This window comes from Clytia hemisphaerica, unplaced genomic scaffold (assembly GCF_902728285.1).
Source record: "Clytia hemisphaerica strain Z4C2 unplaced genomic scaffold, Clytia hemisphaerica genome assembly, whole genome shotgun sequence".
Taxonomy (NCBI): Eukaryota; Metazoa; Cnidaria; class Hydrozoa; order Leptothecata; family Clytiidae; genus Clytia; species Clytia hemisphaerica.
This window is the reverse complement of record NW_027103598.1, coordinates 546,816-685,669: the sequence shown is the minus strand read 5'-3', so window position 1 is coordinate 685,669 and position 138,854 is coordinate 546,816. Positions and strand designations below refer to the sequence as shown.

General features: G+C 35.5%; 10 protein-coding genes across 14 annotated transcripts; 5 read left to right on the top strand and 5 right to left on the bottom strand.

Moving 5' to 3' along the window:
* The first annotated feature begins 3,508 nt into the window (after nucleotides 1-3,508).
* On the top strand, nucleotides 3,509-12,954 carry LOC136801901 (growth factor receptor-bound protein 2-like). The gene is made up of 6 exons (XM_067058579.1): nucleotides 3,509-3,706; nucleotides 10,600-10,697; nucleotides 10,830-10,930; nucleotides 11,284-11,305; nucleotides 11,457-11,625; nucleotides 12,060-12,954. The coding sequence occupies exons 1-6, from the start codon at nucleotides 3,626-3,628 to the stop codon at nucleotides 12,231-12,233; spliced, it is 645 nt and encodes a 214-aa protein (XP_066914680.1). The 5' UTR covers nucleotides 3,509-3,625; the 3' UTR covers nucleotides 12,234-12,954.
* Nucleotides 12,955-16,629: 3,675 nt separating this feature from the next.
* LOC136801928 (monocyte to macrophage differentiation factor-like) lies at nucleotides 16,630-23,948 on the bottom strand. Its single transcript, XM_067058622.1, has 7 exons — nucleotides 23,802-23,948; nucleotides 22,050-22,131; nucleotides 19,458-19,615; nucleotides 18,147-18,227; nucleotides 17,622-17,723; nucleotides 17,196-17,265; nucleotides 16,630-17,088 (listed from the first exon to the last, which is right to left on the bottom strand). The coding sequence occupies exons 1-7, from the start codon at nucleotides 23,894-23,896 to the stop codon at nucleotides 16,915-16,917; spliced, it is 762 nt and encodes a 253-aa protein (XP_066914723.1). The 5' UTR covers nucleotides 23,897-23,948; the 3' UTR covers nucleotides 16,630-16,914.
* A 152-nt stretch (nucleotides 23,949-24,100) lies between these two features.
* Nucleotides 24,101-25,283, bottom strand: LOC136801900 (phosphorylated adapter RNA export protein-like). The gene has a single exon (XM_067058578.1). The coding sequence runs from the start codon at nucleotides 25,253-25,255 to the stop codon at nucleotides 24,413-24,415; it is 843 nt and encodes a 280-aa protein (XP_066914679.1). The 5' UTR covers nucleotides 25,256-25,283; the 3' UTR covers nucleotides 24,101-24,412.
* Nucleotides 25,284-25,488: 205 nt separating this feature from the next.
* Nucleotides 25,489-28,764, bottom strand: LOC136801899 (interaptin-like). The gene has a single exon (XM_067058577.1). The coding sequence runs from the start codon at nucleotides 28,706-28,708 to the stop codon at nucleotides 27,095-27,097; it is 1,614 nt and encodes a 537-aa protein (XP_066914678.1). The 5' UTR covers nucleotides 28,709-28,764; the 3' UTR covers nucleotides 25,489-27,094.
* A 13,562-nt stretch (nucleotides 28,765-42,326) lies between these two features.
* On the top strand, nucleotides 42,327-77,325 carry LOC136801926 (ubiquitin carboxyl-terminal hydrolase 36-like). 3 transcript variants are annotated; one of them, XM_067058613.1, is made up of 18 exons: nucleotides 42,327-42,747; nucleotides 43,082-43,198; nucleotides 43,428-43,530; nucleotides 45,356-45,423; nucleotides 46,800-46,870; nucleotides 47,179-47,261; nucleotides 47,954-48,031; nucleotides 50,256-50,349; nucleotides 54,612-54,737; nucleotides 56,970-57,038; nucleotides 57,425-57,623; nucleotides 58,366-59,079; nucleotides 68,917-69,074; nucleotides 69,927-69,989; nucleotides 70,089-70,728; nucleotides 71,726-71,827; nucleotides 72,888-73,096; nucleotides 76,921-77,325. In XM_067058613.1, the coding sequence occupies exons 1-18, from the start codon at nucleotides 42,348-42,350 to the stop codon at nucleotides 77,077-77,079; spliced, it is 3,453 nt and encodes a 1,150-aa protein (XP_066914714.1). In that variant the 5' UTR covers nucleotides 42,327-42,347; the 3' UTR covers nucleotides 77,080-77,325. The 3 variants fall into 3 exon arrangements, with proteins under 3 accessions (XP_066914714.1, XP_066914715.1, XP_066914716.1); XM_067058614.1 differs by having other exon boundaries at nucleotides 71,723-71,827; XM_067058615.1 differs by lacking the exon at nucleotides 69,927-69,989 and having other exon boundaries at nucleotides 71,723-71,827.
* Nucleotides 77,326-80,519: 3,194 nt separating this feature from the next.
* LOC136801898 (zinc metalloproteinase nas-14-like) lies at nucleotides 80,520-105,620 on the top strand. Of its 2 annotated transcripts, XM_067058576.1 has the most exons (9): nucleotides 80,520-80,641; nucleotides 80,997-81,088; nucleotides 89,328-89,420; nucleotides 90,170-90,304; nucleotides 90,633-90,756; nucleotides 92,088-92,275; nucleotides 92,610-92,700; nucleotides 92,890-93,605; nucleotides 105,081-105,620. In XM_067058576.1, exons 3-8 carry the CDS (start codon nucleotides 89,366-89,368, stop codon nucleotides 93,587-93,589), a joined length of 1,293 nt encoding a protein of 430 aa, XP_066914677.1. In that variant the 5' UTR covers nucleotides 80,520-80,641; nucleotides 80,997-81,088; nucleotides 89,328-89,365; the 3' UTR covers nucleotides 93,590-93,605; nucleotides 105,081-105,620. The 2 variants fall into 2 exon arrangements, with proteins under 2 accessions (XP_066914677.1, XP_066914676.1); XM_067058575.1 differs by lacking the exons at nucleotides 80,520-80,641; nucleotides 80,997-81,088 and adding an exon at nucleotides 85,762-85,954.
* Nucleotides 101,871-102,965, top strand: LOC136801860 (uncharacterized). The gene has a single exon (XM_067058522.1). It carries the CDS (start codon nucleotides 101,871-101,873, stop codon nucleotides 102,963-102,965), a length of 1,095 nt encoding a protein of 364 aa, XP_066914623.1.
* Nucleotides 105,621-109,149: 3,529 nt separating the features above from the next.
* On the top strand, nucleotides 109,150-114,930 carry LOC136801896 (uncharacterized). The gene is made up of 4 exons (XM_067058572.1): nucleotides 109,150-109,271; nucleotides 110,386-110,466; nucleotides 112,006-112,143; nucleotides 114,080-114,930. The coding sequence occupies exons 1-4, from the start codon at nucleotides 109,184-109,186 to the stop codon at nucleotides 114,910-114,912; spliced, it is 1,140 nt and encodes a 379-aa protein (XP_066914673.1). The 5' UTR covers nucleotides 109,150-109,183; the 3' UTR covers nucleotides 114,913-114,930.
* A 363-nt stretch (nucleotides 114,931-115,293) lies between these two features.
* LOC136801895 (patched domain-containing protein 3-like) lies at nucleotides 115,294-129,487 on the bottom strand. Of its 2 annotated transcripts, XM_067058570.1 has the most exons (9): nucleotides 129,424-129,487; nucleotides 129,051-129,144; nucleotides 121,527-122,480; nucleotides 120,724-120,873; nucleotides 119,395-119,726; nucleotides 118,078-118,810; nucleotides 117,426-117,641; nucleotides 116,588-116,725; nucleotides 115,294-115,893 (listed from the first exon to the last, which is right to left on the bottom strand). In XM_067058570.1, exons 3-9 carry the CDS (start codon nucleotides 122,446-122,448, stop codon nucleotides 115,691-115,693), a joined length of 2,694 nt encoding a protein of 897 aa, XP_066914671.1. In that variant the 5' UTR covers nucleotides 122,449-122,480; nucleotides 129,051-129,144; nucleotides 129,424-129,487; the 3' UTR covers nucleotides 115,294-115,690. The 2 variants fall into 2 exon arrangements, with proteins under 2 accessions (XP_066914671.1, XP_066914672.1); XM_067058571.1 differs by lacking the exons at nucleotides 129,051-129,144; nucleotides 129,424-129,487 and adding an exon at nucleotides 123,266-123,346.
* A 211-nt stretch (nucleotides 129,488-129,698) lies between these two features.
* Nucleotides 129,699-138,310, bottom strand: LOC136801897 (cytoplasmic phosphatidylinositol transfer protein 1-like). Its single transcript, XM_067058573.1, has 9 exons — nucleotides 138,223-138,310; nucleotides 136,398-136,546; nucleotides 135,467-135,563; nucleotides 134,967-135,038; nucleotides 132,769-132,867; nucleotides 132,246-132,305; nucleotides 131,898-131,993; nucleotides 131,230-131,293; nucleotides 129,699-130,782 (listed from the first exon to the last, which is right to left on the bottom strand). Exons 1-9 carry the CDS (start codon nucleotides 138,271-138,273, stop codon nucleotides 130,676-130,678), a joined length of 795 nt encoding a protein of 264 aa, XP_066914674.1. The 5' UTR covers nucleotides 138,274-138,310; the 3' UTR covers nucleotides 129,699-130,675.
* Between the last annotated feature and the right edge of the window lie 544 nt (nucleotides 138,311-138,854).

The following is a 138,854-nucleotide window of genomic DNA, read 5'->3' as shown; positions in this document are numbered from 1 at the left end:
TTGAATAAACAAAAAAAAAATTTTATTTTTACTACTTTCTTCTTTTATTTTATATAGCGTTCTTTTATTATTCTTATATTAATTAGATAAAATTTATTATTATGATAATTATTTTAACTAATCACAAAAGAAGATATATACAATTAAATTTTCCTGGGTGGTTACCCGTACTGTTTTTTCTATTTATACTTTTATTCTTATATTATGCGCAAATCTGAATAGATGAAGTGACGTGTTTCTTTTCTCTTCCAATAGAAAATATTTTTAGCGCCAAATTTTTACTGATAACTTGTTTTCCGAAAATAATCCGAAATCGGATTTAAAAAACAAGTCTAAATGCGCTGCGGATGCTGGAAAAAAAATCGCGGAACCGATTTGAAGGGTCACCGGGACTGACCAATTATGGACATTTTGCGACCCTTAGCGGGATTTGACCAAATTTCGATCTTTCAGGGGGTAAAAAGTTGAAATTTTCCTATTTTTCCGACCCTTAGTGGGACTTTGGAAGTCCAAAAAAGGTACACTTAAGGGCGGCACATAACGTACCCTCCATTTGCTTAAGTACCCCCCCCCCCCGGGTATCATGTCCCTGCCTTTCTTAAAGGAACTTCAAAGCAGAGGTATTTGAAATCTGATTTAAAACGTGAAATCTAAGTGTTCTTCGGAAAGGTCCAATGGGCTCTTCCAGAAAAAATCCGTTAATGGGGGGTGGAGGATATATTATTTTTTTTCATGAATTACCCCTGGACATTTTGATTTTTAACCCCCTGGACAAACATCAAATCAACCGCGTGGACAAAAAGAATTACCCCTGGACATTGCAATTTTTTGGTATTTTTTCAATACCCCTGGACAATTCATCCTCCACCCCCCCCCCCCATTAACGGATTTTTTCTGGAAGAGCCCAATTTCGCTTTTTTTGTGACCGTCTTGCTCTACTTGTTCTTCTCGGATAATCTTTCAAACGACGTATAGTGTATAGTCCAGGGAAAGTGTGCATATTTGGTTATTATAAAGCATGAAATTTGGTACAGTTGCCATGTTCATGCTTAGGCATAGATTTATAAAGCCCGAATAGTAGGCCTATTTGGTGTAATTATCGTGCAAATTTGGAACAAAGCACCAAATTTGGACCAGACATACCTAATAATATATGGATTGATATTAGAAGTGCTGCCCAGAAAAATCTCATTTTTTATTGAAATTTCAAACTCATTTTAGGCCAAAACCAATTATAGAATCTGAAAGCTTCATGGATTCATGTATAAAACGCCAAATTTGGTCAACTAGTTCCGTTATTACGGGAAAACTTTATTACATCACAAAACTTTCAACCTTCATAACTTTTGATAGGAAGATTTTCAAGGCAATGTTTATCATACCTTGATTTTCATCAGCATTTCATGTTCTTTCCGCTGGAACCCTCATATTCCCGGGGAGGGGGGTGGCATCCAAGCAAAATGACTGACGGGTATATGTGCGGGCACTAAGGGTATGTTTTTCAAGGTATCCGAAATGCACTGTAACTGTAAGGGTGGGTTTTTTGCCGCCTGCACTGTATGGGTATGAATTTCTAAATTCTAACAAAAATGAAATTGTCCAGTCAACGTTTTTTTAAGGGATTCAGTTTTAATCAAATAGTAATACACTAACAATCAATTTTCAATAAAAGTTAAGCTATAATGTAAAGCTATAATGAGCAACATTGAATGATGTTTTAATTAATTGATATACCTTATATCGGGGAAAAAATGTCGGAGTTTCATTTAGTCGGTTTTTTTTTTCGTCGGGGAAATATTTCGGTAAATAAAATTAGATTTAAATTTTGGTTGCGGTATAAAATGTCGGGTAAATGCCTTAGCCATCATTTGAAACTAATTCGTTTCCTTTAATCACCTTTCTACAGTCTGCGATTCAGACTGCCACCCCTCCCCCCCCTGCCCAGGTACGGACATTTTCTGGAAGAGCCCAATGCGATGTTAAGAGTTGGCACAAATTGGTCCAACATCTCGAAAAATGGTTTGTTAATGTTTTATTTTTTCCCGTCATGTTTTTAGCCCTGTGAATGAATTCACTTCACTGATGCCCTCCGATTGTTTGCTGGAGAATTAAGCGGGCAAATCATTTATAACTTCGACTCAAAACAGACACTCGTTCGTGAAATGTAAACAAAATAAAAGATTTTTCGTTATTTGTTTTATTCTATTTATCGTTGAGAAATGAATACGTGCAAAAAGTGTTTTGGTTGAATATAACTTACCTTTTTATAGAATCATCCATAAGAAAACCAAACAGATCTTTGAAACATTTTTTTTACTATGCATAAAATTGAATTCTCTAACAATAATAGCAAAATAAAGTAAATAAATAAAATAATAGATAAAAACGACGATAATCTAAATTTAGAATAGTCACCAAAATTTTAAATAACAGATAAATAGGTTAAATAACACTTCAGTTAAAGTTAGTAACAAGATAATGGTTATATATTTATATTTCCTGTTCTTCAAAACTTTTTATGGAGTTAAAAACTCTTGGACTCCAGTAGAAATATTATAACCCACAAGACAAGCAGCTGTTAGTGCAATTGAAACGAGAGCAGCAAAAAACGCAATTGCTCCCACTGATACAAGCGCGATCGAAGTAAAAGTTCCAAAAACAATAAAGCTGCCACATATTGTCATTACCAAGGTCGAAATAATGAAAACAAGACAAAGAATCAGGGGAATAGAAATTATGACACCAAATATCAACAAAAATAATGACCCCACCGGATATTTCTCAATCATATTCAATATTGGAGTTGTATAAGGTTCGAAATTTGTTTGGTTCCATTTCTCAATGATTTCTTGGATCTTCTTGCTTTGTGGAAAAATCGGTAAGCGATGTGTCGCTGCCCGTTTCTTTTTCTGTTTGCAGTTGATTGCATCCCCTTCTTCTTCTTGCATATTTCCTTGCTGATAAAAGCAGAGCTTAAAAGAGGTTAAATTATAGAAATGAGTACTTCATAATCAAAACATCTCAAAGAAAGTTGGCTATTGTATAAGCAAGTATAAATTCCAGAGTCAGCTCCACTTCAACACCGACTCGAGCGTGGGACTGCGACTGATGAAGGCAGGAACCAGGAAGATTTGTTTACGTTTTAGCTCACAACTATTTAAGGACATTGTGCAGTTCGTGAGGATCTCAAAAGGTCAGGAATTAATTATGAAGCGCCAAGACTAAGAAAATATTTTGAGATTGATGGCCGCCCATGGAACTCATAATTTTTGACCCATTTTGGGAAAATTATCATTTTGAAAAGGTTATTCATGGGAAGGAACTTAGGTTTTCTGAAAAATTCAACCCTGTTTCTTCAGAAAATGAGACTAATTCACTTAAAAAAGTTAAAAAACTTTTGGAATGAACAAATTTTCTTGAGGAAAATTCCTGTAATAAAATGTGAAGGAACGGCGCTCCATGAAAGTTAGCCATTTTCTCTTTTTTTTTCTCGGCTCGGCCGCCAGGCGAAAGTTGAAAGGTGGGAAAGGCGAACGAACAAGAAGAAAGTGTATAGAGAAAAAATCCAAATCCAACAAAAAATATAACCATTTAACTTGATAACAAAACTAGTAATACAATATAGATGGAAGCTGTAGCATTGCACGACTTCAATGTCACGTCAAACGAAGATGAATTACCATTTTTAAAGGGATCAATATTGAAGGTATATTTTATTTCTTAGTTTTTCATTTTGGTCATCCCTGACTCATGGTTTCACTAATTTCACTAGGTGCTCAAAGAAAATCCATATCAGTTTCCAGTGTAATGAACCAGGAAAGGTTTAATCTCAGGATTTTTAGGGGTTCATAATAAACAGGCTACAGTAGCTCTAAAGCTCTCAATCGAACGGAATCAACGATTGTACCTGTCGAACCAAATCGAACGCAATTGACCGATTGAAATTCGATTGTCGAACGCAATCGAATCTCAATCGAATATTACTGCAATTTTCAGATTCGATTGATATTCGATTGCGTTCGATTGATGTCCAATTGCGTTGGCCAATTAAGAAAACCATTTTCGTTTTCTTCGACCAATCTGAATGCCCGATACGAGTTACTTGAGGAAACCCAGGGAGAAGGCAGGCACACAAAATGGCAGGGAAAATGGCTGGGAAGTAAGGGGGCAATCTTTATGGCAGGGCTTCTTTTTGTGCTTCGGTTTTAGGTCAGTTTTTTTGGTTTTTCTTAAAGGAGGCTTGGAATTCCCATATTAGAAAAACCGAGTTAGAAAGCCGAGTTAGCAAAAAACCGAGTTATGGCGTCATCAAACGAAAATTTTTACATCACAATGAAATATCTAACTCGATTTCTGATTTTCTAACTCAATTTTTTTTGTCAAATTAAAATTTTCAAGTTAGTTAGCTAACTAAAGTCTGTCCAAATATAATTGGCAGTGGAAACAAGAATGCCTGTAACTTTTGATAGTCAAATATAATTATGGAAATTTTTTTTGCTTGTTTTAGAGAATCAAAAGCGCTATATTTGAATGTAATTTTGGTTGAAAAATTCGCGATTTTTAGCGGTTGAATTTGCGATTGCAAAAATTGAGCTTTCTTTCTACTTATGCTATAACTTTCATTTTTACACCAGTGGTAGTTCAACCTTAGGTTAAGAAGTTTGTTAAATTTCAAAGCAAACAGAAAAGTCCTTCGGAAGATATGGGACCCGAAATACCCCTTGGTAGCACTTTTCTGTGAAATATCAAATCTCCAAATTATTACTAAAAACGGGGGTTCTGTTATCTTTTTTGAACAGTGCAATTAAAAGTTGGAAACTGTTAAGTGTTGGTGCATTGGTATTATTGGTATCATTGATTATTTCAAAACGAAGTGAAATCACAGTATAATTGTTTTTATTGAAAAGATAAGCATGAACTTATATTGCCTTTGTTATTTTTAAGTCATTAAAGAACTTTGCTAATTCCCAAAACACTAAACACAGTTTGGCTATGAGGTCATTAAAGAGATCGTAAAATGTGTTATGATCGAAAAACTGTTTTATCAATCATATCACTACCCCCGTTTTTAGTAATAAGTTGGAGATTTAATATTTCACAGAAAAGTGCTACCAAGGGGTATTTCGGGTCCCATATCTTCCGAAAGACTTTTCTGTTTGCTTTGAAATTTAACTAACTTCTTAACCTAAGGTTGAACTACCACTGGTGTAAAAATGAAAGTTATAGCATAAGTAGAAAGAAAGCTCAATTTTTGCAATCGCAAATTTAACCGCTAAAAATCGCGAATTTTTCAACCAAAAATACATTCAAATATAGCGCTTTTGATTCTCTAAAACAAGCAAAAACAATTTCCATAATTATATTTGACTATCAAAAGTTACAGGCATTCTTGTTTCCACTGCCAATTATATTTGGACAGACTTTAGGTTTTTTTGTCAAATTAAAATTTTCGAGTTAGCTATCTTATACAAAAATGTATTGTGTATCTTTGAAAAAAAAAAAAGCACATTGTTTTTATGTTGTGGTTTATTTTGCATATAGCTGCACTTATTTACTGTAATGTCCGATCAGGGTTGCTTTAGCTTGCTCAAAGTATACTTCTCTTTAGCATTGTCCATATAGTACGTATGCAAAGATTTTACAAATGTTTGACACCCCCTCCCCCCTTGTACGCAGAGAACAATAGAAATGACTTTGTTTAAACAATAGATGTACGCTTTTGCTGAACCCCCTCTCCCCCCTTCACTGTGTACGTACATATATGGATGGCCCCTCCAGTCTGGGTAAAAAAATTTTGTAGTTTAGTAACCGTCAAGTTACGCAACATGCACACAACCATCTTGAAGACTTTGCTGGTCGCAAATGATAATCGAAAGCAAAACTTAAAATTCATAACTATGCGGGGAAGCTCATTTTCCCCCCGTTTTGCTTTAAACTCGCTTTTGATTGGTCTATGAATTTGAGCGATTGATTTACCGCCTTGGCGGAATAAACACACAACCATAATAAATAAATTCAACAGGGCAGCGGTGTAGCAATTAAGTTCAACTGGGAGTCCTCTCTTCTGTGCCAAGCACTGGCAGTGTTTTTTAAACTTTAAAACAATGTTAAATGAAGACCAGATTGATCTGTTTGTTATGGCTGTACAAGTTGTGACGAGAGTGTGCATGTTGTGTAACTTGATGGCAGCCCGCTTTCGGCAAGTCTGATAAGAGATATCTATAAACTGTTATCGCCATTCATTCCATTCCATCATTCAGTAAAAATGTGCGCCAAGGTTAGAAAAGGTTAGAAAAACACAATCTGCGTCCGGAACTGCGTGAAAAATAGTTTGATCAATTTCAACAAGAACTGTATATATTAATATTAATATAAATGATCAAATTCCAAAGACCATTTGTCATAATTTTGCAAGTCCAATAATAGGAGATGTGATGCCATCATTTGTTTCCCGTCATCTGATTTACGGTCAGCAGGTAGAGCTGGAGAGTCAGAAAGCTTTTCCGCTGCTTTGCTGGATTTCCACTGTCGACCTCTGCACGCTCTGTGTTTAAAAGTTTTCAAAATCGAAGTAGAGAGCCGCATGCTAATGGAGAGTAAACTGAAAACACCAGTTTATCCACGGTTTCTCAATTTTAAAATTCGGATCAGTCCACACGAATTCACTTTCAACAAGATGTATAGCTGCTTCTTAACAGAAAAATATTTTCGAACGACTCCCACTTTTTAAAGTAGAAATGACGGGAACCAAACAGTTTTTTGCAATTCGCCTTTATCACAAACATGTCCAAGTCCAAAAAAGCACGATTGCATCCAGTCTTTATATCAAATTTATACAGTAGCTGTACTTTTGTAAACTTTATCAAATCCCAATAACATTATAACACCATCAATTCCCCTAGAGGCAAACAAGAAAAATATGTTTTTATTGCAAAAACTATTAAAAAGCAGCAATAAAAAGTATATATCAGAAAATTCAACATAAACAAAAACTTGAGCAAACGGCTTTAAACCTTCAAAGGATGTAGAAAAAGAATCCCCTTGATGAAAATCATGTGTTTGATTTGCCGAGTTAAAAAAATAAATGACAGAAATTGAAGCTTGCAACAGATTTACACTGGAAATACTTTGGTACAACACTGACTTATCACATCTGACTATCGCTTGAGCCGCCATCTTGAAACTACATTCAGGGGTCACACTCGGCATACAATCATACAATATCATACAATTTAATCTTTTTATCAAAATTGGCATAAAATAGCATAAAATATAAGGTCTTGGCATACTGAGCATAAAATTTGACCAAAAAGCCAGGAATTTTTCCTAAGGCAAGAAACTTTGTAGATCGACATAAAACCAATTCACTGAACTTAGTTCTAGGTCCAATCTTTTATCTAGGAATATATTTTTATTGTAAAATTCATTTGGTGATGAGCTTTATTTTTGCTCAAAATATTTATTAGTTTTTCTAAATGGGTTTTTGCAACAGGTTTTAAGAATTTTGGCAGCAAAAAGGTTCCAGACTGATTATTTCATAGTCATAGAATTTCAGAAAGGTTTCTTCCTGCAAAGTACATTTCGTTTCTGTGTCGCAAAAGGAAGATTTTTAAGGTTAATTTAGACTAACAAGTAGCCTAGAGGCTTGAACGCCCAGCATAAAGTGTAATGAGAATTTGTGCATTTATTATCAATAATTGAAAGTAGCCAGCGAGGCAATCCTTTTTAAGGGCTCTGACCATAGTGAAAAATCAATTACAGAATTTGAAGATAAAACCTTACAGTGGATGTCCCCTAGAACGGAGGTCAAAAATGAAATCGCTCTGGTAACTTCAAAAATAGATGAATCTAAAATGGTTTTCCTCCAAAACAAACTTCAGCCTCTCTATTTTCCTTCCCAAGAGAGTTTTTTCAAACATTTTTAAGTCAGACACATTTTTTGTTGACTCAAATAGACTCAAAGTTTAGTCACTTTTTCTCAATGGCCCCTAGAACGGAAGTTTAGAATTTTAGCAATTTCTCATGATCTACGGTAGATATCAAAATGATATTTTTACAGTAGTTTTGAATTGTGATTTCGAATATGGTGAGGGTAAGTTAATTCGGTAAAATTTTTACTAACATACTAATGGTCGTTAGAATGGAGATGGAGGTTTGTGGCCCCTAGAATAGAATGGAGGTTTTGTTGAAAGGAACCAAACCCTGAAGGAACTAAAGAGAAGTAAAAAACAGAAACTATTGACATTTTTCTCATTGGTTGATAAAATGTAATAGCTGATTGTAATGAAAGTTGTCAATTTTTCTGAAAGATTTATGATTTTGTATGATACAAATTTAAAATTGGAAATTCCAAAATTTAATAAAACTAATTCCTTACATAATGACGTCATTATCTATATTTAAAGAATTTTTTTCCAAATAAAATATGAAATTCAGCTATGGAGTATAATGTCAAAACTTTATGACGAAAGCTCAAGTCAATCATCATTTTAGTCTGCTACAACAAGATTTATGTTTCAGTTTTAACAGTCTTATCTAGCTGTACCTAGACCTTTTGAAAAAACCTTTTTCTTTTTGTTATTATCTTTATTATTTTTGTATTATTTTTATATATTCTTTCGTTTTATGGGTTGACTAATCCATGATATTAGGATTGTTGAAGTTTTTGAGGAAAAATTTTTAGCATAAAATAATCATAAAATTTGAAGAAAGAGCATACAATTTGGCATAAAACCTGACTAATTTTGGCATAAAAAATCATACAATTTGGTCGTTTTTTGGCATAAAATCATACTATAATAGGGATTTTTAGAGTGTGACCCCTGTACATTATGATCTGTAAAAACAACGCACGCTAAAAGTACCCAAAAAGTTAACCCGATCGGAAGAAAGTTTAGAAATCGTCTTATGGAAAATTTTACCTATTTGAATGCTCAGCTTAGGCTGACCAATTAGTACAGATTAGTACCATCTGGGTAAGGCTGCGATCACAAATAACTTGTGTTCGCGTTGTTTGTAGGTCACATCAAGTCGGTCAGTCGGTCAGCATTGATTTGATAGTGTCCAGATGGTCAGTCTCCCCGCAGTCCTTGCAATACGATAACTTAAGTTTTAGGTCTTGTGTATGAGCAGGCTGGCGTCTTATATATTTTCAATAGTTTATTGAATGAAGCTCTTTTGTTTTGCCTGAATAGATCTGAATAGGGTATCAATAATCAAAGTATGGGCCTCTTTACCTGTTTATTTATCCAATAGACTCCCTAAAGAAGGATGTTGAAATTAGACCAACTTACGAGCATGTACTAAATATTTTCTAATCATTGTTTTGATGCTGGAGTTATGGAGTTTTTAATTACCTTAAAGGAAGAAATTTCTTTCCGCCAAATTTAATTTTGTCAGTGGTGGTCAATGGTGAATGGGCTTATTCACCAAAATTTCTTCTCTTAAGGTACATCCAACAGGTCTATTATTTATTCAATGGAGTGAGTTGCCTTCATAAAGAAAGGGTAACATGGCCTGAAATAATGAAGGGACATCAGATATTGGCTAACCCAATTACTGGAATGTCTGACCCAAATGTAAATAGGTTATAGTTGGACATTATGTCTTATGGAATTTCTTTTGGTGCCTTTAAACAAATTCAAGCTGATCAAAATTCACAAACTGTTTTCACCACAACTTCTTGGAGTCAAAACGGTGTCCTGATTGAAAAAAGGTTGATACTATTCATTTGATCTTTTAAAGATATCCAGAAACCAAAACAAAAAAATCTTGTCTCATTTAATATGCATGACACTACATACTGATTTTGAATTTTAATCCAGATTCATTCTATACATACAATCAAAAATTTCCCTCCTTACATTCGTGTATCATGTTATCTTATTCCCCTCACGTGGCATGGGTTGACTCAGGCTAGAATCTTCACTTACAACAGCACCAAAGCTGATAAACCAGATAACCTGTTGTTCAACAAATAGGCTTCCTCACAAAACATATGCAAAAAAACAAAACAAACGCAACTAAGCTAGGAATTTCCCTAGCTTATCATATCTTTTTCAAGTGAAATGAAGCGTTAAGAAGACTTTAAAGTAAATGTACACTCGTGTTTGAGCTTCACAACAGGCAATCACCATAGTGTTTATCCCCCCTATTATAACTATTCTCAATCTCAAGGTCTGGCGTCCTTGCCCTGCATAGCCTGAGGTTTCTTTACTTCTGGATTTCGTGGCACTCTATGCATCATTTCAAAAAAAAGCTCTGTTTCTAAAAAGTGGGTCAGGTGCCGCACTAACCTTTTGTTAACTATTTCAAAGATATAACATATTATCTAGTACAGTATACTTTGCTATCATACTTCTTTGAAAAAACAAGCTATTTAATGTTACCTTAATTATTTTTCAATTTTTCTACCTGAAGTGCTGGGACTTAGGATCATTGATTTTAGGTGGGAGTTATAAGTAGTGGTGGGACCTCATTTTTTGGTGGGACGCGGAACCTCCATCCACATTATGCTCACTGCACATGAAAGTAATAAGTATGAATTGCTTCTATAAATAATAATGCTCTATAAAATGTCTCCTTTGTATTCTAACGCAGGTCCTAAATATGACCGATGATCGCAATTGGTATAAAGCAGAACAAAATGGCAAAGAGGGATTTGTACCAAAGAATTATATACAAATGAAGCCCCATGTGTAAGAAGCCAATATTATTGAACTCTTTTAGAAACACCCAATGTGTTGTTCTTACACTATCCAAGCTATTCAGTTCCTTCAAAGATATCGACAAATATGTAGTAATAATAATGTTTGAATTATAATCTTTAGGTGGTATTATGGGAAGATCAAAAGAGCGGAGGCTGAACAACTCTTACTTCAGGAGCCTCATGATGGTGCTTTCCTTCTTCGAGACAGTGAAAGTACTGCAGGTAACAACCCACAGATATCTTATAAAACACTAGATAGAGCTAGTCCCTAGCTGAAGCAAAATAATCCACCATCTTTGATGAGTAGACCATATTTCGGTGCCGGCAATTTGATTGACCAGGTTCATTTTCTCGCCTCCTCACTTCACGCCACTCAGGGTTTTTTGTTTGGTTGAACAAATTGCCGGTATCGAATTGTGATCTACTTTCAGGAAAGATTTTTCGCTCTTTAAAAATTTTTATCCATAGCCCTAACCTGCTTTTGCAGCTCATGAAGTTGACGGACGATATTGATGATATTTTAGAAGAGTTTTGAATGAGTTTTGTGTATCATTTTTCTCTCTTTATCGTTTTAGGTGATTTCTCATTATCAGTAAAGTAAGTCCTCTTTATATATATTTTTAAATTAAAACTCATTTTTGGATTTTTAAAATTATTTCAGAAACAGCAATTTCTCAAACCTTCCTTTTGTGTAAGAGATAATGTGATAAAGGAGATTTGAGATTCATTTCGTTTTCGGTATTTTCAGATTCAACGACCAATGTCAACATTTCAAAGTGTTGCGAGACGGTGCAGGAAAATATTTCCTATGGGTGGTCAAGTTCAATTCGCTAAACCAACTGGTGGAATATCACAGAGCAGCGTCAGTCAGTCGATCGCAAACTATTTACCTCAAAGACATGGTCAATGCCCACGAGGTTTGTTTGAAGGCCTGCTCGTTTTATTTCCTCATAAAATAACTACTTGGTTTTGGATAAGTCAGATTTTTATTTTGATATTTCTTGCTATTTTAGAGCCCTTCTCATCCCTTTTCAGGTGATAAGTGCACAGTCACGTTTCTTTATAAGAACAAACTAAATAAGAACATAAAATGGCTTCGATAGCCAAAATATCAAGAACAAGTTGAGAGCATTTTAAGTCGATATGGACATATACTAGACTCATTTTCTTAGGAAATTGAGCAAAATACTCACAAAATGGCGAAACTAAGACTATTTGGGGAAGGCTTAAAAAAACTCAAAAAATTGAAAACGTCTAAAAGCTTCAAAATCTTTTTCTGATGTTCATATGAAAAATACGTGCATATGTAACAGTGAGCATTCTCTTAGAAGTGCATTTCCTAATTTTTCAGGTTGGCAGAGCGTTGTTCGATTTTATCGCACAAGAAGACGGAGAACTCGGATTCAATCGCGGTGATTTAATCAAAGTAACGGACACAAGTGACCAACATTGGTGGAGCGGCATTTTTAACGATAGATCGGGCATGTTTCCGGCGAACTATATTCAACTTATTGTAACATGTTGAAAAAAGATCCTGGAGAGATAAGATTTTCCTCTTTTGTCGAGGGATGGAACCGTTAAATGAGAGATAAGAATTATGTTGGGAACATTTCCAACAAAATGCGATTGAAAGTTGGCGGAATGAGTAAACTCTGCGATGTTTTGGGCAATAAAATTTTCACACATTTTCAGATAAAAGGCTTTATTTTAGTTCTCATGGTTCATTTTTCAATTAAAAAAACCTTTTTCCTTTTCTCTTTCTTCGAACGTTTTTCATTTTTTCTGAATGTTCGAAAAACAAAACCTCGGTGTTCGTTCATAGTGGGATTATTTTTCTTCCAAATTTCTACTTTTTTATGTTAAGAAAAAACAGAACGAGTTCTTTTTTTGTAAATAACAATTTAAAAAATCAATTTAATACAGAGAAAATTATTTTTTGTTTTATTAAGCGTTTTATGTACACTTTTAGGTTAGGTTTTTTGTTATGCTCTGTGGTTGAGAGCGATGTGCTTCTTTTTTCACTCATTCATGTAAACTATTATTTTTATATGCCCTCCCCCTTTGTGTGTTCTCAACACACGAAACAATTCAGATCTCCTTCTCCTGTGATCAATGCTCGTTTATTAGGTATAACCAAACCAAGCTATATAATTTTTTAAAGGAATATTTAAATGTTTTTTTTCTTTTTTGTATTTTATTCAAATTTGATCTTCATTTGAAACTTTGATTGAAAGTTCAACTTGAAATTGATGCATTGTTATTTCCCCTCCCTTTGTATTGCAATTGAAGGAAAATTCGTCAACACGAGTGAACAATCTTTGTAACTTTCTACAGGCCTTCTAAACTCTGTAGACTTTTTGTATGAACATTTCAGAAGATAATACGAGCTTTCATTTTCAGTGAAGCCAGAATCTGAAACGTTCGTCCGTGTGTTTTAGGGCAACCTGGAAATGAATAATAGTCTTATTTTGAGGAAATTGGAATTGGAATGCCTGTATATGAATACATGGGGTGGTTTATTGGACCTACCTCGGAGGTCCTATAAATTAACCGATGTCCGTTCGTCCGTCCGTCTGTTACCAGCTTTTCTCAGGATTGGCTCATTAGTTTTTTCTGATTTTTGGCACAATGATGCAAAATGGCAATGCCCAAAATGTGACGGAGCCTGATTTTCGAAAAAAAAAATTTCCGCCGGAAATATGCCGGAAATCGCCGTTTACCTGGATTTTCATTGGACTCTTTCGTTATAATAGTGTTGTATTTTCATTGAAGAACATTATTAATAGCAATGCCCACCATCAAGCATGTTTCAATTTTCAATAAAATTGATTTTTAAAGCCGGAACTATTTAAAAATCACCGGAACAACCTATTTTCGCCGGAAAGACAGTATTTCTAGAATTTCTCGAGCTGTACTGTACTTCGTATTTTTTTATGAAATTTTGCACACTGATGCAAAATGACAATACCTAAAATGTGACGGAGCCCGATTTTCAAAAAATATTTTTTTCCGGCCGAAAATGCCGGAAAAACCGTTTTTTTGCCAATTTCTTGAGATTTTATCATTAGTTTTTTTTTGATTTTTTTCAGAAAGATGCGTATTCGCAATGCTCAAAACATGACCGAGTTCGATTTTTGAGAAAATTTCCGATTTTGCAGATTTTCATTGGATTTTTTCGATTTATGTTTATGTCTTTGTTTTTTTCAAACAAAAAAATTATTTATAAGAATGTCCACGATTGAGCATGGTTCAATTTTCAATGAAACTGATTTTGGTACAGGGGAACTTTCTAAAAATCGCCAGAACAGCCGAGAATCGCCGGATTTCTTGAATTTCTCGAGTTGTTCTTGTATTATTCTGCATTTTCATACTATTGTTGTCATTTTTCAATTGTCTTGTTACATCAATCTTCAGGTAGGTCCATTCAGCATGTATGTAGCTTGTTTCATTTTATTTCATTTTTCAAAAATGAAACTTTTTTGGGGGTTTTGGGGGTTCTCATAGGTTTGTCATCACACTTAGGGGAGTAATTGGTGGATGCTCTTCAACGAAAATTAGCTGAAAAGGCCCTTGGCTAAAGTTGCCCTCGGATGATGAATAATTTTTTCCAATTTGTCAACTGTCGAAATTCCGCAAGCTCACCTATTCCACACTCTTCCACTACTAAAAGTAGTTCCTTTAAGTTAAAATAGAAATAGGTCCTTCCTTACAACTTGAATGAAGAATAATGCCTTTTATCCTCGCGTTATGACGTCATATTTCCTTACCCAAAAAGTACGGTACCCCTTTAGATTTTCATTTTCAGATCTTTTATACTGGAAGACAATTTTCCCCCGTCGGGACTTTGTTGATTTCCTAATTGTGTCTTTCAATAAGTGCCCTATAAAGGTTTGCTGAATTAACTATTGATATTTACCCCCTGGAAAAGTTCGTCCACCCCCCTGTATGGTTATAAAATGGAATGGCCCAATTAACTATTCATTTTTTACCTCTTAAATATTTTGGTATGTAGAGCACCAACCAGAAGTAAATACTTCCAGCATTCTATGAATGTAATATTTTAGAATTATTGGTCAAATAAATAGCGCACCGCGCTGAATCTAAAAATAGATTTTATTTTTGACATAATCATTACTCTCGATGTGTTTGTACGAGTTCCAATCCCATCAACCATTGCGCTAATCTCTTGTGCACGTTAATTGCATCGTTTGACAAAAGATATATGACAACTGCACGCATCTTTAATTGAGCCGCGTTGAATTGTGGGATGCAACTCGTACAAATGTTAAAAAAGTGAAAAGTAATAATTATGACGTATGCATTGCATGCGGAGTGCTATTTTATGGGATGGTTGGGAAAGATCTAGGATAAGAAAGTGAGAAGGGGTATTTATTTGGCACTCGCGAGGCTACTTTACACCACTCCCCTGTATATCGTCAACATTTGATAGATGCATCTAGGGTCAATTCAGTTGCCCTTATGTGCTTAATTATAGGGGGGGGGTGGAATAAGCAGGGGGTTGTTACTCTGGGAGAAAATCCGTAAAATCCATACAACAATTAAGCACAAAACAGTATGTGCCTTGAAATTGACACAAATGAACTCCGCATTTTGATTTTCTTTTAATTGAAAAAGTTGACGTTTCTCCCCTGAGACTTGGTTGTAAAAATATGTGGAACTTAATCCGTTAGAAAGACACGACAAGGGGATAGCAATTCTTTTAGAAGTATAAAAACACCATCGTATTGTATTGAGCGATATAGATATTTTTCTGTACTTAAAATTTTCATGTTTATTTAAGTATTTATAATTTGGTACAAAAATTAAAAAACATTTAAACAACACACATCTGTAAGACAAATAAGCGTAATTTTACTAATTTCAATCTAATCAATAAAAAATGTGTAGCAAACATCCAAAGAGTGCACAAATCAGTTGTAGTGCTTCATAAATATGTATTTTTTAGTCACATCTGATGATTGTACGTTTGTACGTAAGTGAATGAAACTTTTAGTTATGTTTTTAACATTGTGATTTTTGATGGAAAATACATATTTAATTTCAATCTACATACTTTTCAGATTCTAGGATAATTACCCCCTCCCCCCTAGACAATTAACCCCAGGTCAATTGCCCCACAAACAATTGCACCTGGGATAATTACCCTAAAATTCGCAAAGAGTTTCTCGCTGAAAAGAGTTTACAGCCGGTGAGTTTGCCAGTCTAAGACTAAACAATTTCAGCGCAAAATCTTTCTACTGAAGATTGTTGCCTGAGCACCATGAAACTCTGAGTTAAAAAAAAAATCTTTCTACTTGTAGTCGTATTTTGACTCCTTTTTTCCGGACACCCTGTATAAGCGATTATTTTCATCATTTCGAAATGAAGTACGGTTTTGAGTATATTGGAAAACATCTTGTGTCGATGCATTACCGGGTAGCTTTCCATCCCAAGATACCAACGCAGCATACGAAAGTTAAAAATGAAATTATAAAAAAATTAACTTAAAAAATTCAATAAAAAAGAATTAAAAAACAAAACCGTAATGAAATTCAGCATAATTTACAAACAGAAAAATTTCTACAATATTAAAATATATGAATTAACAAGCAACATGCTGAATGGACCTACCTGATGATGAGAATCAGATAAAATAGGACATATAGCAAGAGAGTAAAAAAGTGTAGTGAGCAGCTTGAATAGATTACCGTGAGTATCCGAATTCGGCCCAAATTTGCCCAAAAATTATTTTTCGAAAATCGGGCTCCATCAGAAATTAAAAATTACCATTTTATATCACTAAAAGATTTTCCGGAAAAAACGGCTTGAGTGACTTTTTAGAGAACCTTGCCTAGAAAAAACTAATGAAGCAATTTCACACAAAGTCCAAAAAACCCCATTTTTAGGGACTTTTGGTCAAAATTTGGCCAAAAAAATTATTTTTTGAAAATCGGGCTCCATCAGATTATAAAAATTACGATTTTACATTACTGTGCGAAAAAACCAGAAAAATATATAAAGCCAATCCCGAGAAAAGCTGGTAACAGACGAACGAACGGACGGATGGAAGAACATCAGTTAATTTAAAGGACCTCCGTAGTAGGTCCAAAAAGAATTTAAGTTAAACTGGCTACAATGTTGGACAATACAATATAATGGAATGCGGAATTTTAAGAGGTCAAAAATACCGTATCAAAAATCGCTTTTCAGCCTGCATAAAAATACATCCAAATTCCATAATGATGTACCCAAGCTGCGATGGAACCCAAGATGTGCCAGATCGCATGCGCGAAAGGGAGGTGACCGTCCGATTTGAAGAAAATTACTCCAATGACGTAAAGCAAACCGCCCAACGCCAATTCGAATAAACTTGTGGATGCCTAAAAAAAGAGAGTGGACCAGTAACACTTAGACGATGTTCAGACTCCGAAACGAAATGGTTGCGAAACACTGAGGTGAGGAGGGTACAAATAAGAAATGGACTTACGTGTTTAATGAGAAAGATGGCGGGTCCGAATCCTTGACACAAATAAATGGCTGTCTCTAGCATTTTGTACCTACGGATAAAGAAAAAGTAGCATATTAATCAAATCGTTCTTTGATGGATAACAAGAAACAAACTCACAGATGTTTAAATTACCTAACGTATCGTTTTCATAGTTGACAATGAATTTGTAAAAACATAGCGATGTTCACATACAGTTGTGCAAAAACTTATGGTCGTCCCAAGATTGTTCTACAAAGCCCACCCCGAATCTACATTTACAATTTTGAACTCTGGGAAGACCCAATAACACCTACAAGATAAAACAGATGGATGAAATATTTCCAACGCTTTTAACAATTTATTGCTAGTTGGAAACATATTCGGGAGTGTATTCTTAACAAGACAAAGGAAAACAAAATGGTATACTTTTCATGCATGACTAACGAGTATACTATCCCCATGGCAGCAATGGACCACAACAAAGTCACGATGTCATGCGCGTTCGGGATCGTCCGCTGAAGAAGCAACCTACAAAACAATGCCAGATACTCAGTGTGGGCGAGAGAGGACCTCACAACTGTGAAACTGGTTGGTTTTGAACACACACCCTTTTAGTCTGAGGGTAAACCCCACATATTGGACACCAAGACATGGCAAAGAGAAAAAATCGTTTTCTTTCTTAACAGATTCCATAAAGTTTACTTAGCTATGGCCTCAACCCCATCTAGCATTTTTGGCTAACCATAGTCAGAAAGGGAAAGTTTTCTGAAAGCAATAAACAATCTAGAAACGCTAGCGTGGAAAATCTTAGAGTGCTGATTGGCTGGGAGAAGAGAATGAGCTGGTCACACTTACCATGGCATGTAAGAAGCTGTGAGAAAGGAATGAGCTGGTCACACTTACCATGGCATGTAAGAAGCTGTGAGAAAGGAATGAGCTGGTCACACTTACCATGGCATGTAAGAAGCAGATATGAAGATGTAAATGGAGAATCGATCACACAAATGAAATATCTTTCGTAACCTACTCTCCCTAAACAACAACAAAAATAAACAGAACTTATCATTTAGTTTGAAGACAGTAAAAACTTTGGCGAATGGTAGTTTAAATTGGTTCTTTTGGCCTAAAAAGAGGTGTAATAGAAAAAAATCAAGGATGAATCAGGGCGAATTTTGTTAAAAATCTCAAAATTTGCTAAAAATAAGTTCCCTCAACTCAGGCCTTCTGAAAAAGTTTGACCCGACATAACTCATAAGAAAAGTGTTAGGTGGTTAGGTGTATAAGGTAACCTTCATTTTTGCAACAGATATTCCCGAATTACATTCAAAAAGCAAACGTAGCAAAATAGAACTTTTTCATAAATTACGTTACGAACATTACTTGCCTCGTTTTGAAATTATAGCCATGGTGATTAACTCACAGCGGATTTTACTAAAACTACTTTCTATTAAAAAAAAAATCATTTAATGTCTCAAGGGACATAATCACCATGGTAATTGCTTTAATACGAGGCAAGTGATGTTCGTGACCGTGAAGTAATTCATGAAAAGGTCTATACAAGTTGGTATCTCAGAATTTGTCCCTAATTAATTTTCAGGTGCTTAATAAAGGGGACCCCCTATTTGTTAATTTATCGATTTTGTTCGTAACCCCCGGACCTTATTAGGACCCCCGCCGTTTATTAAATTTTTGAAAATATTTTCAGTGCTATCAAAAAAAGGATCCCTTATTGGCCCAGCGGAATGGGCCTTTAAAACACAACTGGTCGAAAAGATTTTGACGGGGCCTGCGCGCAATTTTCAATGACGAGTCCAGACTAAAAATCGGGTTATCTGACTAACTATTGGGCACATGGGTAAAAAAAAACTACATATAATTAATACCTCCGAGTGATAATGGTAAAATCTTTCTTTTTCAAACTGTTAGAGATACTTATCTCAAAAAAATTAAAGCAATTAATTTTTTATTGCTCTTCCGACTCGATTTGCGCTATCGAAAAAATTCACTCCTGCAAATTAAGTTGTATGGCGATTCTGCAAATTGAAAAATATGTTGACACTAACAACACTACTGGGCATTTACGCCGCTTGGGTTTCATGTTTTGTTCCAAAAAGCCAGGTTTTAGTCTGTAATAACCTTATTTTTATTCCGACCACCGTTTATCAGGCGCCTGAGAATACCCTAGTTAAATCAAAGCACACCCCCCAAATGCAACTTTTAATAAAAAGGTGGACAAAAAAATGAAAAACAAGAGTCTAATACCTCCACTTCGGTAGCAAAGAGATGACGTGGAAGAGTGTAGAGACGGTGAATAACATCAAAAGACTCGTGCCATACACCAACGTACAGACCAAGTCTAAATTGTCTTTCGATTTGATAACCATGAAGTAAACAGCAACAACTGCAAAAGGGATGTTGATCTAGAACGAAGAAATTGAGCACAAATTACAGACCTTCCTTTGTTCGGGGATTAATCATAAAATAGTAGGCTTGTTAAAGATAAAGTAAACAAGACAATGAGAACTCGATATATATTATTACACGAATATTACTAGTCATTTTATTAACACGAATTGAAAAATTTCGTGTTAATAAAAACTCCCTTAATTAAAACCAGCCATGGTGTCCTTGAAAAATCAGATAAAATTCATGTTAATTTTTGGAGTGTTAATTTCAAGGCCGTTGAATACTTGCCTAGTAATATTCGTGTAATAAGGTATATTGTTAAAATAAAATAAAACTGCTGGTCGAATTTCATTATACCGGGTGTCTCTAAAAAAACTACCCCCCCTGTTTGATTCAAAATTGCGAAAAAGTGAAAAAATATATTAGCTTGATTTTTTCGAAATCGTTTAGAGGAGGGTTTAACTTAAATTTTGATATATCAAACTTTAAAATTGCTTCATTATATCAAAAGTTATGACAAAAAGAGTAAACAAAATTTTTTCAAAAAGAGCGCAAAAAGACGAAAAAATAGGGTATCAAATCTTTTGTTAGAAAAAAGGACACTCAAACTTTCTCTTCTCCACTCAAATAGACTCGCTAAGCTTTGGAAACTTTTGGAAAAATTTTGATAAAAGTTTGTTGCTTGTTGAAACTTCATGCTCATTAATGAATCCAAAAGGAGCTCTAAATTAGCAATTAAAATTATTAAAAACGAATAATAAAACAAAAAAGATGCACAGTCGAGTTCAAAAGTAAAACTTTACTGTCTGTACAGTGTTTTCTTGTCTAATTTGATACCTTGTTTTTTCGTCTTTTTGCGTTCTTTTTGAAAACAATTTTTTTACTCTTTTTTTTTCATAACTTTTGATCTAATGAAGCAACTTTAAAGTTTGATATACCAAAATTTAAGTTAAACCCTCCTCTAAACGATTTCGAAAAAATCAAGCTAATATATGTTTTTCACTTTTTCGCAATTTTGAATCAAACAGGGGAAAGTTTTTACAGAGACACCCGGTATAGTGCATTTTTTGAAGAGTTTTGGGAAGATTTCTTTCCACAGAAGTACTCTGAGATACAGCGAACTAGCAGTGTTATATCGTTTTGGAAAGCTTTTGGCTTGTGGCTTGTGTGGAGTGGCTTGTGTGGAGTGGCTTGTGTGGAGTGGCTTGTGTGGAGTGGCTTGTGTGGAGTGGCTTGTGTGGAGTGGCTTGTTTGGGAGTGGCTTGTGTGGGATGGCTTGTGTGGAGTGGCTATGAGTATTAAATTTTGTTCTTTCTTCGTCAGCACTTAGAGAAAGCGGCTATGTGACGTTACAGGGTTGACATAAATATTAGCACTGCTTCGAATTTCAATCTACATATCTTGGAGCTGCTTGGAGTACTTCTGCGCAAAAAATTCTTTGCAAAATGAACAATTTTAATAACCTTATAATAGTAGTTTTTAAAGTAAGAAACCTACAATCAGTGCCATAACATATTGGCACTTTTGGCTAATTTACCATTTTTCGAAAATTGAAGTTCGAGCGAGAATGTCAATTTCGGGCTTCAACTTGATTTCAACGATTATTTCGATCTGGGAGGGATTTATTGGTTTCTAGGCTATATTTCAAGACCTACTGGACCATTTTTGAACCTTTGGATCCTCAGATCCTAAGGTCCTGTTAAAACTCAGAGTTAAAACTCTACCCTTCGAACCTACGTTAGAGCACTTGCAAATCGATTGTGGTTTCAAAACACTCCGGTGGATTTCCTTTTTGTGGCAAGTATTTCGTCACCGATTGTAGAAACAACATATTAAGAAAACTGAGAGCTAGGAAAAATTAAAATAAACCTGAGAGTTAGGGAGATCTAGCCCGATCTCTCTACAGATCAACTTCTTCCATTTTTTGTCAATGTTAGTACTGTAGCTTGATTCTTACACCCGTTCAAAACCTATTACTTTAAGTAGGCGTACAAACTTTCGCGAGCAGAAACTTTCGCGATTTTCGCGAATTTTGGCCTTTTTCGCGAAAGTTAAAGTCTTTGAAATCTCTTAATAGGGTGATTCGCAAAAGTTTATGCTCGCCGCGAAATTTTCTTTAAAAAATTGAAAATCTATAAAACTTTATAAAATTTTCAGCATATTTCTTTACAACCGTTTTTACTGGTTTTTATCGGATTCAAGGAACATTTGTCACGTTTTATCAAATTTTGGTTTAAAAATTCTCATTTTTATCCAACGTTTACAAAGTTTGTGCTCTTAAAAAATATTTTTTCCTGAAATTCGCGTAAGTAAATGTCGTGAATTTCGCGATTTTTCGATCTCGCGAAAATTTCTGTTCGCGAAAGTTTGTACGCTTAAAGTATATCTATGAATAAGGAGCAAAAGCTGCAAGGGGCTGCTAAAAAGAAATCATAGTTTTTGCAATACCCCGTGTGTGATAATGTTTGCTTTTTGTTCGACATCAGTTGGGTTATAAGCCTGTCCTTTGCATCCGCAACAGTTCATGTACCTGAAGAAAGAATAGAAGTCAATAAAGAATCCAAAAGCAGAATAGGCTGCACTCATTTGTAATCTCGTGTAATACAGTAATATGGTTGCTATATGATAATACGATATTTTATTACGGGATGAAATCAGTTTGTATACAATTTGTCCCTTCAAATTTTTTTAGCTTATTTTCTAATATGTTAATCGTTTATGTTCGATAAAAATCAAGAAAACAAAAATTTGTTCAATTTATTGTAAAAGCTTTTCGACTATCGTCATCGTCAGTACAGTAAAAAATACAATCGTTTAGTACGCAAGATAAGAAAGGCAGGGCACCAGATTATGCAGTGTGGTGACAAAAATCAAGAGTCAAACAAATGTGAATAAGAATACAAGCAATGATAATAATAACCACATCATTTTGAACGAATTCATTGGAATGAGGAGACCCCCCTTTCTAAAGAGGGGTGACACCTTCCGAAAAAAATGAAGGGGGATCAGAAATTTTCATTAAAAAAAGGGGGGGGGGGTGGCAAGGAAGGGGGGGGCTTACATATTTATTGTATTATTTTCAAGCACTGTTATGAAATTTTGTCTTCATGAAAGGAAGTTTTCTTATAGAGTAGTCTGAGTCAAAAAGAAGAAGGAATTATTTCGCTTTCTCTCTCTAAAGATATTTCACATATATAGCTATTTTTGTCCAAGATCCTTGGGGGATAGGCATTTTTAAAGGATGGGGAGATGCCAAGAAGGGGGATCAGACCCCTTTCCACACTATGGTCCTAAGATACCACTTAGCCAGTGATTGTGTCCTCCTAACTAGGGCTTGGCTGTATTAATAAATAACATGTAAAGACTGGAATGTCAACCAATAAATTTTTGCGGGGATTAAATTTCTCAGTTGAGCTCATCCGCAAAACTTTAACATGACTTCACCCCCCCTCATAAAATTGGGTGGGGGTTTAGAATTTCGTCAAATGTATGATGGGCAGATATTTTTTATTTTTCAAATGTTGGGGGGGGGCTAAGGCTGATGGGGCGGAGAGATTTAGGATGGGGGGGGGGGGTTAATTTTTGTGTATTAAGTATTTTCAACCATTGTTAAATATTTTTACATACTGGAAAGTTTAGTTTTACTTTTGATTCTCACATGTAAAAAGCAAGATTCCTCTACGTAACTACGAGCTAATTTATTTACAATGCCGTTTCTTGAGAAAATAAAGTGATAATGACAATAACCTATAATGGGTACCAAAGTCCCCATTTTGGTCATGGAGGGGATAAGGCTGATGGAGGGATTTGACCTTTTTGATGGGGGGATTGAAAAAGCTGAAAAATCATGTTTTTAAGATTTCGCGGGGACTTATTTCATGGATGGTACAAATATTTTCACTATTTTGTTGCTTTACTGCCAAATCATGCATGTTTGCTCCTTAAAATATGCATTATTAGCGCTTCTTTGATGCCAGTAGTTTATTTGAGTTTTGTTTAAAAAGATTTCGCGGATGAGGACTTTCCATATTCCATTGGCACATAATTTCGCAGTTGACACTCAAATCCATGAAATCCGCAAAATTTAATCCTCGCGAAATTTTATCCCATTAAAGCTGATTAAAGTGGTATTTAGAAAAATGATAATAACTAATAATTATAATAATAATAAAGTCATGTCTACAGAAAAAGATTGCTCACCCATCTTTTCTCCATTGTTCTTTTCTTTGATCACAGATCCAGCCTGCTGATGATAATTTTCCAAGAATTTTATTGTCACTACTTGAGTCTACCATTTTTTGTTTTTTTTCTTTACTATGTACAATATATTTACAAGTCTATGTTTCTGAAAAGAAAGAAAGATAAACATGTGAGTAATCATGTAAGTTTCTAAGCTAGGTCAGAAGTGTTACTCGCAAAAGGTGTTTCTAGGCTAGGGTAGAAGTGTTACTCACAAAAGGTGTCCAATTAAAAAACAATTGAAATTGTCAGCAAAAAAGTAAAAGCAGCTTCATTAAGCTGCAACAAATAGTTTATTTCTTGTCAATTGTAAAAAAACTCTACTGAACTGTATAATAATTACAAAAACTAATTAAAACTTAAAAAAGATAACTAAATTTTAAACCCATCTTATAGTAAGGGATAACTATTAAATTGGGTCTAAACAACCGAGGGCTTTACTTATTTATTGTATAGGTGGTCATTTGAAAAAGAATGCAGAAAATATGCTATGAGCCGAATATTATTTGGTCTAGATCAGGGCGGTGAAAAGTTTGGGTACTCATTGAGATGATTTCAAAATAACCAATTATTCATTCTTCCACTTTCGCTTTGGGCTTTTCATCCTGCTTTTCCACTTTGATTGATTTCCTTTGATGATTTTTTAATTTTTGTGCTTTATATTTGCGTTTCTCTTTGTGCCGTTCATTCTCAACTTTAAAAATTTCTTTCATTTGTGTAGTTGAGGCGTATCCTCGATTCTTGAGAATGTAAAGATATGTTCCACCAGGGGAACGTTTGCGCTGACCATCATCTGTTTTTAATCCACCTGATTTCACTATCTTCTTTGTTTCTTGAAATACTTCCACCGACATTGAAATACCGATTACTCTTACAACATTTTTGATCAAGTTCGATTTCTTTTCCTGTAAACGATATGAAATTTCTCGGCCCACCACAACAGGGTCAGTGTTTTTATCAACATATAAAGGCTTATACAATCGTTTCTTGTCAAGTTGAATGTCCCCATAATCGTCCCTGTTCCTTTGTTTGGGTCTGTTATTATTGTTTATTGTTTTTGTGGAAGGTGAAGAGGGTCTTACTTTTATTATTTTCTTGTTTGTAGCATATTTATCGTCTTGCTGATCTGATTCATGTTTGACACATTCTGCAGATTCATGTTTGACACATTCTGCAGATTCATGTTTGACACATTCTGCAAATTCTGTCTTTATTTCTGTTTTAAATTCATTTTGATTTTCTGCATACTCCCCTTCCTCCGTCTTAATTTCTGCTTTGATCTCCCACTTAACATTTTCTTGCTTATTCAGCATTTCCAATTCGACATTCAGTTCGTCATCTGACATTTCAATATCATCAATCAAATCATTCTCTTGAACTCCCAACTCCAGGAAATCATCTTTGTCGACCTCCATGATGTTTTTTGTTGTTTTTATTTTCAGTCTGTGAAATAAACAAACAGAAGAAAGGAATTGAAATAAATGAAATAGACAATTTACAGAGCTTTATAAAATCACAAAAAAGATGAGAGAAAAAGATCTTCTTAATAGGAGTTGACTTTTTTTAACAGCTTGTTTGATTCATTTTTAGTTTGTAGAATCCAGGAGATTTTACCAGAAAGAATTTTACAACAACAACGAAGAGAAAATTGCAAACAATAAAATTTATTTCTACATTCAAAATCATATTGATACATTATGTTACAAAGAACTGTAGGAACTTTGCAATTTAGCGGCCCCCACAGCAGAACCAAAATTTGCTCATAATTGGTGAAAAAAGGAGAAAGTTGTAATATTTACACAAAAAATAGCACAGATTCACACAATCAAAAAGCAGATTTTCAAGTTCACGCAAGTTTTTTCAATTCACACATTCACGCAACCAAAGCCCTTTTACACATTCACGCTGACCCTAAAACTTTCAAGAACAAAAAGTTACAGCTTACAAATATTAATGTATGGGACTCAAAATTTAATCTTTATGACACACTATTCACTGCACACCATTCTTACTACGAAAATCTTGTCACAGCCTCAAAACAAAATCGATGATCAATAAAAATTGCATTTAAAATTCCTAACAGTCCTTCTACACAAAATATCTGGTCTACCATAATGAAAAATAACATTAACAGTAATAATAATAATACTTTACCAGAAAAATTCTAAAAGACAATTATAATGTAAGAAAATAAACTCTCTTCGTTTTTCTCTGACCTTTTTATATGTTATAATTATAAATATTTTGGAAAAAACAATCATATTATAAAAACAAAATCATATATCTTACTGGATTGAAATTTGATGGTAAACCTTATGGACTTTATAGATTCAGAAACAACTTTTGTTGCTTCTGGAGACATTCTTCGTGTGAGAAATTGACTAAAACCAGCACTTAAAACAACAACTAGTGAAACAAAAGCATATTAAAATTATATCACAGCAGCAACTTTTCTTTCCACTTTTTGTAAACACAAGTTCTACATGGATGCTGGAAAGCATTACGAGGATATTACTTTAGAAATGTTCATCAATCGGATTAGGAAAACATTATCATAATAATTCATTCAAAAACTAAACTAAGGCGAAATAAAATATAAGAAAAAATCCTAAATATGTCATAAATTTTATGCAATTGAAACCTAAGAAAAATGTAGAAAAGAAATAATAAGGAACACTTTATTTACATAATCAATTAAAATTATTATAATTAATAATAATAATATCTCTTCTCACATTACTTTCAGTGTTGTCAACAACCTTCTGTGAATCTGGGCGGAGAGTTCAGAATTAGAAAGAAATAACACAAAATTTATTTTGTTCCTTTATCAAGCCTCTGTCTAGCTGGAACATTTTCATTAGAAAACTATAATTTTTTAAATGCATCAAGATAATATAGATTCTTAGTAGCAATATTTAGTTTTAACAGATTTCAATTTCAACACTTTCAAACAACAAAGGTAGAATAGCAGACTGGAAGGGTCACATATTTTCAAAATTATATTTTCTCTTAAAAAAAGTTCCAGAAAACATATGGAATTTAGAAGAGAAAAATAAAATAGTGCTCCTTAAAGTCTTTACATTTCCAATCAGTTTTCCATTCAATAATAAAGCCATCTGTTTAATGAAATCTTAATAGAATGTATGAACCTCATGTTCTTATTACTACGTCTTTTATTTCTTGCTGGCACATACTGTGAAGCAACGCATACACAACAATTATACTTCTCAATGGTTTAATTTTTCAGATACACTTCAGTCATTCCCTTCATCCTCGCTGAGTGGAGAATCGTCATCCTCCAGAACAGAATCAAACAATGCCATTGTGTCATCCTCCTGATTCGTGTCAATTATCGTAACCTCAGATTCTGCTTCAGATTGTGTCTCACTACAATCATCATCCTCAATTTCTTTATCGAAGTTATCCAGAAAATCAAGAACATCCATCTCATCTGGAGCTTCTGCTGCTTCCTCCTTCAACAAGGTTGAATGAGTATTAGACATAGAGTTTTCTTCATGATGTACTTTTGAATTGTTATTTTCTTTCAGACTTGTAGTGTCAACAGACAATTCTCTATTATTGTCGTCATTATCAGATTCATTCTCTTCAGAAGAATCCAACGCATCATCCAAAAATTTCAATGCATCACTTTCATCTAACTGTGTTTTGTTTTTTGAAGAGCTATCTGTTTTCTTTTGGAAGGAATTATTTAAAATGACATCTTTAAAATCATTGTTCAAGTTTGATTCATGAGATTCTGAAGGTTCTGAATCGGAGTCCGCATCATCAAACTCCTGTTCAAGTAAAGCGTCCAAGTCATCAATCAATAAATTTTCTTCCAAATGTCCGTTTGTTAATTGTAAGTCTTCATCATCTTTATCAGATATGTTATTCTCAATGAGTGCTTCTACTGTGTACATTTGATGTTGTTTTTCCTCTTGATGATCTGTTTGATCCAAATCCTCTAATTGGTTTTCATTTTCCTTCTCAAGTTTCACATTGGTAGAATTTTTATCAAAACTGTTTTCAAGAATATCAATTTCATTCGGGGCTGGCGATTTATGTAAAGTTGAAGGCATCTTAAAAAGGTTTTCCAATTCATCAACATGTCTTGATGTATTCAAAGGTTTCCTTTTCTTTCCCTTTTTAAATAAGTCAAAATTTGGAGAATATTCTTCGTCGTAAATTCCACTGTCTTTTGTATCAACCTCTTCAATTGACTGATGTTGTATTTGAGATATTTTTGGGACTGGTGGCTGAGTTGGTAAGGAACTTTGTGAAGAAATAGCTGAATCATTAGGTGGAGTTTCATTATTGCTCTGTTTCAAACTTTGACCACTAATTTGTAGGAGTTGTCGTAAGTTGTCGTTCTCTACTTGAAGGCTACGTATGGTTTCAATTTCTTTAGCAGCATGATTTTCATCAATGGAAGCGGATTGTCTCATCACATATGCCATTTCAGCAATCTGTTCATTTAATTGGCGTTCTTTTTCACTTGGTTGACTAAAGCTTGGCGACAGAGCCAAGTTTGTTCCATTTGCTTTAATCATTACCACCACTTGCTCTCTGTACTTATTCATAATCAACTCAAGTGCAGATTGATGTTCTGCAAGTGAAATGCTCAATTCTCGGTTTTCCTGTTCTAGGCTCTGTATTCTTTGATTCTCAAGCTGACTGCCAAGAATCAGTGTACTTTTCGGTCGATGGTTTGCAGATTGATTCATTTTAACAACTTCATCTTTATATTGTCTCATAGCAATCAATTTATTTTGAAGATTTGTTGTTTCACCAATCAAAATATCAACTGCATTGTCATGGTGTTGTAACCGCTGTACCAGACGTTTTGCTTCATTTAGAAAATGATCCATTGTTATATTTTGTAACCTAAACTAAAAAGAAAATATTTTCATACATTACCCCTAATATTTTACCTTTGATTGCAAGAGGATTTTCTGACTTTGGATATTTTTAATTCTAAAAAAGCAGAAAAACAGGCAAAAAAAGATCAAAAATACCTAAAAAAGAAGGCAGGCTTTGAAACTTAACTCATTTGTTACAAAACCAGACAAAACTTATGTAAGATCTATGTGTGTATAATTTCAAGCAAAGCAAAATAGAAAGTGTTCAGTGTGAATCCCTAAATGGTTTACAATAAAGGTTGTCCACGGTCGTCTGGAATTATTTCATACTTTTCAGTCTCTATTTCATAGTCTTTCTGACTTTCTGGGACTTTGTGAGTTATTTTCTATGTTTTCAACTGATTGAATGATTTTCTGAAAGATTGCCACCGATGGGATTCAAACCCACTAAATGCAAAGTTCCGCTGATCACTAATTAAAAAAAGTTCCCCTAATTCCCCTAATTCCACTACCTTACTTTGTTAAAAAAAGTTCCCCTAATCACTGCACCAAGGATTCATGCCTAAAGATTGTTTCTAACGACTATTTATATTGTACAAACTAGACTATACTATATTAAGAGAAAATCACAAAAGAGTGCTTTTTACTAGCTCCAATCCTATCCCTAACTGATAATAACCCAATTCCTAGCCAATCTAGTACATAACCACACTCGAACCACACCCATACTCTACCCTACTAGGTCGCCTACAGGCAGCTAGTCACACTAGGAAATCAAGCTTTCAGAAAAAACAACAACAGTCATCCACAGGATGTAATTGCAACAACAAGGATGAGAGTTACCTGAATCAAGTTCAAGATCCTGAGCCAATTAATTAAAATATGAAAACTTGACAGTTAGTCACACTAGGAAATCAAGCTTTCACACTAGGAAATCCAGGGAAATCAAGCTTTCATAAAAAACGATATTAGTCATCTACAGGATGTATTTGCAACAACAAGGATGAGAGTTACCTGAATCAAGTTCAAGTTCCCAATTAATTAAAACTTAAAAACTTAAAATGAGACAAGATGACCGATTGCAAACATGCAGCAGCCAGAATATCAACCAACCAAATTTTGTCATTCAATTCCTGAGACAGCACTTTTATTTTTAAGGCCTTGTTTATACGCTAAAGTTAAAATAATTCAGCACATGTAACTGGGTCAGTGTTTGATGTCCAGCAGAATTTCTTGGAAATAACCCATCTGGTGGTGCACGGATCTAGGTGAGTGTCTTCTCCCCCGTAGACTTTTTATTGGGTAGTTGTTCTTCAAATTTAATTTTTTTCTTTGGCTCAAAATCTAGGTAATTTCTCATAGTTTATGAAACTGATAATTTCATTAAAAAACGCAAATCAAGTAAATGATAAAGCGTTTTTGCAACATCAATCTTTGATACGCATTTCGGTGGGCGGTATGCTATGTGACTAACTGATAGGTCCTGATAATATTCTTGCATGCCAGATCCAAAAAAAAAATTTGTGTCTTTTGCTTTTACGAAGAAGCCATCACCGTTGTCCACATGGTCGATTAAAACTCTATATATAGCTATGTTGTTTGCTATGTTCCTTGAGCTTCCTCAGATTGCTCCACTTTTAATAATGCTAAACAAGGTAAATATTAAATATCTCCTTATGTAAAATTTATAATTACGCACAGAGTGAGCGGAGTGGGACTCTTTTGGTAAACGCACACACGTGAAATATACAATAGGCGGAATTAGTCCACCTCTTTCTTCATATGAAAACATTCAAGTCGTCGTTACTGTTTTAATTTAAAAGACAACTTGACCTTTTTCTTTCCACACTGCCGGATGAACCACTGCTCCCGAATTATTATCCCTACAGGAGAGCAGATTCAAACAGTGTGAGAGAAATGATGAATCATCGGATTTCCAAATTTGATGATTGAGAGACTCAAAAAAAAAAAAAGACTAAAGTGAGAGACACACAAATGTTATTAGAAGTGTCATTGATTTCACTCGGGGTGGAGACACAAGAATGCGTTTTAGGTTAGTGGGATGGAGCAGGTTGCATTGCACCAACGCGAAAAAAACTTCTCGTGTCCCCAAGCCTTTAGAATTTTCTAATTTTTCTTTAATCTGATAAAAATGAAGAGTTGCACTATATAGATTGCACTATATGAATTGCACTTTAATGTGAGCGAAGCGAGAAAAACATCTACTTGCAGAGTTGTTTCAGACGATGCTCTTTCTGATAATTTTTGATTTAAATTAAACAAAAAATTACAATACGTCACGGGGACAGTACACAATCCAAATTAGGTTAAAAGATAAGAAAACCAGGGGAGGGCTAGAGTCAAACTTTGAAGAGATTTTTTTTATTGATTGTGCTTTTAAGCCAGCTTCAACATCCAAAGAACATTTAGTGCGTTCATCTACAGCTTACGGCATACAACGCTGGGTACCGGCTATAGTTATTTAATCCAGTACCGTCAACTGCTCTAGTAACTTGGGACGGTTGGTCGAAACACGGGACTGGTTGATATCTGGCCTGTATTTTCACTCACTGTTAAATCTCTTTGACAACAAATTTGTTTTGATAACTTCACCAAGTTTATCAATCATACTTTCTGTCATAACATGTCACAATAACTTTCACTGATAGCGCACCCTTTTAAACTTTATTGTTTCATTCAAAATGACCGGACGCCCGCCGCCTAACCATGCCTAACCGCCTATCGCTTGATGGGATTAACAAATAACGAGTGTGTAACTTGTCACGCGAGTGACGTCAAACGCTCCATCGTTTTGCCACTAATTTGGTCTTTTTCATTCCATACATTCGCGTGTGTTCCACTACAGATTTTTTTCATAATTACATTTAAAAGCCTACTTGGTGCAAAAGAGAAATCGTGTATCTTTTTATATGCCGTTCATTAACTCAAATCAAATGACTTTGGAGGTTCGGTGAAATGGTGGCCGAATTGCCGTCCCATGTTTTGTCAGATAGTCCCAGGTTAGAGCAGTTGGCGGTATGCATTCTATTATCATTATTATTATTATTAGATTATTTGGTAATGCAGGTTAAAAAAAAGGCAGTACAAGACTGATGTGGACCTACTAAAGAGAATAAATAAGACTATAAATATATGAGAGATCTGTATAAAATATTAAATAATTTACAAATGTATAAAGTAATCAAAGGAATTCTTGAAGACTAGGTGATTGCAAAATTGTAGGATTGATTAATAGGCTGCGAAATAGGTATATTGGACTTGAGAAAGAGCATTGATTTGAGCTTCAAAGAATGATGTTAAAAATAAAAATAAATGTAGCTAAAAGTTTAAGGTAAAATTTTAAAAACATATTAAAGATTAATTTTGATCAATAAATGTTTCTCTCATCCATGCATCCAGGGGCCCCCATTAAAAAAAAAACATTGAAAAGTGTTATCAATCTGATAGATAAACGCAACAATGAAGAAGAATTTCTTTTCAATCGAAGAAATACAATACATTTTATAATTTTCTCTTTCTGTACAATAATAATTTCACATCTCACGCTCCTGCGTTTTAAAAAAGCTGCTGGATCGAAGAAATTTGTCTTTGTTTTGATGTGCATATATGTTCAGCGTGAACTTGTTGATTGAATGTTTTTTTCCGAATCTAACAATCAAATCTAACAAGATTTTCGAACAAAAACATTCGAAATTATAGCACAAAAGAAGCCGGCGGACAGTAGACAACCTCGCAGTATTTTGAGTTTTGATCCGTTTTAAGTTGTAATTTTTATATTTTGGAATTTTAGATTTTAATTTGTTTGGAAAGATTCTTTTGAGCACTGGATAGATAGCTGAACTCTTCTAACATAACTTGGGCTTGGGGCGTCTATAGATAGAATTCCTTTCGATCGCTTTGTGGACACGAGACTCATTCTCCGTGCATAGCCCCTCAGGCTAGCTGTAAAGCTCTAAAACAGCATCTAATAACATGAAAACCAGAAAATGATTCTTTGATGGGAATCAAAACTATAAAGTGCACTTACAAACATCAATGTGTCAGATCTAACAAAATTAATAACGGCACTGTCATCATTGACAATAAAACAAAGGATTTTCTGTCAAGAGTCTTGTAAACATTCCAACAACTTCCATCGAAATGATCTGTCACAGCTGAGTCTACCATTTTTAACACGATCCGAGGATTGAGCCGAGAATGCTCGCAGACAGTCACGGAAATCCTTGCATTTGCACAGGGTTTGACATGCGGCAAATGCAACGGGTCGAAAACGAAAGTGACGAAAAAACCCCGTGCAAATACACTCGATCACTGCAACTCGTTGCATTTACACAGAGTGGAAAAATGTTACACTTGATTATAAAAAAATGCACAGATCAAAATTTTAACCCGTGGACAAAAATTTTCTAAAAAGGCTAAAGAATCTTCTAAAGAGAAAATGAAAACGCCATTCGTCGTCAATTTATGCCATTTTCATTTTAAAGTTGAGATTTGTTAATTTTCACGTATTTTGCCTTACGCGATCTATCTAGCTCATTTAAACAGGGTCGGAAAAAATCGTTGAAACCGTTGCAAATGCACAACCTGTGCAAATGCAAGGATTTCCGTGACTGGCAGAACGCTCGTCGTCACTCGCAGAACGCCCGTGAGCTCCCGCCCGGATGAAAATTTTAATCTATCAATCAACTTCTTCAGCGAAGAGCACGCGAAGCGATTCTAGCTTTACGATAGTGCTGCGGATCATCAGTGGATATTATTCAATTATCATTATCCCTTTATTTTCATTCCTTTTGCAAAAAAAAGGAAAAATAGAAAAGTTGTATTTTTTACAGCTCTATCAGTTAGTCACACTAGGAAATCTAGCTTTCAGAAAAAACAACATCAGTCATCTACAGGATGTATTTGCAACAACAAGGATGAGAGTTACCTGAATCAAGTTCGAAAGACAATTAATTAAAACTTGAAAGTTTGAAACAAAATAGAACGTGCAGCAGCCAAAATCAACCAACCAAAATTTGTCATTCAATTCCCAAGACAGCGCTTCAATTTTTAAGGCCTAGTTTATACGCTAAAGTAAAAACAATTCCGCACATGTAAATGGAAATGGGTCAGTGTTTGAGGCCCGGAAAAATTTCCGGGAAATAGCCTATCCGGCAGTGTGCGGATCTAAGTGGGTTCCGTCTTCACCGTAGATCTTTTTCTTGGGAAGTTGATCTTCAAATTAGTTCTCAAGGTTGGCTTGGCTCAAATTATTTCATCTATCAGTTAGTCACACTAGGAAATCTAGCTTTCAGAAAAAACAACATCAGTCATCTACAGGATACATTTCAACAACAAGGATGAGAGTTACCTGAATCAAGTTCGCAAGACAATATTAATTAAAACTTGAAAGTTGGAAACAAAATAAAACGTGCAGCAGCCAAAATCAACCAACCAAAATTTGTCATTCAATTCCCGAGACAGCGCTTCAATTTTTAAGGCCTTGTTTATACGCTAAAGTAAAAACAATTACGCACATGTAAACGGGTCATTGTTTGAGGTCTGGCAAAATTTCCGGGAGATAGCCTATCCGGCAGTGCGCGGATCTAGGTGGGTTCCGCCTCCCCCGTAGATCTTTTTCTTGGGAAGTTGATCTTCAAATTAGTTTTCAAGGTTGGCTTGGCTCAAATTTTTTCATCTATGGCTCAAATTTTAGGCAATTTCTCAAAGTTTTTGAAAATGTTAATTTCATTAAAAAGCGCCGGGTTATTTTTTCATTAATCCCTTTAGAAGTTTTGCGGTGCATTTTTTTGCTTAAGAGTCAAGTAAACGATATAGCGCTTTCGCAGCATCAATCTTTGATACGCATTTTGGCAGGACGCTAGTGTGGCTAACTGTCTATGGCTCAAATTTTAGGCAATTTCTCATAGTTTTTGAGAAAGTTAATTTCATTTAAAAGCGCCGGGTTATTTTTCAATGAATCCCTTTAGAAGTTTTGCTGCGTATTTTTTGCTTGAGAGTCAGGTAAACAATATAGCACTTTCGCAGCATTAATCTTTGATACGCATTTTGGCGGGACGCTAGTGTGACTAACTGTCTATAGGACCCTGCCGACGCACCGGACTGTCTGGTGTATTTGTCCGGTGGCAAAAAGTATCCTTTCGTTACACCGGACGCAATAAGTCCGGTGTCAGTCCGGTGTTGCATACAGGAAATTTTGGACGCCTGACATTTATGAAACAAAAAATTAAGAAACACCGGACGCACCAGACTGGTCATGTCCGGTGTTTTGATTGTCCGGTGGAAAAAAATATCCTTCTCCGACACCGGACATCCGACTTCCTTAAGTCCGGTGTAGAGATTGTCCGGTGGTAAAAAAAATTCTCATTTTACACCGGACTTTCGCGTGTCCGGTGTTCGTTAAGTCTGGTGCGTCGGCAGGGCAGGGTCCTCTGTCTATTATTCACATACTGAATTTGAAAGATCTTCTATGTGGCGTTTTTTTGCAAACCAGAAAACTGATTTTTGTCCCGCCTTTGCAGGACTTTGGCTTAAGTGCTTGTTTGTGTGCAGCATAGGGTACAAAGTCCAAAATATGCGTTTCCCGTAATTTTTGTATGAAGAGTTAGGTCTATACTGCCCCTTTTCTTTTATGATTGATTAATAAATAAGTTAAGGCAATTGAATTAAAAACAGCAAAAAAAGTGGAATTTTTGTGATGAAAGTACATGGATTTTCATAGGAATTTCCAAGATCCAACCACTAGACTACTGGTACTGGAAAAAATATTTCTGAGGCTTGAAAAAATTTAAGAATGTACATCATTAAAAAATATGAAAAACACTTAACACATTTAACCTGCTTGTACAGCAAAGATACAGAACAATCTTCCGACATATTACTTTCCAGAATTTCAATCTCCAACTCCAGAAACTGGAAACAAATAACAAAATCACAAAGATGGTTGGACAAGGTAAAAACTTCGAACTCCCGCCACTTGGTATAACACAGCCCACCCTAAACGCCATTGACGCCCGAAAAGTTTTGGCACGTTTAGCCTGTATCTGACCAGGAATAAGCTGAAATAGCCTGGAATAGTCTTGAATAACCTGGAATAAACAAGAATAACCTGGAATAACCAGGAATAACCAGGAACAACCAGGAATAACTTAGGAATAACTTGGAATATCCTGGAATATCCTGGAATAAACCGGGATAACCAGGAATAACCTGGAATAAGTATTTTATGGATTACAGGCTGAAAAGGATTAAAACTATAGTCTACCCACAAGACGTCTTTAAAACGGATGCTATTATAACTAGAGAGTCTGTGGTCTTCTACATCTTTTTTGACCTTTTACTTCTTGTTTCTGTTCGGAAATGAGACTTTCCTCAACAGACCACGTACGCTGTTTTATGATAGACTATAATGTCCCTTCGACCACAAACACGCACAACAACAAACACTGCACTGACTGAACACATGTTTTTTTTATAGTGGAAACTGACGAGTGTCCTCAAAATAATTAAGATTGTGGTATTTGACCGTTTTTGATCTTACTTCAATTACTACTATTTGCGAAAGTAATTCTAATGAATTTATGCAAATAAATATATAGAAATAGAAATTCAACAGTTCAAATCTTGGCTTGGGTAAGAGTCGTTATTGTTATTATTCCCATTTTGAGTCGTCAGTCTTGCTACAAGCCATCCAGTCACAATAACAGTCATAGCTTTATATTTTTTTGTTGATGTGTACCGTGAAGTCGGGTAGCTTGCATCAGTGGAGGGAAACTTGCATAGCCATCAAATGACTGACCAATCAAAGCAGCAAAATTTCAAAACAAATAAACTACCGTCAACTGCTCTAACTTGGGACGATTGGTCGAAATAACATGGGACTGTATGTTTGATATCTAATCTGGCCTGTATTTTCACTTACCCAGACGATGTCAATCGAACGAATCGAACGCCGAATCAATTGAACGCAATTGAACGCAGTCGAATGATTGAAATTCGATTGCCGTTAACGCAGTCGAATGATTGAAATTCGATTGCCGTTAACGCAATCGAATGCCAATCGAATATTACCGCAATTTTCTCGATTGATTCGATTGCGTTCGATTAGTACCTGGATTCGATTGCTTCGATTGATTCGATTGTGTTCGATTGATTCGATTGCGTTCGATTGACTAATGTATTCGATTGATTCGATTGATTCGATTGATTCGACTACGTTCGGTTGGCTTATGCATTCGACTGGTTCGACTAATTGATTCTGTTGATTAAAGTTGATTCTCGTTCAACATTTGAAGAGTTAAACGAGATGATATGAATCATTTTAGCCTGGATTCTAGAAAATGCAGATCATGCAGGTCCACATGTTTACTTTGTGTGTCAAAGCCCGTTCGTTGCGTTGATTTATCTATTGTATCGATACTTAACCTCCCTAATAAGAGGCGCTCGAAATTGAAAGGAATTGAGGTAAATTGGAATCTAATTTAATCGACCACCCGTCGAACGCAGTCGAATGTAATCGAACATCAATGGAACGTAATCGAACATCAATCGAACGTAATCAAATATCAATCGAACGTAATCGAACATCAATCGAACCTGATCGAACGTAATGAATATCAATCGAACGTTATCGAATATCAATCGAATCAATCGAATTTTACCCAGAATTTTATGTTCGATTGATATTCGATTGCGTTCGGCAATCGAATTGCAATCATTCGATTGCGTTCGATTGCGTTCGATTGATTCGATTGGAATTTTCGTTCGATTCTGTTAGATTGACATCGTCTGGACTTACTGTTAAATCTCTTTGACAACAAATTTGTTTTGATAACTCCACCAAGTTTATCAATCATACTTTCTGTCATAACATGTCTTGATAACTTTCACTGATAGCGCGCCCTTTTTAACTTTTTTGTTTTTATTCAAAATGACCGGACGCCGATGATTGGAGAATTAGAGAACACGCCCGCCACCTAACCGCCTATCGCCCAATGGGATTAACAAATAGCAAGTTTGTAACTTGCCGCGTGAGTGACATCAAACGCTTGCTTCATCGTTTTGCCACTAATTCGTTCTTCTTCGTTCCACACTCGCGTGTGTTCCAGTACAGATTTTTTCATATTTTGATTTATAATAAAAGCAATAACGTCAACCAAAAATAAGAAATCCTACAAAAGGTCAATCTCCACAATTTCTTATACAATTTTTGGACAATTCGATTTTTTTCAGCATTTTTTGGTTTATGCCAAAAAGTTTTCCAGTTTTTAGAAATCAGGAAACTAGGACTAAGGTTTTTTCTTTAAAACAAATTCAAGCAAGGCTAAGGCTTTTTTCATTAGTATTGTAGATTTTTTTTATCTTTTCTCAACTTCAGTTGAGTTAGAATCTGAGAATGTGTGTGTGTGTGTCTGTCTGTGTGTGTGTATGTCCCAAAACTTTGGGGCAGCCTGGAGACTTCAAAAATTGTTCGATTTTGCTGAAATTTGGCACACTTGTTCCTTGGGTGAATATCTGGGGGTGTTTTTTTCATTTTTCAAAATTTTTGATTTTTGGGGCCTGGGGACGAGTTTTCGCCAAAACGAGGCTAAAACTTTGGGGCAGCCTGGAGACTTCATAAATTGTTCAATTTGGCTGAAATTTTGCACACTTGTTCCTTGGGTGAATATCTGGGGGTGTTTTTTTCATTTTTCAAAAATTTTGATTTTTGGGGCCTGGGGACGAGTTTTTCGCCAAAACGAGGCTAAAATTTTGGGGCAGCCTGGAGACTTCAAAAATTGTTTGATCTGGCTGAAATTTTGCACACTTGTTCCTTGGGTGAACATCTGGTGGTGTTTTTTTTCATTTTTTGAAAATTTTGATTTTTGGGGCCTGGGGACGAGTTTTTCGCCAAAACGAGGCTAAAACTTTGGGGCAGCCTGGAGACTTCAAAAATTGTTCGATTTGGCTAAAATTTTGCACACTTGTTCCTTGGGTGAATATCTGGGGGTGCTTTTTGCATTTTTCAAAAATTTAGATTTTTGGGGCCTGGGACGAGTTTTTTGCCAAAACGAGGCTAAAGCTTTGAAGCAGCCTACAGGCCTCCAAAATGGTCGGATTTGGTTGAAATTTGGCACACTTGTTCATTGGGTAAATATCTGGGGGTCTACATTTGGGCCTATGAATAATTTGAAGCCACTGAAGTTGAGCCCAGTGCGTTGCGCACGTTCGACTATTTAGTACTTTTCTGTGAATTGTTTTTTTTTTTTTAAAGACAGTTCCAGAGGTCATTCGATGCTCACTATGACTGTTACCTTGCTGCCTTCTTTCTAGTCCTTTTGGTCAAAAACATAGAGACAACAGTCATCAAACCTAAATCAAATTTTCTATGTATTCTTGTTAGTATATCTGTGCTTTTAACCCTTTGAGTGCCAGGGTCCTTTTTTCTAAGTTTTTTTTAAAAAATCGCTAGTTCAAACTTTAAGGGCTTATATCTCCTGATCTAGAAGGAATTAGAAGCTCGTATATAGCTCGTTGGATAGCTTAGAGTCTCTTCTTTCTTTTGGGCGCCTTCGGCGCCGCCCGATTTAGGAAGGGCGTGGTGGGCGGCGGCCAAGGGGGGGGGGTAGGTTAGGGAATTAAAGCAGTCAGGCCCGCTGCGCGGACCTGACTGAACTGATGAAAAGGTGCCCAGTGGTAAAATTTCAAATCAATTCACTAGAAGACAGAATAAAGTAAAACAGGGCCAAATTTGGAGGTTCTTGGTTCACTTGTTGACCAAAAATAGTCAAAAAACGGTCAGAATCTCAAAAAAGTGAATTTTTGTCAATTTTTTGCATTTTTTTGACTTTTTTGCTTAAAATTTCGCTGGAAAGACTCACTTTTGAATTGTTTTTTGCTTGACCATAAAGGACAATCTAATTCCTACGAGTTCGACCAAAAATAACGATTTCTAACTCAAACTGGGCATTACAGGAGGGCTTCGCCCTCCTATATAGCCCATGTCGTATATATACGACATCGGCACTTAAAGGGTTAATCTGGAGCTAAACAGAATCAAAGCAATTCACTTTTCAGATGCCTTTGTAGAAAAATGACTGCTTGACCCTATGTATCTGCAGTTGAACGAAGTTTAAGAAATTTGTTTACATAGAGGTTTGACCAGATGATCATCAAGTCAGCTTGAAAAGTGTTAGTCAATCTCCCTATCTATCCTTTGTCAGAAAAGACTCTCCCCCCTCCACCAAAAACTACAAAAGACCACACCACTTACGTTGCGTACCCCAAAGATTGTGTAAATAATAAGAATCACTCTCAACGCAGCTTAAAAATGCCAATAAATAATGTGTGACAAACCTTTTTGAAGAACCCTGTGTCATAAAAAGTTACCAAAGGCTTCTGCTTAGCTTGATTGCTTCTGTTGAGTGCTGCTGGATTAGAAAACCATCGTTTGAAGAGGTGTTAAACGAGTTAAAATATTCAATACTTAAAAGACTACTGAAGTTACCAAAAACTTCTGATAAATTTCTTTGAAAAGCTGAAACACCATCAAAATTTCTAAACTTTCTTTTTTTCTGACAGAAAACTCTCTTCCTCCTTCCTCTACTACTGAGTTTGTTTATTTTTCAAAGATTTCAAATCTTTTCGTTCGACGTTTGAAAAAAAAGACAAGACGTTCGAAATTAAAGACCGATATTTTGCAAGGGTTTTCTAACTGGTCTGTAAATTGTTCTTAAATTTTGTGCGTGCATATCTGGTCAGCAGATCTTTGTAAATAAAAACAAAATTCTTTAGAAAACAAAATTACAGAATAAGTCATACCAGGGGGTTGTTTTTTTACTTTCGCATGATGGGGACACAATAAAAGTATATTAAAAGTATAACCGATGGAAAGCTAGATAAATTGTGCATATGCCTCTGACCTTACTTTTTTTTCAATTTGTCCGAGTCAATTTTTATGACTATTTGAAGGAGAAAGACGGTAATTTTTTGGTACATACGAGGCTATTGTACCCCCTGAAAAGACTAAACTAAAAAATCGAAAACAGGATCTGATGGGGAATTCCCTGTGCTTTCCGTCGATACCAAACATGCAAGGGTTTGACTTTGATTTTTTCATGCGAAACTCAAAAAACATCATTTTTTTCACTAAATTGACAAAATGGATGGTTTTAAAAGTAAGAAACATGTTTATTGTCCTTGAGAAGGTAAGTCTTCCTTTTTGAACACTTAGTCAATAAAACTAGAAAGGGTTTTGGTGTCAGAAGGGTTTAGATAATGTAAAATTTGATTTTGTAATGGCTTGTGAGGTATTATCCCCAAAACCGCCGGAAAAAAGATTCACGGCCCTTATTGTAATTGAGATTGAGAACCTTGGTCCAGGGTATATAAAGGTCAGTGATAGCAACTTGAAACTTAAAAAGGACCATCACTGTTAGATCCCTTAGTTTAGTTGAATTAAAATTTAAAAGGGTTAAAAAACTTTTTTCTAGGTGTTCTACTTAAGCGTCTTCGCCTTGGCCCTCTTTTATTCAACCGGCTATATATGACATCAGTAGTGCAATATCTCCCTGACTAGGAATTGTAAAATTTTCGAGACTTTTAGGTATACACCCTTAAAAATGGTACCTCGTCTCTAAAATGAAAATTTCTCAACCCTCTTGAAGATACAAAAAAGAACAAATTCTTCTTCAGAACGAGCTAGACTTTTGGTACCTAGCACTATTTTGTTCACACTAATATCAGTAATGGCGCCTTTTGGAGAAAAAAAATTTATACGTTGTCCTTGATGTTGAATTTGCTATGTTGGCTTGGTACAATTGGTTTAACATTTTGAGCACTCTGAAATTTGTTTTTTGCTTGGGGCCTAAGGGTGGTAGTTCTTACAAAAAACACAGCACTTTGGGCCTGTTTGGGCATCAACTTATAAAAACAGTTGATCTCAAGATTAAACCAGGTCAAAATCAAATAAAGTAAGTAGTGGAGAGTATTAGCTACTGACTGTGAGTTTTAGACAGGTTCAGAAAGTAACAAACTTTTTTATATTTCCATAATTTCAACACAATACATTTATTCGTTTTTTGTAAATGAAATAAACAATGATCTCCCAACAAATCTCCCTTGATTGGAATGAATATGTTGGATTTCTTTTACCGGGGTTGGTGGTATGGTCAAATTAGGCCCAAAGTTAAAAAATACACTTCAAAGCAGGGCAGGTCAGTACCGAATCTTAGACATAATGACTCTCTAAGTTGACACCGAAACGTTTTTAATAAATTTTTGATTTTATGAAAATAAAATGAAGTCGCTTCTGTGTTTGAAACTTTTATTGAAATTATTCAGGAGGATCAACCAATTTGATTTGACTCTCTAAGTGATACAGTACTACCTGAAAATCAGACAGGTCTTGAGATGTTGTTTTGTTTTTCAGGTTGTTTTGAGGGCTGATAAATCAAGGTTAAATTTTAATAGAATGCCAGGGTTCAAATTATGAAATTTGAGTTTGCTTACTATACGTCTTTCTTTAGGATTCATTTTACCTCCAATTTTCCATATTTTGATCTGCATGCTTGCTATGTTGTGTTTGTGTGGTGAAATGCAAAAATTAACTTTTATTGTTTTTTTAGGCAAAAAAAATATATGGCTTGTGATGATTGCGAGCCAGACATATAATTTTTCCCATGACTTGGATAGGCAGAGTGTAGCATCTGTGAAAAAGATTTTATTACATCCAATCACATTCAAAGATGCCCAACATGCTGACGAAGGCGACCAGCTACGCACAAAATATAAAGCCTTGAACTCAAATTATAAACCTGGAAAAATGAAATCAGCAAACCTTACAAATAAAATGAATGATGATCTACCCCAGCCACAAGTTGTGTTATTTCCAGAAGAGAAAGTTGAACTCCACTGGAAAGAAAGCAGAAAAATTGGTCCTGGTTTAGTCAATCTTGGAAACACGTGTTTTCTGAATTCAGTCCTTCAAGTGTTGACCTACACTCCACCTTTGTTGAATTACATCTTGACCGGCTATCACAAGAAAAACTGTAAGTTTTTTTCTTATAGCTTACACAGAGACTGCCAGATCTAAAGGAATCTAAGCTGGACTACAGCATTGTACTCATTGAAATCATTTTCCTGGGATACTGCTTTGCTTTGCAACAATAAACGGTTAAGATTGAAATCCAACTCCTATGATGTGATGAAATAATCAAAGGCTGTCCAAACTATGATGGACAATAAAGAAATGAACTGCTTTTAACACCTTCAGTAGCAAGACAAATTTTCTACTCTTTTCACAGGATGTGATTCGAATGAACACTTTTTGAACTCAGACACTGAAAAGTTTTAATCATGGTTACTGCTTTTATTCTACTCTAGGTTGTGCTTCAGGCTTTTGCATGCAGTGTGAATTAACAAATCATTTTCTCAAAATTGCGCGCACACATCAACAGATGGGAGCTATCAAACCGACGCCGATCATTCAGAAACTTCGATGTGAGTAATTCACTGCTTTTTCATAAGGGTTTGGTTGAATCACTTGGGAGTATTTTTATATCTTACAATAATTTTTTGTTTTTTCTCTTATGACTAATTTTATCGGTTTTTTTTCTGGTTTAAAGAAAAATTTTCTAACACAGATTCTCAATCTTTTATTTTATTATTATTATACATGATCAAATTATACAATACAAGCAATCCTAACCAACAACAAATGTTTTTCTAGGTATAGGAAAGAATTTTCGATTCGGTCGGCAAGAAGATGCACACGAGTTCTTGAGATTTGTTATTGAAGCAATCCAAAAGAGCGAGTATCATGGTCGGCCAAAGTAAGACTTCAACAATTCTTGTAGTATTTTGTTACTTCTGTTTATTCATTCAATATAGGTTGTATATTTAGAGGATTGCCTTCACTGAACTTTATATATCCCGGGACCAAGCTATATCCACCATCTTTGATCGGAGTTATTTTGGAATGGTTCCCCGCGAAGAAGCCATTGCAATATTAAAAATTAACGTCAAACAGTGCTACTTCATCAAACGTATTTGAGGAAAAGTAGATCTAGCGCTCTTGATGCATTTCACCGCTATTGAATAGTTCTGCCATTAGGGTACCAATTTTAAAAAACTCCGATCGAAGATTTTTGGTTGGCCAAGATTGAGTAACTTGGTCCAGATAAAGGTCAGTGGTTGCCTTTTGATGAATTGCATTTAAGTTATCTTGATGATAGTGATACCCCTATAGGGATATTCTAAGAAGAAAGCTTACCATGAAACTTGTGATGTAAGGATTGGGAAAGGCCATTTTTGGACCTACCACGGTGGAGGTCCTATAAATTAACCATTGTATGTTCGTTCGTTCGTTCGTTCGTTAGTTGCCAGCTTTTCTCGAGATTGGCTCATATTAGTTTTTTCTGATTTTTTGCACAAAGATGCATAACTATAAACCCTTGAATGTGACAGAGCCGGATTTTCGAGAAAATAAATTTTTAGGCAAATTTGGGCCAAAAAACGGATAAAAAACGGGTTTTTTGGACTTTGTGAAAAATTGGATCATTAATTTTTTCTGATTTTTTGTATGAAAGTAGGGTACCATCATAGGTAAAAGATGGCTCAAGCAGATTTTTGCAAAAAAAAATTTTTGGCTCAAAAAATTTTTGGCTCAAAAAACGTATGTTTATCTATAAGAATCACTACTAATAAGCATACATCAATGTTCTTAGTCAAATTACTTAATTAATTTTATGAGATATATGTATTTTTTGCTCATGAGGGCTTAGTTTTGAAAAATATGTGTGTTTAGACATGAAATTTAGGCTGCTTGGCGTGTTTTTATAGAAAAACTGGCCAAATTTGATATTTTTTATAAGCACATTATCAATTACTTAGGTATTAGCTTTTCTTGAGGTTGGCACTTTCATTCTTTATTATTTTTTGCATAAAGATGCGTAACTATAAACCCTCGAATGTGACGGAGCTCGATTTTCGAGAAAAAAAAATTTTTAGGCAAATTTGGGCCAAAAACGGCTAAAAAACGGTTTTTTGGACTTTAAAAAATTGGATCATTAATTTTTTCAGATTCTTTTGAATGAAAATAGGTAAAAGATGGCTCAAGCAGATTTTTGTAAAAAACGAATTTTTCAGCTCAAAAAACGCATCTTTATCTATAAGAATCACTAATAATAAGCATACATCAATGTTCTTAGCCAAATTACTCAATATTTTGATGAGATCGATGTTTTTTTTGCTGATGAAGTCTTGAATATGAAAGAATATTTATAGAGCATGAAATTTTGGTTTCTAAACGGTTTTTTATAAGAAACAAACGACTAATTTTAATAGATCGTCACTATTAGTTCTCTGAATGATTGTTTTTAATGGTCACGCTCACGTAGATATCAATTATATATGTGTTAAATGCATAACCAGGTAGGTCCATAAAAGTATCACTTGTTAAACTAAAACATAACATTATGTTTGGGAATCACACCGAGTTGACCTGTCGAAACTAAAAAACTAATTTAAGCATTCCGGATGTAGAGCAATGAGATATGGCAGGCCTACGATTGGGGTATCTTGGATAATGCGACTTGATAGCCTTTGTCTATCTTGTGATTATGGAGCTCAGTTCAATAAAATATAATTTTTTTTCAGATTGGACAAAATTTCCAAGGAAACAACCGTTGCAAATGCAATCTTTGGTGGTTTCTATAGGAGTCAAGGTAAAATATTTTTTCTAATGGAGGGCAAACAAAAATAGTCCAACTAACTTAACCCTACTAACCCAAAGCCTTTGATTTTTGTAGTCCCAGAGGGGAGGTCTACCAAGTTCAAATATTTTTGATCTAGAAGAGCTATGACCATGAATATCGGTAGAGATATTCTCCATCATGAAAAAACTTACAGGAAAAAAAAATCTGACGATGTCATTCCAGTCCATTGTTATCCAAGAACAATTTATGTTACTTGACTTTTGAACTTGGGTCTTTGGGTTTTGATTCTTGGATCTTTTACAATCAAGATTATATTTTTTGAGAAAAAGGGGAATGCCCTGTGAGTTCTAAAAAACAGAAATGATTTTTAACTGCTCCAAGTTTGATCTGGAATGTAGATTTTTGGTTTAACATTAGACTCAAGACTTACAGCCTTAGGATCTCTGGATCTAGAAGTATCGGGAATCTTGCCTGGTGCTGGAAGCCACTAAATCTCTCCCAAATTCGAAAATACCAAATTAAATTAAGTCCAAGTACTAAAATCACCATCCTCAGCCAAAATTCAAACCCTGAAAAACGGCAAAATATCCAAAATTTTCACCATATTTTGACCTTCACATCGTGGTTTGAAACCTAAAAGAATGATAATTGATTTAGAGGTTTTTGATGATTTGATGATCAGCCTACACTTGACCAAATCAAAAAGTACAAAACTATATAAGAACATAAGGCTTCGATGGCCAAAATATTAAGAACAAGTTAAAGAACATTTTAAGGCTTTTTGGACTCTAGAACACCGAATTTCATAAGAAAATGGACCAAAATACTCTAAAAATGTTAAGAATCTAAGAATCATTTTTAGGCTTAAAACTCAAAAAGTTAAGAACATCCAAAGGCTTCACAAATTTTGCATATTCTTATAAAAACGTGTATCTCAGGCGATCTAAATTTTGAAAATGTGGCTTGCAACAAAATGCAATCTAGAATTGCTCATATCACTGTAGAAATTTATTTGATAAAGTGAAAAATAAAAAACTGTTGAATCTCTCCACTCTTTGAATGCTTGCTGCACATTTGGTATTGATTGACTTAGAATTTTTAAGAATCAGTGTAAAATCAGTCTGTTCCTGTAAAGAACCCTGCATTGTAGCACGCATGCGTAATTTGTCGTTCTTTTAACCATATGTGGTTTACCTTTGTGATAAGCAAATAGGAATGAATTTGTAGGGGTGGACAAACTAACCGGGACGGGACGGGACGGGACGGGAAATTTGTTTGTTCTTTATGGGGTTTGTCGTTCTTTTTGCCTAATTTTAGTAAATGTAGGATTCTTTAGATTTAACCCCCTCAAGTTTTTGGCAGTTGAATTTCTTCATTATTTTTAGTGAAATGTTTACAATGCCAACATGAATCAAACACATACGACCCTATTATGGATGTCAACTTAGACATCAAGGTATTATACTTGTTACGACCCCCTGAAAGTATAATTAAAATAAAACCATGTTTAGTGCTAATATCATTACCAAGAATGAAATGTGTGTTGGATTCTAATATATTCAAAATTAGAAAAACTCAAAACCGACAACTTTGTTTTCGCTAATTCGGAGAGATAAGTCATCTGACTTTATTAACCCGATGATTTCAATACTGGAAATAAGTTTGAATTTCTCAGAAATTTATCGTAGCTGATTTGATGATTTTAAATAAGCTCGATTATTTTAATTACTTCTTCTTCTTCCCTACTTGCTTTGCTGCCACCAGGAATGCAATTCAATCTTGCATGCATTCAAGAAATCTGTGTTCCCTGATCGCTTAGACGGCGACAACAAATATTTCTGTGACAGGTAAGGTTGTTGATGTGTACTTTATTTTATAAGAACAAATTATATAAGAACATGTTAATTGCAAAAATATTGCGAACAAGTTAAGCACATTTTCTTAAGAACATTTTTAGGTTAAAACTCAAATATTTAAGGGTATCCAAAGGCTTCAAGATTTTTGGACGTTCTTATAAATAAACGTGTATAAACGTGTACTCTTTTCTGCCAGCTTTTTTCCTATTATTTACAAATTGAGCAAAATCACGTTGAGAAATTGGTTTCCAGATCGGGTTTCTTATATGGAATATTCCAATATGGAAATTGGACTCTTGCCCCAGGAGCTCTCATTTCTGAGTGGCATTTGTCTCACTTTTCCTTTTAAAGATGTCAGTCTTGCTAGCCCTTGACGCAAGGGCGCAAACTTTGTAGAAAATTAGAAAATGTATAAAATGTGCCTTCTTAAAATGTAACAAACATTATCTTGTAAAAATTGGCGATATTTCCTCCTAGACTAGGTGGTTCCAGTGATGTTAGTCAAAAAAGTCAAGTTTAAAAAATAGGACAATTTTCCACCCAACGTTGTGTTTTATTTTTACTTTCCTATTTTAACATTTTGTAATTTTTCACTTTCTTGAGTCTTGTTTTTCATTTTTGCCTCAACATTTTGCAAACATTAATCGAACACATCCCTCGACTACACCATGTTTCTCTTTCAGATGCCGGAAAAAGACTGTCGCCCAAAAGCGAGGGACCATTCATAAAGCCCCAAATGTTCTGACTTTGCAATTAAAAAGGTAATTTAGCATTGGCACTAATCCACGCTGCTCTTGGTAACACATTCAAATGCCATGTTAAAATGTATCTAAAGGATTTGACAACATCTCTTAATGAAACATTCTTTGAAATTGGAAATTCAGAAATTTAGATTCAAAACGTCCATGAGCAATATTTAGAGGGATTTTCCCGAACACTTTTTTAACACCGGTGTAACAGAAAATAAGTACTCCCCGGAAAAAAGAGGAAATTCGTACCACTTCTGGGAAATTTGTACTCCCCTAATCTGTGTCAAAATGTTAAGTTTTGGTGAGAAAGTCGCTTTTAAGTTTTGTTAAAAATGTAATCGATTATTTCAATTTGGGACCTTATTCAGGCATCGAAATTAGGAATAGAAAGTGCATCGCAATTTTTTGATAAACATGATTTTGTATCCTAAAATGGATCAATTTTTAATTTTTAGCTTGTAAGTAATCCAAAAACGCATCGCGAATTGCGAAATGCGATACGCTAATTCGATCCCTGTTATTAGACTATTCTTGGACATTTCGGATCTTAAGTCTAACCAAAGATTTATTATACACTGGATAAACGACTCATAAAACGATGGAGAGCGATCATTGTATTTTCATTGTATCAGAAAACAATTGATGTTCAAGCTTTGTCCGCAAAGGACAACTGTCATGGCGGCTCGAAGATGTCTGATTTAAAAAATGTTTATCAGTCTTATTTTAAAAAAGTTCTCTAGCTCTTTCTTTTTGTACATTTGCAGAAAAAAAGTTTGAAAGTAAGGCTAGCATACCAAGCTGGATACATTTGTGAAATCTGGTGTGAGAAAATCATCATTAGACAAGAAATTCAGACAAAATGCTTATAGTGACACGAAATTTTCAATTGGAAATATCTTTCTAAGACTGTCCCCAGAAGAGCTGAAATTAGCATACATAAGACTTGAGTGTCTTGGCTCCACTGTGGTATGAAAATCCTTTGGAGGCACGTGGTGGCAAGGTGGTTTTTTTGAGGTTAAAGTTTGAAAATTTCCGGTGTCAACATTCAATTTCTTATACACACACGTCTTTTGCATCTTTCTCACAGCTTGAAACGTCATAACGACTTATAGTTATCAATTAAGTGGAAGAATCTGACTCTCACAGGAAAGTTTTAAGTCTCTTTTGGGAATTGAATGAGTGATTTTCGATAAGAAGTGCAATAAAAATGCTTCGAAAAAACATTTAATGAGGGAAGGAGAGTGAACAATAATATCATTACTGCGGACATAGCTAGTACACGAGAAATCGGCAAAAATCTGTTACTTGTATATCCAGTGTATAATAAATCCTTGGTCTAACGTTAAAACACTAAATTAAAGCACTTCCAAATTGTTTGTGGCTATATGATTTCGGGGGAATGTCCCTTTTTTCTCAAATATTTTAGTTATAGGTATAAACTTATTTCTTTTTTATGATTTTTGTTGGTGTTTTCGAAATAAGTTTATACCTAAACTGAATTATTACGACCTTGATTGTAAAAAAATACCTCAATTTTTCTGTACATCCTTAGAAAGAAGCACTTATTTTGTCTGAATGAAAATTTAACCGTGTGAAAACAAGCGAAACACTGTCTAAAAGTCCTACATTTGGGCTATTCACGTAAAATATTGGCTCTTTCGATTACAAGTTTTGCAGGATTTTTTTTCAGAATATTTACACCCTTGTTACAAAAAAAGAACCTGGTCGATAGTTCAAAATACAAACTTTTATGGAAAATTGACTTCCCAGCATAGGATCTGTGGGGAGTACTTTTTTCCTGGAGGGGTGACAATTTCCTAGGAAAAATGTACTCCCGGGAGTACTTTTGTCCTAGGAAATATGTACTGGGGAGTACTTATTTCCGGGAAAAAAGTACTGGGGAGTACTTTTTTCCTGTGACACCGGTTGCAGAAATTCATTAAAACTTATTTAATCAGTTTATTTAAAAGCAGAAGATATGCAACAAAAACCAACTGAAGTTTTTCAGTGCCCTTGTATAAATGAATGAGATATTATTCCTTTGTATAACAGAAAGGTTTCTTGAAGATGAAGGTGTATACAAAAGCGCCAGATGAAACTCAATTGCTGGAGAAAAACGGTGGAAGGGAAAAGTGCTTGGAAGAATCTCTGCTTTAGCAAGATTATTTAAGTATCGTTTGCTGCTTCATCAGAGAGAAACGATCTATGTTTTGAATTCTTTTGAATCCTGTTACAGGTTCGACTTCAGTAAGATGTTTGGAGGCAAGATCTCAAAAGACATCCATTTTCCCGAAGACCTCAACATTCGCCCCTACATGAGTAATACAAAGGTGAGTTGTTTTTTTGATTCGAAATACTTCTCTAAGTTAGAAACTGAGCTACCAGATTTTCCTCCCGCGTGGTTGGGGTTAGAGTAGAGACTAAATTATTAATTGTGTCTTCCCAGGAATGACTTTAAGCTGATATCTCATTTGCGATAGTCTAAAGGGTCCTATCGACGCTATGTTCTTTTGTGCGTTTGACAAAAAGCCTCAGGAGTGAGGTTCAACTCGGCTCTACAATGCTTTGAGGCGTCCCAACATCAACATCAAAGATAATGGATTAATCAGTCTATTTCTTCCTTAATAAATTGTAATAATATTACAAGACGAATGAAAGTTAAACAATAAGTTCAAAATAATCTTGACGCAAGAGTTTTTCTGTTCCGCCATCATCACGTGTAACTCTCTTGGCAGTCACTACTTGTTGTCTTTTTTGATAAATTCTTCATTGTACATAAATAAGCATGAGAAAAACTCTCCCATTCATAGCCTAGTTCCCAACATCAAAGGTTCTTGAACGCCTGTCAGTGACATTTTCTTGCCGAGCGGTATTTCTCCCAAGTTTGTGGGGCTTTTGATTGGTTCTTGCTCCTCTTGTAATTGAACGATGAGCACCGTGGGTTTACGAACGTCCGCAATGGTAACAGGCGAGCGTGCGGTCATTTTGGTCGCTCTAATTCTCGGAATGACTGGCTCGTTAGTTTTGATGGAATGGATTCTCGCGGGCCGCTCGTTCCGTACGACCATTTTGGATCTTCTGACTGAAATGTTCATTCCGTTCTCAGCTGTCATTTTATTGAATTTTTTCTTTGCTGACTGCTTCAATTTTTCTGGAAAATAAATGGATATTTTTTACCTCATGTTTTGAATCACAAACAAAATTTTTCTAGAGATTCTGTTTAAAAAAAAAGAAATTCGTTTCTCTCGCCTCTCTTTAAGCGTTATACTAAATACATTCATCGCCTAACTTTAAGCTGACACATTCCCATGAGAAAATATGAAAAATGAATTTACTTTCTTTTAGTGACATTTTTACTCGCCACGGTACAGTCTTACTCTTATATTTTTTAAATAATCAATTACAAATACAATTTTACCAAAGCAAAGAGATCGCAACACAAATATCTAATCGCAACCATAACACCGCTCCTTAGCTCAGTTTTGCCCAAAATTCGAACAAAACATGAATAAGAAGCCTACAAACTGTATTCATCCCTCCCAGAAATCCATTATCCACTTGACTTTCTCCCAAAACACTTCTCGACCATTACGAAATAAAGCTCCGACAAAAAATGAAACACATAAAACTCAACATATTATGTTACTGTACTTATTATATAAAGCCTACATGAACATGATTGATAGAGTGCGAAAGGATTGTCAAGTCTCCAACCGACTTAACACCATTTCCCCTTGTTTCACATCGTATAAAATCTAAGCCTTGATATCTTTGCCTTAAAAAACTTTCAACTGTATTTTATAATGTAATTTTTCTTTGTCCTTTGGCTAGAGAAGAATCTTCAACTTTTTCCCGGGCTTTCCTTTTCGAACGACGGATTGAATCTAGCGCTTTTCATTATTTTTAAATTTTACGTGTCACATTTTCACAAATCTGGCAATAAATGTTACTAACTTTCAATCTTGCATTTATTTATGTATCTCTGTGTTTTAAAACTATGCAAACCATGCAATTTAAGTAAGAAATAAAATTATTAAAGTCCCTTCAAATCCTACATCCGAGATTCATTTCTATAGTCACCCCGATTATGTCTCAATGTTCCTCTCATCAGCAGCCTGAAAGCGTCAAAGTTTTTGTCATTTATTCAAACTTAATTAAAAATAGTCTTGAATATAGTTTGCTTCATAATATGCCGACATTTAGAAACATTCCTCGACAGCAACAATATGCCGTCATCGAAATTTATAAACAACAATCTCTAATTATAGAAGGGGGCACTCAATCTGTCTCTTTCGACTCGAATGTTTTTCTTCTGTAATTAATCATCGAGGCTCACTCTTTCATGAAAAACGGCGTCTTTCAGGTAACCTTCCTGATAATCACCGAGGAATCACTGCTCTAAATAAGGTCTGATCACTTATCAAAGATTTTCAAATTTAAAGAGATGGTTTGAGATATTTGACATGTGAATTTCTTCTATTGTCATGAGCAAAACCTCCAAAGTTTTATTGCCGAGCTATTTCCAAAGTCGATATATTCAACTTGCAATCTGTTGACTTTCAAATATAAAACAATAGAATTTCGTGTACGAACCCATTTCTAGAGAATTCAAATTATGATATCTCGACTTTTGAATGTAGTAGGACAAAAATAATTGTAAGGTTTTACTCAGTACCACAGAAGGTTTCTCCGGATCAAATACCTCAAACCATCTGATTACCCTTTAAATCTTATTCTCTTTAAATCACTAAAAGTGTTAGCGATTCCCTGCACAACTTCAATAGATAATGATGATGGGTAAAGTTTTATTCAAATTTAAACAAATCGGTTGAGAAGATTTCCTCCACATAGTTTTTACTGCCAATAAACTGTATATAGTTTGTACATAGAACCTGACCTGTGTTGACAAATTCTGTTTGTCCGTAGACAGTGATTATACTAAACTAAGCTTTCGAACGTTTCCCTTTTTCCCCTCCCAATTTCCTAAATTTGAAGTCGATCCATACCAACCAAACATTCCTACAATTTTAGTCTCAGTAATTCTGTTATTTCTATAAATGTGACAAACATTTTTCAACAGTTGTCGATGACCAAACTCTCATGGACATAATTGAATTTTCAGAACGACGCTTACATCCATTCCACAAAAATTATTTTATTTCCAAACCTCTTTATTTCATCCTTTCTCTTTCTTTCACGAAAGTCATGTCTAGTGGTCGTATATTGCGGTTAATGTTTTGGCTTGTCCTTCGATTCAAATTCTATAAAACTTTTTTATATGGTGTTTTCTTCCCCTCCCTTCTTTTAAAGATTCAATTGATGACCCTTTCTCCTTTAAAAAAATTTCTTGCTGGGCCAGATAAATTTGATAAAAAAAGTGAAAACTAAAAATTTAATTTTATTCATTATTTGACGTTTCGGTGTCTTCCTTTCTCCTTTATTAACCAAGTAAACAGATAAGACCTTCATTGCAGAAGGGAGAATGAAATTAACCTAGTATAGGGGTTCATACCTCTCTGCAAACTATGATCATAACATAAAAAGGGGTCTTACATAGGGCTTCCTCTCCGAATCCTGCGAGACTCAGATAAAAATGAGAGAGAAATGAATCAGCTATAAGCCTTGGTAAATACGCAAAATCTACAATCAGTGACAAAATACTTGGCACAAAAGGGAAATCCACCGGAAAGTTTTGAAACCACAATCGATTTGTAAGTGTTCTAAAGTAGGTTAGAAGGGTAGAGTTTTAACTCTGAGTTTTATCGCTAGACTTAAGACTTAGGATCTGAGGATCCAAAAGTTCAAAAATGTTCCAGTAGGGCTTGAAGTATAGCCTAGAAACCAATAAATCCCTCCCAGATCGAAATAATCGATCAAGCTGAAGGCCTGAAATTGACATTATCGCTCAAACCTCCATTTTCGAAAAATAGTAAATTAGCCAAAAGTGCCAATATGTTATGGCACTGATTGTAGTTGCAATCCTGAGTTAAGAAAGCTAACGCCATAGTGTCCTCCCCCCCCCCTTTATAAAGGGGGGGAATCAATTTTCGAGTTTTGAATGGGTGAGGGGAAAAATGAAAATTTGAATAATAAAGGGGGGAAAAAAAAGAGGGGGGAAAACATCGATAGTTGGCAAATTTGGTGGGGGGAAGTGTGAAATCACTTCAATTTTATCTCAGCAACCAAGGTCAGTCCACATGATATCATGTGATTAGATCATGATTGAAAATTAACCAATTTTCGTTCTATTTTGTATAGTATTCCTTTTGCAGCAAAATGTCTGTGTCAGGTTGAAATTTGAGAAATTTATACGGGTATATGGGGGGGGGGGAATGATATTTTCAGAATTTTCTGGGGGGAAAGCAAAAAAGAGGGGGGAAACTAAAAAACTGAAAAGTCATAGGGGGGAAAAAAAGAGGGGGGAGATTTAAAAAAATCAAGAATTTGGTGGGGGGAACAAACCCTGGAGGACACTATGAATGCTATTCATAGGAGGTTCTTTGCAGTTACCTTCATAATTACTACCCCTTCCTTCATCTAATAATTCAATGTCAGGGCTTATTTTGATCTCTCAATCCCTTTTTCATTTTAGCTGGAACCTGTGTTTTACAAGTTGTACGCCGTACTAGTGCATTCTGGTTATTCGTGTAATTCCGGTCATTATTATTGTTACGTCAGAGGTTCCAATGGGATTTGGTATGAGATGAATGACAGTAGGGTGAGTACCGTAATTTTCAAAAGATATTCTCACCGGACGTTTCTTATCCCGACCCCCTGCTCCCTCCCTGCTACGACAGTAGGGTGTGTACCGTAATTTTCAAAAGATATTCCCACTGGACGATTCTGACCCCCTGCTCCCTCCCTGCTACGACAGTAGGGTGGGAGCCGTAATTTTCAAAAGATATTCCCACCGGACGTTTCTTATACCGAACCCCTGCTCCCTCCCTGCTACGACAGTAGGATGAGAACCGTAATTTCAAAATATATTCTCACCCGACGTTTCTTGTCACGACCCCCGGCTCCCTTCCCTGCCACGACAGGAGGATGAGTACCGTAACTTTCAAAAGATATTCCCACCGGACTTTTCTTATCCCAACCCTTTTTTAAACTCGCATTCCAATTTTTGCACTCAGGCAATTTCCATAACAATCCCAGTCCGTTTTTTTAGTTATGACTTTTTTCAACTCTTTGCCTCTTCCAACCCAACTTCCCTCTTGTGTTTGGTATCCAATAGTAATTTTCCGATTGGATATGAAACTCATCTTTTCCTAGGTTTAAAGGATCTTCTCTAAGACGCGAGTATTGTGGTTTCGAGTCTGTCTAGGCTGTGGTCTGTTTCGCGTATTGTGGTTTCATAGCTGTCTAGCCTGTGATTTGTTTGCTTTCGCTAGCGTAAAATAACGACATGCTTTATAGCCTGATGAACAGTCACTATCGAAAATCATGCATGACCCGTTAAAAGAGCTCCGCGCAGTATGAGCCTTTTTACAGATCTAATCTACTATCAAATCTACTATTTAATTTCGGACCCTCCTTTCGTACCCCCCACTCTTGAGGATATTGATTTTCAAAGGAAAACCCCCTTTCATATTCAAGTCTTAACCTTTGAAGCGTTGACAGAGCGCTGGATGGCTGTTTCCTTTGTAAATGTTTGGTCCATGCATATCAGTGATCTGATACATTTGATGCTTACTAGCTCTATTATTCGATAAGCTCCCTTATTCGATAATATTGAAAGCCACCTTCAACAAGAAGCTCTCATAAACGACGTTCTACAATTCGATACGCTCCCTTATTCGATAATATTGAAAGCCACCTTCAACAAGAAGCTCTCATAAACGACGTTCTACTATTCGATACGCTCCCTTATTCGATAATATTGAAAGCCACCTTCAACAAGAAGCTCTCATAAATGACGTTCTACAATTCGATACGCTCCCTTATTCGATAATATTGAAAGCCACCTTCAACAAGAAGCTCTCATAAACGACGCTCTACAATTCGATACGCTCCCTCATTCGATAATATTGAAAGCCACCTTCAACAAGAAGCTCTCATAAACGACGTTCTATTATTCGATAAGCTCCCTTATTCAATAAATCCAATTCCCCTTGAAAATGAAATTGGGAAGCGTACATTGTACTCTTAAAATGTGGTACGGTATTTGTTAGGTTTGAATTATGTGTTTGGAAATTCTATTCCAGCTAAACTGAAATTTAGAGTATTTACTCATCATTTAGAAATAGCTACTTTCTTAACAACCAAACACTAGCGAGTTTATTTATTTGCACTTTTGAGGACTGTGGATTGTATGAAGTGATTTGGAATAACCTACAGTTCTGACCCGCAAAATAGTGGACGGTGAAAGTGTTTATTTACCGTCGTCCTCAGTCAGTCAGGATCTAGATGAATTGAAAGCTAACTGTCTCCGTCGTAAAAAAAACACTACCTTATCGGGGAAAAAAGTGACGAAAATTTGGAGGGGTGACGAAATTTTCCCCCGACGAATTTTTTCCCCGATATTTTATCACCCGACCAAAACTTTTACCCGATTTTTTTATCCCCGACCAAAACTTTTAACCCATTATTTAAACCCCAACCAAAATTTAAATCTAAATTTTTCACAGCTTTATTAACCGAAATTAGTGCTTTAAACGTCGAATTCCAAGATCTTTTTTCGGGCTAGTGAAGGAGACCATTTCATTTGGACAATTTAGTTGGCTGAAAGTAACTAAATAGCAAATTTGGTCGGGGAATTGTGAGGAATTTGAAATTTTGGTCGGGGGGAAATGACGAAAATGCCTCTAGGTGACGAAATTTTTCCCCGACGAAAAAAAACCCCGACTAAATAAAACACCGACATTTTTTTCCCCGATAAGGTACAAAATATTGCTATCATTCAGACATTCGGGAACCTTTCTTAGAAATATTCTTCCATCTGTTTTTTTAGGTGAGTCAAGTTAGCGTGAAGGTTGTGTTGAGCGCACAGGCTTATCTTCTCTTCTACGTCAAGGCTAAGGTGAGAATAAAAATATTTCAATTTATACTGTTCATACTATTCATACTATTCTGTAGAACGCTAGCAAAGTCCCTCTGCCAGTTCGAAGAACAAAATAAATTCCATTGAACTTTTTTTCAGCTCGTTAAAATCTTTAAAAGGAAATCCACTCGCCGTCAGAAGGCATTATCTAAATCAAATAAAATACCCGACGAAAATGTCTCCCTTGTATTCAGCGCTACCAATGCAGCTCCATATTTCTAAAGGTTTTGATAGAAAATCTCAGAATATTTCGGATTTAAGGGTTTTTGTCCAATTCAAGTTGAACTTCGTCTAAACATTTTGACATTAATAAACAACCTAACTTAACCGACACATACTATATTCTTTATGTCACAAATTTACAGAAAACTCCGTCGAACAACCTGCCACGACCGCTCTCTGCAACTCACTCAAACACTTCTTCCCATCATCAACAACTTCAAAACAAACAAAACCTCACCTATGGACCACAAATGCCTCTGATCGGCCCACAAAAGCCAAGTCCAATGCAAGATGTACCTTTGAACATTGACCAAAATAACAAGAAAAATGCTGACTCATCAGGTACGGCTTCTTCATCGTTTTTCTCAATATAAACCAAACATGGCTTTATAGTAATGTGTTTGTTTGTCATTGTTGACAACGCAAGAGTTATTCGAACGCCCCATCGAACGTCACATCATCAGATAAAGAAACACCAGAAAGGCTCAAATTTCGTTTTAGTGGCTTAATTTATTAAGATGATTTCAAAATGAAGATATCATTTCAATTTTTTACTGTACTGAGGATGGTTCTCTGTTGAGAAGCCGAAACGTCTACAAATAAATTTTAGAAAAATGAACAAGAAGCTTCTGTTAATAAACACTTTTTTACTAAAGATGTATCAAAGGATTAATTTTTTTAATTAAAATGAAGGTGCTATTTTGTTTGCCACAGTAAATTTTGGACTCAAACTTTTTTTGGAATCAGCTTGATGTTGGGTCTAATAGCTACAACCAGCGCCGAAATATATTGGTAATCTTGAGTATTTTAACGTTTTTCAGAATTTGAAACTCGGGCGAGAATAGCAATTCACTTTGTTTCAGTGGATTTTTTGATTTGGGAGGGATTAAGTGCCTATGTTCTCATCCATATTGGAACATTTTTGAGCTTTTAGATCCTGAGATCCTAAGTCACGAGTCTAATGTTAAAACTCTACTTTTTAACCGTACTTTAAAGCACTTAAAATCACTTGCGGTGTCGAAGATGAAGTATGATTTTGCCGATTGAAGTAAGTTTGTTTTCAATTCTCATTTCTCCCTCGCAGCACCTTACGGAGTTCCCGTGAAGCGAAAACCCGACGCCAAGATCAGTTTTAATTTTCAAAACAAAAGCAACCACACCCTCACAAACCCGTTCGTCGTCAAAAAAACCGAATCGGGAAAATCGGATCAAAGTGGTCCCTCAAAAGAAAAATCGTTCCATGAAAGAAAAATCTCTATGACGTCAACTCCTTTTAAACGCGAGGAGCTCGCCCAATCAGTGAACAGCTCTTCGTCAAAGAACCAATCAACATCAAGCTTCCCTACAAAAAAAGAAGCGGAACCAAACGCGTCACTCGAGACCAGCACCGCCAGCAACCAATCAGCATCACCCAAGAAAAGCTCAAAAGACAAGAAATCGAAACAACCGCCTACCTCGTTAAACAGCTTACAAAAACTTTGCGAGTCATATGGAGACACCGACTCAAGCAGTGCGGCGTCATCACCACGTCAAAAACACTCTCCGCCGCCCCTCCCATCACCCTCGAAGGAGAGCAAAGAGAACAAAACACTCCCCCTGGTTGCCCACAAAACAAAGAAACACTCCCTCCTCCACAGAAACAATCCCTGGTCACCAACCACTGCGAAAAACGTTCTCTATCCTAGGATTATTGTCCATAAAAATCATTCTTCATCTACGACGGAGAGCGAACCTTCTCACATGAAAAGTAAACAGGAGAAGAGCACATGTGAAAATAACGTCTTCAGAACAGTTTCAGGTTTGTTCTATTCAGTTTTGTTCTTACTGTTCTAGAGGGAGAGAGCTCTTACTGTTCTAGAGGGAGAGCTCTTACTGTTCTCAGGGTGTCTACGGGACCTTGAAAACCTTGAAAACCTTAAAAACCTTGAAAATGAACCACCCAACCTTGAAAACCTTGAAAACTATCAATTTTCTAGGAAAAAACCTTGAAAACCTTGAAAAATCGTTAAAAACCTTGAAAAGCACTATCCAGTCATTCGAAAAGTAAGAATAAGTAAAAAACCACCTGCGGCGCTAAACCTTTATAACATTTAGAGAATTCCATATTTCCCTGTTTCTGTTGCGATTCTGTCCCAACGAATACAACATATTCTTTTATCATTAGCTGAGTTTTTTGTCACTAATTTTCCGTTTGCATGAGCCCTAAGAAATCGAATGTTCCCAAATTTTCAAATCGCTTCAGGGCGTCTTGGAATAATGGCCGTTCATCAATAAAATTTTGAGGATTCCTTAAAACAACTCTTTTGGCAATTGATTTTTGTAAAAAACAAAATCAAAAACAAGGCGTTTTTTAGCCATTTGAAAGAGTCAAAATTAAAATTTTCTCTCGTCGGCGCAAACCATGGTTGCGTCTCTTCGGTCACAGTAAACAAATGGTTTTGCTTCTAATTCTTTATTTCTACAGTTGGAAGACTAGGGAGCTGGAGTTTTTCTTTTTCTGGTATTGTTCTCGAGAGGGAGATAGGAATTTAACTGTGGAAGTAATTCCCCGGGCACCAAAAGCGAATAAATTTTATTTGCTGTCCTCTATTTTTCTTTCACCTACCACTCTGAAAAAAAAATAAAAAATTCCTGTAAAGAGCCATATCAACTGAGTATCAAAAAACCTTGAAAAGTGCCAAAGTTTTTGCCAAAAAACCTTGAAAAACCACTTAAAAATGACCAAAAAAACCTTGAAAACCTTGAAAATCCCGAAAAAAAATCCGTAGACACCCTGGAAGGAGAGAGCTCTTACTGTTCTAGAGGGAAAGAGCTCTTACTGTTCTTGAAAGAGAGAGCTCTTACTGTTCTAGAGGGAGAGAGCTCTTACTGTTCTAGAGGGAGAGAGCTCTTACTTTTCTGGAGGGAGAGAGCTCTTACTGTTCTGGAGGGAGAAAGCTCTTACTGTTCTTGAGGGAGAGAGCTCTTACTGTTCTAGAGGAAGAGAGCTCTTACTGTTCTTGAGGGAGAAAGCTCTTACTGTTCTAGAGGGAGAAAGCTCTTACTGTTCTAGAGGGAGAGGGCTCTTACTGTTCTAGAGGAAGAGAGCTCTTACTGTTCTAGAGGGAGAAAGCTCTTACTGTTCTAGAGGGAGAAAGCTCTTACTGTTCTAGAGGGAGAGAGCTCTTACTGTTCTAGAGGGAAAGAGCTCTTACTGTTCTTGAAAGAGAGAGCTCTTACTGTTCTAGAGGGAGAGAGCTTTACTGTTCTAGAGGGAGAGAGCTCTTACTTTTCTGGAGGGAGAGAGCTCTTACTGTTCTGGAGGGAGAAAGCTCTTACTGTTCTTGAGGGAGAGAGCTCTTACTGTTCTAGAGGAAGAGAGCTCTTACTGTTCTAGAGGGAGAAAGCTCTTACTGTTCTAGAGGGAGAGAGCTCTTACTGTTCTAGAGGGAAAGAGCTCTTACTGTTCTTGAAAGAGAGAGCTCTTACTGTTCTAGAGGGAGAGAGCTCTTACTGTTCTAGAGGGAGAGAGCTCTTACTTTTCTGGAGGGAGAGAGCTCTTACTGTTCTGGAGGGAGAAAGCTCTTACTGTTCTTGAGGAAGAGAGCTCTTACTGTTCTAGAGGGAGAAAGCTCTTACTGTTCTAGAGGGAGAGAGCTCTTACTGTTCTTGAGGGAGAGAGCTCTTACTGTTCTAGAGGGAGAGAGCTCTTACTGTTCTTGAGGGAGAGAGCTCTTACTGTTCTAGAGGGAGAGAGCTCTTACTGTTCTAGAGGGAGAAAGTTCTGACGCTTTTAGAACTTCCGAAATCACTTATCTCTGGTATAAGACTTTTTTACAAAGGTCTAGACTGTCATTAATGTTTCCTTTTTTTCTAATTGACTAAGTTTGGATATCAATTGGTCCTGATGTTAAAGGAAACCGGAAAAATTCTCAAAAACTTTTTTTTCTGTCAAGGAAAATTTTTTTTATAAATGTAATTTTTTGAGGGGTTTGATGGAATTTGAATAAAACTAGATAAACAACAAGAACGGGGTATAAGTTGGAGAAGCGATTTTGTCTAAATCGAGGTTTCGAAACAATGTCTGTGAATTTCCTGAAATGAATTGTGGGATTTTATAAACCAAGCATAAAGGATTTTTTGAAGATTCGTTTTTATGAAATTAGAAGAAAAGACACTTATTATTCTGCTACTGACAGTTTCATGCCACTTTGGTGACAATGGATCTTCAGTCAACTAAAGAATATACGTTACATTATCTATGTTGTAGTGAGAAAAAAAAAACAATTCAATAGCTTCTTTTTATTTGACGTCAATTTTTCCGACAAAGTTCACAAGATTTTTATAAAATTATACATGATGATAATTAAATCGAAGAAATGACACATTTTGAATAATTAAATACATGTTTATATAAGAGCAAACTATAAAAGAACACAAGGCTTCGATGCCAAAGAACTAAGAACATTTCAAGGCTTTGCAGACTCGAAAACATACAATTCCTTAAGAAAGAATTAAAATATAAATTGATTAAATTAGAACATCTTAAGAATATTAACAGGCCAAAAGTTTAAAATATCCGTGAGCTTCAAAAATTTTTGACGTTCTTATTAAAAACGTGCATAAATAGCTGAAATAGCTGAAATGAACTGGAACCATATATATTTTATTAAAAAATAAAAAAACTCATAACTGATAATGGTGTAAGCCGATCTCAAACATTGCCAGGGGAAATATAAACGTATTATTCGCTTCGAAATTGCATCTGGAATACTCTGATGAGCCAAGAAATTTGAAGAAAATACTCTACAACCATAATGATTATTCATGGAAGGACTTTTAACAAATTAGTTTTGATCATAGACAAATTAACATATTATTCATTTCGAAATTTTATCTGGAATACTCTGATGAATCGAGAAATTTGAAGAAAAATAAACATGGAAATACTACAAAAACAAATTGGTCTCCATTTAAATAAATTGCTGATAAATTATTACTCTTTTGATGCTTTTTCTTTCACAACGATGAGGTTAGTGGTGCATCGCATCATTAAGTTGCAATTGTGGTAACTTTCACTTCCACTTTCCATCATTTCCATCACAATAACGGTTGTCCAATCAAACCCGTACGTTAATTCTGGTGCAACGATCAAAACATTTCCTTCTTGAAGAAATTTGTACGGATTCTCATTTGCTTTGAAATCGTTTATATTGTTACTGTACGTGTTATTGTACCTCCTCCATTTTTCATTCATCTGATTCAAATCACTAACGTCAATATTCAAAAAACCAGTGACTAAAATTCCACCTTTGGTTAGTGCTCGTGCTTTTTCCATCGCTTCTCTAAAGGTGTCAGCGGGGATCGGTGGGCAACCTGCGGGGAAGTTTTTGAGAGGCATGACGATACCTTCTTTGTACCGATAATTTTTCTCTTCGGCAAATGATTTAATCGATTTCACGATCTCCCTTGAATTGCGAAAATTTTTAGAGAGATCGAGAATAGTGAATTCGTCTTTCCAACGTCCTAAATCGCTTGCACACAAATCTTTCGTCGATGGAACGATCCACAAGTAATCAACCATCTCCATCATTTTCTTTATCAACTCGTGACCAATAACGTCGAACTCGTCACAGAAGACGGCTTTGATACCATGTTGATCAATCTTGTGAAGGATTTGTTCATGTACACGTTCCTTCATCTCCTCCCATTCCTCATCATCAGGCTTAGGATGCTATGTAAAGAAAAGCAAAGATTTTTATGAGTTTTTCGAAAGAGCTCTCAAGAATTTTCCTTTGTTAAATTTTAGTTTTATATATTAAAATTTTCTTTAGTTTTGAAATATCATTTCACTGAGAGTCAGAGTTACTATTCTGTTAGGAGAGAAAAATTTACTTACATCAGTGTTGATCTCCATGACAAATATTCCATGCTTCTCCTCCAATTCAACCTTCATGCGATAGTAAAGCATGCTGTTCCTTCTTTCTCGTAAATATTCAATTCCAAATAAATACATGACTTTCTTTTTGTATTGAGGTTTTTCGTTTATCTGGATTGCTTTATGCTGGAGCAAAATTGTTTTTCCCGCTCCAAACGGCCCACGAATGGACAGTTTGTTGTAGCGGGGATCGTTGCTATTCAGTGCTGCCATTTGTTGATTGGAATAAAATAGGATATTGTCACTCGTCGAAACGTATTCGATGGCGTTTTGGATGTACTCCACCCAGTTTGAGCTGGTTATGGGTGCTACGAGGTCCTTTTTGAAAAGGTGAATCGAAAACACCATAATCTTCAAAAGTTTTTGGACTTGATCGAGTGGACTTGGTTTTTGAGCGGTCTGAATGATTGGGTAATTTTCGAGGATGCTTTCCAGCCATAGTTTGACGTCGGTTTTCATGGAGATGTAATGTTGGGTGGTGACTGAAATGGAACTGTTTTTAACACAAACAGCGGGAAAGAAAGTCCATCCAGGCTCCAGCTGATCTCCCAGTCTTTCCTCAAATAATTGATGGTTCGAATCTAACTGCTCGAAAACTCGATCGTTTTTGAGTTCGCTTTTCATCTCTACGGAAATGATGAGTTTTCTTTGCCATGAGATGATAAAAAAGTCTGCTTCTTTATGCATCTTGTTTCGAACATTTGTCAGAAAATTGACAGATGAAAGAACAACTGTGTCTTGAAGAATGTCATTTTTTAGCGGTACGAGTTGATTATAAAACCAGTGTTCGACATGCTCTCCGAGCTCTGACATCTCCAAACCGAAAAGCCATCGAAGATTCGAATCCTCTGTCTTGTTCTCCTCGATCTTCTGTTTCAACAGCTTCTTGAAATTCTTTTTGAAAAGATATTCGCGTAGAAAGGCTTTAAGCTTTGGCTCTGGTAATGTCGAAGGAAGTTCGTTGATGCACCCTTGAACGAAGTCTCCCAGGTCTGATGTGGTTGTTGGTAGTTTGTCGTGGTCCGTTTTGAACTCGTCAATAACCAAATACATGATTTTGAGGTTCACCATCCATTTGTCAAACGCGTTCTTGTCAATACGATCAGCAACATTTTGTGTCTGCATGAAATGTTCTAATTCCTTCGTCATCCAGTCTCCTGGTGAATCTTTTTTCAAGTTGACCAAAAGTCTTTCAATATCCTTCGTGACTTGATAATCAAGAATAGCAACGGTTGATTTCTTCGTATATTGTTGTGAAACAAACGTTGGAGGTATGAAGACAGCCTCGTGTAAATCGTTCTTGAAAAGTGAAGATTCACCGTATTCTCTTTGAAGGAGGAACATAGCAGCTTTGATCGGGTCATTATTAAACGTTAGGGTGTTCCCCAAATTAAATTGTTTTGCTTGACGCTCCGCTACAGTTTGTTTGTTATTGGTAATCTGCTCGGATAACGATTTCTTTGGAACACATTTTAAAGGATCAATTGGTTTTGGCTCCAACTTCAATAATTTCTGCTCGATAGTTGGGACACCACTGATACCAAGGAAGTTGCTGATACTCGCCATCATGTTTCCCATCTTGTTTCATAAAACCAAGCTCAAAACAAGTTACACATACACACTCACACACATACACTTCTTTATCATTTCTCTCTTAATCGTTGACCGCATCTATTTATATTGACTTTTTTGTTGACTTTGCATTGACGTGAAAATGATAGTACTTAGCTAGAGATTGTGTTTATCCTACGCAAAGAAGGTTTTCTTTATAAGAATAAGCAAAATGATAGTATTTAGCTAGAGATTGTGTTTATCCTACGCAAAGAAGGTTTTCTTTATAAGAATAAGCAAAATGATAGTATTTAGCTAGAGATTGTGTTTATCCTACGCAAAGAAGGTTTTCTTTATAAGAATAAGCAAAATGATAGTATTTAGCTAGAGATTGTGTTTATCCTACGCAAAGAAGGTTTTCTTTATAAGAATAAGCAAAATGATAGTATTTAGCTAGAGATTGTGTTTATCCTACGCAAAGAAGGTTTTCTTTATAAGAATAAGCAAAATGATAGTACTTAACTAGAGATTGTGTTTATCCTACGCAAAGAAGGTTTTCTTATAAGAATAAGCAAAATGATAGTACTTAACTAGAGGTCGTGCTTATATGTTACACAAAGAAGGTTTTTTTTATAAGAATAAACACAATAGTTATCAGAAATATTGCTTGAAAATAGAACATGACGCATAAATTGTTTAGATGAAAGAGAGAAAGAGACTACTTAGAATTTAATCCTGTTTTCATAAAGGGGAAAGAGTTGTTTCGAAACTGAACAAATATAGTTATTGCTATCTGTCACTCCATGTAGAAATTGTCTTCTGACACGCAAACCTAAAACCCTGAACGTTGGTATAATTTTCATTATCTGGAAGGTTTACATTACGGAATTTCGCCAGACCGAGCCAAGATTTTGCAGTAAGAGGCTTGAACCCTAGCGCAAGGGCCACTGAACCCGACTGGGGATACGGCACATCATAGGCCGACTATCTTTCCTCTCCGATGGGAAATTGACCCACTTCTTTTGAGCTTCAGCGTGAGCAGCCGCCATCGGAACATCGGATAATAGATTTTGATAAATTTTACCATCAAAATGAACAGACTTAATTTGCTGCAAACGCTTTGTTGGAACTAAAAACAGGTCGAAAGAAAAAGGCGAAGTTGAACATCAAAAGTAAAACAAAGTCGACCTTTACGCCGATCTTAATCATAAATTCTAAACGATTGAACATTCTAAACGCCTGAATATCTTGGCGAAAAAAAATCAAGATCCTTCACTTATCGGCAGATTTGCATATCATAATCGGTAATAACACGCTATGAAAAAAGAAGCCCGTTTTGAGTATGTCGAATGAAGCCCGTTTTGAGTATGTCGAATGAAGCCTTCCTTTGGTTAGACTTCAATAATAAAGCGAAATGAAACACAATTTGTTCCTTTAACAACACCGAGGCTTGATAATGCCAAAAATAAGAAAAATTTCATTACCATTAATGTGTTGGATTTTTTTTAAAGGGTAAAAATGGAGGGCGAGAAAAAAAAGATATCAGAATCACCCTCGAAAAGATGACAAATTTTTACAGGCATCTGTGAAAAAAGTGAATTCTTCTGTAGCATCGGAGCAGAGCCACATTATTGCATTTCAATTTGCATTTTCGGTTTCAGTGGTTTTCACTTAGTGTGAATCATAGAAATTCTGGTTTCATTTTTTATAAGGAATGCATTTTTTCTTCTAAAAGTCTCCTACAAGATGTTTGTTTTCTTAGTCTCTAATGTGACGGTCAAAACAAATAAAGCACGTTAAGACGTGATACAATTAAATATTTCCTTTAGACTGTAATTTTCCCTTTAGACTTTAATTCTCCCTTTAGACTTTAATTCTCCCTTTAGACTGTAATCCTTCCTTTAGACTGTAATTTTCTCTTTAGACTGTAATCCTCCCTTTAGACTGTAATTTTCTCTTTAGACTGTAATCCTCCCTTTAGACTGTAATCCTTCCTTTAGACTGTAATTTTCTCTTTAGACTGTAATCCTCCCTTTAGACTGTAATTTTCTCTTTAGACTGTAATTCTCCCTTTAGACTGTAATTTTCCCTTTAGACTGTAATCCTTCCTTTAAACTATAATTTTCTCTTTAGACTGTAATTCTCCCTTTAGACTGTAATTCTCCCTTTATACTGTAATTCTCCCTTTATACTGTAATTTTCCCTTTAGACTGTAATTCTCCCTTTAGACTGTAATTCTCCCTTTATACTGTAATTCTCCCTTTAGACTGTGTTTTCTCCCTTTAGACTGTCTCTGTAATTCCTTTAGACTGTAATTCTCCCTTTGACTGTAATTTTCTTTAGACTGTAATCCTCCCTTAGAGACTGACTGTAATTCTTAGACCTTCCTTAGACTTTAGACTGTAATTTCCCTTTAGACTGTAATTCTCCCTTTAGACTGTTTTTAACTGTTTTTTAGACGTAATTTCCCTTTTTTAGACTGTAATTCTCCCTTTAGACTGTAATAACTGTAATTTTCCCTTAGACCTTTAGATGTAATTCTCCCTTAGACTGTTTTTTAGACTGTATTCTCCCTTTAGACTGCCTTTAGACTGTTTCCCTTTAGACTGTAATTTTCCCTTTAGACTGTAATTTTCAGACTCCTTTAGGACTGTAATTCTCCCTTTAGACTGACTGTAATCCCTTTAGACTGTAATTTTCCCTTCTCTTTAGACTGTAATTCTCCCTTAGACTGTATTTCCCTTTAGACTGTAATTCCCTTTTAGACTGTAATTTCTTTAGACTGTCTCCTTTTAGACTGTAATTTTTTCTGTAATTTAGACTGTAATTTTCCCTTTTATACTGTAATTCTCCCTTTAGACTGTAATTTGTAATTTTCTAGACGTAATTTCCCTCCCTTTTAGACTGTAATTCTTTTCCCTTTAGACTGTAATTTCCCTTTAGACTAATTTTTTAGACTGAATTTTCCTTTTCTTGTATTTTAACTGTAATTTTCTTCTCCCTTTAGACTTTTCCCTTTTAGACTGTAATTCTCTTTAGACTTCTCTTTAGACTGTATCCTCCCTTTAGGACTGTAATTTCCCTTTAGACTAAGTACTATTTGCAAACTAGGAGAAATGCGTGTATTTCGCTTAAATAGGATGATTTATCCTAAATAAGATAAAATCGATAGCTTATAGTTAGGAGAAATAGCAGAAAAAGTTGATTTCTGAACAAATTCAGAGATCCGCGTCAGCTTTGCATAAATTTAAGAAATTTGGAGCCAGTATAGTATGCTTGTGAAGTCTGATCCATCAGTCAACGTGCGTTCAGAAGTTATTCAACTTTTGACAAACTTCAGATTTTATGCATCAAACTCTCTTAGTAAAAACTTTGCTCGTAACGATGTTTTGAAGAAATAAAAACTTAGATATAAATAAACTTATCCTATTGTAGTAGACACATTTGCCCAATTTACGTTTGTGTGGTTTGTGTCAAGGAGAATGAACACTTTCTCGTCCTTCGACACTTTTCTGACTTTTCATTCACGCTCATATTTTTCATACGGCAAAGCGTGTAACAAAAGCATTATTTCTCCTAATTTGTATATTTTATCCAAAATAGGATAAATGTTTTATATTTTTTCACTCCGCGCTGATAAGAAGCTAACATTTGGCCTAACATGATCTTCTTTATGAGTATAATTGATTTAGAGAGTTAAAAAGACGCGGATCTCTGAAGTTGTTCAGAAAATCAACTTTTTCTTCTATTTCTCCTAACTAAGCTATCGATTTTATCTTATTTAGGATAATTCATCCTATTTAAGCGAAATACCCGCATTTCTCCTAATTTGCAATAGTACTCGACTGATAATTCTCCCTTTAGACTGCGATTTTCCATTTAGACTGTAATTCTCCAGCTTTAGACTGCGATTTTCCTTTTAGACTGTAATTTTCCCTTTAGACTGCAATTTTCTCTTTAGACTGCAATTCTCCCTTTAGACTGTAATCCTCCCTTTAGACTGTAATTTTCTCTTTAGACTGTAATCCTCCCTTTAGACTGTAATTTTCCCTTTAGACTGTAATTCTCCCTTTAGACTGCGATTTTCCATTTAGACTGTAATTCTTTATTAAAAGCTCCGCACAAGGAGTTTCTAATACTACTATCAATCAAATCTTTCCCCTTTAGAGCCCTCTTCATCAACTTTATCGACACAAAACAAAACACAAAACGGAGAAGAAATCCTCTCCTCGAGATCTCAACAATCACCCAATGTGACGTCATTATCGCCAAGGAAAAGTCCCAAAAGACAGTCCCTTCAAGATGAAGTTACTGATCGATCAGAGGTATTTTTATTCGTCAGTATTGCTCGTCAAATCATTTTTATAGCCGCCTATCAATCAACCTTTAGTGGTCCGATCGGCTTGCAAAGGTTTTCAAATATGTGCGTTAATTCTCCGGGTTCCGTTACTCGGAAGGTCTCAAGAGTGACGTCACGTTGATGGAGAATATCCTGTGCTAGTCATGTGATACGTTTGACCATATGCAATCAGTTCCAAAATACTTGGCACAAAAGGGAAATTCCCCACGAAATTTGATAACCACAAACAATTTGGAAGCGTTCTAAATTAGGTTGGAAGGGTACAGTTTCAACTCTGAGTTTTAACACTAGACTTCCTAGGGCCTGAGGATCCAAAAGTTCAAAAATGGTCCGGTAGGGCTTGAAATTTAGCCTAGAAACCAATAAATCCCTCCCAGATTGAAATATTCGATGAAATCAAGTTGAAGGCCCGAAATTGACATTCTCGCTCGAACTTCAATTTTCAAAAGGTGGTAAAATAGCCAAAATTGTGGCACTGATTGTGGATATGCTAATTTTTTCGTGTTTTCGGTGGTTTTAAGAAGTTATTATTGATGGTCATTTTCCGTAAGATACCGAGTTTATGTATGCTGTGTTATCTGCAACGGAGACGGTTAGTTTATGAATTGTCTATATCCTGACTGACTGAGGATGATGTTAAGTTAGAACTTTAACCCTCCTTGATATTGCGGGTTGTTCCAAATCTTCTCAGTCACACCTCCTCCTGCAAAAGGACAGAAACATAAACGCACTTATCTCTCTGCCAGTTAGAACATTTTTAGGTGATTTTTTTATGGATGAAAAACTCTTTCAACGAGGAAATATTTCCATTCCATAGGCGACCAGCACGACACCAATGCAATCGTCTGCCAGTGAATGGAACGTCTCCACTAACGATAAGGTGAGATGATCTTTCTTCGGTACAAACCGAACTAACTTTTCTTGGCCCTCATGGTTAACTTATTTGAGTTCAATTTTTAATGTTTTTTTCTCCCAAAAGATTTCGATTTACGAGAAGAAAGCGAAGAAGAAAAAGAAGAAACGAAAACGACATCATGCTGACTCAGCAGAATCCTCCCCAGTCTCCTCCCAAGACCACCTTCATGACGTCACTGTTGACAACGAACATAGCAACAAGAAACGTCACGTTTCCACCGAAAGTGACTTATCATCGTTGACGACAATCAACCAATCTCGTCATCGAAAACGTTCCCATGACAACAGCAACGACGAAGATGCAGAAATGCCGTCACAGAAAAAGAAGAAGAAAAAGAAGCGCCATCTTGATGACGTCAACGATGACAACGATGAAGTCATTTTGTCACCGGCAAAGAAGAAAAAGAAGAAAAAGCATAAGAAAAGGAAACATCTTGACAACGAGGAAGAGAGTAACCATGACTACCAAACTAAAGAGGATCAAACTATCAGCGAACGGCCGCACTCGGTTTACAACATAGAGAAGCACCAAAAAACGAAAGTAGCGACGGCAGATCAAATCGAAGAAACAGTCGAACACAAAAAGAAGAAAAAGAAGAAACATCATAATCGGGAAAATCGGGATTATGAATCGGATTATACGGAAGAACAGGAAGAGAAACCGGTGAAGGAAAAAGCAGTTCAACCTCCAAATCATAAGAAAGGTATTTATTTTGATGAAATATGTCGCTCTTTTTTATGGTTTGACAGAAACCTTTGAGAAGATGAGCTTGGTCGGTTTTAGTTTATGTCTTGCAAATTAAAACGGTTTTTTTTTTGTTGGATGGGAACAGTTGTGTAAATCATGCGGTTGACAGGTTTTAAGAATTTTTGATTGACCCATTTTGTAGAAAGTTGATTTCACTTTTTTTTAATGTTGACATAATGATTATCGAGTGAAAAAAGGCCAAAAGTTAGTATGGGCAAGACTTTTTGAATTTCTGCTCACGACTTTTCACCCCTCATTGTATCAATTTGGGATCTCTCTTTTATTTAAATTGGTCTTGAGCCTTGTTGAAGAACATTCTCAGATATTACCTTAAGTGAACTTATTTTCGTGGTGTGAGGGTACTAGATTGCCGCCTATACTAGACGTCACCCGCGTTTTTTTTACGCAATTAACGTCTATTCCACTTTGCAACTTTTTCGAATGTTTTGAGCCCGGGATTTCGGGCTCTAAACATTCGATTTTTTGACGTCACTTTTAACTTTCGAAGCTCCTGCAGTAGCAAAATAATCGAATTTGCGTCAAAGCACTTGAAAGGCTTCTATTTTTCGAAAATCGTCAAAGTAGAACTCACTAAGAAACGAGATAAAAAATCCCGGTTTTAGTGAGGTGCTCGCTAACTAAATTGGTGCATTTTGCGGAACTAATTCTTGCGGTTGATACCCGTTCTTTTGCCGGAATTGTTTCATATTCCTAGGGGTTTTTTGGAATTTTTAGTAAAAATTTCGCGGGACTAATTTTCGCGGTAGACACCCAAAAACGCGAGTTTAGTTCCCGCGAAAATGAGTTCTCGCGAAAATTAGTTCCCGTAAGGATGGTATCCACTTTCACGCGAACCTTTTTTGCCTAAAGAAAAGATTACGTCATAAAAAAGTTTCGCGCGAAAGTGGAGACTGGCCTTTAAGGAATACTTTTACAAACTCTTCATCTAGCAGTACCGGTCCACACTTGGGATGAAGAAAAGAAGAATGTCAACACGTGGGATGGTTCCATCAAATCAAAAACCATCGATCAACTCATCACCAACAACTCTAAAGGTAAGCCGTTTCCAGTTTCATTTTGGGAACACAATTATCATACAGTTAGCGCTCTCTATTTCGATGTTCTACTTTGATACGCTCCATCATTCGATAATAGCGAGTTTATGTATTCGAGATAAATCGAAGGGGACGGTATAAAGCAAAGTTGACATGTCTCCAAAATCACCGTCCACTTTGCTCGACGACGGTAAAAACTCCAAAATACCGTCGTCTGTTTAGGTGAGCAAAGGCGATATAGAGCCGTACATCAACTTTCGACTTTGTTTGTATCATTTTACTTACCGTCGCCCTCGATATCCTCAGACACATAAACTCGGTAATATTGAAAAACGCCGTCAACAATAAAATCTCGTAAATAGCGCTCCCCTTTTTCGATGAAAATCTAATTTCTCTCCCTGATGATTGAAGCGTCAACTGTAATTTTAATTTTATCGTTTTTTTGATTAGCTTCATTACTCGTCTCAATATCCTAGTTCTGACCGAATCGCATCCTTGCTATACCAATGGACTGTAGCAATCCAGGACCAGCAATCAGTCTCTGGTTGTCCTTATTTATTTTCTTTGTTAAGCTTCGCCCACTTACTTGTGCCCCACCTGAAGCTACAAGTCGTTAGGTTGCGCAGCCTGTATAGATTAAATCATTACTGTAATTAATGACTGGTTTTCGAACGTCTAGATGGTAGTAGTGTATATGTGAAGAAATACACGAATTTCCTATTAGCAGATTCATGTAAAAAAGTCGCGAAAAAACCTCGAGTAAAGATCTGATTGACTGAAAATTGCACACAAAAGCATTTTTTTTCAGAATGTCCAGAGTATGAGGTAATCTTTGCATGTTAGAGCTTTACTCGACGTTTTTTCGTGACTTTTTTATATGAATCTGCTAATAGGAAATACGTGTATTGCAAGCAAAATATTTATAAGAGTCACGCACTCTCGATTCACAAATCACAAGTAAAGATAGAAAATAACGAATCCAGCCACAGGCCCCAACCAACTAACGGTAACCGTGATGGCTCAATAAGGTCTACTAATCTCTTTCGTTCTCATGTTACAGTGAGCTCATGGGATGGAGAGCAAGATCATTCTGATTTGTACTCCTTGAAAAACCAACACGAAGGAGAGCGCAAACAAGACGACTGGGACGAGGATTACGATGCGGGGAAAACGAAGAAAGTGAAAAAACAAGCAAAGGAGGAGAGTGGTTGGAAAAAAGACAAAGGAAATGCTTTTCAAAAATTACAAGACTACAGAAATTTTTCAAAGGTGATTTTCTGTTCTAAGTTACTTGAAAACGAGAAAGAGTTTTAATACATGGCTCATAATTATCACTCATTTTGTTGGCTCATAATTACTACTGATTATGCAACTTTGTTGTTTTGGTCCTTAGCTCTATCTACACTTTACTCCCTATACTTGATATGCGTAAACCAAGATCGCGCTTTTTCTAACTGAAGCACTCGAAAAAAGCCGGATTTTGAACATCGCGTTCCGATTTTTACCGTACATACCTATAACAATCCAAAAGTCCCCTTATCAATCAAACGCTTTTTCCGAGCTCTGATTGGTTTTTTTAGCTCAATTACATCATAATTTTGAGATTCAACCAATCAGATCGATTTGATTGTTGAAGGGGCTTCTATATGGCTTTTTGGACCTACCCCGGTGGGGTGGAGGTCCTATAAATTAACCTTGTTTCGTTCGTTCGTCCGTCCGTTCGTCCGTTCGTCTGTTACCAACTTTTCTCAGGATTGAATCATAGGAATCTTTTGATTTTTGGTACAAAGGTGCAAAATGGTGTTGGCCAAAATGTGACGGAGCCCGATTTTCGAAAAAAAAATTTTGGGGGTAAATTTGGGCCAAAAAACGGCTAAAAAACGGGTTTTTTGGACTTTGTGGAAAATTGGATCATTAATTTTTTCTGATTTTTTGCATGAAAGTAGGGTACCATCATAGGTAAAAGATGGCTCAAGCAGATTTTTGCAAAAAAATTTTGTTGGCTCAAAAAACGCATGTTTATCTATAAGAATCACTATTAACCCTTTCAGTCCCAGAGTTTTCACAGCTACTTTCCCAGAGCCGTAAAATGAGTTTTTGAATGCATTTACTCATGCTTCAATATCTCTGGAATCACTAAACCTAGTCCTCTCATATTTTCACCCTTTTTCACTTATAGTATGAGGATCATTTTGATAGAAAAAAAATTTCAAAATGACGTCATCAGCGTGTCACATGACCAGAGAAAGGCAAATTTTTTTTTGAAAAACGCAATTTTTTGCCATTCAATGGTAATTTTTTTTATGAAAAAATGATTTAAACCCATTCATTCTTCTGATAATTGTTTAGCACAACAGTATCTACTAACTGAAAAAAGAATTGTTTGATTAGCCCTCATAGAAAAATCATAATGATTGATAGAAGTTGTAAAAAATCCCATTTTTGGCCTTACAGATTTTGCTTGCAAAAATTTTTGTAAATACTTTTGTAAACAAAACTTCTTACTCGAACAAGCTTTTTTCACGCGGTCTTTTGCACACGACGCGCTATCTTATCTTCTTTGAAAGCTGTTTAAAGACATCTCTTTATTTCCCGCCAAAACATCACAATTTAAAAAATAAATCAGGGACCGCTATGCAGTCCTCTGGGAAAAAACGACGGGTCCAAAGGGACCGCAGTGCGGTCGCGTGGGACTGAAAGGGTTAATAAGCATAGATCAATGTTTTTAGCCATATTATTATTATTATTTTCATTAGTTTTTTTTTTAAGATGGAAATGTCACGGTGGAGGGATTGAGTTTTCTAAAAACACGTATTATTTTTTTGGCTGAAAAACGAATCTTTATCTATAAGAATCACTATTTATAAGCATAGATCAATGTTCTTAGCCAAATTATTATTTCATTAATATTTTTTCTAAACAAAGAAAATGTCACCTTAGAGCGCAATGGTTTGAGTTTTCTAAAAACACTTATTATTTTTTTGGCTGAAACCGAATCTTTATCTATAAGAATCACTATTTATAAGCATAGATCGATGTTCTTAGCCCAAATTATTATTTTATTATTATTATTATTTCTAAAAGGAGAAAATGTCACGGTAGAGTGCGATGGTTTGAGTTTTCTGTAAACCTTATTTATTAAGCTGTGCATTTTTCTGATAGTGGATTGTTTTTATAAAGAAAAGCGTTTATTACCTTTTTTTATTTCTTTTTCAAAAGTATTTTTCAATTGTGTTGATAGTTTCTCCCAATAGATATGCTTTCATTTTTCTTTATTTTTTTGTATTTTGACCAGTTATGTCTTATGTGTTTCATTGTTTCAATGTTCTTTGATTAGTTTGATAACCAGGTAGGTCCATAAAAGTATCACTTGTTTTTCGGGTATTTCAGTTAGAAAATAGCCTTTAATAACATAGAATTGGAGAATTGGAAAGAACATTGAGCCCTACACTAGGACTATTGGTTTACAGAAGGTTAGCTTGGCCGACTTTCTGCCCTGTCTATTCTAATTGTTAGAGTAGGCAGAAGTTCGGCAAAAGGTTGACAGCTAAAAGTCATTGCTTGGAAAAGATTGAAAGAAGTCATTGCATTGACGTCAAAAAAGGTCTATGCATTGACTTTAGACAGCCCACTTTATGCCCACTTTAGTTCACAATTAGAATAGGACTAGCCGTCACCCGGCGTCGCACCCGCCGAGTAGAGTGTTGTTGAACACATCAAAAGCCCTTTGGATGGTGGGGGAGTATAAAAAGATCTGATTTGTATATTGTAAGCCGAAAAAACGAAATATTACCACTTATCAATAATCGAAGCTTGAAAAATCGCATATTTTATGTTTGGTGACGTCATTTTGGCCCTAAGTGACGTCATCGAAAGGGTAATCAACTTTTTACTTCACTGAAATCAATTTGTCATTTAACCAAAATATTCTCTTGATGATTTCCGATCCAATGAGGGGTCAATCATTGCTTAAATCGTTCTCAAACTCGAGATATTATATTTTTCCGTTTTTAATGACGTCATCGGACCCAAAAAGCCTCAATTTAAATATATTTATTTTTGAAAGTTTATATATACCCACTATTACCCCTCCCAACTTATTCTCCATTTAATTTCCGATCAAATGAGGGGTCAACGACTTCCCAGCTCCTATCCAATCTCGAGATATAGCACTTTTCCTGTTTTGATGACGTCATCAACTGAAAACGCCTGAAAATTCAGCCAAATTTCAAAGTCACACTCAAGTCTCAAAACCCCTCCCATCTTATTCTCCATAAAACTCTCGATCCAATGAGGGGTCACCGACCTCCCAACTCCTTTTCAAACTCGAGATATCGCATTTTGAAGTTTTTCCCAAATCTGTGACGTCATTGGGTCCCTTTACCCCTAATGTTGTCAACAGTCAATTCGCGAATTTCGGAATTTTTGCGGTCAACGGGTAGCTTATGCCCCAAGGGTCCCAAAAAACCCAAAAACGTCAATTATTTTCACGGGAAAGTGGGTTTTTAAATTTGCGAAAGATTTGCACTGCAACGACTTCTTAAAAAATCGCTAATTTTCACACTCTTCCCCTGACCACTTTCGCTTTCGTTTTCAACCACCCACCCAACCATTCAACCAAAAAATCGGTCACGTAATTCTCGAACCCCCATCTCAAAAATCCATAATGGCTTCCCCACGGCTCATAGAAAATTAGACTTTTAGTATATAGAAGGGTAAAAAGTGGGCCGTCTAAACTAGAGATAAGCTTCCAATGCAATAAACAGTCAATTCCATATATGTCCCATTCCCCAGCGGTTTGCGGGAATGCGTGAATGGGCTTCGGTTGCACGAATGGGTGAAAATTGAAAAAAAATATGCGTGAATGCGTGAATCCGCGCTATTTTTTGCGTGAATACGTAAATTTTCTCTTTGTCCGTTGATTTCGTGCAAGTTTCCCAATTTTCAAATGTTTCCCCGATTTTTCCCGAAAAATTTTCCGATTTTCTGAAAAATCGGGTTTGCGTGAGATTCGAGAAAAAATTTGCGTGCTTGCGTGAATTGAGGATTCGCTGGAGGGGTCTCATATATAATATTCTCTTTCTTCCCTACAGGACAACAAAGCTCATTTTCGGCATAAAAATCACCATGGAGACCGTCGCCATAGTTTCCATCACCATGGACACAAGAAACATAATGGCGGACATTCACATCATAATGGAAACAAGGGTCATCACTCATCTTCTTCCAAACACAACAAAACATTTAGTTAAGCAAAGTTTTTGAAGCAATACATTGTTTTCTGATGAGCTAAACCAGGGCTGCTTGATCTTCATTTTCAATCCTTTTCGAATTTTTTTTTAAATGTGAAAATTATGTGGAATGATATTCCTGGTTTCTTTTCAAAGAGCACAAAAGCGCTATCTAGTTGAAAATAAATAAATCTAAAGTTACTTCGTCTCTGCTGCAGATTATTTTGAAACTGAACTTTATGAACAAATCAGTCACTTTGTCTAAATAATTACCTACACCAAGAGTCTACAACCCCAGTCTACAATACGGAAATACCCCTGAGTCTCCCTGGCTTAATCATCAATAAAATTTGTTTATTCAATAAAAATATTCCAATAAAATGAAAAATTACTTTTTCGCATACCTATACCTATGTAAAATGAAAATTTAATTTTTTCAATGACCGTTTCTATAATAACCCCTTTTTTATAATCACAATTTTATAAGAACGCGAGTCCAAATTATGATGAAAAACATATTATAATTTGAGTTGCTTTTCTCTTACATATTGGTAGCTTCTCAAGAACAGTTTTAATGACATTCCGTACTCTTAGGTTCCAAATAAACGGGGGGGGGGGGCTGGAATTTTTCTAGAGTTTAGTAACGGGGGGACCTAATTGTCGGGGGGGTTGGAAAAGTTCGAAATTTTAATAACGGGGGGGCCCTTTTCGGGGGGGGGTGGAAATAATATTCTAAAAACCCAAAATAAGTTAAGTATAATATAGACTAAAATCAGGCTATTCAGAGCAAAATAAGGGGCTTTCTCTTTGACAGCTGAAAATATTCTTAAAAATTAATAAACGGGGGGTCCTAATAAGGTCCGGGGGGTTGGAAAATTTCCGAAAAATTAACAAGCGGTGGGGGCGTTTATTTGGGACCTAAGAGTACATTCAAGCATGTTATTCTTGAGAAAAACGAGAACAATCGAGCCTCGTGTTCTTATAGAAATGTTGTTTGCAAAAAGGAACTGTTTTTTTTAAATACTTTCTACTATACTCATTTTTGGGTTTTTGGACCTACCGGGAGGTCCTTTAATTTGACCGTTGTCCGTTCGTCTGTTACAAGCTTTTCTCGGGATTGGCTCATTAGTTTTTTTTAATTTTTTGCACAATGATACAAAATGGCAATGCCTGAAAAGTGACGGAGCCCGATTTTTGAAAAAACATTTTTGGGGGCAAATTTGGGCCAAAAACTACCTAAAAATAAGGTTTTTTGGACTTTGTGCAAAATCGCTTCATTAGTTTTTCCTGATTTTTGGCAGAAAGATAGAGTGCAAGGTACCCTAAAATGTGACTGAAGTAATTTTTCTCGGAAAATTTTTTTTCGTCGTCAAATACGGATTTTCGATTTTGTGGGGAAATTACCTTTTACCATTTTCCTGTTAGCAGCTTTTCTCGGGATTGGCTCATTAGTTGTTTTTAATTTTTGCACAATGATACAAAATAGCAATGCCTAAAAAGTGACGGAGCCCGATTTTGAAAAAAGAATTTGGGGTAAATTTGGGCAAAAAACTACCTAAAAATAAGGTTTTTTGGACTTGGTGCAAAATTGTTTAATTAGTTTTTCCTGATTTTTGTCAGAAAGATAGAGTGCAATGTACCTTAAAATGTGGTTGAAGTAATTTTTCTCGGAAAATTTTTTTTCGTCATAATATTTTCAAAAAAAGACGACCAAGTTACACAATGATAAAAGAAAATAAATAAGACGTTTTTGCATTGTTCTAAAACTTATCGTGTTTGCTCAATACCAATAGTAAAATGTAGAATACCTACTTTTATCTGATTTTGATCAACAGGTAGGTCCATTCAGCATGTTGCTTGTTATTTTTGAAATTTATACCAATTAATAACTTTCGGGTTTTGATTTGAAAAACACACAAGTCTGTTCCAAAAGAGTTGGCAACCTAATGTCTCGTTGTAAAGATAATTTTGAGTGTATTTTAATGTAAGCTTCCAATCATAAAAAGTAAAAATGAAGAATAAACAAAGTGCAGATTTCTCAACTTTTTTCTGAATTCTTACTTAATCTTAAGGGAAGAAATTTTCGGGGAATTTAATTTAGATTAACCATAAATAAAAGAAGTTACTAAAGGCTCATTTTGACTATTTTTGGCCGATTTTTAACTTTTTTGGAGGGCTTTATAAAATAATGGTTTTTAATTTCTTCTTAGGTTTTCTACTTTAAAGTTTTTCACAAATTTTTGAGATTTTCTTTATTGCACTCTCAATTATCTTTCGAATGAATTATTATCTTTAAAATCATGTTTGTTTCCCTCAAAAGCAAAGTCTTCAAAGCTAATTTTTTTGGAACGGATTTTGAAATTTGAATATAGATGTATCATGGTTTATTAGCATTCCTACGTTAGCGTCAGTTGTCAATAATAGTAATAATAGTCACCGGGGCTCAAAGGGTTCTAGCAATCTTTTCTCAGGTGTCTTATGAACGGGGCTATAGAGTAAAACCTGGCTATTTAGAGCAAAATGAGGAAATCTTTTTTTGACAGCTGAGAATATTTTCAAAGATTATTAAACGGGGGGCCCTAATAAGTTCCGGGGGGTTGAAAAAATCGAGAAAAAAATAATAAGCGGGGGGGGGGGTATTAGACATCAAAGAGTAAAGTGAAAGTGAAAGTGAATGTTTCGAGTTCGTCTACCGTCAACCTACTACAGTGTGGTATTTCACTCTCTTGGTTTCAGTTTGTTTTTGTATAAATCAATTTTTGACGAAATATATTTTACATCAAATAAAGAATTTTGTTTCTTTTCATTGCTGGGAACTTGAATCTACTTTAATCGGATTAAAAAAAATATCGCGAGATTTTCTGCATTTAATTTTGCGAGTCAGAGTTTTGAAAATTTTCTCGTGGATTTAATTTCGTGAATAAGCCTGAAAATAACTGAAAATAGTAATTTTTTGCAACAAATGGAGACTTTAGACTGTATTTTCCGCCAAAAATGTGATTTTAAAAATTTCGTGGTGGATTTAATTTCCCGAGTCAGGAATCTCACGCGTTTTCGCGAAAATGGCAAATATTCGCAAAATCGTGAAAGTTAATCCGATTAAAGTAACAAACTTGGTTCTTGAATAAGTCAGATTTTTCTTCTGTTTCAAGGTCCACTTTATTCCAGTGTTTTCCTCTTCATTTGTTTACTCAGTATGGTAATTTTATGTGTACGTAGGACGTTTTTTGGGAGCGAATTCACACAGGAGAGATTGTTAAACATAAGAGTTTGGTACAGGCTAAAGTAAACTTGTTTTAATGAACGTCAAATGAACACAATTAGGATGTTATTCCGGTTACGGACAATTTTCAACAAGCTTTTACAGTAAACCGCCCAATTCGTTAACAACATTTTCTCCCGCCAACGCCCTTGACCTTCCCCGATTAATTATCGCCTTTCTTTCTACTTTTTACAGGGTTAACTAACAGAAAAATGATATTGAAAAATAAAATGTTTAGCTTTTTGTGGAAATTGTTGATTGTTTGATAAAGAGAGTTGTTGAATTCAAAAGAATTTCGTTGGTTGTTGGCCTGACAACTAGGTAAGGCGATTTCTTGTTTCATACGCATAGTATGCACGGAAAGATTTTCCAAATATTTAACACCCCCTTCCCCTTGTACGCAGAGAAAAGACGTTCTCTTTTGCCTAGTCCCCCCTTCTCCCCTTCCGCGCTTACGTACTATATGGATGACGCCTTTATTCATCTCTCAAACAAGAAGTTGTACCTTTGAGAAATAAAAATGTACGGGCACTTAAAACAACAACGGGAATATAGGCTTACGGAAAAAAGTTTTGGAGCAGGTGATCCATAAAGTTTACTATTTCAATGTCAATCTACTTTGAATGCTGAATTATTTTTCGAAAATAAAAATAAATATCTCTTTCATTCATTTCAGCAAATCGGAAACAACACTGACACAACTGAAATCTTATCTTGCGGACGGAAGAGTAAATCTCGCGGCAAAGAATGGACGCACGCCCTCAAGCGGTAAGATGAAATACTTATCCACTTCTCATTAAAAACTATTTTTACACCGTGATAATTAAAGATGCGTTCAGAATGATTCACGACTTCATTATTTTCGTAGCCATGATATTGGATATACAGGGTGTCCGGAGAAAAAGTATTGAATCGTACCACTTCTATATGAAGAAAGTTTTTGTGTGTGTTTCACTAAATTTGCAAGGTTTATCAAAGTTTTTCTCTGTGTCATTTTAATTGTCATGAGACATCTTTTATGAATAATTTTTACAAAAAACAATTTAGGTAGGATTTTGTGGCTTCAAATCCTACCAAGGAGATTCGCTTTTAGCCCTTTAGACTTATACTTCATTGTTCCTGCTCCTGTTTTCCCGATGCTTCCGACTCAGTACGCCAAAGGCCAAATAAGATTTTCGTTTTCGTTTTGTTGTTGTTTCTTCATCGACATTCTTTACAGGGTATCCAGAAAAAAATGGCACGTGATCTTTTTTCGCGACAACTTGTACAATAATTGGAATCTATTCCGTGTTTTTTTGGTCATTACAACAATATTCAAAATCATATTGGAAGTTCATCGTGGCTTGGATCACGAGATTTACGTTTGGCCACGTTTCGAAGAGATTCTTCTCCTATCATCGGGCAAGGCGGAGAATGTTTTCTCCACTATTTAACTTCTAAATGTGAAGCAAATAGATTTTGTAACGATTATGACAATTGCAAAAACGATTTGTTTTTACTTAGTTGAAACTTGAACTCCTGGAAATGAAATCATTCATTTCTAACCTGGAAGTTTCAAAAACTTTGCCAAAAACCATTAAGGAATCCTCCTAGAAGGTCATATTATATAATTTGTGTTCATTATAAAGTAAAGCATATGTTGCAAGAGAAATGAGAAACCAAAAATTCATTCACTAATCCGTTTTTATCCGTTTTTAATCCGTTTTAAGATGCAAACAACTTCCGATAGAGTAGAACGGAATGACTCATTTTCATGAAAACTAAAAATATCATAAGTAGTATTGGAGATAAGTAAACAGCCAGTGCCTAATAAAAAAGTCTTTAATTCCTACCCGAAAGTTTGATACTGGATAGTAGACAGTGCCTGTCCATATCGTCCAGAGACCACTCACTATATGTGGTCAACTTCATACTGAAAGCCTGATACTGGATAAGTATTCTTGCTTCCAGTAGGCTTACATAAACAATGCAACATGGTTACAGATTTCAACATGCCAACAAAAACACGACTTTTATTGTTCCACAGCATTAACAGGGGGCTTCTAAGCCTCATTCTCTTAATTGAAAACGTCATCTCATAGAAAGTTCATTTCACCTCTGTTTTGAAATTTCATTGACTGTGTATCCGGGTTAGCTAAATAAAACTGCTGATATTGACCTTTTTTGCACAATCTTCCATGACGAGCTGTTCGCTCTGTTTGTAAGACGCCTTGCATCTGTCGGTGAAAAGTTACGTCAATGTTACGTCAATGTTACGTCAAGTTACGTCAATGTTACGTCTAGCGAGTACCTCACTAAAAACCGGGATTTTTCATCTCGTTAATTGCGTAAAAAAACGCGGGTGACGTCTAGTATAGGCTATGTTACGTCAAGCTACTCTTTTTTCGAAAGATTTCGCAAAATATCGTAACTGTTTTTATACAAAGTGCTGCCGTAGTAGATTTCCAGCTTCGTCATAGCAGAGTCGTGGCCACAGGAAAACATTAAAGAAAATTATTCGATAATCAGACGGCCTTTTTGATCAACCAATCATATTAGCCTCTAAGGCCCTGTTCTAAAAAGTGCGCAATCTGTTATCTATAAGAGCAGAAAGGTGTCTCGTGATATTGGATGATCCTGACCGATTCCGTTCCACCTAACCAAGGATTAAAAAACACTTCTGGATTGTTTCAAGCGGTCAGGAAAAAAGTGGAATTTAAATCTTCTCAGATTTTTTTTAGTTTGCCGAAACGGTGTCAGTTTTTTTCTTGAAAGTCTGCTTTTAGATTAAACCATCTTAAGTTGTAGACGATATGTCGATTTGATTGATTAAAAAGTACTACTTATATACACTTTTTTATAAGAACCAGTAAACAGGTGATTGTTCTTATTTATTTCAACACTTTGAGCCTCAAATTCTTCTTATCGTGTTCCTAATACACCATTTTCACATTCTCTTTGACGCTCAATTCCATTCTCAGCATTGTTCTTATAATGTTCTGACTTTTGGGTGTTCTATAAAAACTTTCTCGTAAAAAATAGGGTATTTGAGTGAACAGTGATCACTATATATGCTAGTTCCGAAACCTACCGATCTTGAATACCTTAAAACTCGGGCAAACTGTGGAGGCAATTAGAAGATTTTGATTTTGACGCCCCCTATGAAAAGTAAATATTTTTCAAAAATAACGCGAGCAAAGCGAGCACGAAAAAGTTAGTCTTTTTGCACCTTTTGTATTTCGGCGCCCCTTTGAAAAACCTCCGCCGGGAACCCCCTGCCGCCCTACCACCACGCTACTGCAAACCACTCTCCTATCTTTTTTATAAGTACCATTTATAAGTATTATTCCTACGTTCCAGTGTCTCAGAAAAGACAGACGGTGGGTCAATTAATTGCACACACTACCATCAACCATCTCAATCAATGGAACAACCTTTATCAGTTGAACAATTTGTCAAATACTTGTGACTGTGTTGCATATTTTTCATGAAACGGAAATGATGGCAATTAACATTCTTATATCGTCCAATTCTGATAAAGAAAGGCCATTCGAAACGTCTTAAAAAGGTTCATCTAACGTCCACGACATACAAACGATGTTGTATGAATGTTAACAGAAGGATAATTTTTCGTATGTATAATCATGATGGATTCTCATATTTGGAAAGCCACCTGGAAAGTCTGCTTCAATAGATAACATCTCATTTTGATTCGTTTAATTGATTTGTTGTTGGGTCAGAGGTCAGAGAATGATGTAAACCACAATACAGTGGAGGCGTACGGGGTGTACTGTTTCTCGGTTTATTTTTATAAATTATTTGATCTCCTAGGAGCTTTGACACACTACTGAAATTTGAGAGATGGCTATCTCCCCTAATATTTTTAATCTTTCTCAATCAGTGCTTTGCTATCACAGTAGACTCTTTCGACAATAATGGTAGAACCTTTCACATGTCACGCCTTCTTCCGAAAAATGCCAAAGTTCAACGTCTTCATAATCTTGTCTTGTGCAAATCTTGGTAGGTTAGGAAATAAGAGGACGTAAACGCTTTTGTTTTATAACTCAATCCCAACCCTTTGACCTCGTTTTCTCAACATGGTATCTTTGGTAACAACATTGTATAACTTTCTTTACTTGGCAGAGAAAATTGGCTTTTTACGAGAACATTATTCTTGAATTTCTAATCTTTTAAATCCCTGTAAAACTCTAAACTACAGCAAAAAATTAAATGAATAGGTCACGATTGGCCAAAAGCCAAAAAGTTCGATTTCCATTTCTTGTGTCCAAAAGGAAAGACAGCTTCAAAAATAGCAAATCTTCAAGGATGAAGTTTAAAAAGTTTCCTTTCGTCTTCTTCATTTTCTTCATCTACTTAGCAACAACATGATGATGAATGAATGATCTCAACCTCTTATCTTCCTCAACCTTAGCTTGACTTTTCTATAAGCAGCCCAATTCATAATTGAAGAGCTTTAGAGATTGTAACTTGATTCCACAGCAGTTTTGCAAGGGCCAATATCTTGCTATTTTGATGTCTCGTTCCGTTATTTGAAAGCTTCAAGTAGATGCTTCTAAACAAATTCTTGAGGGCAAATATAAGCTGAATGGATCATAGGTTTCTTCGCTGAGTGCAAAACATTGGAGCCTTTTTAGTGTACATGTTTTTGTTTAAGAACAAACTATATAAGAACATAAGGCTTCGATGACAAAGATAATAAGAACAAGTTTAGAACATTTTAAGGCATTGGATTCAAAAACACCCGATTTCTCGGGGAATATGAACAAAAATTACCAACAAAATGGTGAAATTAAGAACATATTAAACACCCCCTTCACACAGACCCGGTAGAATTTTTTCAGCCAGTGGGGGTAAAAAAAATGGACTGAAACTCAATGGGGATTGGATATTCCCATGTTTTTAATGGCTGGGGATTTGAATATTCAGTGGGGATGGAAAAAATAGCGCAATATTTTGCAGTCAGGATTTGCTTATCTGAGTACGCCCGTTCAAAAAATGTTTTAAGAGCGTTTTATTAAAGTTTTTCTTCACTTTTTGCCAGCTGTGGATGATTTTCTACAGACAAAATGATCGAGGCGTGAACATTGTTTCATCGCCAGCTCTCTGGTAATTGTTATTCCAAGATTAGCCATATCGAAATTAGATCACAATTAATATATGATGCCAATCGAAAGATTACAGAAAAGAAAAACAAATATGAAAATCAGCAACAATTTAAAACAATAGCATTATAATGATGACGTCATCACCATGGTAATATTGGCCGTTATAAAAGCGGAGATGCGATGTTTGATTACTCGTACAATATATTGTGATACTGTCTTCTTAATAAGTGAGCAACTGTCGCATAAACTGTGTTTGGTCGGATCGAAGAACAGTCCTTGTGTGTGTCTCCTCAACGTTTCAGCTTGTCCAGCCGTATTGGTGTTTTCTTTTGGAAAAGCAATCTGAAGACATTTGAATAATACCTTGTTTAGAACTTTTTGTGGTTTTCTCTTGGACGATTGGTCATTTTCGGAAGATATTTTGAGTATTGAGAAAAAGAAAACCTTATTTCCATTAGAAATCTTTTGAATATGGCATTTAGCAAACTGGTTTCAACTTTGATGGTCATTGTTGTTGCTACTATTTACAGTAAGTGCGACTCTTGTTGTTTTCCAATTTTGCGGATCGTCATGCTATGAGTTTCTCGTTTTTTCTCAATAAGTATTTGTAGAAACTTGATATTTTTGGTTAGCTTGACACTTCATTACAGAGCTTGAGAAAATTACACTATTTTGGTAGCATGGAATATGAAATAGCTGAATAACGAATGTGGCAAAAATACGCATCACGATACAGCATTTATCTTTAAGAGTAGCACGAATAATCTGAGTCAGTCTTGCCATCAGGGTTGATGAAATATCAGCGAACTTTTTCCCAACGACTGCGAACGTGTGTTCAGTATGTTTACAAAAGAAGTTGTTTTCTAGTTTGTTTTTGTTTTTTTGGCAATCTTTCAACATTCTTTTGAATTGAAGTTCGAGTGAAGTGTAAAAGAAAATATTGAAAGAGGTTGAGAAAAAAGTGGATCAAATGAAATCGACAAGTCCTTCGCCTGCCAAAAGTTCAGAGGCAGATAAGCTTTTTTTCATTGTAACAAAAACAAAAACAAAAAGGAGAAAAGAAAGAGAAATCAGAAAAACAACAAAATCTTCAGGAAATTTTGATTCCAATGCTTCTTCGAAATACGAAGGAGAGTGCTGTGTTTCTTCCATGAAAACAATGAGAAGGCACTCCCTCTCGGAGATGGAAATACATTTTGCGTCATTTTCTATGGGATTAGTTTCATTCTTCCCTTCAACAACACCGGTCTTTCCCCGAACTTCTTTTCCCTCAAAAACAGGATAGTATTTGCCTCTGTTATATGTTAGAACTCTGTTATTCAACTTTCCTCAATCTTATTTTATTTGGGATATCAAGGTTAAGCCTCATTTTTCACAATTTCAAGGTGTTTTCATCGTTTCTAGGGGAGACAATTTGACTTTTATAACGCTCGCTTACGTTTTAAAGATATTTCAAAGTATTCCAAACATCTCCTTTGCATAAATTTAACTTTTTTCCAACTGAAAATTAAAGTATTTTTGCTAAACAAAATCTGACATCATTTGACAAAGCATGGATCATAATTTCATCCATTATTTTGGAAGATCCACTGATTTCACATCTAATAATGATCTGTTAATTATAATTACTGCATTCGTACTCCTCATTAACGAGAAGGAATGACACACTGAAAAAAATGTTAATTATACCACTTGAGAAACCTGCTCAGGCTTTTTGTAGCATCCTGGTACTGGATCAAAAGGCGCTAGCAACTAGTTTCTTCTTCCTTGTAAGTAAATCGATATAATCGCTACGACGACCAAACAATATAATGAGGCTAGTGAGTTTCAACCAATAAAATTCCGTCACAGGGCGGAATAAGAGATTTCCAATCCTGGAAATATCTTGAAAATGTGATATTTCCATAAACATTTGTAAATCTGAAAATATAACTTTCATATTATATATAACTATACTATTTCCAAAGTTTAGGTTTTGAAATATAGAAACATCATATTTTCAGATTTACAAATGTATGTGGAAATATCATATTTTCAAGATATTTCCAAGATTGGAAATCTCTTATTTTGTCCAGTGCGTATTTTGACTAGCCTATTACAATCTTCGTCGGTCGTCATAATGATGGCATACTTCACTTTAGTAACGAATCTATCCTGAAAACAACAAGTTCAGTTTCAGGTATAATTAAAAGGACGAGCGGGCTTTTTTGAGCTTTTTTGTAATCGCCCTGATGTAAACAAAAATTTCTATTGGTTGAAAGAAAAATATCTGATTGGTTAACAAAATATCGTACGAATTTTTTAAGCCAATCAAAATAAGAGTGTCAGTCGAATGTTTTTTTATAGTTTTGAATGTTTTTATAAGTTTCGAAAAGAATAGCGATTGAGTGTTCTTCAATTCTTTTTTTGACCATATAATTAACGCGGAATAACATGGTATTCTCGGGTGATTTTGGATTAATAACCCCTCTTTTCATTGAAAACACTTCAAAATAGCCCTCACTACGTCCGGGCTATTTTGAAATGTTTTCAATGAACCTCGGGGTTATTAATCCCAAATCACCCTCTAAAATATGTTATTACTAGTACTAATCAAAGGCTAGAGTCGACTCTACTATGTAATATTAGAAGCCACTTTTTTCCTTAATATTACTACGCAAGTTACATAAAGTTACGCGGCCCGTGAGGTTTTATACAGACGGTTGATCGGTGAACATTCACCGCCAGAAATCGAAAAAAGTGAAACGCGAAAACAAAGAAAGTGCAGGGTTAAATTCGTCATTTTGGCTCATTTTGGCTTAAGCATGGGAAAGGATAGAAATTCGCCTCTAGCCTTGGACTTTGAAACTCAATGCTTCAGACCCTTCAGAGAGAAATCTCAGTTTGCAAACATTGAACACTTCAAACCTATTAGAACATTTCTTGTTTCTCATCTATCTTTTTAAGGAACTTTTTCTTCAATTTCTTAGAACAGTCTCTAAATATGATGGTAGGATTTTTTGCTCGATTCGCCCTTTAATGAAGGCTTACGGTACAGCCATTTAACATTCATGATATTCATGACGTAATGTTTTCTACGGAAAGACCGGTTTTGACGGTTTATGCCAGTAGTGGCAAATTTTATACAACTTTTGTCTACTTTAAAAGTGGCCACTACTGGCTAAAACCGGGGTATTTCCGTAAAAAACATTACGTCATGAATATCATGAATTGTCAAAGTACCTTTTTAGTCGATTAGCGAAGAATAGCCATACTGTTCCTCTCTCGTACACGAAAACTCTTTGAACAAATTATACAATATGCAGGATAATAAAATCCACTCAAAATTACACTCCCACTTTCCTCGTGATATTTTTTGCGGCGAAAATAAATTAATGAACGCGTTTTAACGATTTTCCTTGTTATTCTTTTTCTTTTTACATGGTTTTTCATTGTTTTGTTTTGGAGAGTTAAAAACCTCTATTTCATGTTAAGGAAATAATCATCATTTTGACGGATACGATTTAGCGTCATTATTTTTTGTGTGTATTTTTGAAAGTGGCTTGTGAAGGATGTCACTTACGAAATTTGGAGGATGATAAGAAAGAAGTTTCACGGAAAATCGAAACATTCTGTTATTGTATTGGATGTGCCTCTTCTCTTATTTGACAAATTATTCCCTGAACCCTTCAAACCCGAGTGACATGTGCATACGTCCAAAATAAGCCGACAAGCTTCAAGTTTTATTGCTTATATGAAGTTTTAGATTTCAAAAACAAAGTTTAAAATTTCTTATGATAGGAATGTAGATCTTGACCAGCGCTGAGAATGAAGTTTTCTAACATGCACTGTCTTTTGACTGAAGAAATTATTCGAACTTTTGAAGAACTTAAACATTCCAATTTTTTTTCTTTTTCTCGTAGATACCGAATGTTTACCGAGCAGCGATCGAGAAACGACAATGACGCCGACAATCCACGATCATCCGCATGTTGTTGATTTCGTCAACGACGGCAGTAAGTGAAACAATCAATTTTGAATCTAGCTTAGACTGTTGACTTTTGCCATTCCTTCTTTTATTTGTTTACGAAGGTCGGTAAAAGTCGGCAGAAAGTCATTGGAGTGCCTTCTTTTAACTTTTTTAAAGGGTTTTCAATTGAAACTGTGAAGTTAAAGTTAAATTTTTTCTATAATTCGCAAACTTGGAACACTTCGTAAAATTTTTCCTATAATTCGAAGAGATTGGACTTTCTAATTGAGATGCCTTGGAGTTTTTACAACATACTTCACTAATTGGTCATTTAAAGTGATAGAGATGACGCGTTCTTTAGAAAAAGTAATAAGATTCTTTTATTACATCTTAACGACCAACCAAATCAAATAAGAGCTTGTAAAAACTCCAGCTTGTCCCGTTGTATGCTTGCTGAACTTTGCTTTTTGATGACTTTTATGACGTTGAGTCCAGACGAAGTAGACTAGTAGTAATTGACAAGGTCGCCATTTTGGAAAAGAATGTTTAAAATCCCAAACAACAAAAAAACTACTTACTACAGTTGCAAAATATATTTAAAAATGGGAAACAAACATGATTAATAGATTTGAAATCCCTTATTTTCAAATAAAAAACATTGCTTCATCCTATTTTTACGTTCCAAAAGCAACTAAAATCTCTCGAACCACACAGTCTAGAAAAAAGCTTTAATTTGACCCCAGGCTAGTTTTAGCCTTACCGCAAAACACATCTCACTTTTCCTCATTTTTTCAGTTAGGCGAAGGGAAGATAGCGAGTTGGTGGACGGTGATGAAAGAATACGGAAAACAAGCCGGAAGAGAAGGAGTTCCGGATCACAAATTAAACTCTGGGCATCAACAACTATTCCTTACGTAGTGGGAAGTGGTGGTAAGTTCGATGATTTTTAAAATTAATTTAATTTCTGATTGTGTCTGGAAAAAGGCTATGAAATGAGTGCGTCGAATCAGATGTAAGGTCCGAAGGCTAATATTTTCTAGAACCGTTTTAGTCTGAATAGCAGACCTCTATAGACATACTTCCTAGTTTCTATAAGATTTTTTTTTTCGCTAGAGGATAAGCAGAAGCCTAGAACCGTTTTAGAAAATATTTCTTTATGTTGTGCACTAATCTATTTATTCTAACTAAAATTTCTTCAATGCCATACCCTGAATTTTTGTATCGTTTTTTATAACTAAAACCACCTTCGCTCATCCAGCTACACTAGACGGGTATGACATGGAGATCGAGAATGCTTTGGCCAAGTTTTCCGAACACACCTGTTTGAAGTTCGTCCGTCGGACAACGGAGAAAGATTATATCAAGTTCATACCAAACCAAGGGTGAGTTTTCATGTTTTATCCTGTGCACACTTCGAGGCTCTCTTGTTATGCCCTGTGCACACTTCGAGGCTCTCTTGTTATGCCCTGTGCACACTTCGAGGCTCTTTTGTTATGCCCTGTGCACACTTCGAGGGTCTCTTGTTATGCCCTGTGCACACTTCGAGGCTCTTTTGTTATGCCCTGTGCACACTTCGAGGGTCTCTTGTTATGCCCTGTGCACACTTCTAGGCTCTTTTGTTATGTCCTGTGCACACTTCGAGGGTCTCTTGTTATGCCCTGTGCACACTTCTAGGCATTTTTGTTATGCCCTGTGCACACTTCGAGGGTCTCTTGTTATGCCCTGTGCACACTTCGAGGCTCTTTTGTATGCCCTGTGCACACTTCGAGGGTCTCTTGTTATGCCCTGTGCACACTTCGAGGCTCTCTTGTTATACCCTGTGCACACTTCGAGGCTCTCTTGTTATGCCCTGTACACACACCTTGTTTCATATATAGTAAAAAGGACGCAATTAATTAATACAACACTACCTTATCGGGGAAAAAAATGAGGAAAATTTTGAGGGGGTGACGAAATTTTCCCCTGACAAATTTTTTCCCCGATATTTATCACCCGACCAAAACTTTTAACCGATTTTTTTATCCCCCGACCAAAACTTTTATCCGATTTTTTAAACCCCAACCAAAATTAAAATCTAAATTTTTTACACCTTTATTAACTGAAATTGGTGCTTTAAATGTCGAATTACAAGATCTTTTTTCGAATTACATAGTGAAGAAAACCATTTCATTTGGATAATTTAGTTGGGTGAAAGTGACTAAATTGTAAATTTCGTCGAGGAAAAGTGACGAATTTGAAATTTTGGTCGGAGGAAAGTGACGAAAATGCCTCTAAGGCTTTTTTCACATACACGTAAAGTTTTACTTTAGATATTACAGAAATCGTTTGTAAGGCTGTCTTTTGGGAATTTCCCCGACATTATGTAGAGTTTTCGTCGATTAAGATGGTCTTACGTGACTTTTCCTTCCGTTCAAAACTTTTTAAACGTAAGAAAACTCCACATAAGGCCTTAAAACACTACGTAAGCTTAGGGAAATTCCCCAACCTTCAAGGTCTTAAGTAAATTTTACTTACATGTAAAAAAAGCTTCAAAATTTTTCCCCGACGAAAAAAAAACCCCGACTAAATAAAACTCTGACATTTTTTTCCCCAATAAGGTATAAGGCACATGTGAAAAAAGCTTCAAAATCAGTCACGTTGAAACAGACTCGCAATCATATTTATACATTTCGAGTTAATTTCTTCATTTTTTCTTTACTTTATTACTTTGCAGCTGTTGGTCTTACGTAGGGTACTCGCCTGATAAATCGGGTGTCCAAGAAATTGCCATCGACGAATGGTCTTGTCTATTTGAAGATCTTATTCAACACGAGGCAATGCACGCCCTTGGTTTTTGGCATGAACATCAACGCCCCGATCGCGACCAGTATGTCGTCATTCATAAAAACAATATACGCGAGGGTGAGTGCTGTTTAAAGCTTTTAAAGCTTTTATTACGAGATATGTAAAGTGTATCGAGATTTTTATTTTTTTATGAGGTTTAATAAAGGATTTTGAGAAATTCTAAAAACATTTGCTCTCCTTCATTAGTTTTTTTCGAGGTTTCAGAAGGTTTAACGATATTTTTTAACGAGTCTTTTACAAAAAAGTTTTTTACGTCAATTCAATAATTTTAAAATATTTTTATAAGATTCTCATATAAGCGAAGAGAAAGGGTTTTAATATTGTGGGAGCGTTCGCGTTAATGAATTTACTTCTTAAGTAAAAAAAACGTACTCTTCTTCTGTTCTTTCAGGGAAGGAACACAACTTTGATATTGTTTATGACTGGATTGAAGCAGCCAAGTCGGAAAAATATGACGTCAAAAGTGTTATGCAGTATGAGAGGTTAGATGAAATTTCACACATTTTCTCCCTCGTATCAATTTCCAAACTTTTGATATACATTGTCTTTTCTACTTCAACTTCATGCCTTTGCTCTCTTACCTCCATTCCTTTTGACACGCTTTGCGACGTTTTTTCGCTTTCTCCCATTATCATTTTGGATGAATCTAATCTAATCTAATTCTCTTTTAGATCTTATTTCACCAATAATTTCGACTTGTTTACGATGGAAATGAAAGGAGGAGACAAATCCGAACTTGGAGGATACGAACTTACCAAAAGTGATATCAAGGAAATCAACAGAATGTATTGCCGTGGAGAAAGTCCCAAAAAGCCAACGACAACTACAAAAAAAACTACGACCACTACAACAACGACCACCACTAAAAGGCCAACGACCACCACTAAAAAACCAACGACCACCACAGCAACGACTACCACTAAAAAGCCAACGACCACCACCAAAAAACCTACGACCACTACAACAAAGAAATCAACTAAAAAACCTACGACCACCACAACAACGACTACCACTAAAAAACCAACGACCACCACTAAAAAACCTACGACCACTACAACAAAGAAATCAACTAAAAAACCTAGGACAAAAGCTAAAACTACGACTACAACGACCACCACTAAAAAACCTACGACAACCACTACAACAAAGAAATCAACCAAAAAACCTAGGACAAAAGTTAAAACTACGACTACAACCACCACAAAAAAACCTAGAAGAAAAGCTAGCAAGCGAGAAAGGAAGAAGGCATGCGTGAACACTTCTGTACATTGCAATTTCCCACCGGACAGTATTTTCTGCGGAATCTCTTTCTATTCTAAAGGATGTCAGAAGACCTGCGAACTGTGCTCATCCGATGAAAAGGAAAAATAAAAGAGAAATGACTCAGGTAAGAAATGGATCAGTTCTTTGTTTTTATTTTGATGAAAATGAACTCGGACTGTATGGGTTACCTTGCCGATAAAAATGAAAACACTCAAACATCATTCGCTTTTATCCATGAAAATTACATTTTGAAGTAGATTATATTTATAAGTAGTAAGTTTACGACCGCAGTCGAGGGTGACCCGAAGGCTACCTTTTCGTATAGCTGTCAACCCGAAGGTAGGCCCTCCTTTCCCTGGATTTCTCCACTTACCCTTGATCCTTCTCTTTAGTTACTGATCATCAAGTACCATTTTGGGAATATTGCGCACTGTAGCTAGTTGCTCTACCTTTATGCTACGGTCGCTTGACGCTTATATTTATAGTTTTGAGGCATCCCTATAACAGAACATATTAGAGGGTTGCGTTATGGCCTAAAACTTAAGCTTTCAATTTTCAAAAAAAAAACAATTAATGCTTTTTATTTATTTGAAATCCTTTTTTTAATATTTCCCGGTTTATGGGGGAAATGTTTTTAAAATCGGCTTTTTAGGGAGGTTCGATGTAAACTTTTGAAAGCGGTCGCGCGATCTGAAAGCGTGTGATAATAGAATGAATAAGTGTCAGTAGCTAGTCTTTCCAAAGCTTTGGCGTATGCTATTTTATTACTATTGAGATAAAAACAATATTAAGGATATGGAAAACTGTGGAAGTTTATCTCCCTAGTATTCTTGAAGTGAGAGACACATTTTAATTTTCAAACTAATTACCCAGTAAGCTTTGCGTTCACGTTTGGTTTTTATGCTCTGTGTTGCTCTAGATTGAAAGAGATGGTTGAAAGTGTCGTCCAGAGTCCAGTTCGCCATCGAAAAAACGTGCATTTGAGGAAGCCGCAGAAGAAAAAACCCCTCTTCAATTAGATAATGTTTATCTAAGCCCAAGTAAGTTGAAGAAATACAATGATGTCATCAAATTTGGAAGCCCTTCAAAAGAAACAAAGACGGCTGTAGAATTTCCGTATCTGCCAGTTCCTGAACCAAAAGGTCACGGTCAGCCAGATGCACCCATACATAATCAATATTAGCGACATCACCCTTATCTGTGACATTGTATCAATTAAGGCATTCATTAATATTGATAACCGTCCAGTTGTAAGTGTGCAGCTTCCTTACATTACAAGAGTGATCCTGTCAACAAAAAAGATTGTTGGGCTAATGACTCAACTGGTGCGCTGCAATGCCATTGGCTCTTTGGGGTGATTTAGTAAATCAAGTGGAGAATAGTGGAACCTATCGTGTTATCAACGCTAAAGTGAAGGCTGGGTATGGCAAGTTGTCTCTAACCACTAATTCTTCAACCAAAATTTACAATGATGACACTGCTGTAGCCCCATCCCCATTACCAACTAATCAGAAAACATCAGCTGTCAAGTATCCACCCATCAGAGTGATCAATTTGCAACGCAGGTATTACTGTACTTCATGTAATAAATTCAAAGATCCTACATCACCAAATCCAAACTTATTTTCTTGCTGCTCATCATGTAAATCTAATATCTCAACCGTACGCATGAAAAAGAAAATTAGTACTCTATTAGAATTTGAGGATGATCGCGAATCAGTCAAAGTTAGGTTTGGAGGAAGCCAGGTGGAGGAATACTTTAAAAGATTTGGCTCTGCCGTGCCCCGTGATGTTGATGACATCAGTATTGCCCTACTGCAGGACTGTAACTCGATCATGCTTTATGATGCACAAAATTATTGTATTGGGTTTAAGTAAACTTACTCCCTTGCTGTGAGACTTTAAATTTATAGAACTGTCATTGATGACTTTTATTATAGTAAAAGAAAATTTCTTTTGATATTTGTTTTCATTTACAGTAGCTGTCTTTTGAATTTTGCTGGAAAAAAGAATTGAATTTTAATCTTGATCTTTTTATGACTTGGAGGTAAATTAAATACCATTCCGTTCTACTGTTACATTGTTATTTTTTGTTCTCTTTTGATGTTTGAAGGTGTGGTTATTAAGTTTTATCTTCACTCAGCAGTCTTCTGAACTTTGAAAAGAATCAATTTATAATTATTCTTATAAGAGTATGGGCTATGATGAGAATGTTTGTCCATATGTTAATATTTTTATATTTTGCCGCTAAAAACTGTAATTATTTCAATGCTGTTTTGCAGATGGACACAAATACCTTCAGTGAGCTTGTGTGTCTCTCATCATTGAAAAAACGTGCATTTGAGAAAGCTGCAGAAAAAAAAACATTGTTGTTTTTTGTTCTCTTTTGATATTTGTTGTTTTTTCTATTTTGTTCTGCCCTATATTTCAGCTATCCTGTGGCACTGTTTTGGCCAATCTTACTTGCCAGCTTTGAGAATAGACCAGTATTTAGCTTCCTTGACTTGCCTTTATCAATCATATACTTTGCTTCTGCTGTTCTTTATAATTTGTATTTTCATATTCTAACCGTATATAGATTTTAATATATTTTCATGGATACTACTTCATATTTTAAACTGTATAATAACTTAAAAAAGAAACTCTTCAGTTTTTCCTGCTCTTTTGTATTTGATGTTCTATGAATTTATGTGGATTTAAAAATATTTTCATAGTACTTTATATTTTATACTGTAAATAGCTCAAAGAAACTCTTCATTGCAAACATTATGTAGGCTTGTCTTTAAAAAAAAGCTGAGGTAAGTTATGGCATGTCTCAAAAACATGAAAATTTTGACACATGCCATAAGTCACCTGGGACACCAATATACAATACAATACCTTAGGGAACTAAATTCCCCCCCTTTTTATAATTTTGTTTTACTAATATTTTTATTTCGACCGCAAAAATTAGATGCAAAAAGCACTAAAAGATTTCGACGTTACTTCTCAAACACAGCTTGATTTAGGCCAATTCTCTACTTCCTAAGTACCAACTCCTACTAAAACTCAGCAATTTACTTATGTAGTATAATTAAGCTCTGAATGTCGATTTAGACTGGAATGGCTTTTAGAATAAAAGTCAATTTAAATATCTGCAGGCTACGGCACTATCTTCCCCCAGTAATGAAAATAGGGGGTAATTCCCTGCGACGAACGAAATACACTTGTGAAAATATGCAACCTGATTTGTCAAAACTGAGGTTCGGAATTCTCGAGTTATGACGTCATCACTAGCATTTTCCATCCGTCGTGGCGATTTTCATCAAAATATTTAACCTCGCTATTCATGATATTCATGACGTAATCTTTTCCACGGAAGCACCCGAGATAACCCGGAACTAGTGGCAAAATAACAAAAGACTTTTGCCACTAGTCCGTATTATTTCGTGTGCTTCCGTGTAAAAGATTACATCATGAATTGAGAAGAATTAACGGAAATCTCCATTCCAGTCTTTATGAACGGACGATGGATTTCAAAGTTCAAAATCAAGTGTGAAAATGTTAAAAATTCATTGGGGCATAAATTTTTTTAAAAGGCATCAAAATATATTTGCCAGGACAGTTAACTGGCTATCGAAGAAAAAATAATTACTTTGATATTATTTTTCTTTCTTTTGATATTAATATTCAATGTTTATTCCGTATTTACATCCAAATTTATTAACCCTTCTCTGTGCTGCTTCCTTTTTCATTTATTATTTAGACAAAAAAGAAATTTTTATATGAAAACTGAATTGAACTTTTAATATCGCGCCGCACCTAAAGTAAATTCACAAAAATTTAATAAAGCGCCAATTGAGAAAATTTGAGTTAAATCATTAAAATAAATACCATATTATTAAAGTTAAAATAGATGCTGAAAAATGTATCCAATCCAAAAGTTAATTTGTGCTTAAAGAATTTGGGCTACTGTTGGGTATCTAGGGGGTATGCCCCACGTGGCAAGATTTCAATACGATAACATGCTATAGTAGTATATATGAATGATGTAGATAAAATGATCTCCAGTACACCTTGGGGCCACCGCAACCAAAAAAGCGCTGCGAATTCTTTAATCTTGAATTAATTGCAGATATTTGATATGGAGAGGTGGTCTAAAAGATAAACGAAGCAAAATTTTCACATTCATTAATTTAAGATATTTTACCTACGACCCGGTCGATGAGAAGTAAAATTTCTTAGAACTTCTCTAAAAAACTGGCAGAGAGACCAGCTAGTATCATGATACACAATATTTATAAAGGCAAGAAACATGGATGATAGCCAAAAGTCCGTCATCCGGATATAAGTCCGTGAACATGTCTAGATCATCTATCGCGGACGGTTCCGTGTATGTTACCACAAGGAAACTAATTTAACAAAGTATCGCTCGAGAAATTCGATGTAAACAACCTCTATACGTGCAACGCTCGCGCCTATCACCGCGTGCTAGACGATCCTATCGTCTACACAAGATCACTAAAAAAGGGAATAGTTTAGAAGAGGCGTGATAAATTCGGGTGGAGTAAGCAGTGGCGGAGATGTTTACAGTGTAGACGATGCAAATTTGGCGCAAAAGCAAAAAAACTGAAAAAAGCCGTGGATTTGCCTTTGCGTATTATTGACGATTCGGTTCGGTCATTTTCAAAACATTCGAAAACGCACAACAGCATCAACTTTTACTTTTCTATGGCTGAAGGAATTTCTTGCATGAAATTCTTTTCTTTATGGGTTTATTTTGTAGCTCAAATTTAGAATGTTAGTTTGCAATTTATTTGCAACAAGTATTTAAATTTTAAGAGCCATGCTTCATATGTTTAACATACTTTGACTTCAGAAATAATCACCACAAAGACTAACAGGTTTGTTGTTAATATTTTTTACTTCCAACCTTTATTTTTCTTCTTTTTAACTACAGTAATTTAACTCAAAGACACCCACACTTGCTGTACATTTAGTATCATTTTACACATTTCCCTTCTGATAAAAACAGCTTTTTACCTTCTTTTCAATACTCCCTATTTTTGTTTTGTTAGAAATTCTACAAGTTACTAATTTTTAACTTTTATATTTTTTATATTTGACATGTTCAGTAGTATAGAAGTATAATTATAGCCACAGGAAATCATTTTGAAGTTTTTAATTTTTGTTTGTCTGGAAGATGGTATCAATTTGAAGGTAGACTATGTGCTTCTGGCAGCTAGAGAAGAGTTTTATTCTGATACAAAAAATCATTACAGGATAGTTTGACAATTGAAGACAATTTGTTTCCGATATTTTCCACCATATATTCTATATTCATAGATAATTATATTCTGGCCTTAGGTGGAAGTTGTAGACGTTCATGGTACAGCAAGATGCTGTTATTGCTACCATACAATGCTACTTGAAAGTCTTATCGAATTCCTAGCTGGAAAAAATGATTATTTAAAAAAAGATAAGATATTTTATTTTCTCAGACATATCGTACTACATATTCTACAAATGGCCTTTCAATTGCTTTTAATCGGCTGATTGGAGTAAAAACTGAGCTTTTTCAGGGTTTCGAGAAATTAAACCAAAAAATGCCAGAACAAATTCTCACCCTAATTAAAATCCCTGAAGTAATCTCTATAATTAAAAATTGTTTTTTTCTGATTTCCTATATAAATTTTAAAAAATAAGGATAAAATTTTAGTTTTTAGTTCTGTTTTGCTAACTTCTTTATATAAACATTATACTGTCTGCTATTGCGAAACCATATTTACATTAACTTATGTAGCATTAAAATTACCATAAATCCTAGAGCACTCTTCAGATTGACTTCAGATCTGGTGTGTATACTCTCTGTACAGACTGGAAGAAATTTGCAAATAAAAAATGCCCAAAAGATACCCCAATCAAAATCTCGTTTTTTCAGCAAAGGGCGACAACAGTCAGACAGTTTCTTTTTTCAAACAGCCAAATTTCTTGTTAAAAAATTGCTAAAATTGGCATAATTCTGGAATTTTTTTACATGATATAAACATTCCTTTGCCACACAATTCACCAAATTTTGTTTGAGATATTCATTCAATCTGAAGTTATTTTATAAAAAAATATAAGTCAAAAAATTATATATATGAAATATTTTAATTCGCCGCAACCCAAGATTATGCTAAAAATTTTTGTCGCTGAATGTCTTGACCTGTATTAGAATAGTAAAGGAATAACAATTGCTTGAGAATGTGTAAGTACAATTTTTACATTTTGGGGTAGCAACATGAGTATTTACAGCTTGCATTTGGCAGTACCATTTTTGATTGTTTTGACTGGTTTTATTCTTCATATAACGTACAGAACAATTTTCCAACCATGTTCTACTGGTTCAATTTCAAAAATTTCACAAAATAACACGAAATAATTTTATAAAAAGGTATATAAGCAGTAGGGAAACTTATTACCAAAACCTTTTTGGTGATTTCACAAAAACATTTTTGGTTAACTCTTGATATGCACCATTGTCGTCCACAGCTGATTGGTTGAAAGTGACGTATTGACTTATTTTACGTCACTTACAACGAATCACCTATTGGGTATATACATGATGTAATGTCAGAAGACCTTGGAATGGCACATATCATGAATTTGCAGTGAATAGGTGCAATTCATGAAAAATTTCAACCTTTCACACCGTGAATTTGCCAAAAAATTATGATGACTTTTAAACATTTTGTTTTTCATGTACTCGTACATCTGGAATTAACTGAATATAAACTACGTTCTGGTTCAATTAATTGCCCCTACCTAACCTAAGAACACCCTCTTTTTACTTTTGAGAAAAATCTCAAAGAAGCTTGTCCATGTCCATTGAAAGTGGCAATCTATTCTATTCTATTATGGTTGAGTTACAGGAGGCTCTGGTAGCCCATTCTCGCAACTTTAGATGCTTTGAGTAAGCATCCCGTCAGCACCTTGAACTGACTACCCAATTCCCCTCACATGGCATGGGTTGACCCGGGCGAAGGTTTGTTCACTTGCCAAGTGAACCGTTGTGAGTGGGAATCGAACCTTGGTCGTCTGTACAGGAATCAAGGTTGATGCCCACTATACCACAACGCCACTGAACACCCAATAAATAAGAAGAATTAGAATTTGTAACACCAGTTCTAAAAGGTTCTATTCCTAGAAACTTGGGAAAATAAAATACTAGATTAGAAACAAACATGAAAAAATATACATGAAGGAAAGTATTTTCAATCAAAAATCAAAAAGTAGTTTGAGGTATAAAGTAGTTGAGAATAGAGTGAGAGCTCGTGCACATAAACCACATAGAAGCACTGAAAAGCAGCTGAAAATTTTAAGGAATGGAAAGAATGGAAAACATACCTGATTAAAATGGAATCTTGAAAGGAAAGTCAGTCAGGTTGTTGTTCATATTCAAAAAGACTTTTCCAAAAGCAAATCTTGAGGAATCTAATCCCTACTGACACACTAAAGACTTATATACTGTACACAAAAATTCATGCATAAAAAAGACTAATAAAAGTAGAAATAATTGTTCTCCACCATGAAAATAAATCTCATAAAAACAATCTGAGTGAAATTTCATCAGCCATCTTTCTCAAACGTTTAGCTGTTTGCACTGTTTGCACTCAGTTCGAACAAAAAACGCAAACGGAAAATCTCGAAAACCCGCTGACCTCTCTCAGAGGTCAGTCAGGCAAAATCGTTTGAGTGAAGGTGCGCCAAATTGGTATCGTCCGTTTCTTCGAAACTCTCCCGCCGATTTTTTTCCGTATACCGCCATAACGCCATACCGCCATTTTTCCCGCCTTTATTATCACTGTAACGGACGATAACATCGTCTAAAGCTTGGTTCCCACTGGGCGATAAGAAGCGATAGAAAGCGATAGAAAGCGATAACTTCTCAAAATGAAAGCGATAGAAAGCGATAGCAAGCGATGGAAATATGAAAAAACAGATGTTTTTGAAAAATTAGAGGAGAAAAATTTAAACTACGAGCAGAAAGAAATCAAACGAATAAAGATGGATTCATCATCAGAGGAAGAAGACTTAGCCATTCTTGCATATATTTTAATCGATGAAGAAAAACGAAAAAAAATTAGGAAACATCGGTTTTGGGTTCGAAAAATTTTCAGAGAACGTGAAAGGCAAGGTGCGTTTAACAATTTGCTTCGTGAATTGCGACAGGGAGACAGAGAATACTTTTTCAAGTAAGTGCTTATTTTTATCCTGAATTTTCTTTATATAAGGCCTAGATAGTTCGCTTGGATATTCATAGTCTAGTGTGTATTGTAATGAAACGTTATATATAAGTATAGGAGCTTTAGAAGTTCATAATGAGAATTCTATAAAGGAAATTCTTACAATTTTTAGGTATATGCGAATGTCACCAGATCGATTCCAACATTTGTGCAGTCTAGTCGGACCATACATCACAAAGCAGAAAACAAATTTTCGAACACCCATCTCTGCTCCTCAAAGGCTTGCTCTAACCCTACGTTTCTTGGCAACAGGTGAAAGTCAACAGTCGTTAAGCTTCAGCTATCGTATCGGTAGATCAACTGTCAGCAAAATAATTTCCGAAACATCTCTTGCAATCTTTCATGCCTTACGAGACCCCTATTTGAAAACCCCAACAACAGAAGAGGAGTGGCTCAATATAGCAAATGGTTTCGAAGAGACTTGGAACTTCCCTCACTGCATCGGGGCACTGGATGGCAAACATATCAGAATAGAATGTCCCAAAATGACGGGTACATACTATTATAATTACAAGGGTTTTTACAGTATTGTTTTGCTTGCCATTTGTGACAGCAATTACTGTTTCACCCTTTTTGACCTTGGGCATTATGGAAGTAACAATGACAGTGGTGTGTTGTCCAAATCCAAAATAGGAGAGTTGATCGAAAATGGTGCTTTGGGAACACCAGACCCGTCAAAGTATAAGAGCTGTAATTTTGATCCACTACCATATTTTTTGGTCGGGGATGAAATATTTCCGCTGAAATCTTGGTTGATGAGACCGTATCCCGGAAAGCTTACGAAAGAGCAGCGCATTTTCAATTACCGCTTGTCTCGTGCAAGAAGAACCATTGAAAATGCTTTTGGAATTCTTTCAGCAAGATGGAGGATTCTATATTCACCGATCAGAGCAAAAGTTGAAAATGTCGAGAATTATGTTTTGGCTTGCTTGAGCCTCCATAATTATTTACGCATCACTGACAATGCCTCGTATTGCCCTAGTGGTTTTGTCGATTCCTATGATAGTACAGGAAAATTGAAAGAAGGTGAGTGGAGAAAAGTGCAATGCGAAAGTAGAGGGTTGGTACCGATAAATCGAGTGAAAGGATCAAGGTATTCTAACCAAGCGATAAAAATGAGAGGCGACCTTCTATCTTTTGTCAACAGTGAGGAGGGCAGTGTAAGCTGGCAAGAACATTACGTTACAAGGACATCTTATAGTACTGAAGACAATTAGAAAATTTTGTGTAAATTTCTGTCTTTATATTAACCATGATTATGATATAAAATAAATAAAGTTTGCTAGTTTACGGGTAGTCTACAAAACTATTGTTGGTATTGCTGGTCAAGGGTCGAGTTTCCATAAGCTGCATTGGGTGGTGGGTACGAGGGGGAGGGAGAATATGAAGGTGACTGTACTGGAGATTGAAAGTTGTTTCCATTTTCGGGGTTTCGGTAATTCTGAGTAGGTGTTGAACCATTGAAAGAAAAATTTCCTCTTTCAGGGCTTTGAAAATCATTTGGTACAGCAGGATTTGTGTTGTTAAATGTAGCATCCTCAGGGTTTCTGAAGTTAGTTATTAAAGGAGCCGAGTTAGAGTACTGTCCATTTCCAGGGCTACGTAAAACATTGTGATGAGTTTGAATTTCTCTTTGCATTGATGCCTGTCGCAGATTTACATTTTGATTCTGATTTTGTAGAACCATCATTTGGTATTTGAATAAAGTGTTTTTTATCTCATTCTTGGCCATCAATTTTTCCAATTGAGAAAGCTGACGCAAGTCATCTGCAACTGTAGCAACGAATCGATCTTCCGCGTCATTTTGGGGCAATGGCTTTTTTGCCTTTTCTCGATCACGTGACTCCATCCTCGTGCTCATGTTTTTTAAAAATGTCAACTTTTGTTTTTCGTATTCATTTTCTTTTCCCTTTTCTTGTGCCAGTTTTCTCTTGGGTGGATTTGGTTTTGGCAATGCTGCTTTCTGCTGAGTTAATGGCTTCGGTAGGACTGATGGGTTATTGGCGTGATTTGTAATGGTAGGTGCTAGTCCAGGTGACATTGAAATATTCGTATCTTCGAGGCTGTTTCTTTCGTTGTCGCTTTCACCTCCACTTTCACCTCCGCTTTCGTCATCAATAAAGGGACAAGGAGGATCAACAGGTTTATCCGGAAGCTCTTCTTCTAATTGGCTTAGCTCTTCCTCTTCATGATACGTATATTGTTGGCTCGAATAGTTGTCGACTGAAGATTTAGATGTTCGAGGTTGTAGGAACTCGTCTAACCATGCACAGAACTTCCACTTGTTGTACTCAGCTAACGCTTTGTCCACGGGTTCTCGGTTATTCCCTGATTGAGATCGTGCACTTTTCAGGTTGCCCTTCTTTTTCGAGTAATTCTTCTTCATGTTCTCGAACGCATTCTTTGCCTTTTTTTCTGGAGAAGGAAAAGTATTTTTATGTAAATGGCTTGTTTTGCCACAATTTTGCATCAAATAAAGTACAGCAGTGACATTAGAATGACAATCTCTAAAATCGTTTCTTTAGTTTAATATTAATGTGAATCTCATATGAAAAAAACACTTACCATTTTCTATGAAGCTTAAGCTTTTTGAAACCTCCTTCCATGCATTTTCAGTGACAGTGTTGTCCTTGTACTCTTTTTTGGATTTGTCATATAGACAGGGATATAATCGAACGGCCTCGCTTACTTCTTCATACTCTTGTGTAGTAAGTTGTCGTTTGGTCATGTCTGTTATATTTTTATTCGTTGCAGTACGTACACTCAAATAGCAGAACAAAATCAAGAGAAACTCTCATATCACACACTTTTGTTTTTAATTTTTTTTACGAAAAAAATCATTACTTTGAGAATCTATGTTCAAAAATTGTCGGAACTCTTTCATGTTAGGCGATAGAAAGCGATAAATATGAAAACTTTTTCATCTTTTTATTCTGGCGATGGAAAGCGATAGAAAGCGATGGAAAGCGATAGAAAGCGACAGAAGTTATCGCCATGTTTCCATTGAAAATTGAAAAAATATATTTTCCCTCACTTTCTGTCGCTTTCTATCGCTTTCTATCGCTTCTTATCGCCCAGTGGGAACCAAGCTTAACCGCGTGCGTGTGCGAAGAAAACAAATTCTTATCAGGGTGTATTTGTAAAATACTCTCTTTTCTATAGTATATTTATTTGATAACTTTATTTACAGTGATTGATAGAGTTAAGGAATAAGAAGAAGTAAGGACAAGAATTTTTGTTTCATCGTTAGAAAATAATTTCAATTACAATTTTAAAAGCTGTTGTTGGGAAATATTTTGTCGCATATTTGCGAATCTTGTTTTTCTACACAGATTGTCGGGATAAATTCGGCTTTTGTCAGAAGAAGAACATTTGTAGTGGAAGTCGGAGGATCTATTGCAAGAAAAAGTGTGGTCCTTGCTGACGATGGTGTTGAAGATTGCTGTTGGTTCTCAAGGATAGAGGGACAGACAAGTGTATTTCGACCCTGGAACTGACTGTCATAGATTGTGAACAATTTACAAAGGTCACACAGACTTTTGAAAAGGGCATGATTTTCAATTTTTTTTCTCTGTAGAGCCGACATAGGATGGTGTGGAGAATTTTTATTAAAATTAATCAGAAGAAAATCAATACATGGCGTTGAAATCAAATAGACCTTATCGGAGTTTTAGATTTTTCTAAAAAAGTGATGCATTGTGGGATTGTTTCAAGTGTATTACAATAGAAATCTCTTAGGAATTCCTCGAGGGAATTCTCTATTGTAATACACTCGAAACAATCCCACAATGCATCGCTTTTTTAGAAAAATCAAAAACTCCGATAAGGTCTATTATGAAAAAGGGATGAATTTTATATCTCAGTTCTTTGACAGGTCAGGCAAGTGCATCGAAATCAATCTGCTATCGACTAGTTTTTTGTTATTTTTGAGATTTTTTTCATGATATATTTAATACAAATTATATTATTCAACTTTCGTACATACACTAGTATTTATTTTCTAATAATGATGATATTTTTAAAATATTTTTTAACATTTTTATTAATCAGTTAAAGTTAGATGCTAAGCTTAATTTCAAAGAAATTTTATGAACATTTTATAAATTTTCCCTCTTCGTTCTTCATTGAAAATGTCCCCAGTAAATCGATTATTGTCATTTTGGCACCTACTGTGACCTACAAAACTAAATTTCAGACCTAATTATAGTCAGTTTTTCAAAACATGATTTTTCGAGATTTAGATTATTTAAGTGATTACATAGCAAGTTGTGCTTCTGCCTAATATTTTGACATGAAAAAAATATGAAAATATCATCGATGCTCGTACTTTTGTTTTGCTTGCTTCGAACGAGCGACGAAAAAATCCTCCGCTTACCGTGCATAAAAGAAGGGAATATTGAGAATGTAACAAAAGGTTTGTTACGAGAAAGACCGATACACGTTTTTTTTTTATTAGAACACTTAAAATTTGGCTGAGCCTGGATGTGCTTATTTTTTTAGCAATTTTCAGCCTTAAATGTTCTTAAATGCGTTCTTAATTTTTCAGACTACTCTAAATCGACAATATCATGCAAAATGGTGACCAAAGAATAGAACATTTAGCAGACTGGGTACATTATCAGACAGACCCCAATTCGAAATAGGTATGCTTTTGTTTTGTGTTGAGGAAATCTCAACTATATATGTGTTTTAAAATGCAAGTAAAACTTCCGTGAATTAATTCTGATCTGAGGGAATAGGACAGAAAAAGGAACACCCACCACACATTTTCTTTCCAAATCGGGCCCAACACCCAGTGGCATTCTAGCGTCACGCTGAGAACCAATGTTACCGATAAGGCGAATGGGGAAGAGTGTGTTATGATTTGCTGGCAATGCAACGTTTATCTAATGTTCACAATGGCCCATATAACGTTGGATGAACGTTGAAACAACATTATGTGATAGATTGGCGTTTCGTTGCGATTCTATTTTTTAGCTTCCAGCCTAAATTGTCCATAACTCGAACGATAAGGGCCGATAAAAAGGTAGAGTTTGAACTCCTGAATGTGAAATGAAACCACTTACTTCTTACTTTTTACACAAACGGCGGATTGAAGCTAAAACCTATCGCTAGATTTCAAAAAATGTAGTCATCCAAAAACAAAGGAACTGCCAGGTACAATCCGTCGTCATGGATACGGCGCGTTCTATGGGCATTTTTGATGGGAAATAAGTGGCTTCAATTTCTCTTGAGAAGCTTGAGAAGGGTTAAAGTTTTGCCTCTAGTCCTTCGGGCTTGAAACTCAATGAGTTTGAATCAATTTACTGTAAAACAGAATCTTTATGTATTTATTTTCTTCAATTCACAGGTGGGTCCAACATGCCGTGAGAAATCTCCATGTGGCAACGCCTTTTGTGAAGATACTTGCGAAAAGCCTGGATATCAATGTTTTTGTAAAAGAGATGGAGAGATACTTTATAATATAGATGGTTTACCGACTTGTCTTCCTCCATGATCGACTGAAGACCGCCCTGGTGGAACAAGTCAAGGAGGAAGCACCATCTAAGGAATTGTGTGACACAAGGGATGAAAAAGACTGCACAATTGGAAATGTAGTTGGGACAAAACACTGTTTAAAGTATGGACTTTAAGCGTGCACTAATCTTTGTTTCAACGAATGCTTCAATCCTTACATTTTATACCGTTGAAAAGATAATTTAGAGCACTATGATTTCTGTGAAAAATAATAAAGTGGAAATGAAAAATGAAAATGAAAAACATTAACTTTTTTATCTTTTGGTGCTATAAACTTAATGTTTTTCGAAAACGTAAAAAGTGTGTTTTAAACCCCACAAAAGCGTTCTTGGATTATCCCACGTACTTATAGAGGTTTATCTTATCCAACCCTTAGACGAAAATAAAAAAAAGTAGTGTTTCCGGAAACCGGCCAGGTGAAAAAAAATAATTTTCTGACCCGGCCGCAGACTATGGGTTCATCTATATGGTTCGTCATAAAGAAAATCAAGTTGACCGTTCAAGTTACCAAACGTCTTTTGGATAGATATTCCCGCTTGTAAATCAAGTTTTGTTTGTCAGTAGTTGATACATTAGTATTCAAGGCTTACTTCATACTGTTTGTACATAAAAGTTATCTTTAACCGTTTAAGTGCCAATTTTCTTATTTTCGCCTTATCGGGGAAAAAGTGGCGGGGGAAAGTGACGAAAACTTTGAGGGGGTAACGAAATTTCCGACCAAAACTTTTACCCGATTTTTTAAAAGCCAACCAAAATTGAAATCTAAATTTTTTACACCTTTATTAACCGAAATTAGCGCTTTAAACGTCGAATTACAAGATCTTTTTTCGAGCTAGTGAAGGAAACCATTTCATGTGACAAAACTTTTCTTCGACGAAAAAAAAACCGACTAAATAAAACTCTGACATTTTTTTCCCGATAAGGTATATTTACATGTTTTGTTATAAGCATAATACTTGTAAGCATATGAAGGTTCAGATTTGCAGAATTCGACTTTTCTGTTCAAAAAGGTTTGGAAAGACATTCTTAAAAACGCTTTTTGAATCGAATGTTTACAAAATTTCTGTGATTTTACAAAAAAATGGGTCGGGTGAATTATAAGCATTATCGTTCATAACCATATGCTATGGCTGAATGTTGAAACTTAGCATACACGAGCCTGACCAAGGGGCAGACACTTGCCCTCATGATAAAAAAACCTGAAGCATATTATAAATGATGTCAGTGTGTTATACCGAGCTCGAACCCAGTTCCTTACTTCGAATAGTTCACCAAAGTTCACGTTTGTGTTAAAAGTTCTTCAGTAAAATCAAAAAAGTGGTACAGTATGGCTCTGGACAAGACTGGAGTCGTTTAAAATGCGTGTAATACAGTAGTAGTAGTAGTAGTATATGATAATACAATTATTGTTACGGGATTTAGTTTGTTCCCTCCATTACTCTTTTTGCTTTATTTATACTATGTCTGAGTTAGTCATCTTGCTTGCGCTAGACTAGCTCTGGAAATGAGATTGTGTCTTATACACGATTAACTTTTCAAAATCCCAAATGGGGATGAAATAAAGGGGGGATTGATTTAAAAAGAACTTACTAAAATTTGTTTTATCGATGTTTACTGAGGAAGTTCTTGAATAAGAAAATCGAGTCAATTCTTAAGTTTTGAAGATGTAAGAAAGTTTACTACTCGATTATTTGAATCGAAATCTTTACTGTTTCAAGGTCGAATAGAAAACAATTCAAACAGAAAGTGTGGCCATTTTGCACAACAAAACAACCACGGAAAAAAATTGACGTCAAAAAAAATCATCTGTATTTTTGACGTCATATTTTTCACAAAACACGTTAAGAACTTATTTCAATAGTATTCTTGATTAAAAATGGACGTTCTAAGAGAATTTTTGGAAAATTCCTCCGCAAAAATGGATGTTAGGGATGATTGTGACGGAATTGCGGGATCTTTACGCCCGCTTCGCTGGTACATCATTGGCTCTCTAGGGTTGGCTCTCGGTGAGTGATTCATTTTTTTCTTGGTAGTGAAAACATATTAATAAACAGAACAGTCATTCTACTAAGTTCTAACAACATTATCGGGTCTCGAACTCGAGCGGTAAAGTTATCATCAGCTTGTCAAAACTCCGACTAATATTTCTAAATTTTGACTTAAAAGTGTCTAATAATTATAGAGAGTGTCACATTCTAACTTCGATATTCTTACACAGGCTCTCAACTTTGGCAAGTAAATTTTTTTGAAATCATAAAAAAAATTATAGGAGTGACAAAAGGGCTTCAAAAGTATACACACAGTTGAAATTCTGCATTTCAGAGTTGAAAATATTGATAAAATATATTACAAACTTGTAAAAAAAATTCGAAAATAATTATTTTGTACATTATGAGTAATGTTCAAGCTCTATCAATCTTTTTACCTAAATAATTCAAAGAGATAAAATTATGACGGAATATTGTCGGATTTTTCATACCAATTTTGAAATACAGGCGGCAACGAAGCTCGCTTCAAAGGGACAGTAAAAGATAGATGTCCAGTCGTTTATATGTTCATGATTGCACTTGATCGCTTGTGTGTCGGTTAGTAACTTAAATTCGACGCATACTGAGTTCAAATTGTTCGATCTTCAGAATAAGAATCGCGTGATGTGAAAATTGTTATTTTCTCTGCGATTTTCAAGAGTCAGAAAGATTTTCATCTAAAAGCAATGTTTTAGTTCAGTTGAATGTACCTACATTTCCCTAATGTTTCCTGGCATCATTTTCGAATGATAAGATTAAGCTTTTGATGTTTAAGTCACTATGGCGTGTGTTCTATTGATTCTAGCGACCGTAGTACAATGGTAGAGCATCCGGCTACGGTTCGCAAGGTTGTGGCTTCAACCCCTAGCCGGGTCATACCAAAGATTCCCAAAATGGTACTTGATGCCTCTCTGCTTGATGCTCAGCAATTAAGAGAAGGATCAAGGGTAAGTGGAGAAATCCAGGGAGAAAGAGTGGCGCTCTCCCCTACCTTCGGGTCGCCTCCGACTGCGGTCGCAGACTTACTTACTTATATTGGTTCTGGCGATTCCGGAGCTCGCTTCATGTCTAATGTCTGAATCTCTATTTCCAGTACTCATCTTGGCCGAGTTGCACTCCCGAGCTTCTATCGAAAGGTTCATGGTGTACAAGATGCGTGTCCGAAATATAACAGGTAGGTCTCCACATGCAAAACTTATTAATTTTTTAAATTATGAACGTGGTACAAGCATGGAGGTAATAAAGATATAGATGGAGAGAAGACGTCTCGGTAATGATCTAAATGGTCGTTGAAATCTTTTATAAATCTATTCAAAGCGGCTTTTCTTTGATGTACCATCATTGGAAGCAAAGAACATCAATTTATAACTTTATAAAAACAGAAAGAGACTGTTTGGTTGATTTTGAAAAACTTAATTTTGCCGAAAATCCTTGTTAAAATGCGATTCGAAATAGTTTCAACTGATGTAAGACTAAAAGATTATATTAATTTCATAAGGACACATTTTTGGGCTGGCATTTTTTTAACATTGAGAGTAGCATCGCATTATCATTGAAAGTTTCTTATCTTAAAATCTTCACGTATAAGTGGGCAGCGGTTTTCATACTCTGACAAAATGATTGATACAAGGTTCCTAATCGTAACACGTAATTCCTTTTAAAATCTATCGATGGCTTGATGGGCAGCTTCCCCTAGAAGTTTGGAGTATTGTGCTTATTATGTGAAGTTTTTTTCAATTTTTCATGAAATGACATTTTAATTTCAATATACTTGTTAAAAATGTAATGTCTTTTCATTCATCTTAAATATTCCCACGAGTATACCCAAAATTAATCATCTTATTCCCAAAGCGACAAAACAGCTGTTTGCTTCTGATGATAAATCAGAATAGAACAAAAGGCATTTTGACTCTCCATCTATTTTTATTACCTCCATGGTACAATCATGAACGTTATCAGAATTACGGGGCTGGGGAAGAGTTTATTTTCTTGCAACAAGTTTTAAGTAGACTAGAGAACAGTTGTCGTTGATAAATTCCATAGCCGCTAAAATTTATTTCCAAAACACTTCCACCAGGCTATATCATATCATATAGGGGTTTGGACTTACCCGTCGTAAATACATGCTTGAAACTGTTGTTAATCCAATCCAGGAGGCGTGTCTGATCCAACCAGAGATTTATAAAGCACGAATGGCTAGACGTCGTGCTTTGGCTGAAAAGTGTGCCGAGGTTAGGTAGAAAATCCTACTGAGGTCACGCGACTTTACAAAAGAATTTCAGCGCTTGACCAATGAGAAGCTTCGCGGGTTTTCGAAAACAAAACAGCAATGCTTTTTTGCGATATTCACTTTTTTTTTTGCTTTGAAGAGCTTTAAAGTCTTTAAAAAGCACGACATCTAGCCCTTTCGGGCTTTAAAAATCTATGATCCGACGCCATCTTGTGGTGCTATTACCATGTATATTTGTTGTTGAAAAAAATCTGGGTTATGCGAAAGCGATCTTTTTTTTTTGACTTTATTTGACTATCAATTTGTACTAGTAATCTCATGGTTATGAGGGAAATTCGGAATTTCGAAATGTTTTGAAATTTCCCGAGTGCAACGAGGGATTAATAACATTTTGAAATTTGGCCGAAGGTAATTTATCCATTATTTCATCAACCATGACATTAATAAAATCAATTTTACAGCTTTGTTCATTTTGTCTTTTAGAAACGTTCAATAAAAAAATAAGTGGAATTAAAGAATCCAAAAAGAAATCCAAATTTGCTGGCATTTTGAAAAATTCGGTGAAGTTTTCTCGACATTTAGTTGCTGCTGATGACAAGAAGGTTGATGTGTGTGAAAAAGGTAAAACAAAACGTAATTTCAAAGCTTCTAATACCCACCTGAATTTGATGATATTTTTGTCTTATACACATTTTAGCTTTATATATTATGTCGGATATTTTCAAATGTTATATCATTAAATTCAAACCACATAAAAAAAACCATCAAGCTAACTGCGGTCCAGTCTCCGTAACTCGAACACGTAAGCTAAGAAAATTTTGAGTTATGAAGTAAGGCTTTCAAGGCATTGTTAATTGAAGGGACTAGAAACCTTGTTGAGTTAAGGAGACATTCGAGTTATAGAGGTTCGAGTTAAGGCCGCTGCCCACTCAGCATTTTATGGTCGGCGAACATGGCGCACAGCTTAATTATTGCATGAATTACATAAGTCTTCAAAGGCTGTCGCTTTGAGCACGACAAGAGTTGAAACTTTTCAACTTTTTTCACTGAGCTGTTCAGCTTCCTTATTGTTCTTTTTTAATAAGCCAATCAGAAGAGACATTTACAAAAATATCAACAATAGAAAGAAAAAATGTGCAGCATATCTCCACTTTATTTTGGATCAGTGGAATGTTAAAAGCGTTCAGCGACCGAAGCGCCCGAGCCGCGCGCCTTGTTCACCGACCATAAAATGCTGAGTGGGTAGCGGCCTTTAAAGATACTCTACTATTTTCCTCAAAGGGCCGGCGATTTGCACAATTACTTCGCCGCTGCGTTTTGCTGCCTTTCGCAAGATATAGTTTTTTCTTATTCAAAATTTTTACTTTCGCGACTTCGGCGCAGCGGCAAAACCCAACGCGCAGCGCACCCTTTCGCATGACATAAACCTATTTATTCTTTAAAATGTCTACCTTCGCGGCTTCGGCGCAACGGCGAAACATATTACGCAGCGCAACCTTTCGCTTGATTACACTTTCTTTTCTGACGACATTATTGATCTGACGTCACTTTCATTCTCAGAAACTCTGTATGAGCTTCAGTTGCTGTTAACAAAGATTTGCGCCGCGCGATATGTTTCGCCGCTGCGCCGAATCCGCGAAGGTCATTTCAGGACACAAAATAACTCTTTATAAACGCGAAAGACTTGCGCTGCGCAATATCTTTCGCCGCAACGCCGAAGCTGTGAAGGCCATTTCTGATGTAAAACTTATCATATAAAATGATATATTAGCATGGATAATACTGCTTCGCGACTTTGGCGCTGCGGCGAAATATATTGTGCAGCGCAAGTTTTTGTATGATTTCACTTCCTGTGACAACATTTGAACTGGATATAAAATAAATCATAACATATGCGAAAGACTTGCGCTGCGCAATATGTTTCGCCGCTGCGCCGAAGCCGCGAAGGCTGTTCCAGACATAAAATAACTCATACCATATGTAAAAGACTCGCGCTGCGCGATATGTTTCTTCGCTGCGCCGAAGCCGCGAAGGCTGTTCCAGACATAAAATAACTTATACCATATGTGAAAGACTCGCGCTGCGCAATATGTTTCGTCGCTGCACCAAAGTCGCGAAGGCTGTTCCAGACATAAAATAACTTATACCATATGCGAAAGACTCGCGCTGCGCAATATGTTTCGTCGCTGCGCCGAAGTCGCGAAGGCTGTTCCAGACATAAAATAAGTTATACCATATGCGAAAGACTCGCGCTGTGCAATATGTTTCGTCGCTGCGCCGAAGTCGCGAAGGCTGTTCCAGACATTAAATAACTTATACCATATACGAAGTCACGAAAGCTGTTCCAGACATAAAATAACTTATACCATATGCGAAAGACTCGCACTGCGCAACATCCTTCGCCGCTGCGCCGAAGTCGCGAAGGTTATTTCAGACTTAGAATAGCCCCCATCACACGCGAAAAGCTTGCACACGTAAAATATGTGCGCTAACTACGTAAGCCACGCGCAGCGCCGAAGTAAGTGTGCAAATCGTCGCCCCACTCATTTTCCTCTAGGATCACTTACAGACACCAGTGATGTACCTTCTTTCCCGGCGAAAGATTCAGTTCAATGTTTAATGGAAAAGAGGATGAAAAGAGACCGCTACTCAAATGACGCGCTTTCAAGATTGCTGGAAAGTCTTCGTAAGAAGATAAAGAAAAGACAGAAAACATCTTCACCCTTGCGCTATGATCCTGTTCCCTCTAAGGTTGCAAAAGAAGATGTTTGTACTTCAAAGGAAAATAATTCCACTTCTACTGAAAAAGGTCCGATCTCTGTTGGGGCTGCCAATATACCGCAGAGTCCTGGCTCTAGCTCTGGTGACGAGACTTGTTCAGAAAAGCCAAATACTGCTTTCGACAAAAACAAACTCTCTTTCCCTATTGCTAAAGAGTCATCTTGTGTTACACCTACTGTCAGTTGCTCCCAAAAACAGGATTCCGGCTCTTGTTATAAAGCAAAGAATGAAATATTGGCGCGGAAGGGTTTTCCCGAATATAAGCCAGGCCAAATACCAAAGCTGGTCGAAGAACATCGAAAGAAGAAAGCTCTTTTGAATGAAGAGAGCGTTGTCATTCACCATGTGAGAGATGATAACCCCGCCCTCGAACCCACCCCAATGGAGCCATTTGTGCCACGCCCGCCCATCTCAAGCACCATTCAGTGTAGTTCCAGTTCTAGTGATACCTCATACCGTATGGAAGTAACTTACTGTCCGCCTTCTGTTGACAGTTTCGAATCCAATGACGCCCCTCGCCGCCCTCAGAAAGGAGGGAAATTCAAAAGATTTAGAAGAAGGCTTCGAAATTTGTTTTCCTGCAGATCTGGCAGCCAGACTTATGACTGAAATTTTCATTTTATGTTACTTAATTATAAATTCTAGGAATATATTTTTTAAAATTGAGAAGAAAAATACAACAAACTATAAATCTTCTGCACGTGTTTTTTCTTTTAGCCAATGCAGCCCTAGACTGCCGTTAATGTACTCGATTGCAAATCAGAGCTCTTTATGCTATTTTCAATTTTGTAGAGGTCAGAGAATCAGACTGTCCCAACGTCTGCAATAACTGGGCTGACACACAACGTTGTTTTAACGTTCTTCTAACGTTATACGAACGTTGTGAACATTAGATAGACGTCGAAACAACATTGTGTGCTAGCTGGGTGAGCTCAGCACTTGGTCTGTTACATCGTTGAAAGCCTATACAAATTGAGAAGGTTTTAAGCGTGTCAGACAAATTTATGAAAAGGTGAATTGAAGATTAACTGAATGTGATTTAAAGGCACTATTTACATGTTGAGGGTCATTTCTGTACAAAAACAAGTATTTACATGAATCTAAATAAAACCGTACAAAAACGAAATAAATATTCCAAAAAAATCGGTTAGAAAAATCTTTACATAGCTATATAAATTTTTTTTTCTATAAACATAACGTTTATAAGCATATGCAGGCTCAGCTTTTGGTACCAAAAATGCTAAGCATAATGTGATGCGAGCCTGATATAGGGACACTTGCTTATGAAAAAAGAACACATGCAGTATATGAAAAGTGAAGTCAGCTCCTTCAGTAATGTGGGAAACTGAAATTTAAGGATTCTTTCAAACCCATAGTTCGTGCATTGTTACACCAAATCGTTACTTTTGATTGAACCATTTACAGGTTTAAATTCAGGTGAATGAGGATTTTCGATGACGTCATCGCCTACTTTATTGTTCATTTCTTTCATCTTCTTTGAAGGTCTTTTTTCACCACCCGAGGGCGGCAGGCGTTCATCTTGATTGTAGTTTGAAGTATGGCGAATATCTACCTTGTTTCGAACAAACACTGAAGAAAGAAGAACGAAGATTCGAGAAAGTCAGATAATCCCAACATTGTATAACATTAATAAACTAAGAAGGGTCATCGAATCGAATCATGGAATGCAATTTACGAGGGTTTACTCAGAATAAGTTCGAGTTAAAGAAAGGTTCGAATAGCACTGTATTTGGTTTGCTTATTTACAAAAAGGAAAAAAAAAGAATTTGGTGCATCCCCGTATCTAGATTTATAGTCTAAGCAAAAAGTTTTACATTAACCCTTTAAGTGCCAATGTCGGGTATATCGGACATGGGCTATATAGGAGGGCGAAGTAAGTCTTTCCAGCGAGATTTTAAGCTAAAAAGTCAAAAAATGGAAAAATTTTGACAAAAATCCACTTTTTTGAGATTTTGACCGTTTTTTGATCATTTTTGGTCAACGAGTGATCCAAGAACATCCAAATTTGGCCCTGCTTTACTTGATACTATCCTCTAGCGAATTAATTTTAAGTTTTACTACTAGGCACCTTTCCATCATTGCTTTTATTCCCCTAAAATGAGACTTAAAGGGTTAACCATTGTTTTTTGAGTTATGATAAGAAAAACACACATCTCAAGGAAAACGGATGTGTATTAAATCTTAAAGTTACAGCTCATTTTCTGTCACTCTAAACTGAGGATTGACAGACCCCCTATCCTAGACTAGAAACTGAGCAACTTACATGATAGATAGACAGGAAGGAAGAGCAATCCATTTAACAATCCCAAAACGACGATTCCGAAAACCATTTTGAAGAAAATCCGGAAAATTTCGGACTGTCCGAAAATGAGCACTAAGATACCAAGGAAGGTTGTGAAACCTGTGAATGAAAAGAAATGGAGAAAAAAGTCTATCAAGATCTTTCAAATGCTGTCTGTGGACACAATAAGACAATTATCACCCAGCACAACTTCTATTAATGCTCAATGGAACCTTTAACAATGTGATGAAACAGAATACCTTATTTCACGAATATTACTTAAAGTCTATTCACGATAAATGTGCGCTAAATTTTGCTTTACTTGTTATTTCTCAACCAATGCTTCAATCTTAAAAAGTTTGCTATCGTTGGGAAGGTAGGAAGGAGCTTATTAATTTACTGTTAATTTTTTCCGTGAAATTTGAAAAGAACATGAAGAAAAATGAAGACTTTTTATAGATAGGTCGTATAAATGTTATTTTTACGTCTTTGGAAAGCTTAAAGCTTGGTGATTTCAAAAATATATACTTTGACTAGGAAATATGATTAAAAATTTGCAATATTCAACAGAATGTAAAGTAGATTGACTGATGACAAAGTGGTTTACTTTAAAAAGAAGTCAAAGTCAAGTTAACTGGACACACCCTTTTCTCCATAATGTGAGAAAGTGTTGGACATTTAACTGCCTTTATCATTAATTCCAAATTTCTTCATCTTTAAATAATTAGGTTACTGACATCCTTTAAACGGAGGGTCTTTACTCTTAGAAGGGTTTTATAGAGGTTAGTGATCCAGACTGTGACGACCTAAAGACACTCACCTCCCATAAAGACACTTGCACCAATAGAACTGATGGCGTTGATCATGCGTTGTTCTGGTGTATCGCCTTCAACTAGCAAATACGCATGCGCAACGTGGGCGGAATAATCGACGGCAAATCCAATAGCCATTATGGAGGTGATCATTGAGATGGAATTCAAAGCCACATCCCAAATGACCATCAATCCGAAAAGTTCGAACACCAAAGCAACGAAGCCTGTGGGGGATAAACAAAAAGCTTGTTTGAAGTCTTACACGTTTTTTATAAAAACAAACTAAAACGGGCTTTCGCTAATTCGAACTTCTATAAATCGAATCGTTCTTTAATTCGAACTTTAATTCTGAGTACCCGTCAGAGGAAAACCTTCGTAAAATGCTTTCTATAGTCCGAATCTTTCTGTTATTCGAACAATTTAGCGTTCGACTTCGAATTAGCGAGAATTGACTGTATACAAGAGTATGAGGCTTCGATGACCAAAAGATTAAGAACAATTGAAGAGCATAAGGCTTTATTGACTCAATTCGACACCCAATGGAACAAAAATACTCACAAAAGATGCACGAGAAAGAGAAAGGTATTTCACCAGGTTCCTAGAAGGTTCCTCTATTTGTGAGATTTCGACTGTTAAGTGGCGTAAATAAAAGACATTTACCTCCGAAAACCATTAAGATGACAAGAGGGTGAACCAGATAAGGTGTGGTAATGATCAGAATTGCAATAGCACACAACACCAAATTCATCATAGTTTCGGAGGGAACAGAAACCATTTGCTCCCGGTAAAAATAATTAAACGAAATTGGAAAAGTACTATTCGATATGTTCGATTTCGAATCGAACTCATCGCGGAGAGACAACATGGCTTTCTTACGGAAGTCCCATGAATCAGTGTCTAAATCTTGACATTGTATTTTGGATGCCCGGATTCTTTGTTCGTTTTCCGTATGCCATTTAATGTCGCGTCCGTATTCCGGAAATTCTTTTAAAAACAAACCGAGACGTTGATAAAATGTCATATTTGGGTTACTCTTATATTCATTAGATTCTAAAAATGCTTGCAACCAGTTCACAGTAGTTTTCTTCATATAAGAATTTTCTTTGCATATGTTGGATAAATAATTATATTCCCCTTGAAGACGGGGGTTTGTATAATCAAAATTCTCGTCATCGTTTATAATACTGACTTGAAATCCAACTGGATAATGCATTCGCTCGTTATCTAAATAATCAATGAAATACGACCCATCAGGTGCAAGCTGCCTGATATCAAATTTTTCCGCCAATTGTGTGGTCCCGTAGATACCTGCCGCTAACAAAACGAGCGATAAAAAAACCACTACGATACGCACGGGTGTTTTCATTAAAAATTCCGCCCATTTCTTCATAACCTGTCGAAAAGATAAATAATATGTCAGAGTATCTAGAACCAAATTCTCACAAACCGAATTTGAGGCATGAAACCAAAGAAAGGCTGAGAAGAAAAAATCAATATTTATTGCATAATAAAAAGTTTTTCGGTTTACTCCCTCCCCAGTATACTAAGAAGCTTAGATAGATAGATATGAGCCCTCCGAATGCATTCGGGATGGGTCCTACCCACAAAGGAGTAGGAATCACGGCGCTAACAAACACTGAGACTAAGAAGTTTAAGGATATTGTTTTAACACATCGCAAATACAATGAATAAAACCCAAGAGCCTTGGCTCCAAAAATTCGAAAAGGCAAGTGATTTTTAAGTCCATTAACTTACAGTTGAAAAGTAGAGTTTTAACTCTAAGTTTTAACATGAGACTTAAAACGTAGAACATTCGATCAGGACCGAATCTCAGGATCAAAATGTTCAAAAATGGCCGTCAACAAGGCCAAAATCGTCATTCTCCCCTGACCTTGAAATTTTGAAAGACGACGAAATATTCAGAAACCCGGCGCAATATCTTTTGACATTTTGAGTAGTATTTTAAGAAAGGCTTACAGTTTTTGATAATGTGTTCATATCTTCTTCACTCCATGGATTGTTATCTTTTTGTTTCTTGCAGCAAAACCAATCCCAATTACCAACCTCAATCCTTTTAATATCAAGCGCCAAAGCTGCTAAAAAGACAGTCATTATAAGCAGGTACGCGAAAAGGATGCTTGTTAGTGCATACACGCAGAAATAACGAATGGCGGGAAAATCAGTGCTGGAGGAGATAGCAAAAGCGATGACGTCAGTCACTGTAGTCATGGTTACTGACGCACCAACTTTAGCCATGGTCTTTTGTAAACGATTTTTACCGGTGAAGTCAGATGGTAGGCTGTCCAGTGCTAAAGGAAAAAAGGCATACATGATACAGTTACTCTCTAAATCGAACCTTTATAATCGAATCTTTCTGTAATTCGAACTAAATTATTGGTCCCCTGAGCTGGAAAGAACCCGAATCTTCTTTAATTCGAAAGAAATCTTTGGTTCCTTGAAGATCGAATCAGAGAGAGTCAACTGAGTCAACTTAATTAAGGCACCCCCCGCTGGGACCCCAGCCCCACAGAAAAATCTGGCCAAAATTTCATCCCCGAAGGACAAAATACCCTACAATTTCAGCCCCACTGGGAAATTGACTTAGGGATTTCGACATAAATTTTTTCCCCACTGTGGGGAAAAGTTCCACCGGGGCTTGGAGACAGGGTTGTATTAAGCTTGTGTCTAAAGATAGGAGGATTAGCAAGTTTCCCTCCCTTCCTCATCAAACTCCAAAAGAAAAAACTGGGGCATGAGCAATTTTTCCTGGAACATTCAAACAAAACGTTCCAAAACACTGTGTGAACGGCAAAATTCGAAAGGTCAAAAAAGAAGACATAACAAAAATAATCAATCAAAAAAACTATGATGACAATCTTCAATATTTCTCAATATCAAACAAGGATAAAAAGCTCTTGCCCGATCCCACCAGCACCAAGGACAAAAATGCTTTAATCACTCATAAAGAAATTGGTGGATTTCAACATCACTGAACTTTATAAAAAACCCTGGAGGCAGTTTCTCAATCCCGCCCAACTAAAATCCTTTGATCAGAGTGGTGCCCTAATGTTAGCGTCTGCTGAATAGCGGTGTAAATGCATCGAGAGTGCTAGAATTATCTTTCCTTGAATACTCGATGTGATGATGCGGGGTATGTGATGATGCGGGGTATGTGATGGGTACCAAAAAACTAATATCAAAGATTATTCCAGGGTTTATAACGGTCAGTAATTCTGACATAGGAGCGTTTTAAAATTTGCCTCGATTATTCAAACAGGAAAAACAGGTTTTTGACCAGAAACTCACCATCCAGAATGATAAACATATCATCAATGCCCACACCAAGGACGAGGAAAGGAAGCGTTCCAACGAAAGCCACGAAGTACTGGCCACTCAACATGACCATTCCGAAACCAGAGCCAATCCCAAGTGCGATGCATCCAATACCTGCAAATCCTGTGGTATGAAAAGATCTCGTATTAAAAAAGTGCTGACTACTCACTACAGAAAGTCACGTGGGTCACTTTTCAAACCAATAAGATTTTAAATAATTTCGAATAAAAGAAAATACATTCAGTTCTCGCTAATTCGAAGTCGAACGGGAAGTCTATTCGAATAACAGAGAGACTCGATTTGTAGAAAGCATTTTACAAGGGTTTTCCTCTGAAGGGTACTCAGAATTAATTCGAATTAAAGAGAGATTCGAATAATAGAAGTTCGAATTGGCGAGAGTCCACTGTACAATGACACGGTAATTATCTTCTTTTATTATGAATAGATAATAACAGTGTCATCAAAATCTTGCACCCCTCTTTTAAGATTATTTTACACCCATTAAGAAATATAATTCGAGCGTCGATCCATGCTCATGAACCCTTTAACCCTGTTCCGTGCCAAAATTACTGCTAACAAGATATCTCGTCATCACGTTCCGTGCAAAAAGTATCTCGGGTGTTATCTGATATACCAAAAATTGTCGAAAATTTAGGTCCAGCCTTGAAAATCTTTTATATTTTATATTTTTATATTTTATACTTCTAAATCTATATTTAAGGCACGGACAAATAAAAAGTCGCACACGTTAAAGGGTTCATAGAAAAATTTCTTACCCACTGTGACGTGCCCATTGACTCGATTTCTCAGACGAAAAAGAACAACAGTTGCGAAAGTACACATCAGGGTAATCGAGACAGCAACCAATGAGATGTCGCCACCGGAGCTTTCAGAAATCCCATCGTCCGTACTTCGACCTGTCAACAAGTATAGTTTCATGCCGTTTCTTTCAGCCTCCGGAACTCCCGCATCTAACAAAATATCGATCATTTTTTTCTGAATGTCTGACGTTAATTTATGTGTGGAATCAGTTTCAGGGAATTTGTTAAAATACATGAACCTTAAAGCTGTGGCTGAGATTCTTTGAGTAATGTTATCATACTCATATCGCCCGAAGATGGATGGGAAATTTCTTTCCGCTGTTATCCCGTTCGGGAAAATAATTTTCCGGTTTCGAAGAGCGTTTGTGAGAATGGGTTGAATAGACGCATCTGTGATTGATGATTCGTTGTAACTGAACACGAATAAAGGGTCCAGGAAAACACATGGTACACCTGTTAAAGATTTGTTAGATTCCAAACATATTTGTTCGATACCAGTTTCATTCATGATCCGGTTATGATATTTTAAACCTAATTTCAAGGCTTTACTGTTCAACACAGACGATACACCATCCGCCATTGTGATGAAAAATTGATCCGGTTTAAATTTTGACGGGAAAGTTTTCTCCGCGCGCTCTAAATCATCGCGACTTCGACTGTGTTCGGGAAAGAATAATCGTTCAGTTTGTGTTTGAGGATTGAATCTGGCGAAACCAGCCATGAGCCCAAGAGCAATTAATAAACCACTTAGGATCACTTTCCATGGGTGATCGAACACAATACCACTCCATTTAACGAAAGAACGTTCGAAAAAGCCATTAATGGCAGAACAAATTCGTACCCAACCTCTCCAAAGGGAGGAACAACAATTCGTCATTTTTTTTGTTGTAAAGCGAACCAAGATTTTCTCTGAAACATATAAGAAATTAATAGCGCATATACATATACAGTTGACTCTCTCTAATTCGATTCTCAAATGTTTATTCGAATTAGAGAAAGATTCGAATAATTGAGAGGATTTCGTGCGATTTTCCAGCTGAAGGGACAAATGCTTAAAATCGAATTACAGAAAGATTCTAATAATAGAGGTTCAAATTAGAGAGGGTTGACTGTAAGAATTTAATAGAGCATACAGTTGACGCTCTCTAATTCGATCTTCAAGGGGACTTTAAGTTTCATCGAATAAGGGAGCCTATCGAATAGTAGAACGTCGAATTAGAGAGCGTCAACTGTATACATATCAGTTCATAGCCGCAGCAAGCCTCGCCCAAAACGGCTTTTTACTGATCCAATATATTCCGTATTGCACCCCTCGCTGACCGTGTAACTAATAATATCATATAGATCCAAGGAACTAGGTCGATCATATTTACTTTAAATGCAATGCGAAATTTTAAAAGGACATCATTTAACGTATCTCCTCCAATAATTTGCTGACACAGCATTATAGACCAACTTTAACTTTCTCCCATTTCGCAAAATTTAGAGATATCTTATGTATTAATCGGACTAACTTTCGCGAGATTAAATTTCGCGAGATTAAATTTCGCGAGATTAAATTCCGCGATTTCACGAAATTTTGCCATTTTCGCGAAATTAAACCCACCACAAAATTTTTATAATCGTATTTTCGGTGGAGAAACCAGTCCAAAGTCTCCATTAGTGGCAAAGATTGAAACACTGCAAAACGTTACCTGCGTTTTCTGAATGTTTCTTGCCTGCCTGCAAAGTCACTATACCATTTAAAAAGAGTCACTTTATCGCGTGACAAAGTATCAATGTTGTTAAATGCAAAAGAAATAGTAAATGTTTTATCATCAAAAATAATGTGATTTATTTCCTCTCTCAGTAGCGTTTCTCTTACCAACGGACTGTCTAAGCTAATCAAAGAAAACCATAATTATTCGAAATCTCAATGCCAATTCAATTATAAAAAAGAATTCATTTCAAAATAATTGAGGTATCATGATAGCAAATGAAAAACTCTTTTGCAATACCGACTAACTAGTACTCATAGTACTCATAGCTCTCTTTTTTTGTACGCGGAGAATAATTTATTTTCGACATTCGAATTCTATTGCTAGTTCAAATTGCTCATCTACATTATCTTAAAAATTGTTCTCAATTTGTTCTTAGATTTTGGTCATTCGACTTTAAAAATATTATGAAGGGACAGACATATTTGCTCCATAAAAATTCAAAATATAACATCAAATAACAAACTTTCCCTTGTATTTTTCATTTTCTTCAAAACCAAAACTTTTTCATTGCTAACCTGACCTCTATGAGTTAACAAGTTGAAAAAAGGGGAAAAAATGAATGCAAATGATTATATAATACTTAAAGGTTTTATTTTTACATAAGTGTTCCCGTTTCATATCAGACACATATTTCATATCAGGAAAGTGTGTGCCTATTGTTATATTATGCTGATATAAGCCAAAAAAAATTTTTTCCCCTCTTTCTGACCAATCTTGCTCCACATCCGTGTCAATCCAGTGTGAAAAAGCTTGTGAATTAAAATTAATGAGTAAGCAAACGTTATCACTCTTATTTAGAAACAAAACCTTTAACCTTGTGAAACGTATTTCCATTTTCACATATCTTCTTTTTACGATATCTTTTAAGAGATCTCCTCAAACTCTAATCTTGAGAAGAAAAGAGACCTGAAGGTTTTTTATAAGAACAAACTATATAAGAACATAAGCCTTCGATGATCAAAATATTAAGAGCAAATTAAATCTGAATGGACTCTAAAACATTCGATATCTTAAGAAATTATACAAAATGATGAGATTTAGAATAAAAGACTCTGAAAATGTTAAGAGCATACGAAGGATTTAAGAACCTAAGATGTTCTTATAGTAAAACGTGTATATAACCAAGCAATAATAAAAAATACAAAACTCAGGACCCACGTCTTGTTTCGATAAATGACATTTCAACCCGTTGTTTCACTAGAACGAGGCTCTTGTTGAATCTTATCAGTTTGACGAAGGGGCCCAAAAATAAACCCTCAAACTACCCACTATCTGAAAAAAGTGAAATAAATCTATACCTTATCGGGGAAAACTTCGTCGGGGAAAAGTGACGAAACTTTGGCCAAGTGACGAATATTTTTCCCCGACGAAAATTTTTCCCGACAAAAATTTTCCCCGACGAAGTATTCCCTGATAAGGTAGACAATTTTTTATAAGGATGGTGTTTTTCCATTTCATCATGAATATTCTTAACTTTTTGGGAAAAAAATCACTCTTAAATATTCTTACAATATTATTAGGTTAGGACCAAACTCCAACTAAATTTAGCATACAAAATGCATATCTCAAGCTAAAAATTGGGCATTTTTGTGAAAGCTTCTAGAATGAATAGCTGAGGATAATTGGCAATTTACATGGAATTTTGCAAATTTCATCATGAATATTCTTATATATAGCGTATTCTTATAAAAGAAAAATCGTGTAACTTGCATTATAGTAAATGCTTACATCACATACAGATTTCTACCAATTTAGAGATGTTAGCTAATATACGTCATATAAATTCGATTGTCTAGGGTGACCATAAATTCGATTAAATATTTTACAACTATTATATTTTACGATTGTAAAAATACAGCGCCATTTTGATCAATTTTTTTTCCTTAGATGTGGTCGAAAAACTATATCTGCGACTGCGATCTCAACAACAAACATAAGTCTCGAATGTCCAAAGTTGAGAGTTAGAGAGTGACATTGAGGGTAAAAGTAATAAGTACTAGTAATAACATGGTTTAGAGGGTGATTTGAGATTAATAACCCCGAGGTTCATTGAAAACATTTCAAAATAGCCTGAACGTAGTGAGGGCTATTTTGAAGTGTTTTCAATGAAACGAGGGGTTATTAATCCAAAATCACCCGAGAATACCATGTTATTCCGCGTTAATTGTATGGTCAAAAAAAAGAATTGAAGAACACTCAATCGCTATTCTTTTCGAAACTTATAAAAACATTCGAAACTATAAAAAAACATTCGACTAACACTCTTATTTTGATTGGCTTAAAAATTTCGTACGATATTTTGTTAACCAATCAAAATATCGTACGATACTTTTCTTTCAACCAATAGAAATTTTTGTTTACATCAGGGCGATTACAAAAAACGGGGCTATTACGGATTTATCGCCCCGCTCGTCCTTTACAAATCTAAGCTAAATGTAATCAGCCATATAATTAAATAGGGTATAAAGGCAAACATCCCAAAATTTCTGGATTATTCTCCAATTTCATACAATTAACAAACTGCCAACAATCCCAATGAGAAACAGAAAAGAATAACAGAAAGTCTCATTCAGAAAAAATCTAAAAAAACGAACAAAAAAGGAAGAATACGGATTTCCCTTTTCGAAAACTTTTTTTGATAAGCACAATATGAGCACTATATGGAATTCAAAAGACTATAAAAGCAGAAAGATAAGCTTGGATATTCTGAGGGCCCCATGTACAATTGTTGGGACAAACGATCAAAATTTAAAAGTATGGAGAATGAGACTTTTCAAACATTTCAAACTCAAAACTTAATACATTCCAATATAGAAGAACGATAAAACAATAAATAGTAAAGTTTGATAGAAACTCCATAACTTCATAACTTCATTTCAGTGTTTCATTTGCAAAATCTTTTGTGATATTTTTTTATAACATTACTTTCCAAATTAAACTTCTTGAAAGTAAAGAGGTTGTTCTAGCACTAGAGTGACCTTTAGGGATATAGAGATAGGTAGAGTCGATATTCATGTGGATGGTCCACTAATCTGGGACTTTTAGTTTTTCGATCAACTTCCTGAGTAAGAATGATTGAAAGTATTGAATCTTCTTAGAATCATAACTTCGTCGCTCTAAATTATAACACACCCCTGTGTCACAGACTCACTGGATTTTTTGACCTTGGAACAATAGAATTTCTATCCCCATTGGGATTTCAATGGTAGTTCTACCGGGGCTGTGAGACAGGAAAGTATGACATATACTGACTGGTATTGAAAATACACCGAAATCTTTTAAGAATCAAGGCATCGAAATATGACACACGAGCATATTCCCTGCTCACAGATCCGGTAGGATATTTTCAGCCAGGGGGGGGGGTAGAAATAAAGGACCAAAATCCGACAGGGATTATATACTCCTATGCTTTTTTATGGCTGGTGACTTGAATTTTGTTCTTTCAAGTCAGAAAATTCAGTGGGGATGAAAAAATAGTACATTATTTTACAGTGAGGATTTGCTTATCTGATTATTTCCAGTTGGGACAGAAATAAGAGTATAATTTTCCAATCAGGACCATATTTGGGCCAATTTTTTCAGTGGGAAGGGGTCCCAGTGGGTGAGAAGGGGGTATACGAGCAATTAAGTGAAAAAAAGTGGTCAGTCATTATGTTAGACCAATGGAAGAAACTTTTTTAATGTCCTCATTTTTACACCTGCATCGCAGCAAAAAGGAGGCTTTATGACATTGTATCCCTTATCATGCACAAAAAAGAGAAACGAAAAGAAAAGGTAAAGAAAGGAACAACTTTTCCTGGTAAAGCATCCTTATTTACTTCGAATTCTCTTCGATATACTCTTATTAACTTAACTTTAAGATGAAACAGTTTCAAAGATATTAAAATCTTTCATTGATACCCTAAACTTCTTAATGAACTTTGATACTTCTTTGTTTATAAATAAGAACATGAGGCTTCGATGAATAAATTTAAGAACACATTCAAAACATCCGATTTCTCTAGGAAAGTGTGCAAAATACTCACAAATTGGTGAAAATAAGAACATTTAGCATTAAATCTCAAAAAGTTAGGAACATTAGATGCTTTAAAGATTTGGATGTTCTTATAAAAAATTGTATAAAATTAAAAATTAAAACTTCCCTTTTTGAGAAAGTAACATACGTTCAAAAAGCTGAAACCGAAATCCAGTCTCTAAAGATGTAACTTTTTGTACCGGCAGGGGGGGGGGGATTCAGGGCGTACACCCGATACTGCCATGCCGTCAATTTTTTCCTTGGTTTCCATCAAACCGTCTAAACGAACACAAAATTTCAACAACCGAAACGTTTCTTTGAAATTCAAGACTTTCGTCACGAATTTCGAAAATTTAAAATATTTTGTCACGATTCCGAAATTCCGACCAATTTCTTGTTAGGTTCCGTTTGTTTGAAACAGAACAAATTTTTCCGGCCCCCCGACATAGGACCTAATTTCTGAAATTCCGTCCAAAATTTCCTCGAATTCCGCAGATCCGCCCGAAAAAAAGCCTCGATTCCGCTCTTCCACCAAACAAAAGGAGTGCATCAAAACCCAACAAAGCATCGTTATACGCCTTATACTGAGTAGCCCAGATGACACATTCCTATTTATTGACAAATTCAACTAAGACCATAACAACGTTTCAATCAATGAATTCATTTAAAAACCGCATTCCGGTTTATCATGAGCGAAGCATTTAGAATAATTTATGCAACTCAAATATAATTACACAACATAAAAAGGTTCTTGAAAAATAAAAAATAAAACCGAATTGTTCTCAATGTGGTACTTCGATTTGAGATAAATTTCGAAATCGTGGTCAAAATTGTTCCAAATTTTACTCCAAACTCGATAACATCCAGCAGTCTCACTACTATTCTTGGCAACTCGTTTCTTTTATCTAGCATGATTTAGTAAGTAAAGTAAGTAAGTCTACGACCGCAGCCGGAGGCGACCCAAACGCTGCTCTTTCGATAGCTATCTACCTGAAGGTAGGAGAGGGCTTCTCCCTGGATTGCTCCACTTATCCTTGATCCTTCCCTTAATTGCTGAGTATCGAGCTGAGAGGCATCAAATACAATTTTTGTACTAAGTGCGAAGTCTTTGGTATGACCCGGCCGAGAATTGAACCCACGACCTTGCGCATCGCAGCCGGATGCTCTACCACTGCACTACGCTTTTGTGACAATGGAAAGTGAAAAACAGAAAGACAACTTAGGTGTCACCTTTGATCAAACCCTCAACCAAAATATTGGACAAACTAAATAATGAACCTGTTTTAGGATAGGAATTTAAGTTTCTTTACAATCAGTGGTTTGTTTAATCAATGGAATAAATAAATTATTCAATCATCAAAAATCAATAAGTAAATAGGAAATAAATAGAACTCATAAATCCTATAGCTACACGTTTTTTTCTGTACCTATAAGAACAAACTATAAAAGAACATAATGATGGCCAAAATATCAGAACATTTTAAGGCTTTGCGGATTATAAGACACAGGATTTCTTAGGAAAATGGACGAAAATATTCACAAAAGGTTGAAAATAAAAACAAATTTTTAAGAACATTTTGAGGCTTCAAAAATTCTTCAATGCATGTTCTTATAAAAAAACGTCCAATCAATGTAAAAAAACTTATATAAGCTTAGAAATCACGATCATTTCAGATAAAGTTATATAATCAAAATCTCACATACCCTTAATGAAAATATTCCATGTGATTTGAAACAATGGTTTTTAATTAGGGTGCACGTGATGTTGTCAATTCCATTGATTAGACTTTTCGTATATCTGAAGTAAGATAATATTAAGAGACAATTGATGTTGAAAGAAAAATAAGAGAAGTGGAATTCGAATAATGCTGTTTACATTTACGTAACTTAGTTTTAGTGATGTGCAAGCTTTTCTTTATAACGATATACTCAATTTCATAATTTTTTAATTTTCAACATTTATAGGCTTAAAACTCAAAAAGTTAAGAACATCCGAAGGCTTCAAAAATTTGGTATGTTCTTATAAAAAAACGTGTACAACATTGCACAGTAAATAACAAAATATCAATATGCTTACCTTACTTTTGTTTCTAAGACACTCAGAAGGGTGAGTGATTCCTAATTAATGGCTTCCAATAATAAAATTGACGGCTCTCCATTAAATACACTAAAGTTTTAAAAGTGAAGTTGACTTTCGAATTGTGTTTTAATTTTTTGGTTCTCACAATATTTGGTTTTTTATATTTAATCTAATTTTTTTTATGTATGAATGAATACGTGGCAAATAAATACTTTCCAAGGTAAAAAACAACGACACCTTCTTACCAAAGCAATACGCCAAAGAGAAGAACATTTCGTCAGAAATTATTAATTTGAGTTTTTCGTGAGAAAATATTTGGTCCTGAAACGTATCTATGAAAAATACAACAACAGAAAAACATAAATACTAAAAAATAGAAATAAAAAAACAATGAAAATAGAAAAATCTGAAAAAGAGCCTTTAAACAATTGAAAAGACCAAATTGTTAATTGTTGTTTTCTTGTTGGACATAATTAGATATAAGGAAACCTTGGTGAATGAAATCGAGGAAAATAGAAAATATTTCTCAAAAGTGTATGAATAATATAATCTAGTAGGTAATTTTCCCGCCCCCAATGTTAGCTACATTTAAATGCGTTTCAAAAATATACAATGGGCCATTCAATTTTATATTCATACAAGGAGGAGGGAAGAGGAACATTTTCCAGGGGAGGGGATCCAAAAAAATTTCTAGGGGGTTTAAGAGGGTAAAGGATTTTAGTTCGCCCCCCCCCCTTACTTCAAGGGTATTAAGAAAGATTTTCCAAGGGTATTTGTTCAAATTTTGCAGCTTTCCAGGGATAACCACCCTCCTTTTTCAAGAATATTTTCCAGCTTGAAATGGTTCCTCCCCCTTGTATGGGTATCAAAATAGAACAACCCAATACACATTCAGTAATCCTCTAAATAACATATTCTAAAATAAAAATAAATTTTTATGTGCCATGTTAAATTCATGTGTTTAATTTGCAAAATTCTATTCAAGTGATAAATATTATCTTTCAATTCTAAGGATGTCGTACTTCTTGAATCTTCAGCCAACCTTCCAAAGGTGACATTAAAGTAAATGTCAATTATTTCATCGACAGTCTTTAATGTCCAATGCATGCAACTGCCATGAATAACTATTGTCTGGATGCTATACTTTATAATAACATGGATGTCCGGAAAGAGAAGGAGATGGGCTGGCTATCTTTACTATCGACTGCAACCACTCACAAAGGGGGTTTCGAGGGATGTACAATAGACATCAAGAAGTAGGAGCAGCGGCAATGTTTTCATTACTTCCCATGACTTTCTTGTTGGTCTCTTCTTGTAATTGTTTTTCGAACGCCCTCACATCCTCGAACGTCATGTCTAACCGAGAAAGATTAGTAAAAATAAATGAGATCTTATACTCTCAAATTATCCCTAAAGAAACTAAAACCTTTGTGAAAAAAGTAAGGAATTTTTTTACTAAAGTTCCTTTAAAAAGGTTGGAAAATGACTGAAAAGTTATTCAATTTTTTCATATGAAGGGTTTATTTCTATACGAAATGAGACGGTGAAAACCAAAAAGTAAAGAACGGATGTCAAAAAAGTTTTTAAGGCAATGCTATCTAAAGGGACGTTGTTCGAATTAGGGAAGCATCCGAGTTACAGAGGTTCGACTTATGGAGACTTCACTGTATTTACAGAAAGGATGTCAAAAAGGCATTGTCAACCGAAGGGACGAGAATAGTTGTTCGAATTAGGGAAGTATTCGAGTTAAAGAGGTTCAACTTATACAGAAAGGATGTCAAAAAAGCTTTGAAGGTTTCTTACCATACCAATCATCTATCCATGCGAAAGCTTGCCGATGTCCTGCCAATAATATATCTTTTATCACCTAATAAACAATGTAAATGTTATCTGGATTTGGTAGAGAAATACAAGATCTTTCTATTCAACTGAAAAACTTTTTATGAGGGCTTGATTAGCAAAGAATGATAGCTGTCAAGCTAGATGCATGGAAGCTAGCAAAGTGTTTTAAAACAAACAAAGCGGGACGAACAAAAATAAACAGTTCTTTAGAATCTAAACTAACATCCCATTTAACAATCACATCTGTGCAATTCTCAGCTTCCCTTCACAATGATTGTCAAAAAATAGTAGAGGGTATTTTTTTAAATCGCCCGATTGTTTTGTCAAAGCACATACTTGCTCACAAGTGCATTGACCAAAATAATCGAGCGACCTCAAAAAAAAAAAAACGAACAAATGTCCCCCTGCTAAAATAAGGCAATTCCAGATAAAGGGGTACGTTACGTCACGTTCATTTTTAACTGTATATCGCCAGTAGGGTTCTAGGACCATTTGATAGCACCCATAGAGGCGGTTCAATCCGGCATAGGCTCTCAAATCGTGGTTGACAATTTCTTGGAACGGCTCAAAAAACAAACAAGCAAATAAACCAGTTATTAGTCGATTAAAAATCGATTTACTCAACTTACGGAATGTACATAACTTTCAACCCGGTATGCTAATCCCCAAACACTGAACTCCACTGTGACCAGCTTGTAAGAACACATGATGGGGTTCGAATCCATCTGTAAAGACAAAAAAAAATGAAAGTCAAAATGAGAGACAGAAAGAGATATTTTAAAACATACCTAACCTTGCAGAACGGATATTTTCAAGACAAAATAACGAAGCAAAAAGAACCTTGGTGTAGCCAATTTTTGATTAAAAACACTTGACCAGTCAAATTAAAATACAAAAAGAAGTCCACCTTTTTTACACTCCTTAAAAATTTAATCCTGTAAAGCATTCATTTTACTCATACCAATAGAACTTCTTACCCTCCATCCTTCTTTTAGTGGACCTCTTCCCGTCTTCTTCGATTGAAAATATCTGCAATCCTGAATAAAATAATTGATACCAAAGTATATCGTCATCATGAAAAAATATGAGCAATTTGATAAGTTAAAACCACCACAAATAATTGACACCAAATATATTCACAGAAAAACTTAAACAAGAGATTAGACCTTGTCAAAGTTATTAGTATGGCATACGAGATGAAAATGTTAAATCACATTATAGGAAAGAAAAACAAATAAAGTCTAGGAAATACGCTTTTCACCAAGAAAAAAGAACTTACATATTGCTACACAGTGTAATCTTCAGGCGATGCAGCGTATCGTAGATTCTAGTTCATTTGAAATTTGATTTACATACAATACGCTATATTCCCTCAAGATTGCACCAGCATGAAACACCATGTAGCAATTACATGTTAGTTCTTTATTTCTTTTATCATTTCACTCGAATGTTTATTCGAATTTTCTTGAATATTTTGTGATCGTATACATTCCACTGTACCTCTTCTTTTTTATAATATTTTTCAGCAATTTCATCATAAGCAATATCCATGTGTAAAACTTCTCGGTCCTTTACCACTTCTTCCTCTAAATTCAAATGCTGGAAGAAAAAAATATTCTCATTATCATATCTAACTAAATCATAACTAAGTTATCCTCTCACAAAAATACAAGTTTTTTATAAGAACAAACTATATAAGAACATAAGGCTTCGATGGCCAAAATGTTAAGAACAAGTGATGGACAAGTTTTATGGACCTACCTGGTTATGCATTTAACACATATAATTGATATCTACGTCAGCATGACTGTAAACAATCATTCAGAACACAAATAGTGACGATCTATTAAAATTAGTCGTTTGTTTCTTATAAAGAAACCGTTTAGAAACCAAAATTTCATGCTCTTGAAATATTCTTTCATATTCAAGACTTCGTGAGCAAAAAAAACATCCATCTCATCAAAGAATTGAGTAATTTGGCTAAGATCATTGATGTATGCTTTTTAATAGTGATTCTAATAGATAAAGATGCGTTTTTTGAGTTGAAAAATTCTTTTTTTTACAAAAATCTGCCTGAGCCATCTTTTACCTACTTTCATGCCAAAAATCATTGCCGTTTTTTAGCTGAAATTTACCCCAAAAAAATTTTCTCCAAAAATCGAGCTCCGCCACATTCAAGGGTTTATAGTTATGTGCATTTTTGTGCAAAAAATCATAAAGAATGAAAGAGCCAATCTCGAGAAAAGCTAATACCTAAGTAATTGATAATGTGCTTATAAAAAAATATCGAATTTGGTCAGTTTTTTTTATAAAAACAAGCCAAACAACCAAAATTTCCTGTCCAAACACACATTTTCTTCAAAAGTAAGTCCTCATGAGCAAAAAAAACATCTATCTCATAAAAAAATTGAGTAATTTGACTAAGAACATTGATATAATGCTTATTAATAGTGATTTTTATAGATAAACATGCGTTTTTTGAGCCAATAATTTTTTTTTGCAAAAATCTGCTTCAGCCATCTTTTACCAATGATGTTAGCCTACTTTCATGCAAAAAATCAGAAAAAATTAATGATCCAATTTTTCACAAAGTCTAAAAAACCCGTTTTTTTAGCCGTTTTTTGGCCCAAATTTGCCCAAAAACATTTTCTTTCGAAAATCGGGCTCCGTCACATTCGAGGGTTTATAGTTATGCATCTTTGTGCAAAAAATCATAAAGAATGAAAGAGCCAATCTCGAGAAAAGCTGATACCTAAGTAATTGATAATGTGCTTATAAAAAAATATCGAATTTGGTCAGTTTTTTTTATAAAAACAAGCCAAACAACCAAAATTTCCTGTCCAAACACACATTTTCTTCAAAAGTAAGTCCTCATGAGCAAAAAAAACATCTATCTCATAAAAAAATTGAGTAATTTGACTAAGAACATTGATATAATGCTTATTAATAGTGATTTTTATAGATAAACATGCGTTTTTTGAGCCAATAAATTTTTTTTGCAAAAATCTGCTTGAGCCATCTTTTACCAATGATGTTAGCCTACTTTCATACAAAAAATCAGAAAAAATTAATGATCCAATTTTTCACAAAGTCCAAAAAACCCGTTTTTTAGCCCAAATTTGCCCAAAATAATTTTTTTTCGAAAATCGGGCTCCGTCACATTTTGGCCACTACCATTTTGCACCTTTGTACCAAAAATCAAAAGATTCCTATGATTCAATCCTGAGAAAAGTTGGTAACAGACGGACGGACGGACGAACACAGGTTAATTTATAGGACCTCCAGGTAGGTCCAACAAGGTAAGAACATTTTAAGGCTTTGGGGACTTTAAAACACCCGATTTCTTAGGAAAACAGACAAAAATATCCACAAAATGGTGAAAATAAGAACATGTTAAGAACATTTTTAGGCTCAAAACTCAAAAAGCTGAGAACATACCAAGGCTTCAAAAATTTTGGATGTTCTTATAAAAAAACGTGTAGGTTAATTTGAACAGAATGGTCTTATTTATAAAACCAGTTGTCAAAACAAAGTCATCCCATAAAATTTTCAATTTTCAGATTATTCAGATTATTCATATTTTGTTGAATTTTGAGAAAGGAATGCCTCTAATAATGCACTGGGAATATAATAAAACAAAACAATTGGTCTGAGCCAGTGTAGTGAGACGGGGTAAAACAAACAAGAAAGGTGCTTACATTTTCAGTAGAGCCATTATCATTTTTGTATCCAGTTTTAACGATGATTGAAAATCGTGGCAACACAGAGCACTAAAAAATAAAAATTGACACAACAATACGAGTAAATCATAAAATGGTAGCTTCCAAGTATGCAACATACAAATTTTTCTTGAATGGTCAGAATTGTTGTCTGTGCACAGCAAAGCATTCTAAATCAAACTCACAACATCAAGATACTGACAGAAAATTCCCACACCGCCCTTCCCTCTATAGCTAATAAAGTCACAACAGAATAAAAAAGGGTCAAGGGAAGTCATTGAAGTCAGAAATACATATTAAGTATTTTAAAGTCAATAAGCAACTTTTTGGCTAAAATCCGGAAAATCCTTTAGTCACTCCAGCCCTGAGCCGAAAATTAGTCACCATACCAAGATCAACTTCTAAGATAAAAACTCCAATCAAAAGTTGACAATGTAAAAAATATGGAAGTTTGAGAAGTACACAAAAAACAAACATACATTGTATTCTGTGATTGTATAAGGATAATAATTCCATGCTTTTTCTGTGACGTAAAAGATCTTGGGTACATACCCTTGAATCCATGTTGGAAGTTTACTGGAAATAATAAAAACAACTTTACATACAGCAGTCTACCTTTTTATTAACAGATTGATAAATAATATGTCTAATCTTTAAAGTCAAAAAATAAAAGGAAAGGAAAGAAGGATGATTCTACCAATGTGGATAGGACACGAGTTCTATCCCTGGAAAGAGTTTAAGTTACCTATTTAAGGATATGATACTAAGGATAGGATCATACCTTTTAGGGGAATTAATTTTTACGGTGCAAGGGTGCTAAATTGGCGCATTTTGTGGAACTAAATTTTTCAGTGCGAGTGTACTAAATTGGCGCATTTTGTGGAACTAATTTTCGCGGTTGACGGCCAAAAACGTGAGCATTAGTTCTTGCGAAAATCACTTCCTCGAAAATAAGTTACCGCAAATATTAGTTCCCTTGTATAAGATAGCGCTTAAAGTCAAAGTATTTCTATGATAAAAATGTTTTGTTTTATTTCAAATTTAGCTGGCGACACATGATTCTTTAGTCTACACAATAGACAGCTCCAGGCTTTTAGGCCTTGCTCTTGGTCTAGAGGCACTGCAATTGGCGGCCACTAGTGACCCCCACCGTGAATTCGCTTATTGAATAGGTTTAAACATAATAGAAAACTTTAAGAAAAGATTGGCTTAGGTTTCGAAACTCTCTATTGTTCCTTTAAAACCTCAGTGCGCATGCAATGTATCCGGAGAAATTCAATATTGAAAACAAGAGCAGTGCGCATATCCCGAAGAGTAGGAGTTTTACACTCAAAACGAAGGAAGATATGACATAGCCTAAGGATTCTTAAAATCTCCTTTTACAAACCGAAACAATGTATAAAAATTCACCTATTGAGGTAGACTCTTTTCTCGGTGAATCTTCCTTTCCCGTGAACTGGATCTTCACATTCTTCATTCTTCACAACTTCCACGCCTTCTCCTTTTTGACTTTGTTCATGACTGTGCTTATTGATCATGAAGAGTTGACCGATGCGATACTGAAACAGAAAATTGTTCCATTACTTGATACATAACGACGGAAAATTCTATTTTAATAATTGTTTAAATAAAAAAATTAAATAAAAACAACCAGCAAGAGTGCACTTGACAATATCTTATCCTTTACCCCTGTGAAACTATTTTAACATCCTGAAAGTACTGGCTCATTTGATTCCTGATAGACTTTTCTTTCCATTCAGATTTTTTTAAATCCTCAGGAGGCAACACGCTGATGCAAAGTTTTTGTAGGGATGATTCTTTTTCAATGGTCTTAACAACATTTTTAAAGTCATGTTGACAGTCAGGGGTTGGAAAAAAGGCCATGACTTTAATAACTTTCTTTGGTGAATCAGTAAAACTAACTCTTTTGATTTCTGAGCTGACAAGATTGGAATAGATTACCCTCAGAGATAACAATATTGACTCCTTAGAGGGAGTCCAAAATAATATCAGAATGATTAAAATCTATGGTTCTTGAAAACTTTGTTCAATATTCTAATGTTTATTTTATTTACTATACAAGTTTTTTTAAGAAACACACTTTTAAGAAACACGAGGCTCAGAATGCCTAAAAGCTAAGAAACATCTAAGAAAGATGCTGAGGCTGAGAATGAGAAAATAACATTTTTTAATTCGCTTTTTTTTAAAGAATCTTCCAATCAAAGGCTGATTATGTCAAAAAGTTTAGAAACATGTAAGAAACATTTAAGTCTGAAAAGGCCGATGCTTGGTAAAACCAGTGGTCAAAGCAAGATTTTCGTCTGAGACGGAAAATGGATTTTACACCAGGGGGGGTTCATGCAGTTATTATATAAACACTATGACAATTACTACCGTGGTGGTATATAAACCAAAATTTGGGAAAACAGTTACTCCACCAGTGGACTAACTGCAACATTGGTGGTGCCTAAGCCCAAAATTGTCGATTTTGGTAGGATATGGTGTACTAAGTGAGCACATTTTTCAATTTTTCACTTAAAATTTTAGGTTTTTAAAAATTCCGGAAGCAAAAAAATTCAAAACATTTTTTTCAAAAGTCAAAAAAAAATCACAAAATTTTTTCTTCAATCAAGGCATGAAAGATATTTTAACAAACTTGGAAAATGATTGAGATATTTAACTCTTGAACGGTCGTTAATAAGACGTACCCAGTAAAATGGTATTAAAAATGAGGAATTCAGTGAAAAAATTCCCAAATTTAGCATTTTTGAGCACATATTCTTGAACTTTTGGTGAATTATGCAGGATTTTGAGACGGAAAAGTCTCTCTATATACTTCTCTGAGACGGAAATCCGTCTGAGACGGAAGAACTTTTAACACTGTAAAACTAGTTTCTTAAAAAAACGTGTATAGTAAATAGTTGAGTCCCATGTTGGTTTTAATTAGCACTTGTAACTATTTGTAAGCAACACTCTTATGTCACAGGACCACTGGGACCCCATCCCCACTGGAAAATTTGTCAAAAATTTGGTCCTGGTGGGAAAATACTCTGGAATTGACTTTGATTTCATCCCCACTCGAAAATTTATGTCTAAAAATTACACATCCCCATGTTGGGATTTCAAAAGAGATTTTTATCCCCACTGAAGAAAAAAGTTCCAACGGGGGCTGTGAGAGAGGGGTGTTAAATACACCAACGTTAAAATAAAGAACAAATAAAAAGATCACCCTTACCTCTTCCACAGACAATGGCATACAAATTCTGTATTCCTTGCTAATCGTCATATTGATGGTTTTTTGTTATTTCTTTATTTTTCTAACTACAAAAAAAGAAATAAAACTCCATAACTCAAACACCGGGGGGGGGGGGGAGGGGGGATACTAGGGTTGCGAGCTGATGGGGGGTGCCGCCTGACTTTCGAACTTTCGACCCTTACCGGGACTAAAAAGGAGAAAAGAAAGGAAAATTTGGGGAATTTTACGACCCTTAGCGGGACAAATTTGACCAATTTTGACCAAATTTCGATCTTTCAGGGGGTAAAAAGTTGAAATTTTCCTATTTTTCTGACCCTTAGTGGGACTTTGGAAGTCCAAAAAAGGTCTCCTTAAAGGCGGCACATACCGTACCCTCCATTTGCCTAAGTACCCCCCCCCCAGGCTCAAACATACCCTGTATATCAAATTCCTACTATAAACTTCAATTTTCAAGGGGCCTCTGGAAACAGAGGAACAAAATGTTAAGGATAAAGGATAAGTTTTTCTGAAAGGAGAAACTCCAAATCACAAGAAAATCCATGTATGCACAAGAAAGGTTATAATGAGCACCTCACAAAAAACCTGGACTTTTCATCGTGCTTCTTGGTGAG

Coding starts and splice junctions, on each gene's coding strand:
- LOC136801901 (XM_067058579.1), top strand. CDS start 3,626: ATGGAAGCTGTAGCATTGCACGACTTCAATGTCACGTCAAACGAAGAT. Junction 10,698..10,829: donor ATACAAATGAAGCCCCATGT/GTAAGAAGCCAA, acceptor TATAATCTTTAG/GTGGTATTATGGGAAGATCA. Junction 11,626..12,059: donor ACATGGTCAATGCCCACGAG/GTTTGTTTGAAG, acceptor CTAATTTTTCAG/GTTGGCAGAGCGTTGTTCGA.
- LOC136801928 (XM_067058622.1), bottom strand. CDS start 23,896: ATGGTAGACTCAAGTAGTGACAATAAAATTCTTGGAAAATTATCATCA. Junction 19,616..22,049: donor CAAACATTATCACACACGGG/GTATTGCAAAAA, acceptor TCTTCGTTCTAG/ATCAACATCCCTTTTGCAGT. Junction 17,089..17,195: donor CCATCTTTCTCATTAAACAC/GTAAGTCCATTT, acceptor CTCTTTTTTTAG/GCATCCACAAGTTTATTCGA.
- LOC136801900 (XM_067058578.1), bottom strand. CDS start 25,255: ATGGAGGTCGACAAAGATGATTTCCTGGAGTTGGGAGTTCAAGAGAAT.
- LOC136801899 (XM_067058577.1), bottom strand. CDS start 28,708: ATGGATCATTTTCTAAATGAAGCAAAACGTCTGGTACAGCGGTTACAA.
- LOC136801926 (XM_067058614.1), top strand. CDS start 42,348: ATGATTGCGAGCCAGACATATAATTTTTCCCATGACTTGGATAGGCAG. Junction 69,075..69,926: donor AAGTTACTGATCGATCAGAG/GTATTTTTATTC, acceptor TCCATTCCATAG/GCGACCAGCACGACACCAAT. Junction 70,729..71,722: donor ACCTCCAAATCATAAGAAAG/GTATTTATTTTG, acceptor CTCTTCATCTAG/CAGTACCGGTCCACACTTGG.
- LOC136801898 (XM_067058575.1), top strand. CDS start 85,897: ATGGCATTTAGCAAACTGGTTTCAACTTTGATGGTCATTGTTGTTGCT. Junction 85,955..89,327: donor TGTTGTTGCTACTATTTACA/GTAAGTGCGACT, acceptor TTTTTCTCGTAG/ATACCGAATGTTTACCGAGC. Junction 90,305..90,632: donor TTACGTAGTGGGAAGTGGTG/GTAAGTTCGATG, acceptor TCGCTCATCCAG/CTACACTAGACGGGTATGAC.
- LOC136801860 (XM_067058522.1), top strand. CDS start 101,871: ATGTCACCAGATCGATTCCAACATTTGTGCAGTCTAGTCGGACCATAC.
- LOC136801896 (XM_067058572.1), top strand. CDS start 109,184: ATGGATGTTAGGGATGATTGTGACGGAATTGCGGGATCTTTACGCCCG. Junction 109,272..110,385: donor CTCTCTAGGGTTGGCTCTCG/GTGAGTGATTCA, acceptor CTCTATTTCCAG/TACTCATCTTGGCCGAGTTG. Junction 110,467..112,005: donor GCGTGTCCGAAATATAACAG/GTAGGTCTCCAC, acceptor TTTGTCTTTTAG/AAACGTTCAATAAAAAAATA.
- LOC136801895 (XM_067058570.1), bottom strand. CDS start 122,448: ATGACGAATTGTTGTTCCTCCCTTTGGAGAGGTTGGGTACGAATTTGT. Junction 117,642..118,077: donor CATCTTAATGGTTTTCGGAG/GTAAATGTCTTT, acceptor TATCCCCCACAG/GCTTCGTTGCTTTGGTGTTC. Junction 115,894..116,587: donor CCTTCCTGTCTATCTATCAT/GTAAGTTGCTCA, acceptor TTCTTTCTTCAG/TGTTTGTTCGAAACAAGGTA.
- LOC136801897 (XM_067058573.1), bottom strand. CDS start 138,273: ATGACGATTAGCAAGGAATACAGAATTTGTATGCCATTGTCTGTGGAA. Junction 135,039..135,466: donor ATACAATCACAGAATACAAT/GTATGTTTGTTT, acceptor TTTATTTTTTAG/TGCTCTGTGTTGCCACGATT. Junction 130,783..131,229: donor ATGGATAGATGATTGGTATG/GTAAGAAACCTT, acceptor TTTCTCGGTTAG/ACATGACGTTCGAGGATGTG.